Raw genomic sequence first — 112,509 nt, 5'->3', positions numbered from 1 at the left:
TTTTTTTTGCTAAAGCGGACTAAAATCAATGCCATTTCTCAGAAGTTTCAAATAGAAGCTGGATGGTTGACTAGCAACTCTTACATATTTTTAACTTTTTAAAATTTTAAAAGCTATGTAGTGAGTTATTATTGAACAACAGCGGATTGTGGCAGTGATTGCTGTGCAGTGAAAACGGTTTATGGATTGACTGAGGTTCCCCGAGACCAGTGTAGGAGGGAAGGAATCACATGAAGTAGATACATCAAGAAAATTGTATGTAATTATAGCTTTCACGGCCGCATACTGCAAAGTCCTGAGTCATTGATCTCTCAACAGATTCAGTGCAAACTCGCCGCTTATTTGAGGCCCAAAATAGAGACACATTAGAATCGTATTTTAAATACAAATTAATAGCTTTGAAGGCCTATTTCAAAAACAGAATGACAAGTTCTGAATAATTAAAATTTAGATTCCAGAGGAGCCGGATGAAACAGGAGATTAAAGAGACTTTACTTTTGCTTCTATTTTGGCACAAGGAACTTTAAAGCACTTTCATTGCAGGGCAATTAGTGACCAAAAGCTCTTCTATCTCAACATTTTGAACTCGCTAAAGTTATCTTCAGGAGTAAAAGCAAAAAGCAGGAGTTGGGTAATGTATAGCCCTCCATAAGTCATTGAACTCTGTGCCTCCTCAGCCAACATTGCCAATGGCATTCTGAGGGGTGGGGGCTCCAGTGATTGGGGGGGGGGGGAACCATGGTCAATGGTCAAGCATGGTGGGAGCTGTAGCTTCAGCAATACCTGGAAGGCAACAGGTTTGTCACCTCTCATCTTCCTCTTATGGGAAAAGAATGGGGGGCCAGTTGAGAAAAGGGGAGACTGTTGCTATATGAAGTTCAAATGGTGGGCATCAACATGATTCAGTTCAGACTCTGAATTGGTGTTTTCGGAAATTCTGCTTTGGCTCAGATAAGACTTGTATCTGTCCCAAATGGCCTGCTTTGGTTCTTGTTCTGAGATTTGTCTGAATCCAATACACACTCCAAGTAGGAAGTGGCAAAAAGAAAAATAAATGCCCCAGTAAATATATTTATTTGATGAAGATGGTGATCCAAGGAGCACAAAGCTTTTGCAAGCATCAAGAGAAACCCTCCTGGCACAAACAGTCTGTTTCAGCAGCTTGCTTTCTATGTGTGCTTTCTTGCGTCACACGCTGTCGTCTGGCAGTCACAAGCCACTTCCCACTGCTGAGGGATATCTGCTTGGCAAGAGTCACAGTTCTCTGAAAATCACGCACACAGCGGAAAACTCAAGACTGCTGCTGTGATCCAGACAGAACAGATCTGTGTTTGAGATAGAGCTGCAACGGTTGTGTTGTAAATGGATTAACTATGTCTGTATTCATCTTCAGTAGTGCTACCTGGGTGACAATAATTATGTGTTTTTGTTCTTTTGCTACAGTGAGGGAAAATGCCCTTTTATTGAATGGACTAAATATAACCCACCCGACAAAGCTGATATGCAATTCACCATTTTGCTAAGCACCGAAATATGACTTCCTGTATTTGCTTTTCTTTTGGCTCATGTAATGCATGGAAAGAGGGGAGCAAAGAACAGCATTAAAAATCAGGGAAAGTCTATGCTCACATAGCATTCTTAAATCAAGGATGCCCTCACCTGTTAGGATATCTCCCAGGTTCTCAGATAATTTCCCTCCAAAACTTGCATTGAATATACCTTGGCATTTTGTTCACCTGTATATATAAGCAGATCGTTCTTAAGTTTCACATATTCTAAGATGGCATATATATACTTTTATTTTCCCCACCACCTTGTATGTTTGAGTTGGTATGTTTAACTATGCATTTTTTCCTATTTAAATCCTAAAATGTTAACATTCGGTTTTGATCTCAAAGAGTCTCAAAAGACATGGCTAACTCAAGTCTCATGAGCTTGTAGTTTGCATGCCATAAACATAATTTAGACGCAATCCCAAATAATACTGCATGTGCCAAACTATTGGGGTGGATTTATTGGGCTTATTTTATAATATTCTTACTAAAAATTACTTCTAAATAGAAAACTTCAGATGGGGGGACGGGGGACTTGATTTCACAGACTTGAGTGCTTAATTACATTTAAATGGAAAAACACAGCATTTTTCTCACCTTATTAATTCTGAAACTTTGATATATTTGCTACCATGTTTTCAAACTTTGTTCTGTCAACAAACTAGCTAGAAACGTCCCCCCCAAAAAAGGAAAGCTGGGACTTTTTAGTATTTTAAAAAGAGCACGTGACTTGTATGTTACTGTTTCTGGCCTTAAAGCACCACTCATTTATGAAAACAAGGCAAATAAACCATAGATCAGCCTTCCCAAACAGATCCTCAAGATGTGCTGGACTACAGCTCCCGTCAACCTTAACTGCTGGCTGGGCTGATGGTAATTGTAGTGCAAAACATCTGGAAGGCACCAGAATGGTGAAGGCTGCCACAGACAATCTTTATAAACTATCAAAAGCTGTTTTCTTCATTTGGGGTGTTCCAGCTTGTATTTAATCAGTCCTCTGTCCATATACATTAAAAAAAATACCCCAAAAAAACAACAACAGAGCTTTCTGGCTCTTAAAATGTGCCTTTATGCCTTTAGGTAGGGAAGACTTCAGTTAGAAAACAACCTGTGTCAGGCATTCTCAGCTTTAGAAACTGTTTATTATTTTTGTTGTTGTTGCTTTGGCTGCCTTTACAGTGGTACCTCGGGTTAAGAACTTAAATTCGTTCTGGAGATCCGTTCTTAACCTGAAACTGTTCTTAACCTGAGACACCACTTTAGCTAATGGGGCCTCCTGCTGCCACTGCACGATTTCTGTTCTCATCCTGAAGCAAAGTTCTTAACCCGAGGTACTATTTCTGGCTTAGCGGAGTCTGTAACCTGAAGCATCTGTAACCTGAAGCGTCTGTAACCCAAGGTACCACTGTATATGGGCACATTTTATACTGGGATGGGAATCACTTTCTCCAGCTGTTAGAGCAGCGAAGCTGATGGCCTTGAATAGCCAAGGGAGATACAATTTTGTCTGGCAGAGCAGATTTATGACATTTCAGTAATGGATACAAGGGGCCATTTTGAAGGTTACAGACTGAAGGTCACTATGGTTTGGTGAGGATTTATATTCAGCACACCCTGCATTCCCACGTATCTAAATTTAATCTGCTTCCAGCCCCACCCCTGTAACATCATTCATTACCACTTAGTAGTCATGTAAAGGATTGTCTTTTATTGTATAGTATCCTAGCCCCATAGAATATAATGAAGGCCATGTATTTCAGGAAGCATGGCTCTAGATTTTTTAAAATACAATGTTTTGGCAATAGGATCTAGATGCAGTCACTGGTGGCTACACCACATGCATAAAGAACTGGATTTTAAAATAATAAATTTACAAGAGAGACCAAGGCTGGAACAGTCCTAGATGCTCAGAATTATAAAAGCATACCACAGGCAGAGATTGTTTGTATTACTCAAATGTGCTGTGGAGCTTTAATGGAGGCTGTGGAGCTTTAATGGAGGTTGGGAGAAGTCTGTTAATGGAATTGTCAATTCAGTTCATGAACTGCATAGTAAAGCCAAGTTATGCATGACAATGGAAATCTTCAAAGGGTCTTATTGCTGGGCTTATCCCATCCCATATAAAGCAAGAGCTTTATAGTAAATAACAGTGGACCGGCCATTGAAAATTTCTACCTTGCTATTGCTGTTTTGCATTGTTTGGATAATATTGTAGTTTGCTACTACAAAGTGGAGGCAGGGAACCTTCCTCCTGTGAAGAGACAATGAACACAGAAGCCAGTGGGTGGGGGCATTTCTGATGGTGCGCGGAAGCCGAATGTCTGGCAGAGTTTGCAGCTCTGCATAGTTCTCTCCATCCCCTCCGTGCCACCCTATGTGAGACTGCCCTTGAAAACCACCTGGAAAATTCCATTGGTGCAAAATTTTGCCCCTAAAATTTTGCCGGGGGGGGGGAGTCCTGGAACCATGTGACCCCCTTTTTGTATCACTTCCACTAGCTGTCAGTTTGTTTTCAAGTGAGATTCAAGATGCTGGTAACTTCCCCTAAGCTGCTTGGGACCAAGGTACTTGGAAGCAGAGCCGTAGCTAGGTGATCTGGCGCCCCTGGCAGAACCGTCCAGATTACACCCCCTAGTCATGGACAAATTAGCTCTTCTTTCCGCCTCTTCTCCATCCCCCCTCCACCCATTCCATTCACCCTCTATTTAAAACCTTGTCTTATGAGGCAATAATTGATATTTTTATTTATAGACATATTTATGTACATATTTTTAGCTGATTTTGCACCCCCCCTCCTTGCCTGTGCCCCTGGTGGGGGCCCACCTCACCACCCCCTAATTATGGGCCTGCTTGGAAGGGCTACCTCCTCCCATGTGAACCTACCCATCCTTTAAAGATCTATTATACAGTGGTGGAGGAACCCTCTCCGGCACGTGGCAGCCCGTACGGACTGTGCGCGAGAGCGGCACCCTGTATGGACGCCACGCGAGCGTCACCCATATGGACTGCGCGCGCCCTAGGCTGCTCTACAGCTGAAGGGAGGCAGGGGCCATCTTGTCAAGACCCCCTTCACCCCCCACTTCGTACGCCCCTGCTACTATAGCATTTGTATGTGTGAGCGCAACTGCTTCTGAGGAAAAGTGGGTGGCAGCACGTGACAGGGCTTTTTCTGTGGTAGGGCCCAATTTGTGGCACTCCCTGCTTCAGGAGGTTACCTTCTCTTCTCCACTTGTGTTTTACTGGTTCTTGAAGGCATTTCTTTTTAAGCATCCCTTTGATTTCTGCTGTTGCTTAATTTGATTTATCATTAGCTCTGGCTCTCTTGCTTTTCTGGTGCGGCTGTTAGTTTTGTGTACGTGTCTATCTTTGTTTATTCCTTGTATAAACTCATTTTTGTAGGGACAACATGAGAAAAAAGTTTTTTTATAAATAAACACAGAAGTACAAGCAGGGGAAATGTGGTGTGGTTTTTCTGGCACACTTATACATGTAAAGATCGTGGGCATTTTTTACAGAGTGCCAAGGCTTCCCAAGATTTTTCGTCCCACTGAGCAGGTGCCTGTATTAGTCATCTGCACTCCATGACTTGGTTTGTATATATCAGTAAGCCAAAAGCCTGTAGTTCTTGGGGAAGGGGCACTACCACACTATTCAGGGCTAAACCATAGTTGAGCTTACTGTGTTGAACCCAGGTTCATGTTTTGTCTTGCTTCACAAGCTATAACCAAGCTTTGTTCTTGTTTTACAGCTTGTTTGCCTGGAGCAAGAGAAACAAGGCCTATTTCAGACGACATGCTAAGCCAAACCATGTCTTAGTCTTGGGTAGCACAGTAACAGCAGGACCGGGAACGTGGCCAGTGAGTGATATTGGCTTAGTGATATACATGTGAGCGGGAGGTGGTGGCAGGGGGGGCTTCCTTAAACTGCTTCACTGAGGGGTGACCTCTTGATCAGCTATGGGGCGAGCGAGAGGCTGATTAAGCCCCCATACCGTTCCTGCTTGCACAAGCCAGAGTGGTACAGGGTAGGACTGGGCAATATCAGCACATCACAATATTTAGTTGTTGGTATACCACAATGTTAAAAACCAGGTATCGCCCAGCCCTAGTGAACACACGGTGAAGATTGGGCTGCTGACACCATCCCTGTTGCTGTCATACCTCACTTCCTGACCTCTGCCTGTGGAACTAGTAGTCTAATGGAACTTTATTAGTATTGGCAGTTTTCCTGCCCTAGACTCCTTTGGAAGAAGGCAGGGCATATAAATTTAATGACTGAATAAACAGGGCTCCCTGCAACAAAAGAATGTAAAGAAAATGCAATGGTGCTCTTTCAAAGCCAAGTTTAAGCGGCCCATTTTCATGGATCTGGAGTTACTGAGATGTATATGCTGCATAATGGAAAAATAAAAATTGCTCCTACAACTGGAGGGAACAAAAAGGTCAAAGGACGATGCTGTTCAACTCACAAAAGTTTGATAAAAAATGCTTTTATTCCTAAAATATTTTAAATACAAAGCTTTAAACACAAACCTTTTTAAAACAGTGTTCTGCTTCATTTAAGCCAGTTTAATTACAAAACCGAGTGAATATTCTTTTAAAAATAAGATCTTTGCAAATTCTGCTTTTTAACAGGACTAGTTATAACTCATAGTAATCCTAGATATTTTTAGAATGCACCCATGAACAGACAAACTGGTTTGAAAGCTGAGATTCCTGCTTTTTGTAGTCTTATCAACAACAGGACATCGTTTTTATTTTCACCTTGTGTTTAGATATGTAGTTTTAAATTAAAACATCACATATTGTATCATTCGTTGAAATTAACATCTTGGAATGAAATTCTCAGGAAACATGGAAGAACAGGAAAATGTATACTACACATGCATGTTTACAAGCCCCCCCCCATCAGAAATCAACCATTAAATTAGAATCCATCATTCCGAAAGTCCCAACAACACTCAAATTACCTTAACATTCATCAAGACATGTTGATGGTCTTGTCAGGGCCAGCCTCATCATGAACGAGGGGCCCCCTGGTAAACTCTAGTAAGCCTACGTCTCTACCTGTGGTCTCTGACAGGCTTGACTAGCAGCAGCATGGTCTAGCCACCATTTTAAATCTCCCACAATGCCTTGAACTAATGCTATATCAGGGGCATTGTGGGGAATTTAAATGGTGGCTAGACCCTGTTGTCTAGTGCTGCTTGCAATACCAGTCTGAGGGGGTGGGGGGAAGCATAAAGAGAGCCCTTGGGCAAGTATCAATGGTGAAGCCTTGCTTGGGTCCCCACTACTACTTCTGAATGATACTGACCCTGACTTTTGTCCTGCAACAGCCTTGGTAACTGTCAGGGTACTGCCATCGGAACAGGGTAGGGAAGCAGAGGGGCAGTTGGGTTACAGGGAACCTCCGAAAATCTTGCGAAGCAGTTCCTCTTCCTGTGGTGAGGAAAGCCACACCTCCAGTGGGGAAGAGGGGAAAGGACCAGAGGATGCTGCTGGGGTGCCTCAGCACCGCTCCTGACCAAGCCGGCCAGGAGGGAAGCACGCCCTTCCATCGCCCACCCTGCACAGAGGTGTAAAATGCAAAGAAGGAAGGAAAAGGCTGGGGGTGACAAAGCTCTTATGTTGGGGGAGGTCCTGGAAACAACCACTCCCGGATTCTGCTAGCGATTGAGGCAGACATGAACTTGTGGCTCTGCCCTGTAAATAGTCTTGCACCAAAATAAAACCTGTAAAAGACAGGTCTGAGTCCTGACTGATTACTCATGAGCAACCACCGCTGCCATCTGACAGTAACAGAACCATCTTTTGACTGTTAGGGCAACCACAAAGCCCTGAGGTTCAGAGCATTAAAGAAACTCTTCTCCAATCTCTTTACAGTTCCATCTTTCTAGCTGGAGAATTATAACATCTCCAACTTAAGAATGAACATACAACTATTGCTGTCCATATTCTTGTACGAAAGTAAATCACTGGCTTATTTTGGTTCCACTTCCCCACTATCTTATCACAACAAGTAGTTTTCCAACACAGTGCCCCACATTTGTTGCTTTTTTTATATTAAACTCCATTTAAAGAACCAATATTAATACTTCTATTTAAGATGTATGCCTTCCGTTATAGTTTGCTAATTGACCATATACAACACAAGATACAAGACATCTCCAAAACTCAAGCATGTCTGTCTTAACCAAGTCACATCACAGTATTTAAAACTGCAAGGAGATAAAGCAACCACCAAGCACGCTCAGAACAACACCACAAGCCACAGACGGGGACAGTAACACAGCACAACACATGAGACATGTGAAACAGTCAGTAAGAGTATTATTAGCTTGAAATTTTATTAGCACTGTGGAGAGATAGTAATTGAAGTGACTGCCCATTTATTCTGAAGCTGGAGTACAAAGAATATTACCACAAAGATCTCTTCATCAAAATAAAAAATGACCCACATGATCCAGTGTCAATGTTCACAATGTTTCCTGGGCTATGTCTTCGTGCTATGCTGCATTTGAGAAAAAGGGACTGAGAGTCTAAAACTTGCAGTAAATAAATTATCTGGTACAAAAAATTTTATCGTTTTGCACAGAAATCAACAGGAGAATGGAGATAGGCACCATCATGTTAGCATACTGTAAGATGACCATCATTAAAACTTACACTGCAGATTAAAAATATGGCCTTGCTTTCAAAGCCACCTTACTATCCAAACCATCTTTACCCTGTGTCAAAAGGCATTAAGGCTTTCAGATATAAATAAAGGCCATACTAATCTAGCTCCTTTTAATGAAGGGAGGATAATAATTAAGACCTAGTCTTTATCCATGGGCCCAGGGATAAGAACATTATAAAAATGCAAAAATTTACAAAACACACACAAACACACACCATACCTTCTTACACAAAAAGGAGAAGCAAATCTGAAGTAGCCCACAATGCTATTTCAAGTGCTTAGGAAATATGTGTCAACTGGAATACTTGGGCTATAGACAATAATGAGATGTGTGTTGGCAGCGGGCTACCCAACTGAGGTGCAAGCGGTTGTTCCACAGAAGTTCACCTCAACACAGATATTCCATTTCTAATCCATACCCTTTGGTAGGAAGATAAGAGAAAATAGCTTGAAAGGGAAAGAAGGAAAAGCAGAACAGGAAGCATGTGAGAGGGGTTGTGTACTTCTTAGCTCCCATGGAATTAAGCCAATAAATGCCAAAAACCTCTTCACTAGGAAAAACAACAACCAATGATTAAAAGAGTGCAAGCAACAACAGTTCAGAACAAATCTGTACACATTCATTCACAATGTGATAGGGTTATTTCAAAAATAAAATAAAAGATGGGCCTCCATAAATGGAACCCTAAGGTCATGTGCCATTACCTTTCTTTTGTTAACAGCATACACAAAACAGTCTCAATGTACAGCCAAATAGGTGCTTATTACAGTTGACAGCACCAAGGGTCACACAATCAGAACTTTATGTATACTATCCCATTAACTTGAAAAGGAAGATTCCCAAAATACCTCCAGAAGCAACTGGTTATACTGGACTGTTCTGTACAAAAACTACTACTCTCCTTATCGGCTTAGAAGAAGTCAATAGCAGTTGGTCTTTTCTTAGTTGGCATTAAAAGGGATTTCTTCATTTGAGGTGTTGCTTCTGCAGAAGAGCTGGCAGGGGACTTCAGCACCCCGTGAGATGGTTTTTGCTCAGGATTGAAAGCCACCCGGGAGGCTCCCTCTGGGGTGACCAGGATACTTTTGTCTGTCGTCTTAAATTCTGCCAAAGGAAAGATTAAAAAGCAAAAACTTGTGTATTGCATCATATTGTTATCAAGCATGTGCAAACATTCGATGGTTGCTAGAGCTGTTTGTGCACAGAAGGAATCCAGAGAGATTCTGGGGGAACAAATGGAACACTGCAGACCAAAAGTATTCTATACTTATTACCAAAGAGCCTGTCTGCTTCGGTACGCCAGACCACATGTGTCAACTGGGCCTGACCTAAAGGTGTGTCTGGTCCAACATCCTGTTTCCCACAATGGCAAAACAAGAGGCCTATGGGATGCTCATAACAGAACATAAGACCAAGAATACTATTCTCTTAATCATGTTCCCCAGCAACTACTGTTCAGAGGCATGGTGTTTCTGATACGCAGGGAATATATAGCCATTAATGACTATTAGCTGTTGATGTGCTCAGGGACAGAGTTCATATGGGGGGCAAAATCTCCTTTTCAGCCCAGATGGTGGTGAATCTAATGAGAGGTTTGTTCCCACCTCAGTGGTGTCACAGACAACAGCTTCTTCCCTCTTCTTCCATAAACCTGTTTGACAATTGTACAGTCGTACCTTGGAAGTCAAACGGAATACGTCCCGGAAGCCTGTTCGACTTCCAAAACGTTCGAAAACCAAAGTGTGGCTTCTGAAGGACTGCAGGAAACTCCTGCAGCCAATCGGAAGCCGCAGAAGCCCCGTTGGACGTTTGGGTTCCCAAGAACGTTCACAAACCAGAACACTCACTTCTGGGTTTGCGCTGTTCGGGAGCCAAGGTATGACTGTACTAGATTACTTGTGCCCTAAGGGCTGGTGGAGAGGCCCTTCTCTTTGTCAAACCTATAGTGGATACAAGATAAGTTACAATGAAAGAGAAGAGCCTTCTTGCTGGTTGCAGGTAGGCTATGGCGTACCTCAACTTGCGGTGTTCATTTGAACCCCTCCCACACACTGATTGGGGAAAACTCTTGCTTTTTGCTTCCCAGGCTGATGTTTTACACATGGCGAAATCGGTTTGGAGCTTTTAACTGTGATACCTCCTCATTTTTATATTGGTTTGTTTTATATTGTTAAAGGAATGTTGTGTTTTAATGGTTGCACACTGCTCTGTGTGGTACAAAAGGCAGTGCTAAAGAGCTGTGTATAAATCACAATGAGGCACATTTTTGGTAGTTGATTAAGACGTTAGATATGGATTTTGTCTTTGTTTCAATATTAAATGCATTTAACCTTTGGACAGAATGCATCAGTCAACAATTCCTGTGTGCCTGCATTTTGCAACCCTCATGCTTGTTAAGCTATAAACATGTAATCTTATCTAACCCTAAAAGTGACTAGCCAGCCAGTATGTTTTGCTATGTCTGTTTTGAGTTAACAGTAGGATGTAAATCCAGCATCTCCTTGAAGCTCCTCCAGATGTTTTGGGGAAAGGGAAGTAAGATATGGGATTGGAATGTCTCTAGCCACTACTGAAAGCCTGATGGCTAAGGCAACTGGGTTAAAGTGTGATAGTTGAGGCCAAATGGCTTGGGGCACCCAAGGTAAATATTGGGAAGTTGACCTCGGAATGGAGCCATGCATGCCATTTTCCTCTTGGTTCTGTGTTTTATTTAAAAGATGTTCCTTCACCTGGGCAATAAACAGCTGGCGTAGAAGTAAATTCTTACCACAATTACATGCACGGGCAACATTTAGCAACTGCTATTTAAAACTGCATCAAACCTTCCACTGTTTTACCTGCCTGTTTTCAGAGAAGCAACAAGGTTTGAAGTCATTTTGAACTTACCAGCAGTCATGTTTTTACTCAGTCCAAAGGTGACCTTTTTGGAGTTGGAAGATTGCAGCTTGCTTAACTACAAAGAGAGATTAAAATGGCAGATAAACTTGTGTTTTTGGACCAGTTAAACCCTTCCCTTTATTAAAACACTTTTTGTGTCTCTCTGATATCTGAAGTGCTTCCCAAAAACACAGTTAATTATCATCATCATCATCGGTAGTTTAGTTTCTGAAAGACTGAAATATTTGCAGTTTTGTGCAGTATAAAATATTCACTTAAGTTCTGGTGTGTTTTGTACAGGAAAACATTTTAATATATAAATACAATTCCTACTGAATATACTTTGCAGACACCTAGGTGTGACCAATAGGCTTTGGGGAAAAGGTCCAATAGGGCCAGTGGGATATTTTTCCCTAATTGCAATTGCAGTATGGGATCCCAATAATTACCACCCCTCACTGCAAGCTGATGCTATGTGCCTGAAAAAAAATATTAAAAATCTGCTCCTCAAATACAAATACACAGTTAATGTGGTCACATGCAGTTTGGCTCGCAGAGACAAAAAATTCTGAAAATTCTATGCCTAAAGTTTGTTAGGAGATAGCAAGCATGGCATGCAAGCCTCCAAAATTTTCACGCAAGAGAGCATGTCAGGTCTTTCCTCACACAACCGCTCTCCACACCTCTGGCATGTGGTCCCTGAAAGGTTGCCCTGAAGGGAATGTGGTGCTTGCGCTGAAATGGGCTCCCTGCCCCTGCTTTAGCTGCAAATTATAGCACCTTTGTCACTATACCTGCATGGGGGAAATGCTGCCTTTAGCTTTTCTAAAGAACACTGGCTTTGGTAGAGTTGTCTTTTCAAATTTCACAAAATCATTTCCAGTCTTTGCCTTCTTGTTCCTTAGCAGCACAGCAGCGCCACCTGTTTCCTGCAGGGAGAGAAAAGAGCAGCAGAGATCAATTAGCAGAGTCTGGACACAGTAATATGATGCCGAACAGCACCAGGGGCCTTGGTGGAAATGGTCCGGCAAGAGCGCTGGACTAGCTCCTGCTGATGCACCTGCACCCAGCTGAGCCAACTGCTTCTCCTCTCCTTCTGGTAAGCAGCAGTGGCTCAGTCCCTGCTCCATCTCACCACTACTGTATTAAATGGGGATGTGTTGAATGTAAAAAAAGGCTGAGCCAGAGCAGTTTCTCATGCGCTGAGGGGCTATTTATGAGGGGCCTTTTGCAGGCAACGTAGGAGGCACTAGGTCTACTGGTGCTCACAGGAACCTTGTTAGCAAACCATGGGCATACAACATAGTCTATATACACTGCAAAATGTCCATGACTTCCACTCCTTTTTGTACAGCTAGATCACATATCGCCCCCAACCTTTAAGACCACAAACATTAGACAAGTCACGCACTGAAACTGCATGACTTCATCTGGAAAGACAAGAGGATGTTTGCATTAGTACGAGAAAATCCATTAAACTGGCCAACAGCAATCAGACCAGGTGTACAGAATTTAAATAATGTCATGGAAATACAGGTAGTGAGGCCTTTGCTTGTCTAATCTTAAACTGTCAAAGCTTTCACTTCTTAGTTTCAGAAAATAGATTTTAAAAAACAACAACACATGGGATTTGGGGATTGATTTTCTTCTTTAGCTTCTATCTGGTCACCTGTTTTACTAGTAAAACCATCCATTATATACATTCTCTCCAAATAGAAGCAGTACGATCTGTGTTGGAAACATAGCTGTCAACTTTTCCCTTTTCTTGCAAGGAATCCTATTCGGAATAAGGGTATTTCCCTTAAAAAAAGGGAAATGTTGAAAGCTATGGTTGGAAATATAGCTGTCTGAGGCAAAAGTACACAGATCTGGTGCTACCTGTAAAGCAGAACATCAGAAAATGCAGCCCAATAGAATGTTTATTGTGGCCAGAGAGTCCTCCGCAACCTGCTCCCCAAGCTGAGGTGGAACCAGACATTGTAAGTTGCAGGACAGACCTACTTACACTGCTTTTGCTCTTTTTGTTTTCAACTTCAGTTACAGCTTCTTCCATGGAACTTAGGACTTCCTTGATTTTCTTTTTCTTTTTCAGGCTGATTATTTTCTGCTTGGAACCCCTAATCTTGACCAAATTTTGTTTTTTCCTCAATTTAACTTTTCGGAGCACTGTGCATCCAGATTCTGCCAAGTTTTCCTTTTTGGGCTGCTCAACAGCCTCTTCAGAAAAACTGCTCCCAGATATCACGCCAGTCCCTGCTTTCCGTTTCTTCTTAATTGCTTTGCTACCACAGGATACTGCAGCACAGTGGCTGGGATCTTCCTCGGTACTTATATAAGCCTGTCCATTTTGATGGGTGAATTCTATAGGGACTTTCCGCAGGCGGCCATTTTTCTTCTTGGGCTGTTTCTTTATGCTGTTTACCAAACAAGTCAAGTTCTCCAGCACAGAATCACCACTGATACCTACAGCGGGTGCGGCTGAAGAATCCATTTCACTGACCTCCATGCTTAAAGACTTCTTTGGTCTTTTCTTACTATTTAATGATTCACTGTCCTGGTTTGGCTCTTTGGATCCTTCCTCAGGGACCAGTCCCTTCTCATTACATTCAGCAGCTATACCGAAGTCAACCATCTGGCTGGACTTCCTCTTTCGCTTCTTCTTTTTCTTCTGTGGCCCTGGGCTCTCCTCCTCTTCCTCAATATCATTTTTTATGTTTCTAGCACGAACTGTAAAGAAAAAATAAATAAGCTTTTAAATTCAAAGAAGAGGCTGTCGAGCAGCAGCCTATCTCTCTTCCTGGGAAGGGGGCTCTACACCTGAAGAAAGAGTGGGTGGCCCCATCTCCTGGGGAGAGTGATTAGTAATCGAGGAATGGATACTACTATTAGACCCAGCTTCTGCGTGTCCCAGAGGTACTGCTCTAGTCACTGTTGGAAAACAGAATGCGAAACAAGATGAGCCATTGATCTGTCCACAACAGGGCAGCTGCTATACTATTACTGTACAGTATTTGTTGTTAACAGAGCTGATGAGAACAACTACAGTACCACCTCAGTTTTCGAATGCCTCCATAGTCAAATGTTTCGGAACTAGAATGCCGAAAACCCGGATGTAAATGCCTTGGTTTTCTAACGCACCTTGGAAGTAGAACAGGAAACATGGCTTCCTTACTGAGGCTTCTGCTTTCATTTTCGAACATTTCGGAACTCAAATGGACTTCCGGAATGGATTACTTTCGAAAATCGAGGTACCACTGTATTGTCATTGATTTTCATGTTAGATATTTTAATAAGCCCTGTTCAGATAACCGCCCGCCCCCCAGGATTTGGATCACATTGAGGGGAAGATCAGAGCCACACTCACCAGCTCTGTTCCTATGCCCTCATTACCATGTGTGCATATGTGGGGGGAGGGGAAGGTGTGTGTGAATTAAGGAGTCAGTTCTATGTATGTAGGCTTCCTGCATGATTTAGAATGCTGATTGCTTCAAATCTTCTGCGCCTCAATGTGTGGAAGGTTGGCAGGAACAGGACCTGAAAAGGCAGAATACTGGGTATATGGACCCACTCTCCTCGACATATGGCTGCTGTAAATTGTGTTAGGGGAGAGTGTCTAAACAAGGTTACGTTCATGCAGAAAGGCCTAAATGTTCAGGCTTTCCCTGGCAGTTAACATTAGTTCCAGCCACCCTCTGTTAATTTACTTTCAGTTTAATTGAACGTTACATCAATCAAAACGATACGCACACAAAAATATAAAATATACACACATATATCTAAGAAAAAGACAAAAGTTACAAATAAAGAGATGAAAAGAAATACAAAATAGCACTGTCTGCCGTTTCACAGGAGAGTCAGGAGAATTTGGCTGAGTCCCATTTCAAAATGTCCAGAGTCTGGAGGGAAAAGGCTGGCCAGCCTATTGATTCAACACTGCGAGCACAGCATGCAGAAATCCTATTGAGAGTGCTTGATTTGTAACACAATCAAGACTTCCCAAGTCTTCTGTCGTCATCTTGTATTTTTGATTATTATCTGTGGCATTTGCTTTGTCTAAGATATGATTTCAATATATTTCTGAACTCTGTAAACTGCTTTAGGATTTTTACTCGCCAGGGGTATATAAATGCTTTTAAATACACAAACAAAACTTGAGGCCACTGCAAAGCTTCCACTCCCTTCCGGCTAATACTCCAACAGCAACAGCTATTTCTAATTTCCAGCAGAGACAATTTATTATCATAGTGAAGTTCAGTTAGAGTTGGTCAGTTACTTAAAGAAAGTAAAACAAAAGACGCTTAAAAGTGCAATCCTACAACAAGGCCCTCGGTTCATCTCCAGGTGTTTTCCTCCTAGTGGCACAACAATAAAACTGCTAGCACATTTGCAAAGCTAAGCAGGGTCCAGAATCGTTTCAAATTGGATGGGGGACCATGTATTGGGATTACAGCATTGCAGGGTGTTGGACTAGATAACCTTCGGAGTCCCTTCCAACTCTACCATTCTATGATTCTACATGGAAGTCCTTCTGAGTTCCATAGGGTTTACCCTCCCAGCAAAGTTTGTATGGGATTGCAGGCTAAGTTAGGATATTACATACTGGTAACAACCTCACCTTCTTTTTCTGGTTGTGTTTTATCCAAGGGTTTGCCAGATTTCCTTTTCCACTTCCTCCTGCTGAAGGTATCATCATCTTCATCTGTAGAAACGTCTTCAGGGAAGTCATCCTGTGGAAAGGTCCCTGAAGTGAGAGAACACTGGAGTGTGAGTTTCCCCCAAGCAAATAGTGGCTCAGAGGTCCTTCACCCACACAACACTCTCTTTTCTCTACCTATACTTTAGTCCAGCCATCACCAACTTGGTGGCCTCCAGATGTTGTCAGACTGCACCTCCCATCAGCCCCAATCAGCATCTGGAGTCAGCCAGACTGGTGACAGCTGTTCTGGTGTGTATCTTTCTCCATTATCTTAAATGCCAAGCAGAACAAACTGTTCATTCAAAGAGAAGGGCAAGACCTTATCACACCTCCCCAAAGGCAGGAACGGGCAACCTTTGGGGCTTATCTATCAGTGTCTACATGATGGTAATTGGAAGGGCTGAAGCAAAGATTGGGTGGGCACCCCTTCCCTCTCTTTCTGCCACCCTCTTCCTTTAAGTCAGCCCCTTCCACTCACACCCCAATCCATTCCTCCTTTATTTACCACCCACTTCCAATTGAGCAGAGAGCCGCATGTGGTTATGAGGCTGCAGGCTGTCTATGCTTCTTTAAGAGCAGGGATGGGGAATGTGTGGTCTCCAGCCCCCATCATCCCAAGGAGGATGAGAGTTGGTGTCCAACACTTGGAGGGCCACAGGTCCCCGTACCCCTGCTTTAGAGCGTCATGCGATACTGGACACAGATATATCTAGCTAAGTTCTACTCATTAAGATAAACAGACCAAAGTTAGTCCCATCCATTTATTTCAATGGGTCAGCTCCAAGTGTGACTAATGTTAGGATACAACCAATTTTCCAGTAGGTTATGATGGAGGTTGGACTAGATGACCCTCATGATCCCTTCCAACTCTATAATTCTATAAGAGGTGATATAAATGTCCCCAAAAGAAGCCCTTTCAGGTGCACATAAGATATCTGTTGCAAATGTAAAATGACTGTATTTTCTTTCCTATGCTACTGTACAATTCTTCATGGAAACGAAACAGTAGCAGATGTTCTTGAAGCCTCACCTTCTGCAAGATTTTGGAACCTGAAAAATAAGTGGAAAGGAATTATGTTGTCTCAGTTACACCCAAAAAGGAAGAGCTGACAGGCACTATGGGGAAGCAAAAGATAAAAGGGCCGGGTGTTGGGAATCCAGAAAGTGAAAGGAAAGAGAGGATAATCAGGTAAGTCAGCACAATCAGAAAGAACATTTATTACATAGGAACTTACTTTTTCACCACTTTGTACAGACACTTTCTGTTATAAGCAGGTGTGTTTTTTCTGCTGGCCAATTCAAACAGTGTGTCGCCAACAGTTTTATAATCAAACTGTAAACATAAAAGAGGAAGGCATTACAGCAACACAGATCAGCTGCATTCAATCATTTAGCGCAGAACCACTTAAGACACTAATTTACTGATTTTGTACTTACTCCAAATTGGAAAACCCCAATGGCAGGCATAGGCAAACTCGGCCTTCCAGATTTTTTGAGACCACGATTCCCATCATCGCTGACCACTGGTCCTGTTAGCTAGGGATTATGGGAGTTGTAGTCCCAAAACATCTGGAGGGCCGAGTTTGCCTATGCCTGCCCAGTGGAGCATCTCTGTCCAGCTCTGTCCCTGTGCTTCTTCCCCACCAGTCCAAGTACACTCATTCTCTCAGCCATGCTCCTTCACATCCTCAGGCCTTTGGTTACTGATCCTACAGCTGTCAGGCCTCACTTTCATAAATCCCAATAGGAACCACACTTCAGGAAATCTTGTGAGTCCAACCCTCACAAAACTGCACAACATTCACTTGTGTTCCAGGTCCTGCACTTCGAGAACCAGCAATTTGATCTACATTTAAATCAAGCAAGACAATAAAAATGGTCTTCTACCAGTTTTCAAAGAAAAAAAGATCATTAGGCTAGTTAAATATTGTTTGCGAGAGCTTTTCATTTATAAGAGAGCAGCCATCGAACTTAATCAGATTTAACAAGGCAATCCCTAGTGCTCAGACCCTACAGAAATTAGTATGTTGTCAAACTCAATACCCACCTGGAGAACAGGCCCAATGTTATCATCCGCATCTTCTAAAAGGTTGTCTGGTGCCTCTGAATCTAGGGAATGTTTGCTTGGCAAGTCTGTGCCTGCAGGATAAAAGCAACACGTTTTACAGGGCACCAAATGTGAAATCCATAACAGCCTTCACTAAGGTCAGTGAAGCTGCCATCAACATAAAGGAGAGATGCTTTATGCAAGCTGTTAGATGTTGCACACCAGCACCTTAAGGACAATGTGCGTGCATGCACACACAATCTCCCTTTACCCTCAGTGGAAGGACACATGTATCATGTTAAAACAGTGGCCAGAAAGGTGGGGAAATTTGAATAATAAGCTTTGCACACATAGGGTTCTAGGTTCAATCCCTGGTATCTCTAGGTGGGGCTAGGAAAGAGCACTCCCACAGGTGTCACATGCTCCCATGAGCTCACTTTTACTAGTAAGCAGATGGTTGCATTCTGAGTTGAAGTTTTCAAAGCAGAAGACATGACAGGAATCCATTCTAGACGTTCCAGTTATTACTGTGCCAGGCTCATACCTTTGACGACTGGCTCGTTCTCTCCTTCATTACTTTCATCTTCTTCCGATAAGTCATCATCGCTCCCTGCTTTCAGTTCTTTCATTAAATCTTCTATAGCAAACGGGGACTGATCAACAATGGTTTCAAAGATGCCACGGATTATGACTTGCAGCAAAAGATGACTGAACCATTAAGGGGGAAGGGGGGAAAAAAGGAGCATCACAAAAGCATTCCATTTTATGGACCCTCTTTCCAATCTATCAAAAACTAACCCATGAAAATTGAAAAAATTGTATGCCATTTGCAAAGAGTAAATAAAAGAACTACCAATAAGTCAGTCACATAGATTGTGAATCAGAAGCTGCTGTCTTTGGATTCGCCCAGGGTTTTCTTCAATATCACCATAGTAGCACCCGAGGATCAGGAACTAGCTTTTTTATCATCAGTACAAAAGAAACTCATGCAGTTCCCATAGCTACACACTTTCATTTCAAGGCACACAAAAGAAAGGGTTGCTTCACAAACTGAACATTTCACTATCTCGCTTCTTCTGTTTTAATTATGCTCTGCGAGTCTATCCAGACATTATCTACTATTTAAGAAGAACGCCCCCCCCCCGACAACCCTTTAACTTCAGAGTCAATACAAGTAGCAAAACATAGCTATATAACATACTCCTTGGTCTTGGCAACGATTTTGCAGAATGGTTCTATAAATTTGAGATTCTGGTCTGCAGTGAGCTGCAAAAAAATAAAATACATGGTTAGTTCAACATCAACCTATTCCAATTCTACTCAAAGAGATGGGAAATTTCCCATTCTGAATATTCCCAAGGTTCCTTGAAAAGAGCTAGGACTCAGGGGGAAAGAAGCATTTTACAGTTGGGGTAAATATATCATAGAAGATAAGCTCTCTCTTGCCAAACAGATACTAACACAGGCTGGCTAAAACAAATACGATAGCCTACAACAATAGAAATACAAGGAGAAAATATATTTTATTTCTAAATATATATTTATGAATTACTGTGTAACCAACTGAAATGCTGTCAGGATTTGACATGATGTATTATCCTATCATCTGTTAAGGTTGTCATTATTATGGATTATTTTGTTTCCTTTTGATATAGCCTGACCAATTTCAAAAAGATGGAAACACATATCATGATGATATTACTGACACCCCTTTGTAATGTCAGATGGGAAGCATTATATAAAGTCTAGTTATTTCCCCTGTATTTAAGGAAGACATTTTACATTTTAGGTAACATAAAAAGTTGAGCAAATCTGCAATTCACAATTGCTCCATGGTGAGGATTTGCTTTTATTAGCATTAACCAAAATTTTCAAATTTTATATGTTTATATAGTGCTACAACAACAACAATCAATTAGATAGTGTGCCCAACCTAAGCAAACACACACAGAGTAAACTTGACTTTAATATCCTTCCTAGGCGAAGACATTAACAGCACTCGTTTTAAGCATATATTTTAGGGAGACTTGCTAGATTGCACAGCAATACACAGAGATGTTTTGTTTCCTACCTCTTTAGCACCAACTTTAGCCAATTCTTCCAGATAGATGTCAATAAAATGCAATTTTATCCCAACAGGAGCCTTGCTGTCTGGATGAATAACCTCCTTCATTAGGAGGTTCAGAAATGGCTCAGTAAAACTGGATGAAAAGCGGGGCGGGGAGAAAATAAAGCATGGTCCATTCATCTGTGTAACGTCATATGACATTGCATCAGTTCCAAAAGAGTGGCCACTGCTTTTGAAACAAAACAATCTGATCCACTGAAATAGAGCAACAGCGTGAATCAGATATTTTCTTCTCTAAGTGATTTACCAGGGTGAGAGTTCCAGCAAGTTTACCCTCTCCCAACAAATCCTTTGATGAAAGCTTGTTTTAATACCTTAACATATAAAAAACTGTGTGATGTCAGTAATACGCAATTTAAAATTGCAGAGATATTCTAGAATTTTGCACTAAGCCCCTAAACCAGTGTTTCCCAAATGTGGGTCTCCAGTTTTGGGACTACAACTCCCATCATCCCTAGCTAGCAGGACCAGAGGTTAGGGTTGATGGGAACTGTAGTCCCCAAAACAGCTGGAACCCCAAGTTTGGGAAACATAGCTCTAAACTTTTGTTTGTATCCAATGCAGTATAAAGGTTTCCAGCTTGTGCAACAGGACTGCCCCACACCATCCACAATCTGCTCTGAAGGGTTCGGGGGAACCCCACAACAGATTTAGGGGGCATGGTGGCAGCAGAGGTGTCCCACTGAACCCTTACGCCAATGGGACACTTATGTTATGAATGCCAGCATGGGTGCTCAAGAGCGAACAGGCAAGACTCCCACTGGTCTTTTCAAGGCTTTATTATCTGTCCAAAACATTCACAATGCAGAACGTCTCAATTCCATGTCTGCTCAGTCGCTAGCAGAATCTGGGAGTGGGCGGTCCTTAAACTCTCCCCAGCAGAGCAGTCTTTTGACCCCCATCCTACGCCTCTTCTCTCTGCGCAGAGAGGGCGTGGGCAAAGGGGGACCTGTCTCCCCCCCGCTTTGCTCCGGCTCGGTGATCTTCGGCGGCTCGCTGTAAACCAACTGCACTTCCACCTCCCGCCTCTGAGCTGATGGCAGTTCCCTGACAACTTACTTATAGCAATTCACTGGATATAAGATGGTAGGACTTCAAAATCCAAAATTTTCAGTGGCCATTAATTATTTTGGTCAAGCAAATATGTACATTGGTATAAGTTGCACAGCTGACACAACTTGCACAGGATTCATGGGAATCTCACCTAAGCAATGCAGATTTTCTATAGATTGGAAATAGATACAATACAGATTTTAACTATTAAACAATTCCTAACTTTTCTCACGGTGCAATTAATCTACTGAACCTCTACTCAAACCTTTATTTTCTTCTAGGAACACAATCTGGTATTTCTAGTGGATTGCATCGAGGCCTTTTTAACAAATAGGCCATGTGCCTCTTTTTTCTTCAGCAACAGAATTTATTGTGTGCACTGTAGGCAGGATGCAAGTGTGTGGGAGAAAATAATAGCAGAACCACTGAAATTTAATTATAAGAACATTTTTATTATTATTGTATTGCTACTTTATACAGCACTTTATATAGGTCTAACTCTATGGATGTTTACTTAGGAATAATCCCCAGTGAAGTATTCTTACTATTGCTATTCAATTTATGGCTGTAGTACAAGTTTTAACACTGCCGTTAATATACGTCTACCCGGAAATATGTCACATATGTGTTCAATTTATCTTAGAATTGCTGCTTGGAATACAAAACCAGATTTGCAGAAAAATATGTATAAAGGAAGTGAGCACAATATGAGCTTTTGGGATGAGGCCCATTACGTCAGCCTGGATAGCTCAGCTGGTTACAGCTTGGTGCCAAAAATGCCCAGGTTATAGGTTTGATCCCCATATGGGACAGCTACATATTCCTGCATTACAGGGGGCTGGACTAGATGATCCTCAGGGTCCCTTCCAACTCCACAATTCTATGCTTCTATAATGCTTATCAGGGATTGTGAAAGAAAAATTATTGGTAACTCATCAATAGATTTAGAGTGAGCAAGAGTAGTTTTAGTCTCTCTCTCTCTCTCTCACACACACAAACAAACGTGTGCACACACACTCCCCAGAGGCGCCACCTACCTTTCATTCCATCCATTTCTTTTCAGTACTTCAAAGGACTGTCTCAGCACCATGCGGATCAACTAGGTTAGAAAAAGATACATCCCATCATGTTTCAATTGATAGGAAATCATCACTTTGTTGACAAACATCTTAACCATCCATGCAACCTTATACATGTCTATAAGACCTACTGTTTCGATTCGGCTTTACCCTGAAATCAGCACTTATAGGATTATAGCCAATTTTCCTGTTTTTGTAAGAATGTAACTTCACATATAGAAATTTAAAGTCTTCTCTTGATGCTAAATGGATTACGGAAGTATGGTGGGACTGCAGAACTCATGCAAGGTTTCTCCATAACACCAAAATCCCCCAGCACACAACAGTAAAGATTAAACATGACATGTTCACGTCTCCCCACTCTGGTTTAAAAATGTGAATTCTAACTTTACATTTGAAGAGTTCTCTATCTATTCCCATTGCTGAATCTTACTTGTGTTGTGTTGTGTTCATTCATTATGCTACTACCTAATTTTATGAAACAGTGCAATCCAAAAATTGGAAGATTTTTCACCCCACCCCACTGATTATGCCCCTTTAAAACACAGTTTAAGAAACAGCTTTTACCATGTAAAATTTATCTAAGCGCAGGTTGTCTATTCCATTCCACTCACGGTTCATGGTCTGCCAGAAAGTCTGAATGAACAAATGCCCTGCAGTGAAATAAATAAAGCAGCTTTAAAGTTCCATACAAGCTGTGTTAGTTCAAAACATTTTCACTACACCTTTTATAAATGTAGAGGGGAAATATAAAGCTGAAGCTTGCAGTTTAAAAGAAATACGAGTACTGTAAGGTGGGGAATGCATAAGAGGTGAAAAAAAAAAGTGCAATGTGATAAAATTGGATAATTTCTCTCTCTCATAATACAAAAAGTGAGACCACCCAATGAAGCGGAATGTTAGACGATTCAGCAGAGACAAAAGATAGTACTTCTTCACATAATGTGTACTTGACAGATGGCTTTATCCTCTATCTACCCAAGTTGGTCATTGCAGTCTGCAGAAGAGATTTTCCTACAAGTTCCAAAGATTTCAGAAGCTTGCTCCACAGTAATGCAGGCTTTTAGTGTGTTTTGTGGAACAGCATTCCTGTAGCAATATGACAGGTGCCCACTATTTGCACTTTCCAGAAACAACTGAAGACAACTTTGTTATGACACTTTCCCAGCAGGGTGAATAGGCATCTGTCACTGGTGTCTATTTTGCATTTATTTTTATCCACTATTTTCTGTATTGTTTTAAACTGTTCTTATTGCATTCTTTACATCACCTTAAAATTTATACAGAAAATGATAAATAAACAAATAAATAGTAGCTACTGTAGAACTGTTTTCACAAGATGTAATCACAACCACCAACTCAGATGGCTTGAAAAGAGGATTTAATATCAATTCATGAAAGATAAGGCTACAAATGCCCCCTAGCCATGATGGCTGGTTATGCTGCCTCTAGTGTTAGAGGCAGTATGTTGCTGAATACAAGTTCCTGGGATTCAGGAGAGCACTTCTGGGGAGAGCACTTCTGCAGTCAGGCCCTACTTATAGGCTTCTCAGAGGCATCTGGCTGGCCACTGTGAGAGCAGGATGCTGGACTAGATGTGGCCAGCAGGATTCTATCTATTTTCACATGTGAAGGACAATTAAGACAACTCCAAATGTGAACAATGGTAGTTAATTATCTCTCTGTTCTCAATAAGTGAAGGAAGCACAAAGCCATCAGTGTGCTGCTGAAGCAAAAAACCTGAAGGGGTTGGCAAGGATCAAATCCAACCCATCAAATCCAACCTACTCCCCAAGGCCTAATTTTCCAAGATTTATCCAGAGGGAGCTGACATTTTATTCTCCCAACAGAAACATACACAGGACCTATTCACATGTTATTCCAGTTACTTCTCAGAACTGCTCAGTACAGATGGAGAGAATGTCTGACCTAGCATTCCACATGTTTCAGCTGAATTCTATGGTTAAGTATAGCTGCCCGCATTGATGAGTTCTACAGGAGTCTTGATGATGCGTAAGAATTTCACCTTGTGACCAATAGAGCCTCTTATATGTAGTAAGGTATGCAATTCTGCAGCAAACAGTGGCTGCCCAAACACTGCCCTCAAAAAAAATTAATCATGGGCTATTCATGTGGTTTTCATAGAAAATGAAGACACAATGCTTCAGGACATCAATTCTTTTTTTATATACTAATAAGCATAACAAACAAACTTGGCTGGAAACCCCTGAACATATAATAAAAGTAAAAAATAAAAATAACTTACAAGCATCTATATTCTCTATTACATGGGTAAGTTGTGCTATATTGTTCGATAACTCCTCCTAAAAATGAAAGGAATTTTTTTAGTATACAACGTTCCAAGAGTAGATTCCATTTTTCCTTTTCAGAAACTACCCCCTCACTCCCAAACACTGAAACTGTTCTCTAAACTCCCCCAAACAAAGAAAAGATTATTTGATAATTTGACCAATAAGGTCAAACTATATTATCACAGTTGGTCTGAAATAGTAGACAAACGAAGAACCTTACCCAAAACAGGGTGGACATTTCAACGCAGAATTTGGTCAGAGACAGACCTACAACAGTCTTCTGTGCTACCTGTACAGTAGCAGACATGTCTCCAAATTTCAACCACTGACTATTTACTTACCACACTCCTCACCCTGTACAATTGTCTTTCATGTTATTATGGGGACAAAAAAATCACCTCCAAATTCCAACTGAACATTGGGTATTTTGTTACCCCCATATACTGTAACATGCCAGAGGGGGAAAATACATGAATAAAAGCATAAACAACGTCAGTGCATGATGAAGAAGGGGCACAGTGTCCCCTCCAGCCATTACACTGTGCTCCCGAGGGTGGAGCAGGCAAGGTCCACAGACAACTGCTCCATAGGCAATATCACGGCAATACAGTGGTGCCTCGCAAGACGAAATTAATCTGTTCCGCGAGTGTCTTCATCTAGCGGTTTTTTCGTCTTGCGAAGCAACCCTATTAGCGGCTTAACGGATTAGCGCTATTAGCGGTTAGCGGCTATTAAAGGTTTATCGGCTTAGCAGCTTAGCTGCTAAAAGGCTATTAAAGGCTTAGCGGCTTAGATAAAGGGGGGGGGGAGCGAAAAAAAAATCTCAAGACTCGCAAGACATTTTCGTCTTGCAAAGCAAGCCCATAGGGAAATTCGTCCTGCGAAGCGCATTGAAAATGGAAAACCCTTTCGTCTAGCGGGTTTTCCGTCTTGCGAGGCATTCGTCTTGCGGGGCACCACTGTACATCCTTACACAGATTGTACATACCTGAAGCAGGGGTTTATCCTGCATCCACATGCAGTAGAACAGTCCTTTCCATATTTTCAGCCATTCTTCCTGGCTAAAGGTACCTAGAGCAACAGAAGTAAACTGCGTATTAGAGAAAAGGAGGCAGGTTTCCCCAGCCTGTCCTACAAAAGCCCCTACCCCTAGAGATAACGGGAGCCCATTTGCCCATGAAGAGCGGCGCCTCCCCTTCAACCGTACCATGACTCCACACTCGCTTATCCCACCGACCCTCAGTAGTTCACACGGTACCTGAGAAGCAGAGCCCGGTTGCAAGCACCTCACGTCCCGGCGGCCATGTGCCCGCTCAACCCCACGCCCGCCTTTCCCTCCTCAGTCCTGTCGCTGCTTCGGGCGGCTGCTCTTCTGCCCCACGCGCTGCCCTCTCCGCCGCTCCAGCAACCCGGGGCGCCCGGCTGCTCTGCCCCACCAGCGCCACGTGCTTCCCCCGCATCCCTCCTTCCCCGCTCTTACTCGCCGGGCTCCGAGTCCGGAGAGCGAGGTAGCCGCGCAGCTTCTTCAGCGCCCGGTCCCGAACTCGCTTCTCGTTCGCGGCCAGCCTCTGTGCGAACTGAACCTCCGGAGGCTGCGCGGCGGCGGCGGCGGCGGCGGCGGGAGCCATGACACCCCCACCACGGAGAGAGAGAGAAAGGTAACGCGCCGCCCTACGTGGGCCGAGCCCGGGCAGCCTCTCCGACGCCTGCGGATGACGTCAACAGCCGCTGCTCCGTCGCAGACCCACAGGCGCAGAAAGGCGCGAGCCCGCCAATTCGGCCGCTGGAGAGAAAGGGGCGGGGCATAGCGGAGGGGGCAAGGCGGCGCGTGGCGCTCGAGGCAGCGAGTGGCGCAGCGTGCTACCCTACCCAGTCACATAGGGCGTTTAATATGCCCTCTTCTTTATACCCAAGTTGTGAACGACAATACGAGCAAATTAAAAATACACGGTCAACAAACAGGAAAAAAATAATCCAATATCAAAAAAGCATGCTATGGGACCTACTCCCAGGTCCCATACACATCGATACACAGAAATCTCCTCCATTGAGTTCGATGAGGCATTGCCCCAGCGGGTGTAGGATTGCAGCCTTATTCCCACCGAAGTCATGGTTTTACCTTTGCGAAAAGGTTGAGGGCGTTTTTGTTCAAGGCGAGCAAGTAGGGGTGACGTGACAGGTGCAATCAACGCCACACTCGAATCAGCCACTGCAATGCTGGCATCCGTCTGTTTCGAGGGACAATCTGGACTGGAGTATGCTTCCGGGCGTGAAGTCAGACCGCTACGTTAGCAGCACCGAAGTGACCTCACCGGGGAGCAAGCCCGGGCAATGCTGCATGGAGGCCATGGGCTGCCCAGGCGACAAGACCCCCCCCCTCTCGGCCTCACTGATGGTCCAAAGGAAAGCAGAGCAATGCTTTATATGAGAGCTGGGGCTGGTCGTAAAGGCAGCTAGCTGTTCGATTTTTGTTGGCAAAGGATAATGTCACAGATGCGGATCTTCACTCAAATACTACAAAAGAAACAAACATTATTGTATTGCTAACCTATACAGAACCGATTTCATGTAAACTGCATCATCCTACATTGCAGGGGGTTGGGCTAGATGACCCTTGGGTACCTTCCAACTCTACACTTGTTTGATTCCTCTAACAGGCTGTGCGCGCATCGCGAGGAATCTCAATTTTATCCCCTGCTTCACATTCCCGTGCCATTCCCCCCCCCCCGTCTTCTCTCAGGCTTGAGTTCACCATTCCACCAAACGGAGCTCGCCGCTGATAAAGGAGGAGCGAAGGGTTTCTTCAAAATTAATCTCTATGGTTTTTTGCGCGAGCTTCCAACGTTAAGTATGGGGTCTCCGCCACAGAGGTGCGAAAGGTGTAGAGCGGACACCATCGAGAATTTGGACTGGGGCGGCTTCCGAATTCGGAACGGAAATTCCGAGGTGCGTGACCCCACCCACTTCCCCCCACCCTCCTCCTATCACGCGTTGGGTGGGTTAGCTCGGCGGGGCCAGAAGGGACTCCTATCTCGCTCGCTCGCTTGCTTCGCGGCTGGCTGGCGTTGCTATGAAGCGCGGGAGCCGAGGCAGCGCGTGCTGCCCGCGGGAGGGCGAGCAGGTAGCGCGAGGGCTCGGCCCAGGAGGACGAAGGAAGCGCCTCGGCCTGCTCTCGTTCCGTTAGGATCCGGCGCTGAGCGCGGGGATGAGGGACGAGCCCCTCTTCGCCCTCCTCACAGCAGCCTCTGAGGCACCTTCGTCCCCTGTCCTGTTCCCGCCTCTACCCCACAAAACACACCGGGGGACGTTGGGATAGCCGCGCGCTCTCAAGCTTAAATGATACGATGGTTGAGGGGATAAAAAAAAGGGAGAAGGGCAGTTGTGGGTGCAGCCTCCAGCTCCTTATAAAGGGCGATCTTGGCCCAAACATGGAGTCAGATACGCCCTTCTGCTCTTTCCCCTCTCTTCCCCTGTCTGTGTCACAGACCACAGAGGCCAGCAGGCCTAGCAGTTAACAGAACTGGGGCTGGTGGGAGTTGTAGCCCTGACAACTTTTGGAGGGTCAAAAGTTATCAAAAACTTTATGACTGGAACATTTTCCTTGGTGCGTGGTGGCTTTGGAGTCATGGACTGAAATTTGAGGCATCCGGGTTCTTTTGCTAGTGCTTAAGATGGTGCCTTCAATTTGTCATTCAGAACTGAGAAATAGTTGTTTACAACACCCCTGTAATGTAGACTTCTGGACTTGGAAACTTAGGTTGGACTGTGGTTATTGTAGTTGGGGGGAGGGTGAAGAAATTTCAGGGGTCTTAAAAGCTGAAAACAGTTCTAGAATGTGGCCAACATGTCATATACGGTAAATAGTAAGTGCAGAGAAAAAGATAATGAGTTTTTGTTTCTGTTACAGAAAGTGGAGACGCAAGGGGAATTTGTTAAAGTCAGAAAGAGAGCTTTGGAGAGGCTGACTACTGAAGTGATGCAGCTACATGACATTTTGCCCAAAATACTGAATTATGATATCTTGGAGAACTTGCAGAAATTGGATGCTGTTGAAACAAGTGAGTTCTTAGGTTCTGTCATTAATGCTATAAAATCATTAATGCCATAAAAGCAGCTTCGAGCAAACAACTTAAGTTTGTGGTGGTGGTGGTGAATATTCTTGAAGTAACTGAAAGTTGAATAATCGAGGTCCAGGTTAGATAGGACATAGAAACGGTTAACTCATTCTTTACCTAAAGAAAATACTTGTGGTTGGGTGAGAAGAGGATTTCAAAATGTCAGAGAGATAAGGGAATGCCCAATCCTTTCCTTGTCTGATGCTCCTCTGTTTCAAATCTTCCCTGGGGAAAAGCAGCTTTGGGAGGGAATAGTGATTTGGAGTGGAGAAATGGTTGGCAGGGAAAGGTTAAGCACCTGCCTTTTCACTGCTTCTCTCCAGCACCTTCTTTACATATTTCTCATGGCAGAATCTGAGCTTTTTCACTTAGCCACATTTTGTATTGCTACTGATTAGTGGCTACATGTACATTATAGTAAAGTGGTACCTCGGTTTACAGATGCTTCAGATTACAGACTCCGCTAACCCAGAAATAGTACCTCGGGTTAAGAACTTTGCTTCAGGATGAGAACAGAAATCGTGCGGTGGCGGCGCAGCGGCAGCGGGATGCCTTATTAGCTAAAGTGGTACCTCAGGTTAAGAACAGTTTCAGGTTAAGAACAGACCTCCAGAATGAATTAAGTTCTTAACCCGAGGTACCACTGTATTTGAGAATGCTTGTTCTTCTTTTTATTGTTTTACTTGAGCCCTCCATTTTTTTACAGTTGTGGAAAGGAAAGATATTGAAGTGGAGCAATTAAGAATGGATTGCGAACACTATAAAGCCCGTTTAGAAGCAGCCCAAGCAGATTGTATGAAAGAAAGAAAGGTAGGTAGATTATTAGCTGAAACCCACTCTTTTTACATACACAGTTGTGCTATACCTCTAACAATAAGGGCAATCGTAAACATGCCTACTCAGAGGTAAGTTCAGTGGGACTTAACTCCAGCTAAGTGTAGGAAGAAGTGCAACGTCCATACGTGTTGAGACAGTTGGGGGGGCATGCTTTTCCGTACTGGCAATCCCCCCTTTTTGTAGAAAGGTTCCTGCAAAAAGAGGTATGAAAGAAGGTTCATTCTGTCTTATGGTAGCCTGTTACATCCTACAAGTTGCTTGGGGAGTTTCTGAGCCCTGCTGCAAAGACCTAGCCAAGGTATAAGAAAAAACAAAAGAGAAGCTTTGGATTGATCTTTCCAGAGTTCTGTGAATATGGAATTTCCCAAAATCTTGTGTAATATTCTCAGGAAACAAGGGATAACATTAGCATCTATGCCATCCATCACATGGAAAAGATTCCAGGGAGAAATTATGGAGAATTGCTTTTTAATGCCAATGAAGCTAAAGAATTGTATTAGGAAAACAAGGAAGGCAACAGTCTCGCATACAGATTTACAAATAAAACCAGTAGAGACTATCTAACTTAGCCAGTTACCTGCTTGAGTATTTTCTTGGATTTCAGAGCACATTCAGAGTTCCTGGTAAAACAGAGGTTCTGAGAGAGAGAGAGCATCTTTGACTCTTGCTTAGGTGTTTCCCAGAATATAAAAAACTGAAATGAAAGTTTCACATATTTATGGGAATCAGAGACTAAGCAAAGTTGGCCTCCTTCCCATGATGGGTTATTGCTTGGCTCTGTCATGAAACCTCTTCCATCTGTGATGTAATTGTTCTCTGGCCAGCTAGAAAATTACTTAGAGGTTAGTTCCACCTTTTAAACAATTTTACAGCTGTACAGTATATTGAAAAATTTAAAGCTACATTTGGATGCAACATTGTGAAAAATCTTCAATCCTGAGTGTTTGTTCAGAAACAGTTAAGGATATATGGTTCATACTAAGGGTTCCAGATGCTCTAAGTAGCACTGTGGAGGTCCATCAGAGAACATAGCTGTTTGTAACATATGTCAACTCACATTGAGCTCAGTGAGAGTTCCAAGTAACTATTGATCGCAACTTTTGTTGACATTTTAGACTACAGTCCTCCAGTCACTTTCCTGGTAGTAAATGCCATTGACTTTAGTGGGATTTGCCTCTGTACTTTTCATGTATTAACCTACAATACAGGACTTTCCTGCTGGTTTGCTGTCTTATGTTCATGCTAGCATATCACAGGAATGATTCAATTACTGTATTTTTCGCTCCATAGGGTGCACCGGACCATAGGGCGCACCTAGTTTTTAGGGGGGGGGGAATAAAGAATTTTTTTTCCACCACCCCCCAGCCCCAAAGAGCCAAGACAGCCAGCGGGATCCATCCCACTGGCTGTCTTGGCTTCCTCTTTAGCCACACGCAACCTCTCCAGGCGGCAGAAGCTGCGCACGGCTTTGTTTTTAGCCGTGGGGCTGGGATGGGGGAAGCCCAAGCTTCCCCTGCCCCCAGAACAGGCTGCTATCTGCAAGCCTTTGGAGCCCAGCGGGAACTCCCACCGCACTCAGAAGGCTTGCGGAGAACAGGCAGCTATCCACAAGCCTTCGGAGCCTGGTGGGAACTCCCGCCACGCTCAGAAGGCTTGCGGATAGCTGCCTGAAGCCTCGAGAGCGAGAGGGGTCGGTGCGCACCGACCCCTCTCGCTCTCCAGGTTTCAGCGAAAGCCTACATTCGCTCCATAGGATGCACACACATTTCCCCTTCATTTTTGGAGGGGGAAAAGTGTGTCCTATAGAGGGGGAAATGCAGTAATTTAGTGTTACTGGATCTTTTCTAGCTAGGAATAATTCTGTAGTGTAATTTCTTGAATTGTTTTCATTTTTCCTTTCTGGACAAGGTTTGTGGAATGTCTGCTATTTCTGCCTCACCCACCTCCCCATTCCTTTATGTGCAGCCCCATGCACACTTACCTTTAAATTCTGTATAGCTTATTTGCAGGTAAGCCTCAGCACCTAGGACTTGCCGATCGAAAGGTCGGTGGTTCGAATCCCCGCGGTGGGGTGCACTCCCGTCGTTCGGTCCCAGCGCCTGCCAACCTAGCAGTTCAAAAGTACCCTCGGGTGCAAGTAGATAAATAGGGACCGCTTACCAGCGGGAAGGTAAACGGCGTTCCGTGTGCTGCGCTGGCTTGCCAGATGCAGCTTGTCACGCTGGCCATGTGACCCGGAAGTGTCTTCGGACAGCGCTGGCTCCCGGCCTTTAGAGTGAGATGAGCGCACAACCCTAGAGTCTGGCAAGACTGGCCCGTACGGGCAGGGGTACCTTTACCTTTTTTTTAAACTCCATCTTCACATGGAGAATGCATTTTTACCACGCTGATAGAGGAACAATTGTACCAAAAGTGTACTAGTTTACATAAGATGTATCAGGCAAGAGTTTTCAGGAGAGATCTAACAAATCTTTTGAGTTCTGTTTCCCTCCAAACCTCCTTGTGGTACCAAAGACAAAAGCTTGCCCCTTTGCCAAAGAGGGAGTTGCACTAATGGAAAGCATATCTTTTGCCTGGCTCAGGTTGTAATCCTAACGCAATTTACATTAGGAATAGAATTGTAGAGTTGGAAGGGACCATGAGGATGGTCTAGTCCAACCATCTGCAGTGCAGGAATATTCATTACAGGGGATAAAACCTGCAGCCTTGGCATTACTAGCACCATGCTCCAACCAACTATTACAATATAATTCCCATTTAATGCAGTTAGGATTTACTTCTGAGTAGACATTGTTAGAATTTTTGTGGCTCATATTACCAAGAATACTTGTTTGAGAACATTGCTACTATCTATTTTTATATAATTATCCAGACTGTTCTTTTCCTCTGCTTATGACAGTGTAATGTTGCCATAGAAGCTGCGAGATGAAATTCTGATGAATATGCTTAAGTTTGCCATGTGTTCTATATCAAGCTCCTTGAAGGAAAATGGAATGTAAATGTAAATATAAATAAGCAAAAAGTCTTCTACGTATGCAAATGTGAGAGAATTCCACAGTTTAGGAAGAATTTAAATCTTAGCAGATCTACTTCACCAGAGCCAAGTTTTTTTGTTTTTTGTTTAATGCTAAGAGGACTTTGGAACTTATTGAGAAATCTAATTAGAACGGTCTGATATAATCCAATATGAATCACATATTAGCTTTATTACTTTCAGGAAAAATTAACTGTTCGGCAGCAGCTGAATGAGGCAAAGCAACAATTATTGCAGCAAGCTGAATACTGTACAGAAATGGGTGCTGCAATTTGCACGTTGTTGTGGAGTGTCTCTAGCAATGAAGAAGCAGTTAAAAGTATTCTAGGAAGTGTAAGTTCAGTGACTGCAGAGATCTTTATTTGTTACGTATTATACACAAATGACAGCGTTGACTCAAACATTTTTTTAAAAAAATTACTTTTGTGTCATTCTGATTAGAATGTCCATATAGCAGCTGACAATCTGCATTTGTTTACTGTGATTGAGACACTAAAATTGCTACATTATTATTATTAGTAGTAGTAGTAGTAGTATTTCTACACCGCCCACCAGGCTAGGTATCCCCAGCCACTCTGGGCGGCTTACAGCATATATATAACATTGTAAAACATAAAACATTAAAAACTTCCCAATACATCAGGAAAAGTGGTTAAAAGTTCCTATTCCAAATGCCTTTGTGAACAGTACAGTTTTCAAAGATGTATTTTGAAAGGCAGTGATAACTCCTGCCAGACTTCTGTTGCCAAGGATTTCCTTAGAGCAGGACCTGGTACACTAAAGACTCAGTCTCTGGTAAAGACCAACTACAGTGGTGCCTCGCAAGACGAAATTAATCCGTTCCGCGAGTCTCTTCGTCTTGCGGTTTTTTCGTCTTGCGAAGCACGGCTATTAGCGGCTTAGCGGCTATTAACAGCTTAGCGGCTATTAACGGCTTAGCGGCCTTAAGAAAAATGAAACAAACTCGCAAGACGTTTCGTCTTGCGAAGCAAGCCCATAGGGAAATTTGTCTTGCGGAACGACTCAAAAAACGAAAAACTCTTTCGTCTAGCGAGTTTTTCGTCTTGCGAGGCATTCGTCTTGCAGGGCGCCACTGTAGATGTAAAGGACACCACCAAAAATGTCCCATCACATGATCTCTGTGATCAAGGTGCATAAGGAATTAGGTGGCCTTTAAGGGACTTTGGGCTCATGTTTTTAAGGCTTTGTGAATTTACACAGTAAACTTGAACCTGGCCTGGTACCAAATCAGCAACCAGGTAAGTAGATGTGTATAGGATTCCACTGTAAGTCACTTTAATTTGTGAATAAATATCCAGACTTCAAAATAAAATTCCTTAGGGAAAATACAAAATGTATGAACCCACAGTAATTGTAATCTGTGAATGAACTATATATGACAAATTCAGTCTATGTGCTAGGTTTACCCAGCTCAAACCATAATTTCCCAACTGCTATGTGTAAGACAAATTTTTTTCAACAGCTATGTGTAAGACAATAACTGCTGCAGCATATTAATATGGTGTAGTGGTTAGCATAATCAAATTAGGACTAGGGAGACCCAGTTTCAAATTTCCACCCTGCCATTAAGCTTACTGGGTGTCACTTGGTTACATTATCTGTTGGCCTGTCTTGTTGTGAAGCTTAAATTAGGAGGACAGGTGGATAGATGACCCTGTATGGCACCTTGAATTCCTTTGAAGTTAAGTGGTATAATACATTTCCCTTGTTGCTTTTTCTGTCACAACCTGAGCAGCTTGTCTCTGTTGGCACATGCACTTTGGGGTTTTTTCTTTCTTTATCTGAGGTGCTGTCCCCTGCACAGAAACAAGGAGATTAGTGGCATATATTATGGCACACATTTATTTATGCCCTGATATTATTTATTAGTTTTTCATAAATCTAACTTTTGGAACTAGCTTCTTGTCCTCTGGGCCTTTGGATAGGCCATCTGAATACATTAGCACAGCCTTTCTCAGCCTTGGGTTCCTAGATGTTATTGGATTACAACTCCCATCGTTCCTAGACAAGATGGTCAGTGATGATCGGAGTTGTAGTTCAAGAACATCTGGGAACACAAGGTTGAGAAAGGCTGCATTGCAGGTTGATTTAGGTTTCTGTTTTCTAAGATTATATTTTATAGAGTTGTGACCTGCCAAGGACCTCTTGTTCAGGATATAAATCTCAAGAATGAATAAACTAATGAAAGGAAATAAAGTGCCACAGGATCCTTCGTTGTTTTTGCTACTAACACAGCTACACATCTGGAAATGTTTGTGCTCTGTACATAGGTGAAACCACCTGTTCTGCTGCTCCTCTTGAACATGGGTTACATTCTTGATGTATGCACTGAATGGCATCTCAATAATATGTTGGAATCCTACTAATCTGATGCCTAGTTTCATAATGTTTGTAGACATTATTTTCCTAGTTAAACTCTTCTTGCTACAGTTGCTAGGAGAGTTAAAGTCACTGGAAAACATTTGTCTTAAAAGAGGAGTCTTGGTAATGTTCTGTGCAGATCAGTATCATAGTGCCATTGAGTTTTACCTACTGAAAAAAACTAACCATTATTTAAAAACTCATAAGTTCATAACCATAAAGTAGTAATTTTTCCTTATGAATTTTCAGAGTAAAGCTATAAAGTTTTTTAGCATTGCTGGACAGACTATGGAGAGTTTTGTGCGATCATTAAGTGAAGATATCAAACAGCAAGACATGGATTCTGATGAAAGTCAGTTTGTGTTAGGTTTGGCAGGGATTGTTACAAGTAAGTTTGTCCTGGAATGTCATAGGAATAATGAAACACATCATATATAAGTTAGCATTTTTTTTTTTAAGTTTCTACCTTTCAAAAGACTTTTTCTGAGCTGATATACTTCAGAGTAACTTTTAGTAGTTTAGCTGTAGCATTTAGCAAAACTGACCTCCCCATATTAATGACTTCCTGCTTGAGAACAAATATTGAGTACAGTGGTACCTCTGGTTACATAAGCTTTAGGTTACATACGCTTCAGGTTACAGACTCCGCTAATCCAGAAATAGTGCTTCAGGTTAAGAACTTTGCTTCAGGATGAGAACAGAAATCGTGCTCTGGCGGCAGCAGGAGGCCCCATTAGCTAAAGTGGTGCTTCAGGTTAAGAACAGTTTCAGGTTAAGTACGGACCTCTGGAACGAATTAAGTACTTAGCCTGAGGTACCACTGTAAATTGCTTCTTATGTGTAGGATAATAAAACCGATGCATGATTTTAAATAGAACTAGGGAAATGTTGCCCCTGTGACAGATTCACTCTACTTCACACTCACTTGCACTGCCCAGTGCATGCAAACACCACATATATACAGGCTAGAAACATATGTCTCAGTCACTAACACTACATACAAACAGCTACACATACATACTTCCCCCACACCCCAGTGTACATACTTTTTTTCTCCATTAGCATCTTTTGCTCCCCACCTTGCTGATCCTTCTTTTCCTCTCTCAATACAGGAACATCTCCCTGCCCCACCTCGCAGATCCTTCTGTCTCTATCCAAAAGTGTATATTTCACCCACACCCCACAGATCCTTCTCTCTCTACCCAGGAAATAGGCAGAGTGCTTGAAGGCTTTCCACAAGCATCTGGTCAGTCACTGTGGAAACGGGATGATGAATTGGATGGGTCATTGACCTGACCCAGCAGGATCGTCTTATGTTCTTAAGAGCGTATCCTGTAACCATGAAGTGATGGGGAAGCTATCCTGTTGCTTCTCCCCCAGCACTCGAAGCAAATCCCTCAGGGCTTGCAAAAGGCCTGTGAAGCAGCTGGGACACCCACACCACTCAAATTAAAGCTGTCCATGGCATGCAAATCCTACACAGGCTTTTTATAACCTCAGAAACAGCCTTAACCATGTAAGCTAAATTAACAAACTTCATAAGAGTAAAGGAAGGCAGACAAAAATATAATTAATGTATTGAAAAGTGGAATCTGTTTATCCTCTATTAGTCTGCTGGAATAATAAAGTGCAAGACCTAGCCCAATACTACTCTTTAGTGGGGGACATATAGGAATATTTTTATATAAATTAGCAATGTAAACATTATTGTAATGTTTTTGTTATTTATTTTTATACCTCAAGTAGGCTTTTGTATTTGTGAGGATTGTAATAACTTTTACAAACAGTGAAATAATACTTAAATGCACTTTAGTCAGGTGTGATTGATACATTTATATATGTATCTGAATTATGTATGTACTTTATTGTTCATAATATTTGCAAAAACAGTGTTATTTTACATAATAACATTTGTAAAAACTCGTTACAACTAGGCTTGATAAGGAAGTGGGTTGTGCTTATATTTCAGGTTTCTGCAGAATTTGTCGCTCTCAGCCCATGGTTTTCCTCCATAGCTACAACATTTCTCGATTTTTTTTAATCTCTAGGAGATGCTGTAGTGAAACATAGCACCCAAAACCAGCACATCGTTATTGTTGTCTTGTGGGGGATTATTTTCTAGAAATAACCTTCCCATAGCCTTCCCAACAATTACTGTACAGAATTTTCAGTAGTGCTGTTAGCTTACAAAATTGTGCTGAATAAGAATTCTTCTCTGTTTAAATTATGGTTTTTTTTGTGTGTGTTCTCTTTTGTAGATGTTGCTGCTTTAGCATGTGGTCGTGAATTCCTAGTTAATTCAAATCAAGTATTGTTGGACACAATGATGCAACTTCTGGGAGACATGAAGCTTGGATGCTGCACAAAACTTAAAGTGTATGATGATTGGATGTTTTTAGAATGAAACTTGTTGTCTTAACAATCTAATATAGTCAAGAATGAAATATAGCGTGGTGGAATGTTTAAAGTGGTGTGAACTAAAATGAGTTGTTAAGTGGGGAGTCTATAATTTAGGTAAGCTGCTGTTAGACTTAACCCCTAACCTCTCCCTCCCTCTGTATCTTTAGTATGGAGGATAATAATACTTGCCTACCATACAAATGCCTCTGCTTTCTTGTGTGTACTAACATTGGTCATGAGTAACATGAGAGAGGCTCCCAGGTAAGGTTTATGAAGACACTACGAGAGTGGGCAAGTCATCTTTATTGACAGAAGACAATGGGTTTCCAGGGTGCAGTCGTTAGTGGATGGTGTGGTGTGGCAGCAGCACTTACCTGACCTCCCAACAGCTGTGTTGCTGCTGCTTATGGGGAAGAAGAGTGGGATGGGTGAAGTGGCAGGGTGAATGTACTGGCAGGAGCACTGGATTGGTGTTGCTGTTGTGTGTGCACTGTCCTATTCACTTCTTCCCCTTGACCCTTCCCACTGGGGGGAAGGGTTGTAGCAGTAGAGCATCTGCCTTACAAGCATTGTAGATGTCATAGCATATTGAACATGGGGATAAAATTATAGCAAGTACTTTGGCCATCCTTGCATTTGAGCCTCGCAGTCAGCCCAAAAGATCAAATCCAAATCTCTGGAAAGTTTCAGAACTGACGTCCTTAGAGATGTGCCTCTGTCAGTTTGCTGGGTGAAGGAGCAGCAAATCAAACACATTTGTGCAAGAGTTTATGAATGGGTAAAGAGGCTTTCTGTATTACTTCCTTAATAAGCTGTTTAGATATGTAACTCCTAGGCAGGGAAGATTGAGGATTTGTACCTTAGTCTGTAGCTCCAAATACATTAAAATCCAGCTTTGTCTTGTTTGCTACTGAAAATACGCCATATAAATTTCAGTTGTCTCTATATGTTGTCACAAAGGATGGCCACCAGATGGTGCTCCAGGCTTTGTAAAACACTTACAAAGTTAGCATTTCTAGACAGAACTACTGCTGGTCATAAATCTGTATTTTCTTGCCCCAGAAAACTTATAGTTCAAGAGATAACTAAAATGAGATACCTTATTAAAACGTTTGAACATTTTTTAAAGTATGGGTATAGTTTTGTAGTATAGCAAATATAAGAGCAGTTGATGATAGAATGTGGTGCTGAAGAAATAGGAATCAACTCCCAGGCTGTTTGCTTTGGCAGACAGCTTTGCCCTTTGAACAGCTTAGCAGAAGATGTTTAAACTCTGTTTCCCTCTGTTAGTATTTTTTACTGCTTTACTTTTTCAGTTCACCATAACCAATCCCTCAGTTCCCTACAAAACAAACAGCTGAAAGGAAAACACAAAGCACAGCCATGTTTCTCTACGTCACTTTTAATCCGTTTTGTTATCTACTGATACTACTGATAAACAGACTGAAAGACCATATCAAGAAGTATTAATCCCTTGCACTGTAAGAAATGTTACATAATTTTACGTGGGTTAATGATACTGAACAGCAGACACTGCAAGAGATCCTTTTGTATCACGATATGGCCCTCCTCTGGAATATGATAAGCAGGAATGAATGTGAAGGTCTGGAGAAGGATGTGATTTCCTCTCTTTTCCCATTTTTTCTCCTAACTTGGGGAAAGATTTGAGTCGATCGCCATCAAAGCTATTTTCATTTTCACATTTCTGCTCTGGATAATAGATTTAGAAAACAGAGAGAATTGCAAAAGCTGAGGTCTCTTTGCCTAATCCCCATCTTACATAGGGGGCCCAGCACCTGCTGAATAGACAATCTTCGAGGCCCTGAGAGAGCCCACTCCAGCCATAGCCCCGCAACCAAAGGGGGTTGTGGAATGATGCAACATGATGTGGGAAAGAAAATTTGTATCTGTAGTGACTGAAGCATCTTGAAGCCTATCAAGGTGGAATGCAAGGTAGTTTTTTTGCTGCCTTTTCCCTTTGCTTCAGATAGCATCTCCAACCTGAACATGGCAGATCCTTGTCCTTTTCCCCTCTCCTCTCCCCCCCCCCATCGGAATAGTAGCAGGGACCACAGGTCATATTACAGGTGTGCCAGTGGCAGAATCCACACTACAAAGCATACCAGAGAAGTATTTCATATGAATTCAAATACTATCCACCTTTATGTCAAGCTTGTTCAGAAATGTTAGGAAAAAGAGAAAATGTGGATGCCATACCAGTTTGTACAGGGCAGGTGAATTATCCAAGGCTCAGCCTCTCCACCTCACCCTAGGATTGCATTCAATCCAAAGGCTTAAGACCAGATGCCACCATGACTCAGAAGTATCAGAGACCAAAGAAGAACATAGACCAAAGGCGCAGATACTAGCAACAGAATCTGAAAATATTTTTGGACCCACCACTCTTATGGTGAAGGTGGCTTACCAGAGCATTTTGAGAGCAAAATCTACGATAGCCAACAAGACTCAGTAATATAAAGCAGATCAGTTTAATGTAATGACAGCTGTGTTTTGTTTTTCATGTTGATTCTCAACCGTTTATTTTTTAAGGGAAAATTTTAAGTTGGAAGGAATAAATTCCTGTCGTAACAGAAGAAGCATAATTTGAAATTTTATTATCTCATTGTTTGAGGGTTTAGGAAGCGTACAATTTAGCAAAGCGGTGTTATGAAACATTTCTGGAGGCTTTTGAAAATAGCTGACTGAGCATAGCACTTATCCACTGTGTATATTTTCAGAGTGCTGTGTAAACAGTAACAAGTGGTTTGACAAGAGTAGTGTCACTTCAGAAATAATGGCATAGTTGGTGACTTTATGTAATTCAACAAAATATGCTTTGGCCTTTCTGAAATGTAAATAAAAGGCTAACTTGTTCATCTGAGGTAATGGTGGGAAAGTCATGTTAAGAGTATTTTCTTCTCAACCTCACAACAGATAAGCCCTGGTTTGCTATCCTGATTGAAAGCTGATAACTGGGGGAGAAAAAGCTTTTCTTTTCACAAAAAATTAACACAGATTTTGAATAGTAGTTGTTTTATTGTCTTTGTGTAATCTTGGAATTTTACACTCTATTGATATTGCTCAAACATTCAGATCATATATTCTTATTATGTGAACTTCAAAGTGGTGGACATAAGTTTTTAGAAGAATGCATGTCATGTGAGTCTGTTCTCCTTCAGAAGCAGAATAACAGGCTAGAATACTTGGCAGTTGCTCCATGTGGGATGACAACAGGCAGGATTAAGATTGATGACTTCCTCCCAAAGGAGGAGCTTCCTTGCAGGACCAGGCTGTTTCCTGTCTCTTAGGAGACAGCAGGGTTTTAGCTAGAGCTCTTTATCAAACAAAAAAGGTATATTGAATGAATCTGCCTTTCACCTTTCTTGACCCCTCTGTACTGAAATTAGGTAGGACAGGTGATGGAGTAAGCCGGGCAGCAAATCCAAGAGAAACAAGCTGCTTAGGCAGAAAAAATCTTTAATGATGGCTCTGACCCCTTGCTACTTAGCCCAGGAATGTAGAGCTGAATAACAGGAGTGCTGTTAGTCTTTCCAGTAGGCCTTTTGCAGAGCTGTGGTGTTTCAGGCCTCCAGAACCTCCTCTGTCTTTACTAGGCTGGTGTACCTGTGAGCCTGTCAGATATGTCTGATGGTTCAGGGCAGGGGTCAGCAACCTTTTTCAGTCGTGGGCCGGTCCACCGACCCTCAGACCATGTGGTGGGCTGGACTATATTTTGAAAAAAAGAATGAATTCCTATGCCCCATAAATAACCCAGAGGTGCATTTTAAATAAAAGCACACATTCTACTCAGGTAAAAACACTAGGCAGGCCCCAGAAATAACCCAGAGATGCATTTTAAATAAAAGGACATGTTCTAATGTAAAAACACGTTGATTCCCAGACCATCCACAGGCCGGATTGAGAAGGCGATTGGGCCGCATCCGGCCCATGGGCCTTAGGTTGCCTACCCCTGGTTCAGGGCCATAGCTTATAGAAAGAGCTTCAGGGATCCGTCTCTACTCACTGCAGACTTTTCAGCAAGAGTATCTAATGTAGCACCTAGAAGAAGTTTTTGACTTAGGCCTGGGCCATAGCTGAAAAATCCAAAAGTGATATCAGGGATACTCAGTTCAGCATAAATTTTATTTACGTAGGGCTCCAGAGGTTGTCTTTGTAGTACCTAAGGATAAAAAAGTTTTATTCACAAATGTGAAGAAGGAAGACAACAACAGATTTTCAAAAAATCCTGACATTTAGAGACCCTATTCTCTTTGCAAGACATGTCAGTTGAAAAAAATGTGAGATACAGAAAAATCAAGCTTTTTTAAACAAAACAAAAAGAACCTTGAAAGAGGTGGTGGGGTCAAGCCATCTTGGATCTCAAGTATCTCAGCAAATTAATAATATGAAGTTGTGTTCACCTCTACATAATTCCATCCTTATTTGGGGCATCATGATATATCAATATATCACAATGTTTAGCTGGTGATATATCGTGATGTTGAAAACCAGATATCGCCCAGCCCTAAACGTTGTAAGTAGTTTAGTTTAGTTTATGTTCTGATGTAACAGGGGTCTTCAGGAACATTGTTGGCAGTGAATTTTGGGAATGGGGCACATCTTTTATTGTGAAGTTTAATTTAATCTAATACAGGCTGTCTGGCTGTGAGAGAGGCACAGCTTTGTGCGTGAAGAAGGGTCAGCTGGAGTCAGGCATTGATGTGTTTGCCATATACGTTTGTTAGAGACATGACAAGCTGATAATAAAGTTAAAGTTGAAGCTAAAAAGAAGAGAATGAATGGAGGATAAAATTGTATTGGAATTTGTTACATTTGTGACAGGATTTTCAATTAAGCCTTGTCAGGCTAATTTTTTTGAGTGCCCTTTTCTGTTTGTCAGGAGGACAAGCACTTAATCAGGATGATAGGCTATCTGCTGAGGAGTCTCAATTAAGAGGATTTCACTGAATGTGTTGTGTGATCATATAAGGCTCTGTTCATATGAACACCCCACTAGTTCAATAGGATTTGACTGCTGCCAGGTTTCTTTACACTACATTATTACAAAATGAATAAAAAGAACACACAGGATTATATTAATATTGATATATCCATTCAGTCTTTGCTTTTTAAATGTGAGGAATGTGCTAAGCTTCCTGAGGCTTGTGTTCTTAACATGGTTTGCAGCTTTTGTAGTGGGATGCAAATCCATATACTCAGTCCCCTTTTAAACTTTTCTTACAGACTGATGCTGATGTCCTTATACAATGTCAGTATCAATGTGAAAGGCTTGAAGTACATCAGTGAAAGCCCAGGGTTCTTTCCATTACTCTGGTGGCTCCTGAATGGTAAGACCTTTATGAATGCAATACGGTACTAGATTGTGCTACACATGTTTTTACTACGTAACAAATGTCAGTATATTAGCTAAATGGAAATAAACCAGCTCCTTGTTGTTTATCAAAACACCTTGTATAGCATGTAAGAAAAGACATATTTTGGAACTTAAGATGTGATAGGCATGAGAATGGAGAATGGAAGGATGAGTTGTATAAGCGGGATTACTCCTGCTAAAACGGTTTGTATGTTGATTATCCTATGCATATAGAAAACTACAGTGGTGCCTCGCAAGACGAAAAGAATCCGTTCTGTGAGTCTCTTCGTCTAGCGGTTTTTTCGTCTTGCGAAGCAAGCCCATTGACGGATTAGCGGATTAGTGCTATTAGCGGCTTTTAGCGGCTTTTAACGGCTTATCAGCTTATCGGATAAGCAGATAAGCGGCTTAGCGGCTTAGAAAAAGGGGGGAAAAGGAAAAAAAAAACGCAGGAACTCGCAAGACATTTTCGTCTTGCGAAGCAAGCCCATAGGAGATTCGTTTTGCGAAGCACCTCCAAAACGGAAAACTCTTTCGTCTAGCGAGTTTTCCGTCTTGCGAGGCATTCGTCTTGCGGGGCACCACTGTATCACACATTCTTCATTTATGCACTGCTGAAATCCTGTCCACTCTTACTGGGGAGGGCCACTCATTGGACTTGATGAGACTTTATGGTGAGAAAAGTACATAGGATTGAGCTATTAGTTAATTAATTTCAGGCTTGGGGTTTTTAAAAGTCAGTTATTAAAATTAAGGATCTAGACCATGCCCTTGAAATGCAATGTTAGAACAAAGAAGCTGTTCTTGCTTGAAACTATTCAATGTAATCTATTGTTTAATTAAATGGCTTGACATCTTCTTAAAAACAGAAACACTGCAACTGTTGATGGAAAGATAAGTCTGAACATTTGTCCTGAAGGGCAAAAGGAAAAGTTATGATTCTGCCCTTGTTAACTTCCTGCTTCAGCTATATTTTATTTATTAGATTCTCACTTTGATTTAATTTATAACTTTCTCCGTTATTCAGTCTTAGGATATGTATCGGTTCTAAAATCAACACTTGGTAAAATCTATAAATATTTATAAAAGTGTTATATATTATTATAAAAGTATTAAATACATTATTTCCATAAATTACACAGTATCTGCTTGCCACCCAGCTTTTAAAAGCAATCCCAAGTTAAAATGTATTACGGCTTATTGCAGAATGATAGGGCTTGGACTTTTCAGGTCTCCATGGGAGGGGACTAACAGAATTGAACTGAAATGTGACAAGGGGCACTGGTGCAAAATATATCTTAGACATACCTCATCTTGACTGTTTGTTACGATTTGAGACTTTCCTTTCAAAGAACAGAAAATCTCTCAATTTTGATTCTTGACTACTGAGAGAGGCCTGCTTACCTCCAAAACAGCTGTGTTGTTCCCCCAGCCAACGCCAAAGCAGGACTTAAATCACATAGGTAATACAATAGACCAGGCATTTCCAAATATTTTTATCAAGACTTGCCCTCTGAGGTTTGGCACACAACAAATCATTTTTTGTTAGTGCTCCTCAGCACCGCATTCTGTCTAATTTCCACTGCATACAGTCATAAAACGTGTCTAACACAGCTACCGTATATACTCAAGTATAAGCCAACTTTTTCAGCACATTTTTTATGCTGAAAAAGCCCCCCTCGGCTTATACTCGAGCGAGGCGGGAGGCAGAGGGACGAGCGGCCCAAAAAGAGCCCTTCCTCTGCCGCTGCCCGCCTCTCGCAAGGGCAGGCACAGGAGCCACGGTTGGGAGAGGGGCTGCGCTGCGCTGTGCCTCTCCCAACCGCGGCTCCTATGCCTGCTCTTGCGAGCGGCAGAGGCAGCAGCAGAGGAACAAGCAGCCTGAAAGGAGCCCTTTCAGGCTGCTTGTTCTTCCTCTGCCGCTGCCACCACCACCAGGTTTGCGGCGTGGTGAACCGGCTTATACTCGAGTCAATAAGTTTTCCCAGTTTTTTGTGCTAAAATTATATTCGGGTCAGCTTATACTCGAGTATATACGGTACCTACCCTTATAAGATTTGGGACATTGCTTGAGGAAATGCTTGAAACTTCCAAATTGTGCAGTTTGGTGGGGTCTTCTTCACATCAGCTCTTACATTTCCCAGTGATGAAATAATCTGTCATTAGCAAATAGAAGGGAAGCACCCCATCAGCTTGGGCTGGCTTGGTGTGTGGTATTTTTCAGTAGCATAGCAACAACTTACCCATTGTGCAGCAATGAGACCTGACTCACTAGAAATATATTTCAGGAAGCTTCTTTTCTGTACTAAGTATTGGTGTCAGCCCTTAATTTATTATAAAAGGAGGTTTAGTTTACTGCTAGTTAGATTTGTGTGTGTGGAATTCTCTCCAGGACGCAAGTTTCATAAGTGTTTTTGACATAGGTGTCCCTCCCTGAAAACTCACATTCTAAAGGCACAATAATGCAGGGAAGCACAAGACAGAGCACAGAAAAATAATGAAAATACCTCAGAGCAGGACTTCCCAATCTATTTTTAAGGGAGATTTACTGCCAATATTCCCTCTTTCCACCCATTTCCCTGATTGTTCTCTGCCAAATCTTCACCACAGCCGCAATTGTTCCTAACCTGTGCAATTCTTGTTAATTACTTAGCCTGTTGCTAGTGCAGCCTCCCACCTCATTTAAATTAAGCAATAAAGAGATATCTGTTGTAACTTTATACTCCCTACGACAGCAATCTGCATTTTAGCTTCATGATATGCTTGTTTGCATTGAAAAAAGGGCCACTGAATTTCATGAGACTTCGTTCCAGGTTTGTACATAAATATTGTAGGTTTAAGCATGTAGTCAGTGGCCAGCTCACATATTGATTGTATGAAATTATACTAAAATGTTATAATGACTGTGGGTAGAATGATGAAAAAGCTTGTAAATTAGTAATACTTGAACTTGGTACCCGTTACTTGTCAGCTTGATAACTTATGTCTTTGATGACTAAAGAATGTTGCAAGCACCTGTCAGTTGAATTCACACCACACTTCCATAGCCGATTGCAGATTAACAGTTTAGCATTGAGGTAATTCAATTACTTAAACCCCATTATAGAGAATAGTTCATCTGTGAGTATACTTCTAATGACACATGTGACTAGAATAACTCTCTGGCTTATCAGTTGTTTCTGTTAGTGACTGCATGCAAATGACATCAAATACTACGGTACAGTTCATGTCAGTGATGTTAAGGTAGATTTTCAGTACGTTGTTAAAATTGTGTCAGCTTTTATAGGCAGCTCCTACTCATGAGCTCATGCAAGCATCCACACTATTGTCTTTAAATTATTAATATATATTTTTCATCACTAGTTCTTTGCGGGGAGGATATTGTATTGTTTCATGCGGACCTTAGCTAACACAGTTCAGAAACACTTTTTTCCTGAGAGGTTTATTGAAGAGGTATTTGGTGTTGTAGTGGAAACTGCACTACCGTAATGTACTCTGTGTTGCCTTTCAAGTTGACCTGGACATTTCAGCTAGTACAGAATGCAGCAGCTTGGGTGCTTTTTTTGGCTAGGCATCCATAGTATACATTTTGTGTCAGTTGCATTGGTTACTGGTACATTTCTGGGCTGAAAGCCAAGTGTGGGTTTTGACCGTCAAAAGTCCTAAATGGTTTGGGGCCAGGTTATGCCCATTTGAACCTGCATCAGCTGTTGTCATTGACATGTTGGACCACCTTTAAGATTGGTCAGATTGGCAGGTTTTAGGAACAAGGGTTCTCAGTAGCAGCTGCTGCTATGTGGAACCAGAGGGTGTAAAGTTGTGCGCTTCAGTTGTATTATTAAAAAACAACAACAACTTTGAAACCTACTTGTTTCAAGTGTCTTTCTGCAGATGTGTTTTTATTTAACATTATTCTGATTTGTTGCTGCCACTTTTACACTTGTTTTGTACTACCTAAATTTATATTTTAATGTATCTTTCTATTATCTTAATTTTCTAGTTTTTAATGTAATTGTAGTTTCACGTTTGCATTGTTCACTGCCTTGGGTGGACTTTGTCCAGAAACGCAGCTTCAGTCGTACCTTGGATCTCAAACGCCTTGGCTCTTGAACAAATGGGCTCCCGAATGATCGAAACTGGGAAGTGAGTGTTCCGGTTTTCGAACGATTTTCGGAAGCTGAATGTCCGGTGCGGCTTGGTTTTTTAACGGTACCGGGAGTCGAATGGAACACATTCTGTTTGAGAACCAAGGTACGACTGTATTAATATTTTAAATGAACAAATGTTTGTTACAAAGTGGCATTGCTTTGGAAACCCGGTAGCTTATGATCTAGTTTTGTGTTGTAACATACCAGTTGAAAAACAGTGTCCTGGTAAACAATAAACAAAAGGTACAAGTTGGTAGTTCTGCAAGTATTTATGCTACATTTGAAATAATACAGCAACATCGTAGCCCCTTTCACAACTGCCCCTCCAGACAACTTAGAACATGGGGAGGAAAAAGCAGAGCTCTACTTGTTGGCCTCCCCTATGTCATGGTACCCACAAGTTCCATCTTCCTGATCTCTGCGTTTGTTGAAAAGTCTGAATGGGGAGCCAGTCCAGCTCCTCCATGTGATCCCGAACGCTGCATGAACAGGATTCCCAATTGTGTGGAATAGCTTACATGCCGACAACTGTGCATTTGGTCCTTGTTCACACATTCCAAAAAATGCACAGAATCAACAGGAACATTAGGAAGGAGCCAGGGACAATGGATGTGACTCCATTTAATAGTGAGAAAATGAAAGTTGGATGTAGAAAAACTTCATTTGTTGTGCTCAATGAGAAGTGTGTTCTTCTATAAATTATGATAATTGGTTTAGTTAGTTTTGTCTTTCACGTTTAGATCCAGATCCAGAAATATGTCTTCATGTTCTACGGCTTCTCCAGTCTGTGATTTTAGAGCCAGATGTTTTAACCAAGTCAGCTCCTGAAATACGTGACTCTCTGCCACTTCCACGTATCCATATGCTGTCAAAAAGCCGCAATGCAGATCTACAAATCCTGGCCCGAGAACTGCTTGAGGACCTTAAAATATTAGAGAGTGAAATATAAGGTTGTGTTCTATAACATTGTTATCTTCTCCAGCATTTTTCCCCAGTGTTGTAGTAATTTGTAAAATTATGCATGCATTCAAAAAACAGGTTCTTCTTGTAAGTAGATTTGTGTGTTTGTATGTGACCAGTGTTTCTTCACAGGAGAAAGTAATTTCATCCATAAATAGGATACATCAGAATTCCCAGGCTAGCCACATTACATCAAACCATCTCACCCAAGTTCACTAGACATTATTATTTATGCTTTAAGCTGTTTGAAGTCAAAGATTAAATGGTTTGAATAAACTGCAGCTGGTTACATGCAAGTTACATTTGTCACTTTCAGATGATTGAAACATGATGTTGAATAAATCTTTTGCTGCTGGAAATGTTGTCATTGACTATGGTCTTTGCACATAATGGGATGCCAGACTATGTCTTACTGTGAACAAGCATGTGTACTGGTGCCTGGTGATAAAAATCACAACCACTTCAGTTCTCCCCTGATCCTGCTGCTGTCACACTTCCTGAGATCTACACCATGGCTTGTCTTGGTGTTACGTGTAAACCTGACTTCATGGTTTGCCTTGCTCCAAACAAACTGAACTGTAACCAAAGTTTGTACTTGATTTTCTTGCAAGACCCTCTATTCTTGTTATTTATTCTTCCTGTGGTATGATGAGTAGGGAATCAGACATGTGTTGATGTCAAAAAGTGCCCTAGAGGAATCTGTAGTAATGATGCAGTGTGCTGAATTCCTGTTTTAAATCTAACAATGCTGACAGTATGTAACGCTAGCCTGGACCTTTTAAGAGACTGCAAGTTTGACACAGCTAGAGTCTCAGTTTCCTAGGCCACTCATTAACATCAGTCTGATCTCAGTTAAGAGAAGCAGGAAAGGAGGTGTTCTCTTAGTAGTCTCTTGATGGCAGATCAAAAAGAACAGACATTTAAAAGGCAACAACCATCCCATTTATATCTGTTTGGGCAATCTCCTTTTTAAAGTTCTGTTTGTGTTCTTTCACTTTATTTGTGTGTTTGTGGGAAGATGTATATCTAGTTAGAGCATTATTAAAGTAATTGACAGATCATTCAGATGTGGATGGCTAAAGGGAGTGTTATCTATGTTTACTGTAGAAAGAGTTTGGATGAGTGCCGATTCCCTTTTTATTCTGACATGAGGTTTACCAGTTTATGCAAGATTGATGATTACAAGTGGCAATATTGGGGTGGGGCTGGTTGGCATGGTCCTCTTCCACACATTCACTGAAAATGGCAGTGGCAGCTTAAATCTACAAATGACCAGTTGACAACCACTACATTATAGTGGTACATTTGAGAGATTAAGGTGGAATGAAAACTCAACCGTTGGGCTTTACTAATGTCTGTCTCAACTTAATTTCCCTTCAGGGTTACAATATATGGACATCAACTATTCCACTTTATAGAAAAAGTCATATCCCTGCACCTTTGTCACAGTACACTATGGCAAGCTCAGTTCTGCTCTCTTGCCTTCAGAAAATCCCAAAGCGAAACCAAAGCCCTAAATGCCTGAGACCTGAGTATCTAAAGTCAATCTTGGGGAGTCATTGCTGTCTTTGTTAGCTGAAGGGGCCGTTTTAGTGTTTGTGGCCAAAGTAAACACTGTCTGGTCATGTTCACTTGACACCATCATGGTTTTCTGTCAGACACCTGAAGCCCATCTTAATTCTCCCATGCTTTAAATGGCATTTAAGATCTTTTTAACTGCTGCTTTTATCAGCTGTAGCATTTTAAGTGTGCTTTTATACTGTTACCATTATTGGTTCTGTTTTGTGAAAAGCCTTGTAGGCTTTTGAAACTGAAACGTAGGGTATAAATGCCTTAATTAGAAATAATAAAAGTTAGGTGCAACCCCATAGAAAGATATTACCAGATATGACTGCCAGCTCTACACTCTGCAGTTTTTCTATGGGTGGTATTCAAGGAAGTTTCACTCAGAGTAAACCCGTTGGCATTAATGGTCCTAACTGAGTCACGGTCATTTCAGTGGGTCTGCTCTATGTATTTTGGCTTCTGGAGACTGGAAATAATGCAGCAGAGGTGGTCCTCAGTTCATTTAGGTATAGCTATTTGGTCCACAGACCCCAACATGGCACATCAACTATGCAGTAACTATTGCACAGGCTGCACGTTGCTTAAATTCTAATGTGTGGACAAGTTTGTGTCCTCGAAATTTCATGCTCCAGCAAGTTATTATATTTGCCTTATATAGCTTGACTTGAGTGACTTTTGGTACAAAAAAATCCTTGCTTGTGCAGGAGATCCATTTAGTGTCAGTCAGATGCAAATAAAAGGCTGGTGAGTTTGAAGTAGACATCCCATTATAGGAGGGATTTCTGTAGCCATGGTGATTCATCCCTTGTATGCTTTGAAGTGCTTGGGAGCTGTCTGCTTCTTTGGGCAAAATCTATGTGTCAGCAAATACTAAGAAACAGAGCAAACCAATCAGATCTGGGGATTACTGCTGTGACTTGGCAGGTAATCCAAGAATGAGTGGCCTGACACCCCAACTGTCCTGAAGTTGTTCAGACAGGTCTTTGGTAGAGAGTCACAACATTTGTACTTGACAGCTTTGTGAAGTTAATTCTGCATCAGCCAGAAAGCAGTGCCTTCTTTGTTCTTGTCAGTGACAAAAGAGACCCAGCATTGGTCCATGTCGGGTTGGCAAGGTTTACCTCGCCTGGACCGGTTCACTCCAGCGGAGATCTGTCCGTGGGCTGGATTGTGGGTGGGTGTGAGCACCCACACGCATGATTTCCGGCGTCTGCATTTGTGCAGATGCGATTTCCATCGCTGCAGAAGTGAGTCCCAGTTTAGTGCCGCGCGTGGGGACTCATTGAGTAGGTGGCTCAGTTCGGGGGCTGGTTAAACGACCCCTGTGGGCCACGTGTGGCCCATGGGCCGCAGGTGGCCTACCCTTGGTCCGTGTAGAGTTAGCCTACCTGCCTGATAAAGAGATCTAGTGCAGATTGCCAGCAAAAGTTGAAGAAAAACCTCTCCTCACACCAGAATAACCTGTGCATCAGTTCAATACAGATTAATCAATCAATCCATTCAACATGTTACTAGAGTGATAAGGTGCACTAGACAAGGTCTGTGCAGACAAATAGCTCCAGATGATGACTCAAAATACGATAAGTGGAGAGACCTCAATACAGGTTCATGACACCTGCTGGGGAAAATCCTTTCTGATTCCAGTTATGTCAACTCTGACTGTAAGCAATGTCTGTTTATCATGTCTTTCATTATGGTCCAGATTCTGTTTCTGTTCTGTGAAGGAAGGGGGAAGCAGATCTCACTCTAGCAGAAAAGCCCACACCCACTCCTGCTTCTAGATACACAGCTTTAATTGAGTTCAGCAGGTAGAAAACAACTGTCAGTTCCTTGAAGCTTGAAAAGCTGAATGTAGCTTAGTTCTGACATGTTTTAAGGCTGAGCTGGGGATCCTGTGGCCCTCTTAACATGTCAGTCCTATAATCCTTGACCATTGGGTGTGCAAGTTGGGTCTGGTGGGAGATCATCTGGAGGGTTGCAGTTTGCCCGTCTCTGTTTTAAGGTCACTTCTGTATTTCAGCTCTACAGAAGCTTCACTCTCGGTGCCAGGCTCAGCCAAATTAATTCGAGTATAATGCTCACTTTTTGCTCTGCCATGTGCATTCTCTTAACCCACCATGATATCTCCTTGTCACAATAAGGCTTTTTTTTTTTTAAAAAAAGGTTTGTATTAATGTATTTCGTTCACAATAGAATGCAGGAGATATCTATCCCATTAGCCCTGCCCCTCCCAGTTATACTTCTTTCTAATTCCCATCCTATGCGCACCACAAAATTTAACATCAGTGGAGCTGAAGGTGACAGAAAGCAATGCAAAACATGGGCTACTAATAATGAAAGACTAGACAAGGCATCAGGCTAAAACGGGTGGGGAACCTCAGACCTGGGGGCTGAATGTTGACCCTACAGGGTTCTCCCTGGATCCCTCCCCTCACTTGAGTGTTTCTGACAGCAGGATGTGTCATTGAACCCTGATCACGCTTCTTGCTGACATGGATGGATGATAGGCTACTGTACAAAGACAAAATCTGCATTCCTTGCTCTACCCATTGTTGTCTCTGACCCTGCCCACTACTATCCTGTGGCCCTCAGAAGGTTTCCCAGGTGGGTGAGTGGCCTTTGGGTTGAAAATGGTCCACGCCTGAGTGAAAAGGACCTTTTCCAGAGATGGTAACACTTTTATTTCAGTGTTTAAATTGACACAGAATGCTGTTTTTAAACAACAACAACAAAACCCACCAAACAAACACAACCCTATAATTTTGCTTTCTAAGAGTGTGCATGAAAACATAAAATTCCAGTCTGTGGGAAATGAAAGGAGTAAAATGTTACCATTTCCATTCACTGGTTTCATGTGTTTCTGCCAGGCTATGCATTCACTGGATCGATATATTCCCAAATTGTCTATACTGTACTTAGCAGTGCATGCAGACACCACAGATGGCAAACTGAATAGCATCAAGTTCTCCTGCAAATGAGTCCTATTAGCAAGGGTTGTCCCCCTTCACTGCAAACAAGAAATCAATGCTAAGTCCTTAGGGAGAAGCTAAGAGAAGTGTGAGTTTATTCAACATCCTGACCAAAATGCAATTCACTAGTGTAACCAGAAGTCTAAAGCTAGGTATACATTATGGGCTTAAGACACAGCAAGGCCGTTTTTTTTTGTTGTTGTTATTTTTTTGTTATTTGCTGCATTTTAAATCACATTTGCACACTTCTGAATGTCTGTCCACAACAGTGGGCATGGAAGGGTATGTGGTTATTCATACGGCTTACATTTTCAAAAACTCCCATTCTGTCAGTTTCTGTCATACTCTTTCCAAATCCACACTTGCTCCAAACTATCTGCCCTACTCACCAGTTGGAAACGGTTGCTTTTTAAGGCTGGAGAGAGATTTTTGGGTATTAAGGCAAACATCCACCCTCCACCAACCCCAGCTATTAAGGAATATTGATATGAAGTCCCTGACCTCCCCTTGGTTGCTCACAGTAATTGATGCTGCCAACTCATAAGAGCTCCAGTCCCTTAGTGAAAATTGATCAGTGGAGGAAAAGAAACCTTATCAACTTCAAGTAGACTTGTCAAGTTTGCAGAACTACAATCAATGAGTCAATTTCAGACTCATTATAATGGCAATAGGCCAATGAGAAGGTAATTTCCTGGCATTAATGACTGGCTGACTTATAGGTATAAAGGTAAAGGCTGCAATTGCTCCAGACAGTTGCTAGGAAATACCCTCCCCAACGGCTATTATTGGTTAGCTTAATAGTGAAGGGGGAGGATGGAAAAGGGGAACTCTTGAGTAATATGAGATACGCACATGGTGGAGCTCAGCCTGCTTCTTTTACAGGGCCAGGCTGCCTCAAGATGTCTGTCTGGTGTCAATTGGTGGATTGGAGTGTAAGGACATGGAGAATTGTAGCTGCTCCTGTAAAAAAAAGATGCAGACAGAAAAGACCCTGTTACACAATTTAGAACATATCAGCACAATATTGGTAACATGGGGTTTGCTTTGGATACGCTGTTCGTCTCCGTCAAATGATGCAAAGGCCTTGGTGCTTTTCAGATCAGGGCTTAACCTAAAAAACAAAACAAAACCCTGCCCAAGTCAGCAGAAATCATTCCCTTAGGGAAAACTGCTGAATTTGATTTATGTGTAGTCCTCCTTGTTAGTTCTGAGATGCGATGGCTAGAATTCTAGTGAGGATTCTAGCTGATGGTGGCAAGCACAGGAACGTCTCTCTTCCTCTAATAGAAGGCAAATATCTTTCAAACACTAAAGCGTTTGTTGTGGCTCTTCTCCCAACAGTATCCCAAGGTTTCAGGGCTTGTTATGTTGATAATTCAAAACCAGCATTAAGGGCTAACATTACAGTAACTGTGATGATGTGGAGGGGAAAAGGGCAAACTAAGGTGGAGAAATAAAAAGGGAAGGGTGTGTGTGTGTGTGTGTGTGTGTGTGTAATTAAAAACTCCCTCTCTCTCATACCTGTGCAATCTCCAGGTTCGCATGTAGGCAACATCCCTTTCCTTGTTTACAAAGGAGCAACATTGCGGAATTTTTTCAGCGGCATGATTCATCCGTATCCTTGAGTCCCATATGAGAGAAGGACCTCCATGGCTCAGGGGTCAGCAAACTTTTCCAGCAGGGGGCTGGTCCACTGTCCTTCAGACCTTGTGGGGGGGCGGATTATATTTGGGGGGGGGGTGAACAAATTCCTATGCCCCACAAATAACCCAGAGATGCATTTTAAATAAAAGGACACATTCTACTCATGTAAAAACATGCTGATTCCCGGACTGTCCGTGGGCCAGATTTAGAAGGCGATTGGGCCAGATCCGGTCCCTGGACCTTAGTTTGCCTACCCATGGCTCAGACTCTTCTTTTCTAACCCATCTCCTTGAGACAGTAAAAAATGAAGCAGAGAAATTAGGGAAATCATGGGAGGGTGCTGAACCTGCTGGCCAAGATCATCCCTGAGAGCCAATCCAAAGTACCTAAGGGTATGGGGCTAAGCCTGATGTCTGGAAGGGTGTTCTTCAACCCACTCTGAAAGTCTGAAAAGCATTTCTGGGCCAATTATTACCTAGCTAGCACTGTCAATTGAGGGTCCAGTCACTCGGAACGGGAGAGCCTAGTCAAGAGGGAAAGGTCACTGGGTTTGAACTTGTTCCGGGATAGCATCTTTCAGAGATGGACAAGGTACGTAGGAGCCTTGGAAAGGCAAGAAAGGCAGGCTGGTGCCACAGATGAAGATTCTCAATGAATGGGAGTGGGGAGGCCTTGCCAAGAGCACAATAAGCCAGCCTGCTATTTTCAGGCAAACTCCCAGGTCAAATGTGTGATCACATAGCTCCTCAAGTACTTTCCCCCTGTGTTCCCTTTATACTGTGACACAGTATTTTAATACAGATGTCTCATTCCTAAGGTTTTCTGACCCCCTATATGGCTTAGGCTAAGGCATAATAGCCAACACAGGCAGATCCAATGCTATGCGTGCTGTGTTTTGGATTTGTACCATTTCTGATTTCATTGCAATGTTGCTATGTTAGTTTTGATCCAAACTGGAATTCAGCTTTTTGTTACCACCAGATTTGTGAGGTGCTGCTGTTTCCAGAGCCGTATTCTGATGAAATTGTAGAGTCTGTGATCCAAAATAGACAAATAAACAAGTGGGAGCATTTAGAGCACACTGTCTGCTGTTTAAATAACCGATTCTGTGCATCATCAGCAGGGCTGAAAATATGTTTGTGAAGCGCTCCGAGGTCCTTCTTTTAAAAAGTCAATATGTTACTTTCATTAAATGGGAGGCTGCCTGATGTTGGGAAAGTGTATTTACGTATTTTAACCACTTGACCTTTTGAGTTAATTTATCTTCATCATGCCTCTGCTCGTCTCCTTGCTGTTTTCGCTATGTGTACTTGTTGACCTGGCGTCTCGTTTTCTGCACCGCTGTATACCGTGGAATGTTTAACTGGAATTCTGAGGTAAACTGCACATTCTTTGCATTGTGTACCCTTTCATTCATTCCTTTACCACTGTCCTGAATGGGGAAGAATCATAACGACAGCAAATATCCTTTGTGTGTAATTTGAGCAAGAGTGAGCAGGTGTTCCACTCTTACTTTGAGTCAAAGCCTTAAAGCCCTAAGGTAGATGAGTCACTCCACAACTTCTTAATAGCAGACTTTTCAGTTTCCTGAAAATCAGGCACAGGTGTTGTAAGTCATGTCCTACCTAGGGCCACTGTAATGTCATGGCATATCTCCAGGTTATTTCCCTAAGGGGGCTCCCATACCCTTAACATGTAGACCATCCCAACTCTCTGCATTTCTAGGCCACAAAAACTACACCTGTTGAATTTCTGCCCACCATGCAGCTGTTACAGGAACAGGAACATTGCCAAGAAGAAGGCGGTGACCTTTGCATACCCAGAGTGAAGGAATCCTTAGCAGATGGAGTGTCTGCAGCTGTTCAGCCAGAAAACACCCATTTCTATTCTTACCTTGACAGTAATGCAGTATCAGCTAACTATTCAACATGACCAGAATAAAAATATCGGCGTCAAGAAATATATGCATTCACTCAACAGCTGCAGAGACTGAATCGTCGCCTCTTAATCTAGAAGAGGACGATTCAGAGCGGCCTGGTAATTTGTAGCAGTCACAACTGCACTAAGGGTTTTGGAATTTGATTTTCTTGTAAATGTAGTAGGAATACACCCCCTGCAGACTGAGTAAGAATTCCCCAAGTGTTTGGTTTAGTTGCAGACTATATTTATATAGCTCCCTGTGGGGCTGGGCGTTATTGACTTCAGCACAGCCATTCCAGGGATTGCCCTAGCACCAGGCATACCTGAGCAAATGCCAAGGACGGTGTTCTTTTCAAGGGGCAGAACTGTCAAGGTTGGGGTGAGTCAGAAGCTGAAGTGGCTGGAACTCTCTGAATCCCAGAATCGTAGGATTGGAAGGGACCTCAAGAGTCATCTAGTCCAACCCCCTGCAATGCAGGAATCTCAACTGCCATCCAACCTTTGCTTAAAAACCTCCAATGAAGGCGAGTCCATAACCTTAGGAAGAGCCATGTCCCTAGCAGGCAAATAGCTGAGGAAGTGAAGAAAGCCTTCTTAGGGTTCAACACCAAACCGTGGGGGCCAGGTGTGCATGCATGCGTGCATGAAGAGGGGTCGCTCAATACTGCCGTTGTTCCCAGCCTGAAGTGTTTTGCAACTTAATCAAGGGCAGCCAATTGCTACCCCCAAACTTTATTTTGGCAGAGACAAAATAAACAAATGTGCATTTATAAGTGGATGCCCAGAACACAGACCAAAGTGTCACAGTTTCTGTAAATTCTAAAAAGTCAGACCCATGTACAGTATGAGACATGTAAACACGTGAGAGTTTTGCAAAATGCAAGTTTTATTCTGCATTTATTTATGCATTTCTGATGACTTATGGATGCTCTAATTTTAAAAACCCACGAGGGAGATCAGAAGTAGACCCGGGACCCTATAGAACACATGAAATAGTTGTACCCTCTCACTTGCAGATGCCCCAAGCATGACATTAGCTGTGTTTGTTTCGCTGGATGTCGCTACAGCTCTTAATAGATTCTTGGACATCCCTTTGTTCCAAGGAAAACACAAATATAAATTCAGCATAAATTGAAACAACCATGTTTAATTTCTCTCCAGTACTGTATTCTAATATGTGGAAGCAGGACTGTTTATTTCTAATTTATTGGTGCTTGCCCTTTTCTACCAATTTCAGAAGCAAAAGAGATGTGGTGTGTGGGAGGCACACAAAAAGGACTGCTTGTTTTTGTTTCAGACCAAAGCACGTAACATGAGGAGGTGTGTTGGTCATTTGTTGGACTTTTCTGAGTGTTACATTGCTCACTGCCCTGCCATAATTCCTGCTAAGGATGTAAAAAGATGTCAATGTTTGTTCTGACCTGTGTTCATCGCATGTAGTGCTGTTTCCGTTTCGCAGCAGTTCGGCTCTGACAAAAAATGGTTTCCATGGTGGAATTTTGCACACTTAATTATGTAATTACACAATTATTATTTTATTCCACACCATTTATTTCAATGCAAAAAGGCCATTTCTTTCAATGTGTGTGTGTGTGGGGGGGGGAATGTCACCAGTTACATACTGTTTGCAGACTGAAAACAATAATTGGCTTGATTTCCATTCCAGACATAGGATGAATAAGCAGACATTGACAATCTCCATAATCTTTTCCATCAGAATTCTCTAACATCCCTGTCTCCTACACTGGGTAAGTAAAGGATATATTACTGGTGTATCAGCAGCATCTTTCTCTCACCTACCAACCCGGTTGTTGTTGTTTAGTCATCTTAGTCGTGTTCGACTCTCTGTGACCCCATGAACCAGAGCATGCCTTGGAAACTTTCACTTTCTTTTCAAAGCTTCTCCTTTTTTATGTCCATGGAGTTTTCTTGGCAAAATACTGGAGTGGTTTGCCAGTTCCTTCTCCAGGTGGATCACATTGAGTCTAAACTCTCGGCTATGACCTGTGCGTCTTGGGTGGCCCTGCATGGCATAGCTCATAGCGTCTCGGAGTTATTCAAGCCCCTTTGCCACAACAAGGCAGTGATCCATGAAGGGAACCAACCCGGTAGAACTGCTATATACTATCTAATACGTAATATTAGATATATATACACCAACTATGTCATTGGTATATATAATTACTCTATGAATTTCTCATACATTTGACAAGTTCATATAAATATTTGGTGAATGATATTTAATAAACCATCTGTTTTGGTGCCAAGGACTCAATTAGATGTTTGTTTAGCTTGTTAAAAAAGACGGGGGGCATTAAAATATGGAGCACCTGAAATTCCCTTTATAATTCTGGCCTTGGTTGTGACATGATTAATGAGCTTTTCCTCCAGAGAAGGAGTTGCACTTTCTCTGGGTGTAGCTGTCCAGCTTGACCCAGATGAGAACATCCTCCATTGTTCGTTCTGTGAAAAGCTTTTGGTTTCGTTTATCTCAGCTTCAGCATTGTAGTTCCCTTGAGCGGCCTTCCTTTCCTAGTGGAACCGTGTCCATTATTCTAAAGTTGAGCAATTTGTATGAATCAAAGAAATGTTCCATTTGCTCTGCAAATCTTACCTCTTACACAAATGGGCTGCGTCAAAGAAGGATTAATTTTTTCACACAATAAATGGCAGGGGTGACCCGATGGGGGGAAAAGAGGCTGAGTTTCCTTAACTTTAATAGCTTACACAAGACCACAGATTGGGTGGGTGATCTTGCCTGTGGCTCTTAGAAGCTGTCAGCATGATGAGACAGCAGCCACACCCCAGGAACAGCTTTGACTGGCAGGCTAAACCAGCTGAGGGTAGCCAATGGGTCTCAATCCTTCAGTGAGTTAGGGACTTCCCCTGCATCTGCTCTGGCAGATTACGAAGACAAGAACAATAGTGGGTCCCACAGTCAATAAGGTGGTTTGTGCAACATGCTGTAGAGGGAAGTGAGGGGCAGGTGGGGCTCATCAACCTGGGAAGGTAGACAATCTAGGAGAAGGAAAACTCTGATCCTAAACCTCTGCTGCCTTGTGGGATATCTTTGGGATAAGAAAAGGCTAAGAAGTAAACCCTACACAAATCTGGAGCAGAGTAAGACAGTAGTTTGACACATCCACAGTTGAAAATGAGAAAGCGTGCTTGGCAAAAGTTTACCAGGCTCCCCTGACATCTCTCCCACCCCACAGATATAAATAAAATATAGACTGTTGCTTTGGCCACGACCCACTTTCCAAGCAGTGTGGTACTCTCTGAGAAATATAGGTATTCACATGTCCCATTCTGCCACCTGTCAAAGCAATTGAAGATTTACAAGTGACAACTGAGTGTTAATGTCTGCCATACTTGGTCTCCAAATAGCTGGTGCATTCCAAGTCCCTCGGCCTTTACGTCAGTTTTCATCCCCTTATTTCCAGCCCAGCTAGTAACCCGGTGGCCATTTGGAATGAATCATTCTGCTAAATACATGTCTTCCACGCCAATTACAACTTGGGGCAGGGCAGTGGGGGTGGGGGAGTGAGGATGAGTCATTGCACAATGTGGAAAGCCAGATTTTGCCCCTTGGTATTTCTGTGCATGCAAGAATGATGAGCACTTATTTTTAGATGTTTTTCTCTTTTCTGCAAATGTTGCTTTCCATTTGGAAAGTTCGCCTTGAAAGTCACATATACTAACGCTCCAGCCTTTCATGAATTATTACAGGAAAGACTGACCTTGCTAATATTCCTTTATTCTCTTTCCGACAATCTAGTAGATATTGTTGAAAAACCTGGCTTTTGTCAGCTTTTTCTAAGTTCTGATTGAGGTTTTTGCTAAGCTCTTATTGAGCACACACAGTGAGATGATCTCCTTTTCTAGCATAATAATAATAATAATAATAATAATAATAATAATAATAATAATAATTTATTTATACCTCACCCACCTTGCTGGGCTTCCCCAGCCACTCTGGGCGGCTTCCAACAAAATATTAAAATACAGTAATGCATCAAACATTAAAAGCTTTCCTAAACAAGGCTGCCTTCAGATGTCTTCTAAAAGTCTGGTAGTTGTTGTTCTCTTTGACATCTGGTGGGAGAGCGTTCCACAGGGCGGGTGCCACTACCGAGAAGGCCCTGTGCCTGGTTTTCTGTAACCTGGCTTTTTGCAGTGAAAACCCCCAGACAGCCCTCTGTGCTGGACCTCAGTGTCTGGGTAGAATGATGGGGGCAAGACGCTCCTTCAGATATACTGGACCGAGGCCATTCACATTAGGATTCCTTTGGGTTGGTCCAATATATATGACCCAGTGTACTGGGCATGAGTAGTGCTGGAGGGGTGTGTGTGAAGTGCCCTCTCATACAAGGAGCTTGCCCCCGCCCTTGCCCTCACCTTTGCTGGACTTGTGCCATTGACATATACTACCATTTTTCTGTCAGTTAGCTTACCATGTGTGATACAACTCGGCCACCTCAAAATATCCTATGTCTTTTCCGTTCCCCCCACCAATTTTTTCCTTATGCCACCACTGGTATTTCGGCAGACTAACAGAGCTGTCAACCCAAAACCTGTATTGCTACAGCTTACCTGTAAACGGCTGTGACAGGTCAGGGCAGCAGCGAGGTTAGGGCAATGTGGACTGGCGTCTGTGCAGCCTTGTCCTTGTCACTATATATCCCCATCCAGGGAAACTGTACCGACATCCATCTCAGCAGGACAAATTCACAACCCTGCCCTATCCCACCAGTTGCTGCTGGGTTGGGCTCTTTCAATCACCAGCGAAAGCCACGAGGAGGCGAAAATAAATGTCAGCTCTTCCAGAGTTCAGAGTTACAAGGGCTACTACAGAAAACAGACTGCTTGTCTTGTTTATGGTATAGAGCAAGGTTATTTTAGTCACTGGTGTACAGATCAAATGCCAACAAGCACAGCAGAAGTCTGAGCCCTAACAGAGCCCAAGAGCGCATTTTAAATGCAAATAGTTAATTGTTTCCTTAAGTTGGGTTGAGTTTTCATTTCATTCATGTTTTCTGTGTGCACACAGTGGAGATGCTCTGTGTTGTCTCAGACCATGCCTATAATTAGGTTTCTTTGGTCTAGCCAATGTAATAAACATGCTATCCTTCTATTGTCTCCAGGCAGATATGCCCATAGTAGCTTCCGCTTTCATGTTACAACTTTAAGAAGCTGTGTTCGGGTTTATGCACTCACAGATATGGGTGGGAGAATCTGTCATTTTCAGGTCTCTTGGTTTCTCATTTTCCAGTCTTAAATTTAGCTGTCCAAATTCTGCAGCAATTTTCATATAAAAAAAAAATACCTTCATGCATTTTTTGGTTGGTGAACTGCATTCAAACTTTGGATAAGTGTGAATACTGAAGGATGGCTATGTTTCAATTTGCATATTGTTTTGGAAAGTGTAATTGAATTTCTCCTCCAACCCTATAGATACAGTATACCATGGGTAGGCAAACTAAGGCCAGGGGCTGGATGCGGCCCAATTTCCTTCTAAATCCGGCCCGCAGACAGTCCAGGAATCAGCGTGTTTTACATGAGTAGAATGTGTGCTTTTATTTAAAATGCAACTCTGGGTTATTTGTGGGGCATAGGAATTTGTTCATTTCCCCCCCAAAAATATACAGTGGTACCTCGGGTTACATACGCTTCAGGTTACATACGCTTCAGGTTACACACTCCACTAACCCAGAAATAGTGCTTCAGGTTAAGAACTTTGCTTCAGGATAAGAACAGAAATCGTGCTCTGGCGGTGCGGCAGCAGCAGGAGGCCCCATTAGCTAAAGTGGTGCTTCAGGTTAAGAACAGTTTCAGGTTAAGAATGGACCTCCGGAACGAATTAAGTACTTAACCCGAGGTACCACTGTAGTCTGGCCCCCCATAAGGTCTGAGGGACAGTGGACCGGCCCCCTGCTGAAAAAGTTTGCTGACCCCTGCAGTATACCATTGCATCCAGTTAGTGCATGATTCTCGCTAACCTTAATTGCAGATAACCCACCTATCAAAATCCTAGTCCAGTGTTTTAGAAATATGGAAATTTCACATTTGAAGGGGCCCTGTGGGGACAAATGTGGTGGTTCCACCTAAGGATGGGAGTGAAATTCTTTTGGTTCCCATTCTAATATCAGCCTACCAAGTTTGCATTTCATGACCCAAGACAGAAACCAAGCACAAAGCTCCTCCAAAATGTGCCGTGCTCTGAATTTTGCAGTACAGCTCTCTTAACCAAAGAATGCACACAAACACGTTTTTGCTAGTGAAAATGCACCTCCCAAAATATGTATATTAGTGAAAACAATGTACAAAAATGGATTCTAGGCATGCAAAACCACATGTGCCAGGCAAGATCCCATACCAAAATGTAGATGTCAGGAGAAATGCACACAAATATGCATATGGATTTTCGTGTGGCATTTAAAAAATCATGTGGAAATGGAGTGAATGGAACTTAAAGATTGGAAAATGAGAAATAGTGAAACTAACATGGACAGATGCACCCATCTCTAGCTCCACCCACTTCTCCATTGTCCCTCTTCTGTTCATGGGGGTGAACCCACATGATGTAGAACTCTGATTTCCTATGTTTCTGCGCTGCATAGGGACCGCCATGAGTCCAGGAGACTCCCCACTCCAGAAGGTTACAATCCAAGTTATTGAGCTAGATGGAGATGCGGGTTGGGGTTGGGGGACAGCTACTGTTCTTGTCCCAATCCTGCATCATATGTGGAATTTCCACATTTCCATGAGCAGGAATCAGGAAACATGTGCACTTAGCCCCTCCTCACAACTGTCACATGTTGCTTACAGAGAAAAAGAGTGTACCCACTGAGTTTTGTGGACTGTGGTGTGCTTTTGATTGTGCTTTATTTTGTTTCAGCCTCTGCTCCCTTGAGGTGGTAGAGGGAAGTTGGGAAATTACTGGGTTTCCATATAAATATTGAGACAGAACTTTCTGATCTTTCTGATCAAATGATTGCATAAATCATTTTTGGTGTAGCGGTTCATTTATTGGAGTCAAACTCGTATAATTTTATTTTATTGAAAGCAGACAAAGAGTCTTGAGACATCTTGAAGACGAACAAATTTATTATGGCAAAGCTGGACTCACGGACTGGACTCCAGTTCAAAGGCATACTGTCTCCAACATTTGAGGGAGCACATAGCCATCAGGGCTAGCAGCCATTGGTAGCCATATTCTCCACCATTTTGCCCAAGACCCTTTCAAATCCATTGCTATATCTTGTGGGAGCAAATTCCATAGTTTAACTATGCCCTGTCCTCCACCTTCAGCTTCATTGGATGGGCCCAGGTTCTAATACTATGAGGGAGGGAGAAAAATATATCAATACCCACTTTCTCCACATCATGCTAAAGCATTGCAATTGAAGAATTTAATGTGGATCAGTTACATTTTCCTTCAAAGTTACAGGAAGGACTTTGTATGCCAGCTTCACCATTTCCTTCATTTAGTGCAGGTATTTTATTTTCAGCATAAACAGGACTCCGTTTTTGTACCTACACACACACAGAGCAAAGCCTCCTGTTTCCAAAAAGGACAGGAAGGGTGTGTGTGTCTGATCTCTCCAGCACTTTTAATTGTTCTCTGAGATGTGGAGGAGAGGAAAAAGGAGAACCAGGACATTCTGGGATCAAATCAGAAACTGAGATGGCTTCTGTAATTCCAGGAAATTGGGCCACTTGCTCACTAAGCCCTGTTATCTCTTCAATTTCTGACACCTCTCCCCCCCCCCCCCAAGTCTTCTGCCTCTTTCTCTCTGGCCACTCACTGTCATCCCACCACCAACCCTGGGCTCTGAGCTTTCTTGCCTTGGGAGTTCCCCAGCTAGTTCCTTCCACCATTCCTCAGTCCATAACAGATACCTTCTGAATATATGTCTAAAGAGAACAGAGGCAGATATGAATTCAGAAACTTAGAATGAAGGAGCATCTGCCAAAATTTGGCTACATCACGGGCCTGCTTTAGAAATCTGCAACTAATTAGTTCATTGGTTAATCAAAGTATTTTGTTCTTTAGATTTTCGCCATGATATTGTTCACTTGACTAGACTGGTTCAGGCCTGTGCTGCAGGGCCCTGCTCAGTGGCGTAGCGTGGGGGGTGCAGGGGGGGGGCCGGCCGCACCGGGCGCAACATCTGGGGGTTAGGGTTAGGGGGCGCAAATCCACGGGTTAGGGGGCGCAAATCCACGGGTTAGGGGGTGCAAATCCACGGGTTAGGGGGCGCAAATTACTTGCCTTGCCGCGGGTGCTGACAACCCACGCTACGCCACTGGCCCTGCTGAAGGAACTACTTCATTTGCCTGAACCATATGGCTTCTCTTTACAAAAACTAGTGTTTCACAAAAGTGGCCCCAGTGCTGCAGTATTCCAGATTTGCTCCAGGCATTAGTTCTTTGCAGTCCAAGAGGGAAACATCCAAATGGAATAAAAGTTAAATCCTCTCTTGACTGAGTGAGCACCGGTCAGCAGTCTCAGTCCTAGAGGTATATTAAAAGATTTCATTTTCTTAGTTGTGCATCACTTCAATTTTTCATACTTGTCAAAGAGGGCAGTGGCAGAATACGGAAAGAGTGAATTCTTTCCATCCTTTAACCTTTGTCACAGACAGCAACAACCCCAAGCTCTTGGCTGTAAGTTCTTGGACTACAACTCCATGGCAAGGGGCCAAAGTACTAATGTACAGGAAAGGCCTAATTTATGAACGCTCCAGTACAACTCTGAAGTCATAGGAGGTGACCCTTCTGAACCCAGGGAGCTTTCAGAGTGCAATGGAAGTATGCAGTAAAAATGCGGTGTTGGGTCATGCTCAGTGCTTGGCAGGAGGAGGATAACTTGAAAGGCTTTTCTCCCCACTCACACACTTTTCTTTTCTTTTTTGCAGTAGAGTAAATCTATCATTATGGGAAACGGGCAGCCTATATTTTTGGGTATTGATGAGAACAGTGACATGACCAAAAGAAACTTTTTAAAGAATGATGCCCCCCCCCCGAGGAAACATCTCCATAAACTTCACATTACAACGCTAAAGGATTTTGCATGCCTCCAATCCAAAGGCTGTGAATGTCAAGACAGAAATGAACAGCCCTTGACATTATTCCACAAAGAAAGAAAATGCAGGAGTCAAAGGAAACGTGGTTCCAGTGCTCTTTTGGTGTGAAGGAGCACAAAAAGCCAGACTTAAAAGGCCTCATTCAACCTAGAGAGCCCATGAGCCCAACACTCATGCCTCAGCTGCCTCTGGCAGACAGTAGCCAGGTGTCAGAAATACAGCTCCTAAACTCTGAAAACCATATTTATTAAGTAGGTCAGTTTGGTCATGATGATCCAAGCTTTATAAACCATAGCTGATTAAGAGATTATCAAGTCCATGTGCTCTCCGTGTCCTTCCCTCCTCATGCACTGGACTTTGATGTCTTGTTCATGGTCTCCAAAATGGAGAGCTGTGGTTTTCCATTAGTTCACTAACCAACGTCTGAAATCAGTATACAACTGTGGTTTAAAGAAACCATGACCAAAGATCCAAAGTCAACCTATAAGGGAAGGAGAAAGGGGTGGGGGAGAATGTGGGCCCAACGCTTGTTCATGTTTTAATAAAGTTGAACTACAGTGGTACCTTGGTTCTCGAATGGCTTGACTCCTGAACAAATCGGCTCCTGAATGCCGCAAACCTGGAAGTAAGTGTTCTGGTTTGCGAATGTTTCTCGGAAGCCAAACGTCCGGTGCAGCTTCCGCTTGAGTGCAGGAAGCTCCTGCAGCCAATTGGAAGCCATGCCTTAGTTTTCGAATGGTTTTCGAATGGACTCCCAGAATGGTTTAAGTCAGAGAACCAAGGTATCACTGTATGGTTTATCAAGTCAGGATCGTTACATAGCTCACTATAATCACTATTACGATTTCCATTCAGATTACAGTCTTGGGATCAGGATCAGTTTGCACAGGTTTGTTAACATATTTGGAGCATACTGCTTTTAAAACTTTCAGGAGGAATAAAGATGTCAAGGTATATTTTCTTTCCCTTTGTTTGTGTTTTACAAAATTAAATGGAATTATTCTCAGAAAGATAAACATATATTAATCATAGCCCAAATGTTTCGTCTACCTACAGATTTGAAATAAAAATGTCCTTTAGAGCCAGCTCTGTGCATGTTCAGGGGTACCACTTGACTGAGTGCATGTGGGGGACAGGATTTCCTACTCTACTTCAGGCCTCAAAATGTTTCAGGCCCAGGGTCTCATACAGGAAGTGAGGGCTTTAAGAGATGACACCAGGCAGGACTGGTCCTCCCATGAGGCAAGGTGAGGACACTGCCTTAAGTGGTGGAAGCCTGCTAGGTGGCACCCTCTTGAGTGCCCCACTCCCTCTGCTGCTAGCAGAGGAGTGGTGCCAGCAGTGGCACCAGTTTCCACTGAGATCTCAAAAGATCTTGCTGAAATCTCATGAGACAGGTGTGTCAACTCCATGGGGCTGAGGCCTCTACAGCCCCCCAATGTCTGCTGGGATGGGGCTCAGCCTCCCCCATCATGAAGGGGCAGAGGATGCCTGGCCGAATGTTGCCCTGAGCCGTACAGCATTGGGAGGTTCTACACAGACCAATGCAACCTGGCGGGCGAATGTCACACTGGGAGTCTCTCCCGATGCAACAGTCTTGTACATGACACACAATGCAAGTGACATCATGCGCCATGACATTGCACATGTGATGTTAGCCCCTCCCCCAATCTCAGGCGCAACTCGGCGCCTGTGTCATGAGATCTCACAGAGCGCACAAGATTTCGCAATATTTTGGGGAAATCTCGAGAGATTTCACTGGAGGCCACCGCCACCATTGCCATGGGTGGTCTGCGGGAGGCACAAATGCAACACACCCAAGGGAGACTTCAGGGGTGGAATGGGGCAGCGGGTGCCAGTGGCAGGATGGCAGCAGGGCTGGGCCATCAAGTGGCAAAACAGGACATGCCACCCCTAGCACCAGGGAACTGCAAGTTAGGAGAGATGACACTGCACTTCTGTTCAAGGAAGTTGCATTAATGTTTGAAGTAATTAGCAGTAGCCAACCCTGAGCAACAATATAACTTCCTAGCTATTAATCCCGCACTGAAAATGAAATTAAGTTTCCATGTGCTTGGCAGAAGGGTTCTCACACTTCCTATTTGGGGAATACAAAGAATAAGGCATCTGCTGCTTACAGGAAGTCAAAAGCCCACGTTTCCTGCCAAGCCAAGAGAAGAAAAACCAAGGGAACACATCTTTCGCAATGGCAAGCCTCCTCTGCACGTACTTTCCCTCACAGCCCCCATGAGCCAAACAATTAAAAGCAGGGGTGGGGGTGGGTGGGGAGAGAAGCCAGTCCCAAAATCATTTGCTTATGTTTTGTTACAATATGCCATTAGGAAATCAATGCAAGTCAAGGGTAAGTATTTCTCCTCAGCCCAAGAGATCATGCAAAGTACTCCTGTTGCATGGTTTCTGTCTTGCTCTGGTCAGAACTCGGATCATCAAGAAAATAAATTCAATTCAATCAGAGATTTTCTCATTACAATCTTAGGGCTTATCCACACACACCTTGCTCTTGCCAGGCACAGGTCCGTGCTTTAAAGCTCTGTGTCCAAGCGCTCTTTCTTTTTGCCCCAGAGCTTTCCCTCAAAAGCCCATTCTTTAAAGCTGAAGCACAACAAATGGCAATTCAGGCTTTCCCCAGATTGCTCTTTGCTCCAATTCAGCTTGAAAGAGAGGTTTTCACAAGGAAAGCTCCAGAAGTGGAAAAGGGGGAGGGTTCTTGGTCACGGAGCTTTAAAGTGTAGACCATGCCTGGAAAGAGCAGAGGATTGTTAAGTGTGACATGTAAATGCTCACACACATGGTTACACAACACTGGTACACTGGCATTTCTTCCATCATGTTCCATTCTGTACACCCTCATGCAGATAGTAAAGATTGCTGAATGTTTCTGAGTTGCAGCTATTTTGTATAATAATAATAATAATAATAATAATTTTATTTATATACTGCCTATCTGACTGGGTTGCCCCAGCTATTCTGGGAGGCTCCAAACAAAATATTAAAAACACAATAAAACACCAACAATTAAAAACTTCCCTGTACAGGGCTGCCTTCAGTTGTCTTCTAAAAGTCATACAGTGGTACCTCGAGTTACAAACACCTTGGGTTACAAACACTTCGGGTTACAAACTCTGCTAACCTGGAAGTAGTACCTCGGGTTAAGAACTTTCCCCCTGAATGAGAACAGAAATCGTGTGGTGGTGGTGGGAGGCCCTATTAGCTAAAGTAGTACCTCAGGTTAAGAGTGGTTTCAGGTTAAGAACGGACCTCTGGAACGAATTAAGTTGATAACCAGAGGTACCACTGTATTCATCTCCTTGACATCTGATGGGAGGGCGGGCCATAGTGTGGCTGTGACCATCCAGAAGGCCCTCTGCCTGTTCCCTGTAACTTCACTTCTTGCAGTGAAGGAACCACCAGAAGGTGCTCGGAGCTGGACCTCTGGGCTGAACAATGGGGGTGGAGATGCTCCTTCAGGTATATAGGGCCGAGGCCGTTTAGGGCTTTAAAGGTCAGCACCAACACTTTGAATTGTGCGCTAAAAGTAGAGCAGCCTTTTCCAATCTGGTGCCTTCCAGTTACTTGGGCTATGTAACTCCTGTTGGTCCAAGCCAAGATGGCCAAAGTCGGAAAGGTTGGGAGCTACAGTTTAGCAAACATCTGAGGGATATCAGATTGGGAAAGGATGGTGTATAGATTTGACAAGTACTCAAGGCTGTCCCTATATCCACCTGTGAAGTGTCAGAGGGTACATAATAAATCTTCAATAACCTGGACCAAGATGCATATGAATTTCATCCAGATACACACAACATATGTCTATCCATGTACATTTAACATGTGCATATATAGCAAATGTGTTGCTGATCATGTGTTCCATGCAGGTACACTCTGAAGCAGGAAAGTGGAACTGGCCACATCTCCTGTGCCGCTGTGCAGCGTGGAAGCAGTCCCAGGACTGTCTGATCCAATGCTTCATATCTGCTTACAAAGCAGGTTGCAGGACATGTCTCATTGTTACCTCTGCATCTGACTCACTCAAGAGCATGCATATAACCCTCTTCCTTGGATAAGTCATTCACCTGCAGCTTCTACCAGCCAATCCCCCTTCATTCTGAGAGTTTACTGTTCCCAGCTTTCTCCTAGCTTTGTCTGAATTATTGCTCCCTTCATTCTTTTGGTTTTGCCTGAATTGGATTTTTCCTGGTTGTTAATTCCCAGCTTCCCTCTGCTGAGAGGTAATCATTACACAACACTTTATTGATCCCTGTCTAGATCCTGTTAAAATGCTAATGTTGACTGAGCTTCATGATAATAAGAGCTAAATAAAAATACTTTCTGCTGGCAAAACCCAGTGACCTTGGCTATTCTACTATTTCACTATTCATTTCATCTCATTTCATTTCAAGGGCTGGCCCTACTTTGGGGGCAGAGTGAATCAGCCACCTGAGGTGGCAAGTGCTGAGGAGGTGGGGAATAGTCAGAGCTGGGAGTAATACATGGCCTGCCCTCCACACCCTAAGCCAGGGGTCAGCAACCTTTTTCAGCCGTGGGCCAGTCCACCATCCCTCAGACCATGTGGTGGGCTGGACTATATTTTGAAAAACAACAACCAAAGAATGAATTCCTATGCCCCACAAATAACCCAGAGATGCATTTTAAATAAAAGCACACATTCTACTGATGTAAAAACATCAGGCAGGCCCCACAAATAACCCAGAGGTGCATTTTAAATAAAAGCACACATTCTACTCATGTAAAAACACGCTGATTCCCAGACTGTCCGCGGGCCGGATTGAGAAGGCAATTGGGCTGGATCTGGCCCCTGGGCCTTAGTTTGCCTACCCCCGGCCCTAAGCTACTTAGTTGCAGTGGAGGAGGATGACAGTGTTGGAGATATAGGCACCAACTATGTAGGGCCCTGGGTGCCTAGGCACCCACAAATTTTAAATGGAGTGGCTGCCCCCCCCCCATTTTACTTGGCAGCACGGTGTGTGTGTCACATCAACACCCACTTTTCATTGGATCTACCTTGGTTTTTAAAAACGCAGTGCTGGAGCTCTGCTGACATGTAGTTATCCCCTTGTGCCAGGGAATATCACACCAGTTGTTAACAAAGGCAATCTAGTTATTCCTACATCTATAGGCTTGCCAGCATTTTTGAAGGCCTATGGTACTGCACCAGTGTGATCCTAACCATGTCTACTCAGAAGTCAGTTGAATTCAATGAGGCTCAGTCTGAGATAAGTAGGGTTATGGTTGTGGCTAAAATTCATTTGTGGCATTTAAGAACATGTATGTGTTTACACACATTTTATATATTTTATACATTCATGCTCTTCACAATGAGGGACAGTTGAGAAGTAAAGGTAAAAAGGTAAAGGTTACGTCCAGTCAAAGGTGACCAATCGGGTTGTGGTGCTCATCTTGCTTTCAGGCCAAGGGAGATGGTGTTTGTCCACAGACAGCTTTCTGGGTTATGTGGCCAGCATGACTAAACCGCTTCTGGCACAATGAAACTCCATGATGGAAACCAGAGCACATGGAAACACTGTTTACCTTCCCACCGCAGCAGTACCTATTTATCTACTTGTACTGGTGTGCTTTCGAACTGCTAGGTTGGCAAGAACTGGGACTGAGCAATGGGAGCTCACCCTGTCATGGAGATTCGAACCGCCAACCTTCTGATTGGCAGGCCCAAGAGGTTCAGTGGTTTAGACCATAGCACCACCCGCTCTTACCATTGGTAAGAGATCCCATATTCAAATTTTTGGGTCACAGTGCCTTATTATTATCTGACTTGTCATAAACCTCAATAACTGACAGCCATTCTGGATCATGAAAAATGTTTATGACTTCTTCTTCTTTGGCGATCACTCATAGCCGAGTAAGATTGTCTTCCATAAACACGGTTTTAACAATGAGTCTTGTGACTATGGAGGCCAATTCTGGATCCCCATGTCCTTCCAGAGTGGGGACATTGGTTTCCGGGTGGGAGTTGATCACGGTGTGGATTTACCAAGTGTGCCTTCCTCCTAGCACTTTTCTCCCTTGTGTCCTGAGTTCGATCTGACAAAGTCCGTATATTCCATGTTTCAAAGTTCAATTGTTTTTTATGACCGCTAGGAGGTGACCCCACTGGGCGCGGTAATCCAGTCAGGGAAAAAGGGAGGCAGACTATGTTTAGGGCACCTTTTCTAGCCCCTTCCCCTTTTCGGGGTGAGCAGAGTGGATCCTAAAAAGGGCTGCTCAGTCATGGATACAGCTGCCGAGCTGCTCAACTGCCTCATTCCTTGAGTCAGAACGACTGAATCTGTATCTACCGCCTATGTCCCGGTTCATGACTTGGGGTCTTCCAGATTGCAAGGTGCTGCCCCCGTTACCATTTGCCGATCGCCATGGGACTTTGGGGGTTTGGGTTGGGTTTTTGGAAGATGCCTGTGCTTGAATTTGTTTTATGTGTGTAGATCAGTGCATGCTGACCAACGCACAGTCTTTGCAGTAGGGCTCTGTTCCGATGGCATGAAGTAGTCATGACAAACCGGTAGATTCCTATCTGCTGCAGCCTTCATCCGCCTTCACAGCTGTTGTAACATACCACTTGTTATCATCTGCCTGTTCTGCCGTTGAGGACTTCTTGGGTCATACTTTGTCTAGCTCCTTCCCTTTGACCTTACCGCCTTGGGTGACCCTGCTGGGAGTACAAGATTCCCAACGGCTTCACTCACAAGGGTCATAGGAACATGCAAGCCCACTCACCACGACAAAGTGATGACCCAGTGAGTGGGGTTTATGACTATGCTGCTTTGTGATCCACCAGATTTTATATGTTGGTTCTTTAAACATCCTGGAATTTGCAACATAGGAGCATCAGATAGCACTTCCTTGAGCAAATTCCAGCGGTGAAAGTACATACAGAACTACCTAGTACAAATTCCAAAATTCTGTGTTAAATTGTTCTAGGCAAGTGTGTGCCTTTGTCTTGGATTTATGTGAGCATATCTTCACTTCTTTATGAGTTCACGCAGTCCTAGAAGAAATGGCTGATTTCACAATTGAAGCTGTGGGAGGACAACACAAACTGGGCACTGCTGGGTAAGTTATGTCCAAAGGTAGAAAATTAATCACACTCCTTTTTTAATAGCATATTTCTATCTTACTGGCTTTACCTACTGCTCCCATAGTTTTATTTATTTTTATTTATTTAGCAACATAATCATAGAATTGTAGGATTGGAAGGGACCCTGAGGATTATCTGGTTCAACTGCCTGCAATGCAGGAATATGCAGTTGTCCAATAGGGGGACTGGACGTGCAACCTTGGCATTATGAGTGCCATGCTCTAACCAACCGGGCTATTCCAAATTTGCCTTGCATTTATATCTCACCCTTTCTCTCGATGGAATCCAGGATGGCAAACAGACCCACAATTTAAAAACAAAGCGACACCGAGGTTCTAGTTAGGACAAGGAGTGCCTCTGATAATCTTTGGAAGTGGGGCTGAATTGGGGAGGCCGGGGGATGGGGCAGAGAGATAAGCAAAAGAGTGGGCAACAGTCACATAATCCAATGCCCCATTTTTCATTTTCACTTCCTTTTTTTTTTTTTTTTTTTTTTTTGTACAGTAAATTGAAGCAGAGAAACTGTTCCCTTTCTCACTTTTCAGCCTAGGAAGTCACAGCTCCCCACTGCCCACACACTGATTCCCAGACACTGACCGTGAGGCAGATCAGATGTCATCAGCTCGGTTCCTGTTTCATGGCAGAGTCAACAAGCATAAAGTTAAATCTGCTCCACCATTAATCCTGTGATGTTCTTAGCCAGAATTATCACACCTATGGCAACTTTAATGTTTGTGTGAGAGAGTTTGAGTTTCTTTGCCTTTATCTTGTTTATGCTAAGATTGCCATTTGCAATATTCACTGATAGTTCAAAGGTCTCTCCTTATTAAACGGAAAATGTATAAGAAGGGAGAAAAGCAGAGGAGAGGGCTGTCCCCCCCCCTTGGGATTGTATATGATGGCAATGCTACATGCACCTGTATAGAGAGCTGAAGACCAGACAGAAACTTTATTTTCTGCCATTTTTGGAAACATGGATTAGCTTCACGCATACCTAACCTATATGCTAAAAGGAAATATTAAACAAAAGAAACAAAAATATATAAAACAAAGTGAAAGAACCTTTAAAGTTTGCTTATTGTGCCCTCTCATCATTTATAGGAACTCTAAAACAAAGCTGACAATCCATATTCTTTTCCTACCATCCATCATCCTATGATTCCTTCCGTGTTTACCCAACGACTGAAATTATCATTCTAAAATTTGGCAGGATTCATTAGAAGGTGTGACCACAACTGAAAATTGCATTCAGTTCTGTCAAAAAATGGAAAAGCTAGACTCTTTTGTTGTTGTTCTTTTAAATAAAACCCTAAGGTGCTCTGCGTGGGATGCGGATGGTGCTGTGGGTTAAACCACAGAGCCTAGGACTTGCCGATCAGAAGGTCGGCGGTTTAAATCCCCGCGACGGGGTGAGCTCCCGTTGCTCGGTCCCTACTCCTGCCAACCTAGCAGTTCGAAAGCACGTCAAAGTGCAAGTAGATAAATAGGTACCGCTCCGGCAGGAAGGTAAACGGCGTTTCCGTGCGCTGCTCTGGTTCACCAGAAGCGGTTTAGTCATGCTGGCCACATGACCCGGAAGCTGTACACCGGCTCCCTCGGCCAGTAAAGCGAGATGAGCGCCGCAACCCCAGAGTCGGCCACGACTGGACCTAATGGTCAGGGGTCCCTTTACCTTTACCTTAAGGTGCTCTGCATGAAGCCCCCTGCATACAGCTCAATTGTTCAAGAGAATCCAGAGATTGTGTGACCTGTGCTGGTTTAAGATAACTAGACTGCTCACATCCACAAGTGTCACTCTCCACACTGGAATCCTTCTGTTCGGGAAAAGAGCACCTGCAGGGTTCTTATCTGGATTAGGGACTCCTGGCAGCTATTTTAAAGGAGAGGGGGGAAACAAGAACAATGACAACATGCTTAAAGTCATAAAATAACTTTGATTATTCCAATTCTGTAGTTTGGACCCTGGAACAATGGCATCATGAGTCCTCCTGTGAATCCTTGTATTGTGTTCAGCCAATTTCTCATTTACCTGGCTTACTGACAAGCAGGCACACTGACTTCGATTATGATCTGTTCTGGAGAAGAACTTTAGATTAAAATAACGCTTACTTTAGAAGACAGGTGAGTATTGCAAAATGGACACATCTACATTGCAAAGCAGGTATATATGAACATCAGCAATAGTGCTATTTAAAATTCAGTTGGCAGTGTCTAGGTTCCTTTGGATTATTCCTGTGGCAATGCTTTGAAAAGACTAATGAAAATACAGTAATTTAGTTAAATTTGCAGTGGAAAAAGGTGTTTTTTACCATGTTTTTGAAAAATGTTCAGCAGGATTTCTTAGTTTCCAGTTTGCCCAGTGTCCTTTCCCCTTAAAATTAGAATTACGTAATAGAGTGTGTGCTTTAAAAAACCAAAACAAAATACTTTTGTGAAGAAATTCTGCAAGGCAGAAGTGCCTGGCCACAATGCAGTTATTCAAACCAGATGGTAACCTTGGCATCTTTTGCAAATTTATGTAATTTCTCCCTTTGCTCTGCATTGGAATGACTCCAGATTAACTCACCTTTAAACTGCCTGGGACTGATTAAAAATCCAATGCCATAATATTTTAATGGATTTCATAAAAAATACATTTCATTTCATTCTTCTAAGGGTATGCAACAGCCATAAGATTTTATTTTTATTTGAATTTTTAGTATTTGGAAACAGCCTGATTTGTTTCAGAGCTGCTCTATGTCTTCCTAATTTGATTTACTTCACATTTAAAGGCAAACCTAACTAATTCACACTTTCCAAACGAGTACATGAACTGGGACAAGGATATCATGTGAAATTTGCACTTCTCTGAATTTCTGCAATTTCTCCAGCCAAGTAATGGGTACAAAAATGTGTAAAGTACACATAGAAATGCATGTCTTAGTGAAAACAGAGACAAATGCTTTACATTAGGGGAAATTTTATTTACAAAATTGTGTATATTTAGCAAAGGTAAAGGTAAAGCGACCCCTGACCATTAGGTCCAGTTGCGGATGACTCTGGGGTTGCGGCGCTCATCTCGCTTTATTGGCCGAGGGAGCTGGTGTACAGCTTCTGGATCATGTGGCCAGCATGACTAAGCCACTTCTGACGACCCAGAGCAACGCACGGAAACGCCTTTTACCTTCCTGCCAGAGCGGTACCTATTTATCTACTTGCACTTTGACGTGCTTTCGAACTGCTAGGTTGGCAGGAGCAGGGACCGAGCAACGGGAGCTCACCCCGTCGTGGGGATTCGAACCGCCGACCTTCTGATCAGCAAGCCCTAGACTCTGTGGTTTAACCCACAGCGCCACCCACGTAGAAGTCCACATTAAAGTGCTGGTGAATTTTTATGAGGTGTTTTTTTAAAAAAAAGAAAAAGTTGCAAACTGCTGTGGGAAAATGGGGAACTGAATTTGAGATTGGAGAAACTGGTCTGGAGAAACTGGTCTGAGAAAGAGCCAACAGGGCTCCTTCATTAGAGAAAGGCATTTTGGGAGTAAATTTGACATTTTACTTTCACTTAAACTTAAACTTTACTTAAGCTTAAGGTTCTTGCTGCATTTGCAAGCCCAGGACAGAAGTGAGGAAAGCAAGAGGAGAACCAAGGGGACATCGACTGGCCACCCCCTGCACCTTTGTCTCAGTTCTCCTGATGACTGGGGTGGCTCTGGGTGAAGGTACACTGAGACGATCTGTGGTGAATTAGGAAAGTGAATGTTGAGGCAGGGGCTTAAAGGTTAGAGAGGATAAAGTGGAGGATGAAAACTTTCTAGGCACAGGAAGAAATACAACAGAAACTACAGAGATGGGAGTGAGGGAAGGACAGAGAAAAAAATTTAAACAGCAGACAAGCTGTTGCGGAAGACAGGAAGGAAGTTGGGGTGTAAAGGGAAATGAGGAAAAAAGCAGGCGAAAAGCTTTAAAACGACGTTGGCAGGAAGCCAACAGTTAAGGAACACAGTAGTGAGGAAGAATGATGATGGGCTTAGCAGACCCATTGACGAGTGGCTGGAAAGAAATGGGAACTGGCGGGTGGAGAAACACCAGCAAGGAGCCTTCCAGAGAAAAACGTCACAACAAACTGCAGCACAGACGGCATATGACACACGAAAAGGCTTTTAAGCCTCTCTCCTGGAAGCTCTTCTAGCCAGGTGGCACACAGCCCAGCCTTGACTGTGTTTACTCAGAAGTAAGTCTCATGGATCTGACGTTTCAAAGGCTGCATTCTGTCATTGAAAAGATGGCAGGGACGAGCCCAGCTGAGTCCTGGCACAAATTAAGCCTCAACTGTGTCTGCTCCACTAGTTGTTCGCTGCAAGAGACCTGGATCCATGTTTTTTTGGGACGTTCTGAACAATAAAGCAACGTCAGGGCAAAGAAAGTGGCTGGAACTCATAGCCATTAAGCTCCTGCAATGGCCAGAGGGAATGCATTGCACAATTTCCCGTGCACCAGGTAATACTGAAGAATATATATATGCAAGAAAGAGGGTGTGTGGAGGCACAACACTGCAGAAGCTTCGCTGTAACATTTTTTTAAAGAAAGCAAATATTTACCATCCATTAGAACTTCTGAAACTTTGCAGTGGATAATTAAAGAGACCAACCAGCCAGATATTGTATCATGTTTGATAACATTATTCAAATATTATAAACCTTGTATGTATTTGCTCTGCATACCTATAATGGAGATGCATCATTGTGTGGGAGCTGACTTCCAAAGATCAACATGCCTGTTTTTTAAGGTAGTCAACTCATAAGCTAGAAGAAAGTCAATTATACAGCTTTTATGAGGTCATTGTACTCTACAGTGGGGAGTCGTGATTTTTCAAACACGTGCAGATGTATAATTGCTTGCACTCATCTTCTTTGCCCCACTTTAGCCTCTGGTAAAACTTATTTTGTATAAACTCCTATAACACCTTGGGTGATACCTGGAAAATGCTGACACTAACTCCCGAAATTTGAGATGCATTTATGGCCATTGTGGTACCTACCAAATAGTGCCTGCAACATCATTCACTGGTGGTGAACATATTTCCTCTTCCTTGCGCATATGCAACAGACTTTGGTGCTCTCTGTAGTTCACATCTACAAGTGAAAACCTCTTTATACATAATCATATTACCCTGATCTAAGGGTCAAATAGAAATACTCCAGTTGCTACACTTTATACCTAATCCAGCAGAGAAGGCCCAGCAACCCGACCTCTACTTCCATGGAAGCTGGGGTATTCCCCCCCTAATAATTATATGAAATTGCTAGTGTCTCATTTTTACTCATTGTTACTAGTTTTGCAGTTGCCCTCCTTTTCTGATTTACGCTTGGCGTGGGAAGCAGAGTTGGGTGAGATCCTGGATGGAATTGTTCAGGATAAAATCTGGTACATTTTCCTCTGCACCAGCCTATATTCAAAGGAATTCCCTCAAAACAGTCGATAAAGGGTACTACACACCTGCACCACTAGCACATATTCAGAATACAAATATTTGGACTTTTGGAGGGGATGTGGTGCTATTGGCACATATTGGCACCCGAATTGTGTCTTCTCTCTATTTTCTCAGGAATTAATGTTGACCTCCCTTTAAAACATTTGGTCATTTTCCTTTTAGTTGCAACCAACTGGTCATAACACAGGGACAGAAGGGTGTGTCTGTTATTAATGTGAATTGCTGGTATAAGGAAGCTTAGTTATTAGCTGTCTCCAAAAAAGTAACCCATCATCTTAAGGTTTTGAAGGGAATTGCTAAGCCAGTGGGCTTCGCTGCCAGTTGGAGGGCTTTTGTGGCGCACATGAACAAACAACATATGAAACCACTTTTCTCAGTAAAATATGACTTAATTTGGCAATACCTATGACATTGACTGGTACACATCATGCCTTCTTCACCTGACCCTGCTTAAGAAGACCATGTTCCTCCTTTTTATTTATTGCCTTATGCTTCCTTCTCTGCTTTGTACTTACCTTGGTTTTCCACAGAGTCATTCCGGTGACTGTTTTCTTTTTTTCTTTTTTCAAATAATGTTTATTACTTTTTCAACAATTTGAACACACAAAGAATAAAAAGACAAAAGAACAATACAATACAATACAAAAACACTACACAACACATTAAACTAACAAAACAAAACAAAAACAATAAAATAAATCAAACAATTTCATTATCCCATCTTTCATTCACTTATTTCCACGACCTCCTCACACCTCCCTTTTTGTATTCCACTTCTGTTAATTATTTCAGCAATTCCTTTCCATCTTCCTCTGTTTTCTATCCTATAATTATCTTAACTCATTCTAACCTTATTTTTTCCTTTAATGCTCTATTAATCTATCTATACTTAATTCCTTATAACGTTTCTACTAAAGCCCTATAACCTCATTCCAACATTTTTCTAACATTCATTAATTTTACAGTATTTCTGCAAATAGTCTTTAAATTTTTTCCAATCTTCTTCCACCGACTCTTCTCCCTGGTCTCGGATTCTGCCAATCATTTCCGCCAGTTCCATATAGTCCATCAACCTTATCTGCCATTCTTCCCGGGTGGGTAAATCTTGTGTCTTCCAATATTTTGCGATGAGTATCCTTGCTGCTGTTGTTGCATACATAAAGAAAGTTCTATCCTTCTTTGACACCAATTGGCCGACCATGCCCAGGAGAAAAGCCTCTGGTTTCTTCAGAAAGGTATATTTAAATACCTTTTTCATTTCGTTATAAATCATCTCCCAGAATGTCTTAATCCTTGGGCATGTCCACCAAAGGTGAAAGAATGTGCCTTCAGTCTCGTTACATTTCCAACATTTATTGTCGGGCAAATGGTAAATTTTTGCAAGCTTGACTGGTGTCATGTACCACCTATAAATCATTTTCATTAAGTTTTCTCTTAGGGCATTACATGCCGTAAATTTCATACCTGTGGTCCATAACTGTTCCCAGTCAGCCATCATTATGTTATGTCCAACATCTTGTGCCCATTTAATCATAGCTGATTTCACCATTTCATCCTGAGTGTTCCATTTCAACAGCAAGTTATACATTTTTGACAAATTCTTAATTTTTGAATCTAACAATTCTGTTTACAATTTTGATTTTTCCACCTGGAAACCAACTTTTTTATCCAAATTGTATGCCTCCATTATTTGATAATAATGGAGCCAATCTCGCACTTTATTTTTCAATTTTTCAAAGCTCTGCAATTTTATTCTGTCTCCATCTTGATCCAGAATTTCCCAATATTTCGGCCATTTGGCCTCCATATTGAGTTTTTTCTGTGCCTTCGCTTCCATTGGTGAGAACCATCTTGGGGTTTTCTTTTCTAACAAATCTTTATATCTTATCCAAACATTAAACAATGCTTTTCTAACAATATGGTTTTTAAACGCTTTATGTATTTTTACCTTATCGTACCACAAATATGTATGCCAACCAAATGCATTATTGAAACCTTCTAAATCCAGCACGTCAGTGTTTTCAAGAAGCAGCCATTCTCTCAGCCAGCAAAAAGCCGCTGATTCATAATAAAGTTTGAAGTCTGGCAGGGCAAATCCACCTCTTTCTTTAGCATCAGTTAATATCTTAAATTTTATTCGAGGCTTCTTGCCCTGCCAAACAAATCTGGAAATATCTTTCTGCCACTTCTTGAAACAATCCATCTTATCCAAAATTTGTAATGTTTGAAACAAAAACAACATCCTTGGCAGCCCATTCATTTTTATCGCAGCAATTCGGCCTAACAATGATAACTTCAAATTTGACCATATTTCTAAATCCTTTTTCACTTCAATCCAACATTTTTCATAATTATCCTTAAATAGATTCACATTTTTAGCAGTCATGTTAACCTCTAAATATTTCACTTTCTTAACCAGTGTTAGTCCTGTCTCTTCCTGAAACTTCTCTCTCATTCACAGTTAAATTTTTCTCTAAGACCTTAGTTTTCGTCTTATTCAGCTTAAAACCTGCTACTTGTCCAAATTCTTGAATCAGTTCCAATACCCTTTTTGTACTGGATTCTGGCTCCTGTAAGGTCAATACTAAATCATCAGCAAATGCTTTCAGTTTATACTGTTTAGCTCCCACTTGTATACCTTTGACCTCTTGGTCCTTTCTCATCATGTTTAACAAAACCTCAAGGACCGATATAAAGAGCAGTGGAGAAATTGGGCAACCTTGTCGTGTCCCTTTCTCAATCTTAAACTCTTCTGTCACTACATTGTTCACAATTAATTTTGCCTTTTGTTCTGAGTAAATTGCACCTATACCATTTTCAAAACCTTGACCTACCCCCATCCCCTGTAGATTCTTCTTCATAAAGCTCCAGGAGATGTTGTCAAAGGCTTTCTCCGCGTCCACAAATATCAAGACAGCCTTAGTATTGATATTCACTTGAAGTTTTTCTAGAATATTAATTATATTCCTCATATTGTCAGACAAATGTCTGCCCGGAAGAAAGCCCGCTTGATCTTTATGAATTTCTTCTACTAACACCTTTTTTAATCTTTTAGCCAAAATATCTGCAAAAATTTTATAATCCACATTTAGCAGCGATATGGGGCGGTAGTTCTTGAGCTGTGTCTTTTCAGTCTCTGTTTTCGGTATAAGTGTAATGTAAGCTTCCTTCCACGACTCTGGTGCCTTTCTCCCTTCCAATATTTCATTGCAGACTTCCTTCAATGGTTGTATTAACCATTCTTTCAAAGATCTGTAATATCTTGAAGTCAAACCATCTGGTCCTGGAGATTTACCTAATTGCATGTTCTGGATAGCCCCTTCCACCTCCTGATCCGTTATTTTGTAATTCAACATTAGTTGTTTTTCCTGAGAGATTTTGTGTAGTCCATTTATTTTCAAAAATCGATCAATGTCCATTTCTTTCTGCTTCTCCTGTGTATAAAGTTGTTTAAAATACCTCTGGAAACACTTCCTGATCTCCACTGGGTTCTGTATATTTTTTCCTTCCACTTCCAAATTCGTAATAGTATTGAGTTTTTGTCTTTTTTTCCATTTGCCAGGCCAACAATTTTCCACATTTATTTGCCGATTCAAATGTCTTTTGCCTCATCTGTTTAATCTTCCATTCTATTTCCTGATTCATCAGCTTCGCATATTGTACTTGATATAACTTTATCTCTTTCAGAATCTCCTGTGACTTTGGTTTTGCTCTCAGTTTCTTCTCTCCTTCCTTTATCTTTCCCAGGATTTTATCCTTTTTTTCATTCTGAGTTCTCTTCTTAATTACATTCTGTTGTATTAGGAATCCTCTCATAACCGCTTTGCTTGCATCCCAAATTACTCTTTTTTCCACTGTAGTATTCATGTTTATCTCGAAATAATCTCTTAGAGTTTTTTGGGAAAGAGTGTTTTCATTTCCCCCCCTTTAGTATGTTTAGTGTTTTTGTGCTATGATTTAATAGTGCTGTTGTCCTTTTTAAGTGTTAATAATAAAATATATTAAAAATAGAAATGCTTCAGATTATATTTTTTCAGATTTGATTTGAATTTTATAATATTTTTTTTGGGGGGGGGGAGATAAGGATTAGGTATAGCACTGGACTCTCTTCCAGGGACAAGAATACCCCCAAGGTGGGAGCGAAGTAATGACAGATGGGACTGGAAAGAAAATTCAGATCATATGCAGGGGTTGGAAAGGACATCCTTGCTTCTGTTATTAATTTTTTGATTCTGTAACTCACCAGTGGTGGAAACATTTATCATCTGCTGCAGTTTTCTGGAATGACAGTTTTTTGTGTGTGGAGGATCGCAATTTCTTTAATTCTGAAGGAAGCTTAGAGATATAAACAGAAATGTGTCCAACTCAAACTGAAACATTCTTCCTCTTTTTTTTTTTTTTAAAAAAAAATAATAATTCTGAGTCATATGCCTTTAAATGCACATTTAGTATTTACTGTTTTATAACAGGATTTTGTTAACCCCTTCCAATCTCAAGGAGATGTTTTGCTGGCAATGGTTTCATGGTTTTGCCTACAGGTGCAAGATGTGCAATTTTAACTGCTTAATGCAGCTAGAGGAATCTCTGTATGACCAGGAATAATGTGACAGCTTTGAATTCTAATGAGGTAATCAGGCACAATAAGAAGACTTGGGAGATAGCTAAATCAGTGCATCTTATCAGTGCATCTCTCAAGCAAGCCAATGAACAGCTTTCCGAAAGTCCAGGATGAAAATTATGCCTTCAGCCAAACTGTGTATCTCTGAGTCTAACCTGGACATGAAATTTATGAAACTATTAATTACAATGATAACACTGAGAAACTACAGGATACATATGGACTATGGCCTCCCTCGTATGTAATTGGCTTCAAACACTAGCAGTGGGAGTGTGCTGGAGCCAGACTTATGTGTACATAGGCCAACTCTTTCTCATTCTCTTTATCTGCACACCCATATATAAAAACTCTCTTGGCAGCTGATGGCAGTTCAGACTTTTTCTGACTTCTGATTGTTTCTCTCTAATCACCTTCTGTATTATTACCCCTCCATCAAAACAAAACAAAAAACAGCCCTCTATTTATGTTTTATACCAAGATCCTAGTTCTTTCTTTAATTGTAGTCTGGACTTCAACTTTCTTATCAAAACAGAGAGGCATAACTATTGCCCAGATCAAGAGGAGATATCTCTCTCATGCCAAATGGTTCAAGGCGGACAGGCCTCATAAAAATCATGATAAATCTGGTCTCTCCTTTTCCAAGTTAATTGCCAGAGTGGAGCCTTTTACCTCCATAGACGGAAAGGTATTTAAAAGAGACATCATCATCTAATGCAACAAAAATGTGAGCTTTCCCAAACTATAAGGAGGTTTAAACCAGGCAGCACAAAAATGTATCCAATATGGCAGGATACTGCTCTCACATTTATATCACTTTGTGTTTTCACAGAGCATTGTGGAGAGCTGCCTTTGACCAGATCTGGACAGATGGGATTACTGGTTAAATATATTGTTGCCACTAGCCCAACTGGGAACTGAAAACCTCCTGAATATTTGGGGCCCAGATGGATTTTGTTCTTCACCTGCTCCCAGGTAGGCCTGCTTGCTTTCATATCCTCAGGGTGCTTTTCTGTAGCTAGTCCCATTCAGATTGTGGTGTGGGTTTCTTTTTTTGCCAGCTAGCGCCAGGCCTCCAAGTGTTTGCGGATGATAAATTTGATCCCAGATGGGTGCTTCCTCTCTGTGGTCTCTGCCAGTAGAAGCTGGCAGAATAGCAAGAAGCGACACTGCCTTTAGTATCATATTGCTTCTCCCTTTGGTGGGCACACAGGCCCCCATTTGCTATTGGGCAACCCTCATCTTGCAAAAAATATGTATGGGTGACATGAGGGTATGAGCTTGCAAGCAGTTGCAGCTGCCATCTGACTTACTCCTTTGCTCAACAGCATGTTTATATCTATTGCTTTTACACTTACCCCTAGTTGCCGTTTAGGCAACATAGCACTCGGGTGTCCAGCTGGTAGGGTTGCACAAACAGAACAGTTCAGAGTCAACATCAACCCTTGTACTGTGAAGGGCATGTGAAAGGATAGGAGTGCAGGTGGCAAGAGCAGATTATCCTTCCCTGGACACTGTGCACTCAGTCACCTTTAGCACAGAGAGAGGCAGAGTCAGCCATGCATTGTTTCCTCTTTCCCGGAATTTAAGATTCTCCGAGAAGAGTTATGTAATCCTGCTATGCCCCTGGCTGGCCTTGAATGTGTGATGAGAAAGCTCAGCTCGGAAATGACTATTGCCAGTTATCAGAGGGCCAAACAGAAGATGAGGAAGCCCTGCTTCCTGTCACAATACAAGAGCTTCCACCTGCCAACCATCAGACACCAAGGAGGAGCAGATGAGGACACTGGGATGTTGCCCTCTAAAGCAAAGCAGACTTTATACTATTATCTCTTGACAGTCCCCCCTGAAGTAGCTGCCATAACTGGCCCATGGGGTGTGTCTAGCAAAGGACACTGGCAAACAAGCTGCATCTTCAGTTAGCTACAGAGCAGGTCACTTCAGCTGAGTTTGTTTGGGAACTTGGGTATAATTTTGCTTTTGCTATACAGCCATGCTGGCTGTGGCTGATGGAAGCTTTAGTTTGAAACATGTGGAGGGTACCAAGTTGGGGAAAGCTGCTCTGTTGCTTGAAGTAGAATGACAATGGTTAAGTATAGCGGAGCTTGCTTGCACCCGAGGCTCTTTCAAATCATACAGGAATGCCGAAGGTCTGTTCATTGTCTCACACTGAATTGTTATCAAGGACAGCTGTATGACTTTTAAGAAAAGAGATGATTGAGCCTTCAACTTAGCATTCTGTCATGCTCAGGAAATACCGTATTTTTCACCCTATAGGACACACCTAGGTTTTTTTTGGGGGGGGGAATAAAGAAAAAAAATTATTTCCCCCCCAGGCAAGGGGCTGGCGCGGGGGAAGCCCGAGCTTCCCCCGACCCCAGCCCCCAGAACAGCCTGCTATCCGCAAGCCTAGGGAGCCTCGCCGGTCTCCCCAGGCTTGCGGACAGCTGTGCAAAGCCCGGGCGTGGTCTTCAGCGCACCCGAGGCTTCAGAATGCAGAGCTGCGCAGACCCCGGGAGGGCAGGCAGCTCTGCGCAATCCTCTGGAGCCCGGCACGGCTTGGCGCCGGGCTCGGGAGGGTCGCGCAGAGCTGCGCAGAGCCCGGGAGGGCAGGCAGCTCTGCGCGACCCTCCAGAGGCCGGCGCGGCTTCGCACCGGGCTCTGGAGGGTTGCGCAGAGCTTCCTGAAGCCTGGAGAGTGAGAGCCTCTCACTCTCCAGGCTTCAGCGAAAGCCTGTATTCGCCACATAGGACGCACCCACATTTCCCCTTCATTTTTGGAGGGGAAAAAGTGCGTCCTATAGGGCGAAAAATGACGGTACCTTTCTTTATGTCCACCGGAGTACTGTAGTCTCTTTTGTTTATGACCACTGGGATGGGATAAGGAACATGGCTGCCTGCCTGCAGGAAAAGCATGTGAATGGCTTTATGTAAGAGCCACTATTTAAACCCAGATATCTGTGTATGTTAACGGGCCTTTGGGCACCAGTGTTGAATGGATGGCTGACTACTCCATCTTCAGCCCTGGGTGCCATTTTCAGGGAAGGGAAGGGACATTTGTCCAGGTGACATGATCCTGAGCAGCAGCTGGGACTCTTCACACAGGAGGAAGAACCAGCTGGATAATGAAGGCCAGTGGTGCAAGTTGTGGAGTTCCTGGAGTCCATCAGTCAAGAGCTCCCTGAACTGGGATCCTCAGAGAACAGCAAGTTTTCCCTGGGGGGGGGGGGGTAGTGGCATGCCAAGCAGAAGTGTGGATGGGCCCTGAGCTTCATACCTTGTCAGAGCAAGTGGGCTATCCAAGATCCTGTTGCACCTAGCTGCTACTGAGTGTCCGTGCATCTCTCACGCATCCATCACAACCTGTGATCAGGACAGGACAACACGTAGGATTATTTCTCAGGGTCACCTACAATAACTTCAGTTATCATGAAAGTTACCTCTGCTTTAACAGCTGCACTGGCTCCCAATCCACTCTGGACCCAGTTTATAATGCAGATATTAAGCTCTAAAGCTCTATATGACTTGGGAACAGGTTAACTGAGAGATTACCTCCTCCTGCGTAAGCATACCAAAACCTCAATATCTTCTTTGGAGGATCTGTACCAGGTGCTCATGCTAAATGAGATTTGTTGCTACCAAAGATAGGGCCTTTTTTGGTGGTAGCCCTTGGTTGTGGAATACCATCCTCAGGGAGGCTCACGGGGGACCTTCCCAGCAGTTTTTTTGACACTAGAGAGGGAACTATTTGTTCACTCAGCCTTTTAAATTCTGTTGTCAACCAGTTTCAGGCTGGTTTTATTCTGAGCTGTAAATAGTTGGTGTTATCTCTGCTGCAAGCAAAGTTTTCTTTGTTCTTTTGTTGGTTTTAATTACTCTATATTGTATTTTCAATAATATTCTGTTGTTGTTACCTTCTATTATAATACAAATGCCTTTGTTGTTATTTTGCCAATCCAAGAGCAAGCACTTCAGCTTTGCTGTCAATATTTTGCCCTCAAACCTCTTAGCCCTCCTCAATGAAACCTGGATTGGTGCCGCTGCCTTCATCCCATTCTGCGGTGCCCTCCAGATACTGCTCAACACCAACTCCCACCATTCCCAACCATTGGCCATGCCCTCTGGGGCTGAAGGGACTTGGGAGTCCAACAGCTAGAGGGCATAGTGTTGGCTACTTCTTGTGTGATTAAAAATTCAAATGGTGCCTTAAGAGCTATATATATGAGGAACTGTTCTTGTGAGGAGTGTGATGGTGGAACAGTGACACCAAAGCCAGCAGCAGTGAGTTGGCACCTTGTACAGATGTCTTCTGCTTCCCACCTGTGAACTGGTTTCCCTTGAAACTTCACCCTGGAAAATGATGGATACATCTGACAACAGCGTATTGAATTCACTTCAGACATCGCCCCTTGTTTTGAGGAAAGTCTCTATGCCCCTTGTTTCTTATGTAAGCTAGGAGGGAAAGGACCCAAAATATATTTCTATAAGCAGCATCTGACTGTTACTTACGACATTGCCTTGCGTAAGGAGCTCCACTAGTCAGCCTGTTCAGCGTGGTGCCATACTGAAGAGCCATATGCCATGTTTTGGGCTGCCAACAAATCAACATTACAATAATTTGCAGACTGTTTTATATTTCCTCAAATTGGGAGTCTATGTAATTAGTTCCTCAGAACAGCCTGGAGGAAATACAGTCTGCTATTTAGGCAGAATTAATGCCCTTGATCTCTCAGTTGTGATTAAAAGAAATCCTAGCTACCAGTACCAAGAACTGAAGGAGAGATCTATGCTGGGGTATTCTTTCTCCAGTCCTGCCTTAATTGCAAAACTGTTTGTGGCCAGTTCTTATGAGAACCTGCTGACTGGCACAAGATGTGCTTGCCATAATTGTTAATGAAAGATGAGTAGTCTCAACTACAGATCTCAGCAGACACGACCAAACTAGCTGTATTAATCACAAACAGCAGTACCTTGGTTACTAACCCAACCCCTACCCCCTAAGTATCCTAGAAGTGGCTCTGGCCTCTATGCATGCTCAGCTAAGGATTATGAGAGTCTTGTCCCTTGCCCCTGAAGGGATTGGGCTTTTGAAAACATTCAGAGCAAATGCTCACAAAGACTTGAGCTTCCTGCAAAGAGTCAGTTTGAATATTTGCAAAAAAGCTTGGAGGGCAATAGAAGGCCATGCACACCCTCCAGGCATTGGTAGAGTGCCTTTTCCAATCAGAGATGCGACTGGGACATCCAGTCCCAGGATCCCCAGTTGGAAACTGACACCGTTCATATCATTTCTGATGGAGAGAATGCCCCTGAGGCTCTTTTTTGAGTCCTCTGATCAAAGGCCTTTGTAATTTCAGCTTTATATCCTCATACCCGCTACCTGTGTTTGACAGTGGTTGTAATAATGGCATTTTACTATAGGCTGTGAATGTTTACTCATCCAAACACTTTGATCATTACCAGCTGCAATAATCTGTATGAGAGCACTTAGGCACTACTGCTGGTAATATATCCTTAATGACCACTGAATTTTCTACTGTGCAAATATTTACTTGAGCAATAAGAAAAAAACAAAAAACCTGCCTCTTGCTCTGATCCCTTACTGCCCATGACATTAGTTATCCATAACAGAGTGTACACAAATGAACATATACATACAGGGCTTTCAAACAAGCAGGTCCCATGTGGATTCTGAGGTGGTACCTGTGCAAGAGGACTATGCTGTATCAGAAATGGCACATCTGAGTTGGCTTTAGCCCAGAGCTCACCAGGACTCTGGGACAAAACCTGTTTTGTGCAAAATAGTTTAGCCCTTGAACATGTGAAGCAGACTGCTACTACATAATGCATTTCTAACTGAAAGTGAACTATCAGGATTTACTGTAATACCCTCTGCATGGGGCTGCCCTTGAAGATGATTAATGCATTTCAGCTGTTGCAAAATTATTCTGTTCATCTCCTGATCAATATTGTGAGGAATCAACATTATTGTTGTTTAGTCGTGTCCGACTCTTCGTGACCCCATGGACCAGAGCACGCCAGGCACTCCTGTCTTCCACTGCCTCCCGCAGTTTGGTCAGACTCATGTTCTTAGCTTCGACAACACTGTCCAACCATGTCATCCTCTGTCGTCCCCTTCTCCTTGTGCCCTCAATCTTTCCTAACATCAGGGACTTTTCCAAGGAGTCTTCTCTTCTCATGAGGTGGCCAAAGTATTGGAGCCTCAGCTTCATGATCTGTCCTTCCAGTGAGCACTCAGGGTTGATTTCCTTAAGAATGGAAAGGTTTGATCTTCATATTCAGTTGCAATTGTATTGGATTCCAGTGTAGCTCCAGGCCACATTTAATGTAAGAAACATAAGTAAGATCTAAGAAGAGCTCAGCTGGAAGGAGCCAAAGGCCTATTTAGCCGAGCATTCTGCTCTCACAGTGGCCAACTAGATGCCAATGGAAGCCCTCAAACAGGGCCTGAACCCAGCACTGCTCTTCCCACTTGTGATTCCCAGCAAGAGGTATTCAGAGGCCAGTTTTAGGTATTTATACCCTTAACAGGTTTCCAGGCCATCTGAAACCTGAAAAGAGCAGAAATACAGCAAACACAAAGCAACCAGCAGAGAGAAAAGCCCTTTCTCCAGTAGCCAGCCACTGTACCTCTGTTGGCAAGCACACATGAAGAAGGGCCTCTGTTGAGTGTCTTCGTACATAGGCAGACACTTGTGGAAATAAACTTACCTTTAAAGCAGAGATAGGCAGCCGATGGCTGTTCAGTTGCTGCAGGAGTCCATTAGCTCCAGCTAGCATGGCCAATAGCTAGGGTCCAGCAACATCTAGAGAGTCATAGGTTCCCCACTTCTGCTTTCAAGTCATCCGTGGCCTAGGACTCACATGCCATAGAGGCCACCTCTTTGGCCTTAGTTCATCTGCATGCAGAAGCTTAGGTCCTGCTCCGTAAGCCCTTGCTTCGCGAGGATGTGGGTGGGCCCTCTACTACAGTAGCCCCAATGTGATGGAACAAGGTGATGATGGGCCTTCCTCTCTACCTTTTGTAAAAGCTGCAAGACAACTCCCTTCCCCCCATTAGCACCCAGTGAAGTGGGCTCTTTGTATGCTTTGCAGGTTTGATACTAACCTGGAGGTTGTTAATGCAATGAAGTGATGGACAACCTGCTGCCCTCCAGATGTGGTGGGACTACAACTCCCATCATCCACGATCCTTGGCTATGCTGCCTGGGGCTGACAGGAGCTGGGCAACATCTAGAGTGCTATAGGTTTACTATCCCTGATGCAATTGCTAAATTTGTCTTTTTTTAAAATATGGCATCAAATTGTGCTTTATTGTTATTTTAAATATACAGTATTTAATTGCATGCTTCTTTGACACCCCCTCAAAAAGCAGCAACAGCAGCAGCAGCAGCAGCAGCAATAATAATAATAATAATAATAATAATAATTGCATTGCTCCTGTGGATCAGTCCTTACTTACATAAAAATCAGCTTACTTGCCAGCCATCAGCTCAGGGACTAATTGCACATTATGCAGAAATGCATAAAGGACAGAATTGAAGTTGTTTGCTTTGTTTGTTTGTGTTGCTGCTTATTACATTTGTGTACCACCTACGCCAGTGACCGGGCTCTATGCTAAAGGCTGTAGGCAATTTACAACGTACAAATTAGGAGATACAATTAAAAATCCATAAATACAATTACATAAGAACATCAATAACCTACCCCTCCATTAAACAAAGCTATATGGGGGGGAAATTCATCGTCCAAAACAACAACAGCAATGAACATTAAATCTGTCATCAGGAAGAACATGTTAACTGTAAAACTCTAAAAATTGGGCTCATTTTATTAATATTAAATTATTAATTAATGAAATTAAAACTAATAAAACAGCTAAAATTGACTAAAAAGCCTGAAAAATATGTCTTTGACTGGTGCTGAACAAAAAGCAGTTTTGGGATGTTGGGATTTGGAGGAGAAAAGTAGCTGAGGGGAAGGAAAATGTGTTTTAAACTCTGCTGGAGGAAAAACACCTGTTGTAGTTTGAAACGAGTAAGATGCAAGTGAATATAGCGTTTAGCTTCTGTTATCAGTTAGCTCTCTTTGTGAGGACAAACTCCTTGATCTGAAGGTCCTTTTTACTCTCTGTATACAGCCATTTGGGGAAGAAAAAACAACAACCATGCAAATCTATTTCTTCACCTTTGTCTTCATTTATTTTTATTCCTATCACGGTCCTACATTTCTGGACATTCACAAGTCTTTCTAAGCCAGTTTACAGGTTGTCATTGAAATACATTACAGTGGTACCTTGGGTTAAGTACTTAATTCGTTCTGGAGGTCTGTTCTTAACCTGAAACTGTTCTTAACCTGATGCACCACTTTAGCTAATGGGGCCTCCTGCTGCTGCCGTGCCGCCGGAGCACGATTTCTGTCTCATCCTGAACCAAAGTTCTTAACCTGAAGCACTATTTCTGGGTTAGCAGAGTATGTAACTTGAAGCGTATGTAACCCGAGGTACCACTGTATTTAGAAATAAGCAATGAACAATATTGTTGTATAAAGTCATCACGGCATTTCCTCACAGGACAGTAAGTGGCAGATGGCTCCAAGGACAGGAGGGAGCAGTCTAGCTGGAACAGGAGCAGGTTCCTGACATCTTCTTCACCAGCCTCCCTCCCTCTCCTGGGATCCTCCCCATGAGGTAGTAGGTGGTAGCTACCCTGGGGGCAGAAGAGAGAGGACAGTTCAACTAGGCCAGGCTCTGACATCTTTGGCTTTGGCCTATCCCATGTTTACTTCTGCTCTTCTTCCTAGGCATGGGTCTGAGAAGTTTTTTGTTTGGCCTGCTGTTTCCCCAGGAAAACCCCACCGAATTGGAGGAAGTTCCAATCCACAGAAAACCCTATTCAGCGGTAAACTACGGGGTTTCCCGGCGAAAGTGGCAGGGCAAACAAGAAACGTACTGGACCCGTGCCTAGAAAGTGTGGGCAAGCTCTTCTTCACCTTTCTCCCTCACTGTCTCTTTTGTTCACAGCGACCATAGTCAAGTCCCAGGAACCTTAGGATAGGTAGCAAGGCTGTGGTGCCAATGGGTGCTTTCCTCCTGAGGTTGTTAGTGGTGTGTCCATGTGTGGTGGGAATATTTCCATTGGGACTGCAGCTAAGGGGGGAAGGGTTAAGCCTACCCTCCACACATGGTGCCATCCTGATGGAATGTTTGCTCTGCACTTTTTTAAAAACATGATTTGTTCCCAAGTGATGTCATTTGGCCTCCGTATGACAATAATTATTTATTGTCACTGATTTATTAATCACATTCAAAACCTTTCAAAGACCCAGCTGGGAAAGCCAATTTATTTATGCTGGGAATGGGCAGAGCTATAGGAAGCCAGCATAATTGATGGCATAATTTAATATGTATGTTTCGTATTCACATTGGTGAGTTGTAAAGTTTTGTCCTTAATGCCAAAATAATAAAAAAGCAGGCGGGATGGGGCACAGTCTGCTGTCTTCCTTTGGCCTAGGCAGTTTATTGCTGAGGAAAGCTGCCAATTCTCCATCTGAACTATCTTGATTTTCTGCCTGTCTGCCAGCTGCCCGACCTCACCTGTCTGACTACGGCCTGTTTGCCCCAAGATGCTTGCTTGCCCCTGTGCCTGAGTGCAGGATGCAAAGCATATCCTCCTCTCCCACTGAGTTTTCCTTTCTCTCACCAGCACTTGCGTGCTATATATTAAAGACTGTGAAGCCTGGGAAATAATATGCGGTGGATCTGGTAGGGAGAAAGAATCACCTTTCCGCTGAAAATTATATGACGCCAACAAATGGAAACAGCCGCCTTAAATGACGGGGGACCATCTGGACCATACGTCATCTGCCGAATCAACAGCATCCCATAAACCATTCCAAGTGTCTCAGCAGGGTCCAAAACTTGGCATGTGGTAGTTATGACTGACAGAAGGATTGAATGGGAAGAGCCAAGAGCTGTAAGACACATCCGGCTTGAAACTCATTGTGAAATTATCTGATGACATTATTACTGCAGCAAGGACCAATTTCACCCCCCCTACATCCCAGTATCGTCAGCCACAATTGGCACATTTCTATAGTTAGTATTAGATAAAAGAAACCTCTTGCATATTCTGTATTGCTTTAGCCTCCACACACACAGAGATTCCTCACACTTTAAAAACGTTTCTTTGGAAGTGACAGTCAAATCCATTGCAGGTATTATCTTCAGACTTCAATCCCCACTCAGTCATGATCCTCACAAGGTGTCCTTGGACCAGTCATTGTCTATTAGCCCATCCTAACTCACAGGGTTGTTGTGAGAATGCACAGCATACACGAACTTGAACTATTAGGAGGAGCAGTAGGTATATATCTGGAGAACAGAAAACACTTGTTTTATTACTGATTATTTATTTTAATTATTTCCAAAATGTATACCCCACCATTTTACAGAATAACCAAGGTGGCTTAAAATTAATAAAATAGTACAATGGTACCTTGGGTTACAGATGCTTCAGGTTACAGACTCCGCTAACCCAGAAATAGTACCTCAGGTTAAGAACTTTGGTTCAGGATGAGAACAGAAATTGCGCCGCGGCGGCAGAGGCACGGTGGCGGCAGCGGGAGGTCCCATTAGCTAAAGTGGTACCTCAGGTTAAGAACAGTTTCAGGTTAAGTACGGACCTCCAGAACAAATTAAGTACTTAACCTGAGGTACCACTGTATTTAGGTACTGCTTTTTGACAAATCCAAATGATGCACAGACAACTTTTCTGCAATCTTTACAGCAATCCTACAAGGTAGGTCATAGAATCAAAGAAGGTTAGTGTTATTATTTCCATTCTGCAAATAGCTGTGGCTAAGAGAGAGTGTCTTGCCTATCTGAGCCACCTACAGAGGTGAGATCTGAACCCAGGACCTTCAAGCTCAACATCTTAGCAATGACACTCCACCAGCAGTCAGCAGTGCTTGCTGCATCATTCAGACACCCCACAGTAAATAAACAACAGCAGCAGCAAGTAATTTCCTTGCCCATCTCTACTTTCCTCCCTGAGAGATTATCTGGTAAGTTTCTTTTCATCTGTACCCTGTTAGTTTGCTCGGTTATTATTGAAGATCATGTGGACTCTACTCCCAGAATAATAAACTGCATGCAGTCAAGTCATGGGTGAGTGACACTTCTGCTGTGTGGCCCAGGGGGAAGGCCCCATCTTGTTGTTTTGCTGTTCCCTCTGCCATTCTAAGAAACTGAATCGGCCTTGCCTGTTTCCCCAGACCTCTTTTATGTTGCTTATACATTCTCTTTGCCCTAGAGCATCACTGACCAATTGCTGCCTTGGTTTTACACCACCTCCATTTACAATCAAAAGATGTTCCTTGCAGGAAGCCAGTGAAACTGAAACAAATCTCTCAGGGGATTCCCAGGTCGCTGTCGTTTGGCTTTCCCCATTCTGATTGGTCACAGATAATTGCTTAAGGAGCTGCTTGTGTCTGCATCTCATCCTGTCACCCATTGCCTCTGATTAGCAACAGAGGAATTTCCTGTTGTATGTGTGTGTGTTAAGTTAGTACCTCATTAAAGTGCTAAAAGAACATCCCAAAGACCCAAGACTAGCTCAGGGCATAAACCTCCTTTCCTAACTATTGGCCAATTTCTGCTTTGTTGTTTCTTTTGTGCTCCTTTCTTTTTTTTAAGCTATGCTGACATTGTGCAAAAGTACCCCTTGACTACAGAGACTTGGCAAATTTCTTCTGCTGATTTCTTTTGTCTGTGTGCGGTGGGGGAGAGGTGATGGCACTCTTTTTGCATTTGCACAACCCCCAGCTACTTCACAAGCCCATTGCAAGATTCCTTCCTCTGCCGGCTCTTTTTTTTAGTGTGACACATACACATTTCTAATGTGTGTGCATTCTACCACTGCTTTAACAATCCCTCTTCCCAAAGAACTCTAGGAACTGCAACTCTGTGAGGCAGAGGTGCCAACATGTGAGGGAGATGGGGTGGGGTTTGATGTCACGCGCATGATGTCACACACACAATGTGCAATGTGGCATCACGCTGTCAAGATGTTGGGAGGAGCAAGGGGCGGCAGCGCAGCTTCAATGGCTGGCGGTTCCTCCTCTCCAGCACTCGGTCTCCTCTTCCTCCTCCTACCGCTGCCATCAGCCGGGGGCTGCTTCCCCCTTCCTTCCCCTCCATGGCAGGAGGAGGAGAAGAAGGAGCCGGCCACTGAAACTGCACTGTGCTTGGCTCCGTACTTGGCCCCCTCCACCCCTGCTTCTTTTTAACATGGGGGGGGGAGCCCCCACAAATTATTAGGCGGACTCAAAAGAGCTGGGCCCCTAGGAGTTGGTGCCCCTGCTATGAGGGGAATAGAGGTCTCCTAACAACTCTCAGCACCCTTCATAAGCTACAACTCCCAGGAGTCTTTGAGGGAAGCCATGTGCTTTAAATGTATGGCCCCCAAATCTAAAAGATCTTCTCCATACAGAGCTGCTTGGGTGTTAATATCAACAGTAGGAGCCCTCTTTGTAGTTCCACCACCTTCAGAAGCTTGGGGTGCTGGTCCAGCAGAGGGCATTCTTTGTGCCATCCCCTACATTGTCAGATTTTGTTGTAGGCTGAAGGCACACCTATTTATCCTGTCCTTTAGCACATAAGACGTACATTTTTAGGACCCACAAAATTCTTGTGATCACAGTGTTGCATTTTAAATTGTTGTGACCCGCCCTGGGACCTTGGGGTGAAGGGTGGATAATAAAGCAAATGAAAAGTAATTAAAAGTAATCATATCACATTAACTGTTGTGTCTTCATTACATCAACACAAAACGAAAGGCTGGCCTGAAGGGTAACAGGATGTGAACTGTGCTACCAACATTTAGAACCAAGGGAGTGGACTGGTGACAAGCAGGTCCTACTTGACAACTTGTGGCTACGTAGCAGTTTTTTAGCGTTTGGGGTCAGCACGCAAGCCCGTTGAATTCCACACTGATTTCTGTGAGCTCAGGCAGCCTGTATTCCTAGTTCACTGTACACCGTTTTCAAATACCTTGTTTATGCTGAGAGTGATTGAATTCTATGAAGTAATAAAGAAAGAATCTGCCTACGTTTTGACCCTCTGCACATCAGTAGAGGGAAATTTATATTAGGCTGCAATTCATGTTGGGAATCGGCGCTAACGTGATGTGCATATATGGCAGGCTTCAGGCTGGGATCCAGGTAAGGGAGACTGCTAATTGTAGGCAGATGTGGGTACAGGCTGAACAAAAATTAGTGCAAGCAAGGTGAACAGCTGTGGTCTCTACAGCTTCAGCTCAAATGGAGCGTATGAGGAAGAATGCACAGTGAAATGTTCGTGGAAGGCTGAAGTCACTTCTGGCCACAATCCAGAGATATAAACATGCAGCAGTGGGCTGCAATTAGGGATGTGAGAGAAATCCCATTCAGATCACATTTAAAAGCAAACCTACCTAGTTCACACAATGCATGATCTGTAACTCAACCATCCTTTGAAATCACCCTTCTCCGAATTTTGCATTGCGGTTCCCTAGCCATATAATGTGTCCTAAAATGCATACACTGGGGCAAATTCTGAATAAAAATGCATGTATTAGTGAATATATATATATATATATATATATATGCGCATATAATAGTGAAAATAGCAAACGAAATTGGCAATTCCCTCAGGTAGTGCAATGGGTCAGTGTGTCTGGCTGTTAAGCAAAAGGTTGGTGAGCCCACCCAGGGACGGCTGTGGGCAGAATTCCTGCATTGCAGAGGGTTGGGCCAGATGACCTTTGGGGTCCCTTCCATCTCTACAATTCTGTGAAAATATATGGGGAAATTGCTTTGCAAAAAAATGTGTATATTAGGCAAAATTGCATACCAAATTGTGTATATCAAGAGACATTTGCATAAAATGCTGATGAGGCCTTGAACAAAATTCACAAATTGCTGTGGAAATGTGGAGAACTGAATTTAAGCCTGGAAAATTTGTGAAACAGAGAGAAAGCAACAATGACAGATTTGAGCATAACTAACTGCAGTGTATGCAGATCTTTCTGAACCTACCCATTGGTCGATATCCTGAGCTCTGTCACCCGTGGTTGCTGGCTGTTTCACAAAGCAGATGCAGGGGAGATGCTCAGAGGTAGTTGTGAACATCTTCCACCTCCTCCTTGCCCACCTGACAGAATAGCACAGGTGCCTTCCACACTAAGGAGAGGCCAAGGAGGCCTCTTCTGACAGTGCAGCAAAAGCAGCACCAGGGTCAGGTTTAGCTTCTCAGATTACAACTTTTTGTGACTAAGTACCTTGGCCCTTAATCCAACATAATGTAATGGGGAGAGTGTCAGATTAGTTAGGATTGGGGGAACCCTGGTTCAGATCCCCACTCAGCCATTGGGTGACCTTGGGCCAATAGCTCTCTCTCAACCTGAGCTACCTCACAGGGAGGTTGAGAGGAACAAATGGAGAGCGAAACCATGAACCTAGTACATTAAAAACAACAACAACAGACTTCAGAAAAGAAAATACGGGAGAGGGAAGACAGGCAAATGGATATATTGGGAAGCCTAGCTTAATTTGTGTTGACTTTCACCTGTTTTCAGTGCCAGGGCTCAACTATCGAAAATGAAGTAGAAATTGATGGTGTTGCCTCTGAGCAGGTGCAGAGTGCCCTTTATGTCACAATGGAGGGCAGAACTACATGTTATGATGCATTGGATTCTCAGTCCTGTGTCGATTTGTAGGGGTGAAATTGGCAAGTGAGAGATATTGCTTAACCCTTCTCCTGCCCACCAGTTCTTTCCTTCAGCATATCACCTCAACTGTTTTCCCCATGGCTCCCTCTCACAACCAGCTTCAAGCCTGGAAATAAACTGACGGGAAAATGCCCTAAAAGGAGAAGCTGTGGGGGATAAATCGTGAGTGGGGGGTGTTATATACTCTCCCCCATTACTTTTACTTGGCAAACAAATGTTTGGGAAGCGCAGACTTCCTTCTGGCAAGGTTTCATTCCATTCTGAGCAACGGCAAGAAACACTTCACACACACATCAAGGAACAGGCGGGAAAGCTTCCAGATCAGAGGGTGTTGTTTCCAGACAGACTTCAACTCTGGCATCTTTTTTTCCTAGAAATCAGGAACCCATGCGACCAAAGTAAATAGAAGGCTGTAATTGTGCTGCTTGACATTTTCAGGCCCGGCAATTGACATTGCTGAAGCAGTCTGACACAAATTCCACAGCCGAGAAAGACGTGTGGGGAAATGCATCACACATAGAAGTGGCTGTGGGCTCCTGATGCAATCTGACCCTCCCCTTGTCAACTGCTGTGGGCACGACGCTTGCCTGCTTCTGGTTTAAAAAGATTCAAGCTCTCCCGGGCGCTCCTCCCTTCTGAGCCGGCCTGCGTAAACCGAGCACAGCAGCAGGGGCGGGAAAGACATCACTTTGGTTTGTCCATCAGAATTTGCTAGACGAGGGATATGATCAATGGCAGCTCTTTCGGGACAAGCCGTATGGAGCCCCGTCCCACCCTGATTCGGGGCATGTGGCACGTAGACACAAGCACCCTTGTGCGCACGCACATGTACACACACTGCTACAAAGCTATCCTTGTATAAACTTTATCAGGAAGTCATCTGGACAGAGTTTTCCAGACTGCTGTGTTTAACTCTTCCCTGATGCTGGCCTGAATTTATACTGTCTGATTATTCTCACAGATTAGACAGTCTGTTTCCAGTTGTTCCAGTTGTCTATGAATCGCTTCCATACTCTGGCTGATGAGCTATAGTCCAGTAAGGAACTCCGGCTTTTCTACATGGATTTGGGCAATAATTTGGAATGCACATCTTTGGACGAGGTGTCAGATTATAGCACAGATTTGGCTGAGTTGCACAAAATTAATGTTTGTTGATTACATTTGCACTTCGTCTTTCCTCTAAGGAACATTTGAATCAGGGCAGTGCACCAACTCCAGCCGGATCCTGAATTGAATAGGGCCGATTTGGGTCAATCTGGGATTTGGCCAGAGCTGGTTGAAGCAGCCCTAGACAAGTCAGACTGGGTCCACATGGAGTAATCTGAGGATTCCAAAAAGTAGGTGGGTGGGAAGCAGAGAGAGTTGGAAAGTAGCAGACGGAGGGAGAGGGGAGAAGAAGTAATTGAGATCACATGGAATCTGCCCCCATCCTTTGTGGACTAAATGAAAATGAAACACGAAACAATGATTTGCAGAGCAGGAGAAGGAGCAAGTGGTGAGGCTGGGTGTGGTGAGCAGGTATATGAGGATAGCAGATCGAAGGAGCGTAAGGGCATCTTTTAAGGGCACACATTTTATTTTATTTATTTACTGCATTTATAGACCACCTTTTCAAACTTGGAAGTGATATATGCAGTTCTCCTCCTCCACTACAACCCTTTGAGGTAGGTTAGTTTGAGAGACAGTGACTGACCCCAAATCACACCGTGAGCTTCATGGCGATTCAAACCCTGGTCTCCCATGTACTAGTCCAACACTCTTAACTGTTACACCACACTGGCAGGAGAGATACTATGATCATAAAGGTGGTTTTCTCAGGGTGAGGCTCATTTATTATACTGCGGGTGTGCTGACTCATGCAATTTAACTAAATGCAAGAAACTCAACATATAACATGTGTATTACTTGGTGGAAAGGCCTTTACTTTTTATTTTATTTTAAAAACTCTATTTTCAAAACCCTAATTTAAAAGGCCTCAAATTGCTTCAGGGCCCAGATCCAAGTCAGATTGGGACCTTTCTGAAGCGCTGGATCGGGCCTTAAATCTGATGAGGGCAGGGCATGTGCACAGCCCCAGTTTTAACCTTACAACCCTCAACTGCAAGTGCATGAGGAGCGCCAGTAGAACATCTCCTGCATAATGTGCAGTTTGGTCCTCCAACCTCACTAGAATTGCCTTGGCTTCTGGCCTTACAGTTTTCACACGTGGGAATGCTGGAGCACAGGAACTCACGAGATCTTCCTGAGTACCTGAGTTTAGTACCTGAGTACCTGAGTTTCTGTGTTTAGTAATAGTAAGTGGTATCCATTACAGCTAGATTACATTTGTTGATCTTTAACATCTGAATCCTTAGAAGGCAAATAAACAGGGAAGGAAGTTCTTAGGAGTCTTTCGTTGTTTATCTTTGTCACTTCCGAAAATAACCACATCTTGAGCAAAGACGTGCCTTGCTGGTCATCTCACTCATTGATCAGCAGAGCAACAGACACAAATGGGCCCATGAAAAAACTGATTATGTCTTGCTACTCCCAACAATTCCATCAAAAAACGACAAGAAAGAATATATATGATGATGACACCACGATCTTACATGTTCTTTAAAGCTGTAATATCACCACAGGCAGCAGAGAACCTGACATCTTGCACTGCACCTCACAAGGAATCTGAGGCACTCAGCTAGGGATTGAGTGGGTTGTGGAATTCAGAGTTTATCCTTTGCAAACAGGTGCAGAAAGGGGGTGTCGCAGCGGGGGCTGACATCCAGCCACAGTTACAGGCCAAACACTGACATATTACACCAGTTTAAATTTGGAGGGATTCTTTCCTGCCAATTGGGTCCTTCTGGATTTACAGCACTAATTACAGCAAAGGTCCAGTAATAGAATGTTCACCTGGTTACAGTAGAAAATCTAGGCTCAATTTTTTTACTGAGTCTTGGACTTATCCGATAGAAAGCTGCGTTTTACAAAGTCAGGTCATTGATTCAGCTAGTTCAATATTGTCCACACTGACTGGCAGCAGTTCTCCATGGTGTAGTGGTCAGAATGCCAGACTAGGACCTGGGAGACCTAGGTTCAAATCCCCACTCAGCCACAAAACTCACTTGCTGACCTTGGGTCAGACTCTACGTTTCAGCTTGGCCTACCGCATAGGGTTGTTTGCAAAATGAAATGAAATGAAATGAAAGAGGGTTGTTTGGATAAAAAGGATAAAAGGCAAATATACTCTGAAGAAATAAGCTTTTGCCCATAGACTCCCATAATTCATAGACACATGCATATGTACCAGGCATACAAGCCATGGATGCAAAACACTGACTTCATATTCATAGTGCCCAGGTTATCAGCTGTCCCTTTCTGAGATGGAAAAATCTAATCTCTAGGGTCTCTTTTGCTCACCTTACCTGCAGATAATTTGGTCAAATTTTTCTATAGCCAGCTCAACATTTGCATATCTTTTCTGAGATATCATGCCAGAATTTTACTTAGCATTCAAAGTATGGGCTGCACATACAATTTGTTTATGCAGGATCAACATCTTCTTTAACATATTATTTTTACTAGAAATCTTTTTTTTTAAATGATATTTATTAAAGTTTCAAAGAAAAAATTACATAGATAAAAAGAAAAGAAAAAGAAATAAAAAAGAAAAAAATACAAAATACAAAATACAGAAAAAAGATAGAAAACACTTTTAAAAAAAAATCGATCTTTCCATAACTTACATTTCATTTCCTTACTTCCCTGACTTCCTCACACCTCCCTTTTTTGTATTCCAGTTCTATTAGTTAATTCAGCAATTCCTTTCCCTCTTTGTTTTTGTCTTAATCCTTTAACTTAACATATTATAACTTTAGATTCTCATCTGTTAACAATCCATTTGTACATACACCTTTATAACATTGCTGCTAAGACCACTTAATTTCATTCTGACATCATTCTAACATTCATTAATTTTGCAATATTTCTGTAAATAGTCTTTAAATTTCTTCCAATCTTCTTCCACCGACTCTTCTCCCTGGTCTCGGATTCTGCCAGTCATTTCCGCCAGTTCCATATAGTCCATCACCTTCATCTGCCATTCTTCCAGAGTGGGTAAATCTTGTGTCTTCCAATACTTTGCAATAAGTATTCTTGCTGCTGTTGTGGCATACATAAAGAAAATTCTGTCCTTCTTTGGCACCAATTGGCCGACCACGCCCAGGAGAAAAGCCTCTGGTTTCTTCAAGAAGGTATATTTATATACCTTTTTCATTTCATTATAGATCATCTCCCAGAAAGCCTTAATCCTTGGGCAAGTCCACCAAAGGTGAAAGAATGTACCTTCAGTCTCTTTACATTTCCAACATTTATTATCGGGCAAGTGATAGATTTTTGCAAGCTTGACTGGTGTCATGTACCACCTGTATATCATTTTCATAATATTCTCTCTTAAGGCATTACATGCCGTAAACTTCATACCTGTGGTCCATAACTGTTCCCAGTCAGCCATCATTATGTTATGTCCAACATCTTGTGCCCACTTAATCATAGCAGATTTAACCGTTTCATCCTGAGTATTCCATTTCAACAGCAAGTTATACATCTTTGACAAAATCTTAGTTTTGGGTTCTAACAGTTCTGTTTCTAATTTTGATTTTTCCACCTGGAAGCCTATTTTCTTATCCAAATTGTATGCCTCCATTATCTGATAATAATGGAGCCAATCTCGCACTTTGTTTTTTAGTTTCTCAAAGCTCTGCAATTTCAGTCTATCTCCCTCTTGTTCCAGAATTTCCCAATATTTCGGCCATTTGGCCTCCATATTGAGCTTTTTCAGAGCTTTCGCTTCCATCGGTGACAGCCACCTTGGGGTTTTATTTTCCAGTAGGTCTTTATATCTTATCCAGACATTAAACAATGCTTTCCTGACAATATGATTTTTAAATGCTTTATGTGCTTTGACCTTATCATACCACAAATATGCATGCCATCCAAATACATTATTAAAACCTTCTAAGTCCAAAATGTCTGTGTTTTCAAGAAGCAGCCATTCTTTCAGCCAGCAAAAAGCTGCTGATTCATAATAAAGTCTAAGGTCTGGCAGGGCAAATCCACCCTTTTCCTTTGCATCCGTTAGTATTTTAAATTTTATTCTAGGCTTCTTGCCCTGCCAGACAAATCTAGAGATATCTCTCTGCCACCTCTTGAAGCAATCCATTTTGTCCAAAATTTGCAATGTTTGAAAGAGAAATAACATTCTAGGCAATACATTCATTTTTATCGCAGCAATACGGCCTAGCAGTGAAAGCTTCAAATTTGACCAATTTTCTAAGTCTTTTTTCACTTCAGCCCAGCATTTTTCATAATTGTCTTTAAATAGATTCCCATTTTTTGCTGTCATGTTAATCCCCAGGTATTTCACTTTCTTAACCACTGTTAAACCTGTCTCATTCTGAAACCTCTCTTTCTCAACCACAGTTAAGTTTTTCTCTAAGACCTTTGTTTTTAACTTATTCAATTTAAATCCTGCAACCTGACCAAATTCTTGAATCAGTTCCAAAACCCTTTTAGTATAGATTCTGGCTCCTGCAATGTCAATACTAAGTCATCTGCAAATGCTCTCAATTTGTACTGTTTAGCTCCGACTTGTATACCTTTAACCAATTGGTCCCTTCTAATCATATTCAGCAGGACCTCCAGGACCGATATAAATAGCAATGGGGAGATTGGGCATCCTTGTCGTGTCCCTTTTGCTATCTTAAATTCCGCCGTCACCACGTTATTTACAATTAATTTAGCCTTTTGTTCTGAATAAATTGCACTTATACCGTTTTCAAAGCCTTGGCCTACCCCCATCCCCTGTAGGTTCTTCTTCATGAAACTCCAAGAAATATTGTCAAAGGCTTTCTCCGCGTCCACAAATATCAAAACTGCCTTGGTATTTATATTCACTTGTAGTTTTTCTAAAATATTGATTATGTTTCTCACATTGTCAGACAAATGTCTACCCGGGAGAAAGCCTGCTTGATCTTTATGTATCTCTTCCATTAGGACTCTTTTTAGTCTTTTAGCCAAAATGTCTGCAAAGATTTTGTAATCCACATTGAGCAGTGATATGGGGCGGTAGTTCTTAAGCTGGGTCTTTTCAGTCTCTATTTTAGGTACAAGTGTAATATACGCTTCTTTCCACGACTCTGGTGCCCTTTTCCCACCCATTATTTCGTTACAGACTTCCTTTAAAGGTTGTACTAGCCCTTCCTTCAAGGATCTGTAGTATCTAGAAGTCAGTCCATCCGGTCCTGGAGATTTACCTAGTTGCATATTCTGAATGGCACCTTCTACCTCCTGTTCAGTTATTTTATAGTTCAGCATTACTAGAAATCTTAGTCCCTCTTCCAGATCAGTCTTGTCTCTTTTCCTCCTTTCCTGCTTGTGGGCCCTGGGTGTGGTTTCACTGAGCTCTCCCTTTCCCCAGGATATATTTATTCAGTTCCAGTCTTTCCTGGGCTCAACCTATTTCTTATCTATCCCCTTTCTTCAGCCATCCCAGCTCTGGACTTGGTGCCTCTAACTCACCTGCCTCTCTTTGGAGCATCCTTCCCATTTAGCTTCCCCATCCTCATTGTGCTGTGAGCCCCTGGGGCTTCTCCAAACCATAGATCCTCTCACTTTCCTTACATAGGCACATGTAAAGGGCACCAGCATTGGAGAAACACAACCACTGCAAGCAGGGTGCTTGTGCTCTCCAGCCCTCTCTTGCAGATTCAAATGGCTTCAATCCAACAACTCAACTAGTTAAAACATTAATATAAACAATGATAAAAGCTAGAGTTTACTAAAACAAAGCCATCAGAGAACCAGATCTTTTATGGAAAGTAGCTTGAGAAGAGCATCTGCTCTTGTTCCTGGGTAGACACAGTGAAGGCATCAGAAGCAGGTTCCATCATCATCATCTAATTTATATCCCACCTTTTCCAATGACAGCAACTCAACAGGCAGTTCCCAAAAGCCTACTGAAACAAGAAAGTCTTCATTGCTGGCATGATGGCTCATGGTGGGGGTGGGGGAGGGAAACAGTCTCTGAGGAAGGAGACATGAATCGTTTTCATTCCCATCTGGGCAACCTGACAGGGGCCACATACAAGTGGTGAGTAGAGTAAGAAGCAAAAGTGGGCTGGGCAACTAACGTAAAAATTGCCTTTGTACATTAGCCTGGTTTCTACATACAATCACCTACCCCTCTCTTTTCTCCAGCCAGCATGATCACAGATTAAGAACACATTCCAGCCAGGCAAAAAGCACTCACATACTCTCCAACAGTGCTTTTTTTCCTGGGGGGATGCATACCCCTAAACATTTTGTGAATCTAAGCTTGGCCTCATTGAGGGGCATTATTTCAATATGAGTAGGAAAATGAGAGTACCCCTAAACTTTTTTTTAAAAAATAGGGGGAAAAATCACCACTCTCCAACATTCCTCAGCTGAAAATCGGGACGCTTATTGCGCCATCTCACAAGTCACCTGGCTTGTGTGGAAGAGCAGTACCAGAAGATGCATGTTGCTGTGACAGTTAGCTGCCCGTCTCCCCTGCCACAGCCCATACCTGGCAACTGCTCACTCCCTTCCTCTGCCCTTCCTCTGCCCACATTGCACCTCAGGCCGCTATGACAGTGGAGGTGGTGGCTTGGGCAGCAGCAGAGAGGGGTTGGCAAGAGTGTTGCGCCTGTCCACCACCTCTGCTCCGGCGGGGAACTGCCTCCCCTACACACTAGGGTTCTGCTTTATGAGGGTTCCGCTTCAAGTGCAAGCACTGGCTCATTGTCCTCCCCAAGCTCGGAAGCGGCGGTGCTGGAGGGGGGAAATGGGATATTTTGGGAGCAAATCATAAGCCAGGATGGCTTCTGTAATTCCGGGAATGTCCTGGAAAAACAGGGACACTTGAAGGGTATGCACACAAGGATGATGTGAAGCAGGAGCAGTAAGGGTCATGGCCTTGGGAGGGTGTGGCCAGGACCAGATAGGGAGACCCAGAGGGCTGCATTTGGCCCCTGAGCCTGCGGTTCCCCACCTCTGCTCTGTAAGCCTTCCCAAAACATGGAGGCCTTTAAAGGTAAACACCAATACTGTGAGTCATGTTTTGACTAGGCCCCCCCTGTTTTGTTTAATTTAATAGCTAAATGTGCTCCCTCTGTGACATTTATGACTTGAAGATGCTTGCTCAGTGGCTTTTGAATGATGGCAGCAATTGACTAGCCATACCTGTTTGGGTGGGGGCTGTAATAAACAGTTTTGCAACTGGAATGTAACCAGCAACGAACATGCAAAGTTTTGCAGTTTGGTTGTGGGTGTGGGAGGAGAGAGGGATATGTTGTTTGCTTTGGGGTTAATTGGTGCTACTTTCGCTTCATTGCATTTGCTTCCCTGGTTCCCCAGGCTCAGCTTGTATATTTGCAAATAAGAAAAAAACACCAACAACACATATAGTAAATGGCTAGCACTCTGCCCTTCAAAGGAAACAGATATAAGAACATAAGAAGAGCCAACTGGGACAAGCCAATGCCCCATCTAGTCCAGCATCCTGTTCTCACAGTGGCCAACCAGAAGCTTGTGGGAAATCCAGAAACAGGACCTGAACACAAGAGAACTCTCCCCTCCTGCAGTTTCCAGCAACTGGTTTTTAGAAGTGTACTGCCTCTCATCAAGGAGGCAGAGCGTGGCTTCTATCATGGCTAGTAGCCATTGATATACTTGCTGAACTCTAAATCCCATTGTACCTGGGAATAATTGGAGTTGGAGTTTCATGACATCTAGAGGACCACAAGTAAGAATGAGGTAGAAACTGGATGCCCTTTAAAGGTGAACCTACCTAATTCACACCATCCGAAACAATACATAAGCTGAAACACATCTGTACCTCAACATTCACACTTCTCTGAATTTTGCAATGCAAAATAACATTTAAAAATGTGTCCTGTTAGGGACAATTGTGTTGCGAAACTGTCTTAGGCAAAATGACATACTAAAAGGGGTATAGCAGGAGAAACTCACACACTGAAAACCCAATCAATTAAAAAAACAGAATCACAAAGTAATGTGGAAAACTGAATTTAAGATTGGAAAAATGAGAAGCTGAAACTGCTGGGGCGACTGTAGAGTGAGATACAATATGAATCAAGAGGAAGATCTTAGTGCTTTGATTTTCCACTAACATCCGTGTGGTACAATATCATCAACTCCCCCACACCCTACAGGAAAAGCTTCAAACAGTCCCAAGGAAAGGAAAATTGAATTAAAAGGGAGGCCTTGTAAAAGTCCAATAGTTCAGCTAGTCGTGTGCGTATTCACACACTGCACACCAAATAATGTTGTGTGCTGACTCAAAAACACATCTTTGGTGGTGTATATCTTTCAGAGATTTGGTGTACAATATTTAGGAGGATAAAGTGTGTGTGCTGAGCGAAAGTTCTGACCTTTCAGCAACCTGTTTGGGACCAACAAAGATTCAATTTAGCCATGTATGGTATAAACACTAAGGGGAAAGCAAGCAGCAAAATTAGAAAGGAATCTAATCAATAGCCCCAAAGATAAATGCCACTTTAGGCAGCCTTAATCTAAACTGTTGACAGAAGCCTATTCACAGCCAAACGATGAATTCTAAGCGCAGCCCCCCTTCTGGGTGGGATAAGGTGGCACAGCCAAGCCAAAGTAATCAGTGTTTTATCTGTCTCCCTCACATTTAACTTCCACTCTCCTAGTCCTCTGGGAGGGCTCACGCTGGAAGCATTAAGAGCAGACTACGCCAAGTACTCCACTAACACATTTTGGAATCAAAGGTTTTACTGGAATCTATTGATTCGAGCAGACTTGTATAAGCCTGTGATATTTTTAGTGAGAAGTCATGCACTTTGCAAATCACTAAAAAAAGTAAAAAAAGTTTGGCTATGTGCAAATTGTCACAAGTAGCAAACAAGCTACAGCAGCAGTTCTGGCCACTCTTGCCTGGAAGTAAGATCCACTGAACTTGGTGGGACTTTATTCTGGGTAGATTTGCATAGGTTTACGATGGAAAATTACTTCCATAGTTCTTATTAAGCTATTCACAGCAGGGAATTTTCAGGAATTGGAGGCAGCGCTTGCCAAATGAGACTACTGGGGAATGCTTTGCAATGTTGCCTTGGAAGGGAAGAAAACAGGCAACAAGATGTGAAGGTTCTTGTTCAACTTTATTGTTTACTTCCTGTTTTGGAACGGAGGGCACTCGTGGACAGTGGCTGATGCTCGGAGCAGAGCCAGGTGAAATAAATGCTCCATTACAAAACCACAGAAACACTGACCAGCCTAGACCACAAAGCTGAACATTCTGAATATTCTGTGGATGCAACTTGTTCATGACCATATCTGAGAAACCGATTGGGGTGTGTGTGTGGATTTTGAAGACATTTGATTCAGTTCATATTTAAAGGTGAACTTATGAAACTTGCACTTTCATAATCATAGGCAAATTGAAACGCAACCCTCTTTCACAATTCACACTTCTCTGAATTTGGAATGCAGTTTTCCAGCCTAGTATCATAGAATCATAGAACTGTAGCGTTCTTATGTACAAAAATGCATGGACTAAAGTAAAGTGTGCATATACCGGTAAATGCATGTGTTTGTGAAAATAGCATAAAAATGAATTATATTAGGGAAATTGCTTTGCAAAAAAGTGTATATTAAGAGAAATTAACACTTTAATGCTGATAAATTTTTCAAAGGCCTTAAAAAAATAATAATCAAGCAATCACAAACTGAACTGTGCTGAAGATTGGGAAAATGAGAGGAAATGAAACTGACATATTCCCCCATCCCTAATGACAAGGGGGGGGGGAATACCCAAGGTGCATAAGTGAGAGAACTCCACTCCTGGCTTGTGCATGTTGATCTCAGGGCTGCTTCAAAATTTTCCACTTGAAATGTTTCTTTTCCATGTGGTAGGCAGGCTAACAGGGTATGGTTTGCAAGCAGCTATCTTGTCCATTGTTGTGCCAAGGGAGTGGGAAGTTTTCATATCAACTTCTTTGATGCTGTGGCGCTGCCTTGGCATAATGAGTGGACTGCTGATTTTGGCACGGGCTACCCTATTGGGTGGAGCCATGGCCACATGGAAGACATTGCGATGATCTTTGCAGGTCTGCGCTCACATTTGAAGTAGTGGCTGGCAGGTGGGAGGAGAGATCTCTTCCATGTGGCTATCCAGGCACTACTGCTGTAAAGCGAAAAGTGTGGAACAGGGAATGGACCCACTTTTGTGCCAGAATGCCAAAAGGAGCAAAAGGAGAGCACCATTCTAACCCTCAGTCTTCCAGAGAAAAGGACAGGCCTCTATGTGTAGTGGCAGCAATAACTCACTTGCCCTGGGTGGGAAAGGGGTTGTGATATATACTCTTTCCACACCCATGGCCAGCTCACCAAATCACTCCACATGTCCTCGAGGCCTTATTAGATGAGGCTGCCACATGTTTACAGGTGAGGCTTTGCTATATTCAAGCTACCTGAGAGGTTCACATTACGATTTAAATGTCAACAAAAGGGAGCGGAGCAAAAATAGTTAATCCTTCATGCCTGAGTGCATGACCACACCAGAGGAATGGGAACATCTGTCCCCTTGCTTTGAGAAACGAAGGTGCTTCAGATTCCGCAGTGAGGTCACTATGTCACAACTGCTCTATTTGTTTATGACAGCGTTCTGTCCCACACCCACATGGGACAGAAGCTCAATATGGCATTTGATCAAAGGGGAAGTTGCTCAAACTCACTACCAGTTGCACAAGCTCCTCTTTGTTGTAGGTTCTGGGAATAGACTTGGCATGGCTCTGACGGGTGGGATTGGGGAGCTATACGCTTCAAGTTCTCCATTTTTGTCAGCTAGGGAGGCAAAAGAGCAGTTCCCTGGAAGGAAAGAGCTGGCTATTCAGTAACCTCCCAAGGCCAGATAAAAGGGCTGTGTGTGGACAGCTAAGGAAGGAAGGAGACCATTGCTGAAAGAAAAGAGAAATAGCTTTGTAAACAATCATAGGTCGAGTGGAATGGGATTAATGGCTTCTTGAAAAGGTTGCTTGTTATACGGTCTGTGTGTGGGGGGTGTGGTCTGATAGCAAAGTTGGTATTTAGGGAGAGGTAGCAGGGATTGGGAAGAGGGCTGGCCTGAGAAAAGGAAGAACAACAGAACTGGCACAGCAGCCACATTCTCATGTGAGTGCAGCATGTGGTCACTTTATTATTAAATCAATCCAGTGCTAATTATCTGCTTGGCATTTATCAAGGAGATGAAACATGCAGAGCTGCTGTGTCAGGAATTGTGCCTTCCCACTATCTAGGACACTGGCAGGCGAGGGAATCACACAGAAGTGTTTTCCTCCTACCCTCTGAAGTTATCTGACACACCCTTTGTCAGACGTCAGCAAGCCCAGGAGTCAGCAAGAGGGCAGAGAAAGATCACCCAATGTGTGGCACGTAGGATGATTACCAGGAACGAGTGGCAGAGCCCAGCCCAGCGTTTATGGCTCCTCAAAAAGCTGCAAACATTGTTAACAAGAATCGTTTTGCAGGGAAGGAAAGTTAGGCTGTCCCAGTAAAGCTTGGCATTTCTGTACAACAATAGTTTTTGAAAGGGAGTCTCCCTTGGGAAGCACTAAGCCAGCTGCTCTCAGTCCCCCTCCCATCGTGGTGTGCCGAGTGCCATAGCCCCTTTCGACTTAATCTCCTCTCTTCCTTATCAGTGTAGCAAAAGCATTTCTGAAGAGCTCATCCCTCTTTTGACTGGCTGATAGGGCAGCCGTGTAGATCCATACCCTTAGAGATCCAAGATCTACAACTCCCATCAACCCTAATCATTGGCCACGCTGAGTCCAACAACATCCAGAGGGGTCTCAGGTTTTCCATCCCTGAGTTAGTGGTGCTAGGCCCCAGCTGTATTTTATATCAAAATAAAATACAATTCATTTGTGAGAGGTTCTGTCTGTTCTTACCAAAAGCCCAAGAACACTTCTGGCTGTATTATAGCAGAGCCAAGAGGGGCAGTTAACTGGGAAGAGAGCCTGTCCCTCTGCTTCTTAACGAAGCTGTAGCTCCAGTGACCAGCTAGGAGCCAGTCATGAACAGTGGTGTAGTGTGGGTTACCAGTGCCTGGGGCCACACAGAGGAGGTGGATGTGAGGGAGGGAAATGGGCGAAATATGCATGCACATTCAACTGTCTAAAGATGTCTTCATCACCCAGGAGATTGCAGCTGCAGAGATAAGAAGAGTCATTCTGTTGTCTGGAGAGGTTACTTCTTGGTTCGCATGGAGAAGCCAATGGAGCCCAGCAAACAGAATCACGCTGTTGTGTTGAGGCAGCTCTGGGTGTTGAAATTTTGTGCCCAAGGCAGCCACCCCTGTGGCCCTCCCCATGCTATGCTACTGGTCATAAGGGCTTTAGCATAGCTGCTTAGTTAAAAAAAGTTCTGTGGGTAGAGAGGTGGAAGGAATGCTCTTTCTCCCATCTCACCCCTCAGCTTCCCTCTGTCCAGGGGCAAAGAGAAGAAGCCACCAAGATGGTGAGTCCGGTGGAATTCTTGCTCTCTGCCCCCTGACTTAATGGGCCAGTTGCAGTGTTCTTATCAATAGCCTGAAACATTACCTGAAATCTCTCTCACAGTGACGCCTCTATGCCAACATTTGGAACTCCACTTCTATGCAGGGTGAATCATTGTTTTGATTTTCATCTGAGATGAGAATGTGATGTACTAACATGATTTCCTGTCCCAAATGTTTTGAATCCTGTCTGAATTGTCAGCTGGGATTCCACCAACTTGGGGGAACAGGCAAAAACAAATACAAATACACAAATAGGTCACAATAAACATGGCCTGAGCAAAGTCTAGTGTTATTTTGAGTAATGGATGTCAGTAATCTGGAACACTGGGACCATGCCCTGCTTTTATTTTGAAATACTGGCTAAAGCTACAACTCCCCTCACCCACCCATTCAGGAGCCTTACCTGCTAACATGCTCAATGAATGGTAGTGCTTTGACTGGGGGAGGAAGCTGATATGATTTCTATTTTGAAATATATTAGAATGACAGGACAGATTGCATAGAAGGGAAGAAATGGATAGAGAAAGGAGGAGGTCCGTGGCAAGTGATTCATTTATGAAGTTATACTTAGCAATTCCTTATGCATTTCTAAACTTGACAGTACAATCTGTGGCAAAAAGAATTCTAATTCTATATTGCTCAACCCAATCCTTCTGTGACATCAGAGGAGCTAAGCCAATTACAGTTGTGGCCTGTCTGCATACCCTACTTCACAGAACTAGATTTTGTTAGGCAATACATTGAAGACTGTGGGTGTTAAATAAGTGTAATAAGAGTCTCTTGCAAATGTTTTGAGTTTCCAAACAATTATCTGATGCTCTCAGTTCAGTGTCCACTACACTTGTCATAGTGGCTTTGATCCATCCGAAGACTGCGATGGTGGTGAGACATCATTGTTCCACCTCTCTGGCTTGTGAAGCGCTGCAAGGGTCTTTCTTATCTCCCATGCTTTTTAACATCTACATAGAAGAACCAGGTGTGGTCATGTAGAAGCTTAGGCTGAGGTGTCACTAGTATGTAAAACCACACACAGCACTCTCATTCTAGGCTGCCTCCAATGCATCCTCAATGTGCCACTCAGCAGAGTTTTTCTGGGTAGTGAGGGGTCTGTTACAGTCTGGCCCGAAGAAGGTGGCAGAAGCAACGGCAGCTTGCTGTGACTTGTTTGCAAAGCATTTGAGAATACAGCAGATGGATCTCAGAAGGTGTCAGGAGCATAGGCTAGTCCCCTTGTGTTGGATGAATTTCAGTTAGTAAGGCTTGAGGATGTGGACATGGTGCTTGGATTGGTTAGTTAATCCTAAATACATTACTTCTGGTAAATGAGCCCCCATAGACTCCAGAGGGCTGTGGAAATTTATGTCCTGGGGACAAACGGCGGCTCCCTTGGCTAGTAAAGCGAGATGAGCGCTGCAACCCCAGAGTCGTCCCCGACTGGACCTAACGGTCAGGGGTACCTTGACCTTTACCCATGTACTATCTGAAACCAAAGGGGTGCATTGGTTGCCAGATGTGAAATATGTTGGCATTATTTTCAGCTCTCCTACCCCACTACTATGTGTGTCTGGTTTTACAATATCTCAGAAGCTGCAGCTGGTGACTTCCAGACCATCAGTAGCAAATGGCAATTGGAGCACCTCACACTGATCAACTCCATTGTTTCCCTGGCTGCTTTTGGGTTCAGTATAAACTGTGGCTATGTGTTTGTTTATTAAATCTATAGACCACCCTATTATTATTTTTTTAAGGAACTCAGGGCAATCTACATAAAAGTTTAAAATTACAAACGCATTACAAAACAATCACAATCAACAATGCAATAGGGTTAAGAGGAGTAAAACTACTCAGTCAGCTAAAATGACCATGATAAGTTTTTTGTCTGGGCAAATAAACAAGTTTTAACTTGGCACCAAAGGAAATAGTTGTCAGTGCCAGGCATACCTTCCATGGGGGGGGGGGTATTCTGAAGTCAAGGACAGAAGGCTCTCTCTTTCGTTACATCCATAATGCACCTCTTCTAAAGATGGAAGACCCCA

At 42.9% G+C, this 112,509-nt stretch overlaps 2 protein-coding genes and 1 long non-coding RNA gene across 6 annotated transcripts; 2 read left to right on the top strand and 1 right to left on the bottom strand.

Annotated features, from left to right (window-relative positions):
• Positions 1 to 7,877: 7,877 nt before the first annotated feature.
• Positions 7,878 to 26,130, bottom strand: RRP1B (ribosomal RNA processing 1B). The gene is made up of 16 exons (XM_081003750.1): positions 25,908 to 26,130; positions 25,416 to 25,498; positions 24,382 to 24,439; positions 22,683 to 22,768; positions 22,074 to 22,135; positions 19,927 to 20,056; positions 19,057 to 19,121; positions 18,400 to 18,563; positions 17,856 to 17,947; positions 17,044 to 17,141; positions 16,839 to 16,858; positions 15,728 to 15,853; positions 13,118 to 13,839; positions 11,907 to 12,041; positions 11,122 to 11,188; positions 7,878 to 9,339 (listed from the first exon to the last, which is right to left on the bottom strand). Exons 1-16 carry the CDS (start codon positions 26,053 to 26,055, stop codon positions 9,146 to 9,148), a joined length of 2,250 nt encoding a protein of 749 aa, XP_080859876.1. The 5' UTR covers positions 26,056 to 26,130; the 3' UTR covers positions 7,878 to 9,145.
• Positions 26,131 to 27,254: 1,124 nt separating this feature from the next.
• Positions 27,255 to 48,036, top strand: HSF2BP (heat shock transcription factor 2 binding protein). 4 transcript variants are annotated; one of them, XM_081003768.1, is made up of 8 exons: positions 27,255 to 27,373; positions 28,335 to 28,485; positions 29,249 to 29,352; positions 32,597 to 32,746; positions 35,045 to 35,183; positions 37,054 to 37,171; positions 42,440 to 42,543; positions 47,458 to 48,036. In XM_081003768.1, the coding sequence occupies exons 1-8, from the start codon at positions 27,278 to 27,280 to the stop codon at positions 47,664 to 47,666; spliced, it is 1,071 nt and encodes a 356-aa protein (XP_080859894.1). In that variant the 5' UTR covers positions 27,255 to 27,277; the 3' UTR covers positions 47,667 to 48,036. The 4 variants fall into 4 exon arrangements, with proteins under 4 accessions (XP_080859894.1, XP_080859895.1, XP_080859896.1 ...); XM_081003769.1 differs by lacking the exon at positions 27,255 to 27,373 and adding an exon at positions 27,398 to 27,548; XM_081003770.1 differs by lacking the exon at positions 27,255 to 27,373 and adding an exon at positions 27,547 to 27,677.
• Positions 48,037 to 89,680: 41,644 nt separating this feature from the next.
• Positions 89,681 to 94,467, top strand: LOC308476254. Its single transcript, XR_013985811.1, has 3 exons — positions 89,681 to 90,396; positions 90,624 to 90,804; positions 91,877 to 94,467. It is a non-coding gene; the product is annotated as an uncharacterized lncRNA (long non-coding RNA).
• Positions 94,468 to 112,509: the final 18,042 nt, after the last annotated feature.

Source organism: Podarcis pityusensis (genome assembly GCF_964106645.2).
Source record: "Podarcis pityusensis genome assembly, chromosome: 4".
NCBI lineage: Eukaryota > Metazoa > Chordata > Lepidosauria > Squamata > Lacertidae > Podarcis > Podarcis pityusensis.
The sequence above is the reverse complement of the archived record's forward strand: the minus strand, read 5'-3'. Positions and strand labels throughout refer to the sequence as shown.

Bases quoted from the DNA above. Each gene is read 5' to 3' on its own strand.
- RRP1B (XM_081003750.1), bottom strand. From the start codon at position 26,055: ATGGCTCCCGCCGCCGCCGCCGCCGCCGCCGCGCAGCCTCCGGAGGTT. The intron at 11,189-11,906 runs GTATAGTGACAA...CTCTCTTTGTAG, and splicing joins GCAGCATTTCCCCCATGCAG to TTAAGCAAGCTGCAATCTTC. The intron at 9,340-11,121 runs GTAAGTTCAAAA...TTCCTTTGGCAG, and splicing joins GAGTAAAAACATGACTGCTG to AATTTAAGACGACAGACAAA.
- HSF2BP (XM_081003768.1), top strand. From the start codon at position 27,278: ATGGGGTCTCCGCCACAGAGGTGCGAAAGGTGTAGAGCGGACACCATC. The intron at 27,374-28,334 runs GTGCGTGACCCC...TTTCTGTTACAG, and splicing joins TTCGGAACGGAAATTCCGAG to AAAGTGGAGACGCAAGGGGA. The intron at 32,747-35,044 runs GTAAGTTCAGTG...ATGAATTTTCAG, and splicing joins TTAAAAGTATTCTAGGAAGT to AGTAAAGCTATAAAGTTTTT.